The sequence below is a fragment of the Astyanax mexicanus genome, chromosome 20 (genome assembly GCF_023375975.1).
Source record: "Astyanax mexicanus isolate ESR-SI-001 chromosome 20, AstMex3_surface, whole genome shotgun sequence".
NCBI lineage: Eukaryota > Metazoa > Chordata > Actinopteri > Characiformes > Acestrorhamphidae > Astyanax > Astyanax mexicanus.
In genome coordinates, this window is record NC_064427.1 from 22261035 (window position 1) to 22370557 (window position 109523).

The window sequence follows — 109523 nt, forward strand, 5'->3', positions numbered from 1 at the left end:
GCTGCTGAGCTGCAGGCTCTCTGCTGTTTGAAGAGCTGGAGATTGTGATGGAGATCTGAGGATTGTGCGGAACCTGAAGAATATAAGCTCAGCTGATCAGGTAAATATAATGCTTTTATCTGCAGCTCATTATATCCCATAATTACTCAATAGTGTAATTGGGGCAAAACAGGTCAGATTATATTGATCAATAATTTGATGTAAATAATGATGGCAGTAAATAATTAAAAGAGTGAATAGAGTAATCAATAAATCAGTATCAGGAGGTGAAGAAGATGATGTAAGATTAAATCAGTGTTAACTGTGTTTATATATAGATTTATTGATTTTTACAAAATTTAAACACAGCTGTTTCATATATGTATAAACATGTTAAGATAAATGGAGCAATAGGAACAGTAATGCAGAGTAACGCTGTGTGATTCTGTAGGAAGGTTCTGGTTCTGATGTGTAGTGGGTCCGGTAAGTACAGGTCAGTACAGCATTACAGAACTGTTCTCCAGCTCATTCAGTGATGGTTCCGTTTCTAATCATTAATCAAACCTGTAGTAATAACAAAAAGAAAAACATACATATATATTTAAATATAAATTATTACTAAAACACGGTTCCAAAAAAGGTTTTACATACAAAAGTACTGAAAAAGTTTAATATAGACCTGAAAAAAATGTCTACATTCACATATACTGAAACACGGTTCAGAAAAAGATTTTACATACAGAAGTACTGAAAATGTTTTTATATCATATAAAACTGTATTGTACTGGATTCTGAATGGGAGGGGTTATAGGGTGGGCTTAGGAAAGGGGGCGTTATTCAAGGGGAGGAATCGTGGATGAGGTTTTATAGAAATGGAGGGGCCATGGGTGGAATTTATTGTAAGGGGAGGAGTCTTGATATATGGGGTTTTGGAGAAGGGGAGGGGTAATGGTTGAGGTTAAGGGAAGGTGAGGAGTGATAGAGGGGGTTTATGGAATTGGAGGGGTCGTTGGTGGGGTTTTATGGAAGGAGAGGAGTAGTGGGTGGGATTTGATGTAAGGGGAGGGGTCATAGGTGGGGTTTTGAAGAAGGGGCGGGGTAATGGTTGGGGTTAAGGGAAGGTGAGAGTGATAGATTTTTGGAATTAGATTATTGGAAATAGATTTTTGGGTTTTATGGAAGGGGAAGAGTTGTGGATATGGTTTCATGGAAAGGGAGGGGTCATAGGTGGAGTTTTATTGAAAGGGAAAAGTCGTAGGTGGGGTTAAGGAAAGAGGATGAGTGAAGGGAGGAGTGGAGGAGTGATGGTTTAAGTTAAGAGAGGGGGTTTAATGGAAGGGGAGGAGTAGTGGGTGAAATTTGATGTAAGGGGAGGGGTCGTAGGTGGTGTTAAGGGAAGAGGAGAAGCCATGTGTGGAGTTTTATGAAAGTGGAGGAGTCGTGGGTGGAGTTAAGTAAAGGGAATGAGTGATAGATGGGGTTTTATGGAAGTGGAGGGGTTGTGGGTGGAGTTTAGGAAAAGGTGAGGAGTGATGGAAGGGAGGGGCTATATTTGAAGTTTTGAGAAAGGAGATGGGTGATAGGTGGAGTTTGGAAGAAGGGGCGGGGTAATGGTTGGGGTTAAGGGAAGGTGAGAAGTAATAGATGGGTTTTATGGAAGGGGAGGGAGATTTGGAAAGGGGTGGGGCTGTAGGTGGGGTTTTGGAGAAGGGGCGGGGTTATGGTTGGAGTTAAGGGAAGGTGAGAAGTGATAGATGGGTTTTATGGAAGGGTAGGGGTTATGGGTGGAGTTTAGGACAAGGGGAGGAGTGATGGAAGGGAGGGGCTATATGTGGAGTTCTGGGGAGGGAGATGAGTGATAGGTGGGGTTTTGGTGAAGGGGAGGGGTAATGGTTGGAGTTGAGGGAAGGTGAGAAATGATAGATGGGTTTTATGGAAGGAGAGGGGCTATATGTGGAGTTCTGGGGAAGGAGCTGGGGAATAGGTGGAGATTAGGGAAGGGGAGGGGCTATAGGTGGAGTTATAGTCCACGCTCTGCATTGGGAACAGTGTTTAATTTTGTAAATGATGTTCTGTGTTCAGTCCCACAGAGAGAGAGAAAGCGGGAGAGAGAGCAGTATGGATGCCAGAGGCAACGATGTGCCGGTCAGCGTGTCGCCCCCTAGTGATCAGGTGTATGAAGTGAAGGTGGATCAGAACGGCTCAACCAATCAGAGCTACCCGTTTGCAGACGTGGAGTTGCTGCAGGCATTTAAGCCGCTGATCGTGCCGTGTTACGTGCTGGTGGTCGTGGTGGGAGTATTTGGAAACTACCTGCTGATCTACGTGATCTGCCGCTCACGTAAAATGCACAACGTGACCAACGTGTTCATCGGTAACCTGGCGTTCTCAGACATGCTGATGTGCGTGACCTGTGTTCCCTTCACCCTCGCCTACGCCTTCAACCCGCGGGGCTGGACCTTCGGACGCTTCATGTGTTACCTGGTGTTCCTCGTCCAGCCCGTCACTGTCTACGTCTCTGTCTTTACGCTCACCGCCATCGCAGTGGACAGGTGAGGGCACTGCACCCAACCAATCAGAGTTAATTAGATTAAAGTGATTATTAAGCAATTAACTAATTAATAAAACAGTGTATCAATATTATCAGTGGTCAAAGAACCCCTCTTAGTACAATATAGAATCGTATTTGCTTATAGAGCAGCTTTTAAATAAGAGCTTCTTCGAGGACTGTTTAGTAAAAGGAATGTCTCTAAACAAAACAATTATATAGAACGAAAATTGCTATTGTCAGAATTGAATTTCATCTGCAGTCCAGAGACAAATTCTAATGAATGTAAAATTACTCAATTAAATTTCACTACAGTACCAGGTTTCATTACAAGCTTTTTAACCCTTTGAAACCTGAATCTCCAGTGATTGAAAAAAATACAAGAATGCTGTTTTCTGTCTGTAATTTATTTGCCATATAACATTTGATTCTATAGTAAAATATTATAGTCTAATATTCTACTATAAAATCTATAGGAAATAAACCCAATTTTCTAAAATATTTAAGTTATTCTTTTTTATTTTCATTGTATTGGAAGCCAGTGTATAATATTTCATATATTTCAAATTTAGCTTTTTATTTCATAAACCATCCCTAAACAGTACAAAACAGGATTTAAAGGTATTCGAAATCACATTAAATTAATACAAAAATTAACTGTTAGTTCTTGTACAACTGTTTTTCCAATGCAGTGGGCGGGGCTAAGCTACTGTTTCATTGGTTTATAAACTGTTTCATTGGCTGGTTTATGGTCTATTCTGATTAACAATAACTCAACAAAACATTTAAAAATAAACAAAATACATGATATTCGTTGTAATGGATGCAGGGTCTGAAAGTGTTAAAGACAATTTGACTTTAAAATGTGATATTTTATGATGCACTGAATTAGATTTTCTTAAAGAGTCTAAGCTGAATATAGCAGGTTTCTGAATGAGAAGGCCTCTCCAGTTGACTAGGTGAAGACCTCGGCTTTGTACTGTAGGTTCTAAAGGTTCTACAGCAGGCTGGGGTGAGGAGCTGCTCTGGGTAACGTAGGTCAGATCCTAGATATGAAAAGATCCCTTCAAATTCCTGATTCCTTTAACTGGACCTCTTTCTGTAGGGCTTTAGAAGAAGGAGGATGTGAGGCTGCAGTGCTGGGCAGCTTTTGCTTATCTGCACATATTCCACAGATCAGTTAAAAGCTGGCGGCAGCAGATGGGGTCACCATTACCATGCAGCCCTGAAGATCTGAGGTCAATGCCAATTCAGTTTTAAAGTGAGCTTTTAAAATCGTAAAACAGACCAGCCTGGAAAAATCTCACAGCTTATAGACACAGTTGGGTGTGGAGGTGTACAGGTTCCAAATAGATCCTGCAGAACATTTACCCACAGATTTTGCTACAGCTGGACCTGTAGATCCTGCTCTGCACTCGTCCCAGCTGCTTCATAAATGCTGGATTGGTGATGCATCTGGAGACCAGGCAGGAAAAGGAAAGGCTGCAATCAGGTGGAGATGTTCCTGTATTTCTAGCAAACCCTTTTTGTGTGTGGGTGAGCATTATCCTGCTGAAAGAAAATGCTATTAGTTGGAGGTTCTGCCATGAGAGAGGCAGCAACACGTGTCTGCAGGATGTTCTTCACATATCACTGAGCTGTTACTGTTCCTGATATCACTGCTAGGGGTGACAGACTGTCGTTTTTTAGATTATTAATCACACCAGCAGTGGAGCAGTTGAAGCAGTGTGTTGCTTCATAGCAAAGGAAGGATTAAAGCACTGAAACCAAGAGACTCCATATTCAAAGCTGACCATCATCAGATCCTAACCAAAACCTGGATTCATTATTAAAGAAAATAATGTTTTAATCTGTAGCAGGAGGGATGTTTTTCAGCAATATGAAGAATATTGAGGCGTTAACTCTTGGTGCCAAATACCACAGACCACCTTCAGAGGTCTAGAAAAGTCTGTACCTCAAAAGGTCAGGCCTACATATACAGGGGTTGGACAATGAAACTGAAACACCTAGTTTTAGACCACAATAATTTATTGTGCAGATGGACAGTTTTGGTGGAAACAGGAAAGTTGAGGTGCACATTGAATTCTACCATGATTTGGGCAGCCGTGGTTTTATGTTTTTTGGATACAATCCAGGGTAGCACCCGAACATCCCTTTCAGACAGTTTCCTCTTGCGTCCACAGTTAATCCTGTTGTATGTGGTTGGTCCTTCTTGGTGGTATGCTGACATTACCCTGGATACTGTGGCTCTTGATACACTTGATACACTTGCTGTCTTGGTCACAGATGCGCCAGCAAGACATGCGCCAACAATTTGTCCTCTTTTGGTATGTCACCCATAACGTTGTGTGCATTGCAATATTTTGACCAAAACTGTGCTCTTACCCTGCTAAATAAACCTTCATTGTTGCAGTGTGCAATTAATGAATATTGGCCACCAGGCTGGTCCAATTTAGCCATGAAACCTCCCACACTAAAATGACAGGTGTTTCAGTTTTACTGTCCAACTCCTGTATATAATTGGACAGATGGTTTTAAAGTTTTAATTCTGGTTTCTCCTGTTCATCTAACCACTCCTCTTGCTGCTGGTACCTCCACAGGTACTATGCCACAGTGCACCCTCTGAAGAAGCGGATCTCCATGGTGGCCTGTGTCTACATTCTCTCTGGTATCTGGCTGCTGTCCTGCACCCTTGTGGCTCCGGCCGTGGTGCACACCTACCACGTGGAGTTCGAGGGTGAAGATCTGACTATCTGCGAGGAGTTCTGGCTGGGTCAGGAAACAGAGCGGCTGGTCTATGCCTACAGCACCCTGCTGATCACCTACATCCTGCCGCTGTCGGCCGTGTGCGTGTCCTACCTCTGCATTTCCGTCAAGCTGCGGAACTGCGTGGCACCGGGGCACCGTACACGGGCGCAGGCCGAGGCCCAGCGAGCCCGGAAGAGAAAGATCTTCCGGCTGGTGTCGCTGGTGGTGGCGGCGTTCGGCGTGTGCTGGCTGCCCATCCACGTCTTCAACGTGCTGCGGGACATCGACATACGCCTCATCAACAAACGCCACTTCCTGCTGATCCAGCTGCTGTGCCACCTGTGCGCCATGAGCTCGTCCTGCTGCAACCCGTTTTTGTATGCATGGCTGCACGACCGCTTTCGCGCCGAGCTGCGCAAGATCTTTACCTGCAGACGTCGCATCGGCATCTCCACCAACCGCTGTGCTACTGCCAGCGTCGTGCTGTGACCAGAACAGTCCCGATGTCAAACTTTAGCTAAATAGTATGACTAAACTTAATCATCAGACTTAGATGGGTACCATGACTGAAGTTCAACTCCAGAAGAACTATAGCAAGGACATCTTAACAACCACATAGCAACAACTGAAACAGCAATGCAACACCATGAAAACCACCTCCAATAGTAAAACAAACACTTTGAATAAAATAGCAACCACTTATAAACACTATAGCAAGGTCCTAGCAGTTACTTGCAAGAGCATAGCAACCATTCAGCCATCAGACAAAATTGCAGCATTTCTAGATCTCTACTGATCGACTATAGCAAGGACAGCAACCACTTCAGACGCTATAGCAACACCACCAATAGCAACCAAACATGCAACCCTGTGAAAACACCTGTGATGGCTTAACAACCACTTCAAAGAGTAGAGGAAGCAACAACTAAGCAACATCCTCCCAAATACTTGGAACCCCAAAGCAACCATTTAGCAACCCCATAGCAATTTGCATATAGAAACCATAATTCTTTCATCGAGTCATATACAAAATGTATGGTGTACGTTTCTCAGCAACACCTACCAACATCTACCACAAGAAATACCACAACATTCAACTAGCAACACCACAGCAACCACCAGAAATACCACAACATTCAACTAGCAACACCCCAGCAACCACCAGAAATACCACAACATTCAACTAGCAACACCCCAGCAACCGCCAGAAATACCACAACATTCAACTAGCAACACCCAAGCAACCGCCAGAAATATCACAACATTCATCTAGCAACACCCCAGCAACCACCAGAAATACCACAACATTCAACTAGCAACACCCCAGGAACCACCAGAAATACCACAACATTCAACTAGCAACACCCCAGCAACCACCAGAAATACCACAACATTCAACTAGCAACACCCCAGCAACCACCAGAAATACCACAACATTCAACTAGCAACACCCCAGCAACCATCAGAGATACCATGACATTCAGAAAGCAACACCCTAGCAACCACCTAACCACCCTGACTATGATTGAAACCAACTAGCAACTGCCAAACTCTAGCTTTCACTCTTCAGCTACACTCCAATCGGGTGTCCCTCTACAGATTCCTTAACCAATCAGAAAGCAGCCAAATCCTGCCAGGCCACAGAAGAAAATGGAAATAAATAATTAAAAATAGAACTTTAATAGCACCAATAATACAAGCATTCATAAAATGAGGTTGGACGTGGTTGCCATAGAAACAGGCACGTTTGTGTAAAGTTTGCACAGCTTATGTTTTATATAAAGGAAAAGAATAAATGAAGCATAATGAAAAGCTGAGCTTCACTTAACCTTTCCAACTAATTAAACCATTAACTCAGATTAATCACTCAGACGAGGAAGAACAGGACGTTTATTATTACTGAGTCAGACAAATAATAAAAATCTGATCCCAGTAAAACCAGAGCAGCAAAAAACAGGAAAGGACATCAACGAGACGACACTAACCAGGCTGCGAACAGAGAGCATGACTTTATAAACTTTATAGACTTTTCAATTTAGAAAATAAATGTACATAATGGAATTGAAATACAAATATTCTAAAAATTGAGTTAGTGTTTCAGTCACATCACAGTCTATTTTTGGAATGAAGGATTGAAAAAAAATTGAGGGCATGTTGAGAAGTTGTTTAACAGAAATATTGTGACAGGCCTAGACCAGCCTCACTCACAAGATAGCAACTCACAACTTACACACCAGACAGGTGTAAGCCATACAGTTGTGGGCGTTCCAGTTCTTTCTTCTTCTATTGTTTAACAAGTAATGATAGCCTGTATAAACTCCCTGTATTTGGTCCGAAATTTGTAGGAATTGTCCAAAAACAAAGCGTCCATCCCTGTTCTGACCCTCGCTGGTTATTTTATAAAGTGCTGAGTGCCTGAGCTTCAAATAATCAGTAATAATAATCAATAAAAGTACAAACTTTTATCATTAGTCTCAGTGCAACTTATTAAAACAACAAGTAACAGCAAAAAAAAAAACAACAACAATAACAAACTTTACAACTGAATAAATAACCTGAAATGAACTGCTGGAGCACTTCACACTGATCAATAACCAATAATCAGAACAGATAATCAGTCCCCGTCCTCCTTCAGCTTCTGCTGCACGGTCAGGTATTTCCGGATCTCCTCCGGCGAGCGGATGTAGGTCTCGATTTCACTGTCAGAGATCTCCTCATCACCCGTCACCGCCGGCACTGGGGGGTCGACTCGCCTCTGCTTGTCGGGACGGACAGACGGGGGCAGAAACAGGTGTCTCTTCCCCCAGTGCAGCTCACCAGCAGGGGGCTCACCGCCCACTTCTGTTGTATTTACAGTGCTGAGGTTCTGGCTCCGCCCCTTCAGCTTGGATTCTGATGGACTTAGCTCAGACTGAGGGGAGGGGTCCGGTTCTGATTTGTCACCTGCTTTAGATGTGGCCGGAGCTGACGAGTCGGAGCTGGCCAGCTGATCGCCAAACTGCAGCTGAAGTTCCTCCTCATAATGCCTCATAGCCTTCAGATGCAGGGCCTGCAGATAGGGGGCGCAATAGAGCAACAATATAACATCTCTGTTAGAGCTGTAAATAATCACTTAAAAGAATGTAATGATTTCTTGAGTACTGACTAGTTGAAAAAAAATACACAGAAGTAACTAAACATTACAATATTATAAATATTATTATGAAAGGATTATGTCAGTCATAAAAATATAAATAATAAGAACAACAACAAAAACACTAATACTATTACTATTACTACTACCAACTAATATCTTTAAAAACGTTTCACAAATCGTTTTACAGAATGAAACTAAATGCTAATATTATGCAATACATTACAGGCCAAAAGTTTGGACACACCTTCTCATTCAATGCGTTTAAGAGAATGCCAAGAGTGTGCAAAGCAGGAATCAGAGCAAAGGGTGGCTATTTTGAAGAAACTAGAATATAAAACATGTTTTCAGTTATTTCACCTTTTTGTTAGGTACATAAAACTCCACATGTGTTCATTCATAGTTTTGATGCCTTCAGTGAAAATCTATAATGTAAATAGTCATGAAAATAAAGAAAACTAATTGAATGAGAAGGTGTGTCCAAACTTTTTGCCTGTACTGTATATACACAGTCCTCTGGCAACAGGACTCTGCCCACAGGACACAGTCAGCACAACACACCTAACACCTCATACACCACCACCAAGCTAATCAGTGCTAATCACTGCAGTGCTGAGAATAACAACCCACCACCCAAATAATAATAATAATAATAATAATAATAATAATAGCTGTTCTATGGTGGTTTTATATCCTGTGTGTGCTGAGTATTAAAGAATTATAATTATAATAATAATATATAATTATAAAGTATACAAAGAAACAGATACAGATCTGCTGTCTGTAATTAAAGAACTACAGAGTGAAATATATGATCCGTGGTGCTACTGTATTAACCCCCAGGTTATGTGACCCGTCATAAAGTTTGAAGATCTAGGAAAAATAAGTAAAAGTATTTTTTCAGTATGAACCTTCTTCTGCTTGCCTTACTGTAATCAACATATAATATGAAAATGGTTAATCTCACATATTTGCAACCACCGCCTGAAAAAACAAAATCTAAAACTAAATTTCAATGTTATGTTTCAATGTTGTGTAAAACTATTGTTTTATATGTTGGTCTTTCAAAAGTAATAAAGTAGTGAAATATTAAAAAAGGTCTGAACATGACTTTTTCATGAAAAAAGAGTGAATTATTCTAATTAAACTATTACCTGTTATAGAAGAGGAACACCACTGCACTTAATATTGACTATATTCATAACAACTAGAAATGGATCTAGTAATAAAATATTTGCACAGCTTTTGGATAATTAAACATGCAACAGGTCAAATTGACCCAGGAACACTATTTCTGTTCCTGACAAATAAACATAATAGGAGGGTATCATCATCATCATCATCATCATCATCACACTGTCTGTGTCGTACCTGCCGGTGCTTTAGGATGTCATCCACCAGTTTGGCCACAGTGCCAGGCTCCACAGTGTCCCCTCTCAGCCACGGCAGCTCCTTACCCAGTTTACACAGGACGTCCCGCAGCTCAACCACACGCTTATGGGCCGTGTCCTTCCTCGCCCCACACACCTCCTTCCCCAGCCCACCGATCACACAGAATTTATTCAGACTCACCTTCATTCGCCCCTGCGCACGCACACACACACACACACACACACACACACACACAGTGGGTATATATATATATATATATATATATATATATATATATATATATATATATATATATATATATATATTGGTATATAATGATATACATTGATTTATATTGGTATATATGTGATCTATTGTTTTGGGTTTTGTTCACTGAAATATCTATGCAACACATTTGCTGCCAGTCCTATAAAATCTCACCATTGGTTTTAAAGACTGCCAGGCCACGTAAACACACGCCATGAGGAGTGGCAGAGGCTGCCGGCCCGTCACCAGCCACGTATCAGCTGCCAGCTCCGCCAGCGCAGTGCTGCGCTCCACCAGCCGCCGAGGCGTCTCTGCAAACACCTCCGCCACCTCCCCAGGAGAGAGTTTATACCTAAGACACACACACAAATATTATATGCACACACATTCTATACACACACATGCTGTAAAGGTGCTCCAGCAGCTAATTTACAGAAACAGCAATGTTCGTTTATTTATTATTCTGCTTATTGTTGATGTAATAGTTGGGTTTGAGCTCCTGTGTTCATGTGTGTGTAATAAGCAGGGGTGTATGCATGGCGCACCTGTGTTACCAAGATAGCAATGGACGTTTTACTGTTGACATTTGTCTAGATTGTATTCAGTAAGTGGAGCACCTGTGTTTTCTGCTGCCAAGATAGCAATACACCAGAAATTTACCTGAACTCATCTCATTTCCAAACCACTATGCCCATCACGTTTTGTCTGATTGACTATGTTTAGGTAAATATGTAACTAATTTAAATATGTACCCGTAGCAGTAGCTCTCCAGCATGTTGATGAGGCTGGTGGCGGTTGAGGGTTCGATGTTCAGAGCTTTGATCAGGTCCTGATAAACCACACCAACAAAAGCTAGCTCCACCTCCAGCAAGTTGCTGATGGTGCCCATGGTGACGGGCCGGTTGTTCTGCCTGCATATGAGAAGAATACAAGCCCCGCCCAGCACCTCCTTCTTCTGCAGACGCACCTGGAGGAAGGCTGGGTTACCGTAAGCTCGCTCAAACAGACTGACAGCCCCCGACTCCATATCACCCGGCACTCGCAGGATCCGGCACAGAGCCCGCACCCGGCTCAGACCTGCACACACACACACACACACACTTAAACTTATTACCTACATAATGTAAATAAATTCTGAAGTTATTCAGACTATGAAGGAACACATAAGGAATCATGTAGTAACTTAAAAGTGTTAAACAAACCAAAATACTCATAACAAGCATTTAGGTGCTCTTATCTGGGGAGCTGTTAACTTGAGGTTTCTGAGACTATTAACTCTGATTAACTTTCCTGGGGCTGTCCTAATCAGTGCCAGTTTCATCATCAGAATGTTCAGGAACATTAAGAGGCAAGAAATTTAAGTAATTAACTCATAAAACGTAAAACATATTCTGGCATGTTTAACACTTTTTTTGTTCACTTAATAATTCCATAGGTTTTAATAATAGCGTGGACGAGTTTAGTAACACTTTAAAATAATTAATAAACAAAAGTTTTAAAGCTAAGTTGAGTTATAGAGTTAAATGAAGTGAATCAGATGAGATTTACCTTTAATAAGATTGGGACAGGGTTTCTTGCTGGTCTCAGTGCTCTCGTAATATGGCACAGCTGCACACAAAAAGAAAACAGATGGTTATTAATAACCGGAAGATTATTCATTACAGATTTTATTATTGATTTATTCAATTTTAATTGTATATTAGTTTTATTAGTGATTACTGCGGCTGTGTTGCTCGTCACTGAGGGTGGTGGTGAAGACTCCCTCTGATACCAGTGAGCCGCAGTCCTCACACACCCACTGCTTCTGAGAGTACAGATCATCCTCCACCACGTTACTTGACCCGCACTCAGGACAGGGGCCCACCATAGCTCACCTGCAGCAGCACATGGACTCTTATTATAGAAATCAGACTCTTATTATATAAAACATTTATAGTATATATCACTCTTATTATATAAAGCAGAAGACTCTTTACTGATTCAGTAGTCCTACACGTTAGAGATAGGGGTGAAAACCGGCCCTAAAATATCATCACGCTACTTTCTGCAAAAACAAAATCATAGACCTTTAATAAGCCGCATTTATACAATACCAGTCAAAAGTTTGGACACACCTTCTCATTCAGTGTTTTTCTTTACTTATTTAATTTATTTCTTTATTGTTATTTAATCTTAATTCTTCTACATTGTAGATTAATATTAAAGACATGAAAATTGAAAACAGTTAAGGGACACATATGGAACTACATAGTAAACAGTAAAACCTGATGAACTAAGATGATGATTTGAGGTGATTTGGGATAAGCTGCAGCGTGAAGGGAAAGCAGCAACTATTGTTCAGCACCTCCAGGAACTCCTTCAAAACGCTGAGAAAACTATTCCAGGTGACTCTCCCTCAAGAAGACACTGAGAGGCCAAGAGTGTGTAGATCTGTCCTCAAAGATAAATGTGCTACGTATTTAGAAGAATCTAAAGTATAAAACATATTCTAGTTAGTTTAATACATTTTGTTTACTAAATAATTCAGCATGTGTTCCTGCATAGCTTTAATATAGTCTTCCATATCAAGTTTATAATGTAAAAAATCTTAAACAGATGTTATTCTCATTATTTTGTGCGGCATTAAAACGCCTACAATTTGCAGATGTACATTTTGGTCTGTGAATCGTGTTAAATTGGTATTAAAGCTGCTGTTTATTTTTCATAAACTCGTTTTGATTCTGACTTTTATTATGCCTCGTGTTTATATGTTTCACATTCTGTAATTTAAAATAAGGCAAAGTTTTCCCATTAATAGAGATTGGGTGTTAGTAATGAGTTATACACATTAAGCTCATTTTTATGGTTAGTATTGTTATTTAATTAACTAATTCACATAAATATAAATAAGGACTTTTAATTTATCTGCAGACGGACATCTTTAGCATTAGCATTAGCATTAGCCCGGGATCTACAGGGATTAAAAATGCAATAAACACAAATTTCCTACACATTATCCAGCGGTATGTGTGAGAGTAGAGCTGTGAGACTCACCGCGGAGCTTCAGTACAGAATAGTAAATCCAGAAACCCCAAAAATATTAAATTAATAATAAACAGCGGAAAATGTTTACGCTCGCCCTGCGTACTGTCCACATACCGGCCGCTCCGGGCGGAAACCACATACTACAGATAATTAGTTCCGCCCTAACGCTCAGATTTATATACACAGCAAATAAATGAAACTAAAGATTAATAAGAATTATATCATTTCACCCACTTATTAATTGCAATTTTTATTTTTATAAGTGGGTTTCACTTGCACTAGGTAGTATGTAGGTGTTTCTAACAAACGAAGTATTATTGTTATCGTTAATAATAAAAATAATAATAATAATGTTGGTATTATTACTATTATTATTATTATTATTATGTAAAGGCACTGAAAGTAGATTCAGAGACCCATTTAAACGTTTATTCGATTTTCTTTGATATCAGGGTCAGACTGTGAGTGCGGCTGCGTTAAGAATGGTTTACTCATTCATTATGAAATGTTTACTACCTAGTGAACTGATTAGGAAACAAACAACAAACCCTCTCTTCACTGCACTGCATCATGGGTATACAATGGAAATTCTAATGTACATTAGTGTCTGTACACTGCATGTGATGCATTATGGGTCTTTATAGTGAACGTTTTACGGAATTAAATGTACAGTTGAGATTTAAAACAGCACTACAGATTATCTGATCGCTATATAGTGCACTACTACTTTAATAGGGACTCCCAATACATTTTAGCGCAGGTGTTTCCAATAAAGTGGCAGGTAAGTGGATGTACTAGGTGTTGTAAACTGTATTAATTAAATTAGTGATTTATTTTAAAAAAGCAAACAGTGGTACAATAAACTTTATTATTTAATCTGACAAATCAACAAACAGTGCAGATGAAAAAAGGCACAGAGTAGAAATAATAATCAAAATTCGATATTTACAGAAAATCAGAGATCGAACAGGAAGGCAGAGGAAGTGTCTGACTGATTAAAGTGCATACAGTATAATCTCATACAGTTCTGTAACACCAGCATACACAGTATTGCACTTAGCAAAAACACAAAATAATACATCACAATAGATTAGAACATTCTGTATGATTTTTTTAAACATGGCATTTTCCTCTTTTGATAAATTGAGGAACTGCTGAACAGACAGGTGAAAAAAATGAGTATAACGGAAGTGTGCTGCAGGGAAGTGTAGAGATATTTTGGAACATTCATTTAACAGGTTTATGCTTTGGAAAGTGGCAAAGCGTACAGAGAGAAACGAGTGTGTTAGTTTTTGATCAGCTGAAGTTCAGAAAGAATAGATTAATTATAAACAGGTTTTAGAGTTTTATTCTGTAGTGCAACTGAAGCGGAAATGTTCTGAATGACATTTAGTGAACACTAGCTCGAGGCTGGATTTTGAAAATAAAGAGCATTATCACACCCTGACCTCTTACACAACAGCGCTTTAATAATTCAGTTATCTCCAGACTCAGAGACTCTGAGTGACAATAGGCCTCTATTATTTTTTTTTTGCCAAACTGCTTATTAAAAGAGGTGAAATATGACTAGTGCTACATGCTAAGCTAACACTCCTTTTGCATTTATGGATGACTTTTTTTTAAAATACCAAAAAATACCCTCTGTGAGCTAAGTGTCTTAAGCACAATTTACAAAAAACGAATGTATAGTATTTTACAAGTAGCTGGTGTTTATTCTCAATAATAGTGTAGGCTTAGCATGTAGCATGGGTGTATTCATTATTCATCTATTGGTAAACTAATTTGGTCAAGCTCAAAAAATGCGCTTTTTTTCGGAATGTTCAATTCCACCTTAAATAGCACAGCAATTACATTGTAGTGCTGAAGGCTAATGTAGCTAACAATAGAAATGGGTGCATCTTAACCCACCAATTAGCCTCAGGTGACTGCCACATATCAAGGTGGCAAAGGAAATTTTAACTTTGACATTAGCATTGTGCCAACCACAAGCCTGAATAGTTACATTGTGTAATAAAAAAAAAAAGCATGTCTTCTTGCTCAAAATTTTGCATGCCACTTTAAATAGTTCAGCAATAATTTCCGAAGTAGCCCCCTTTTTTAGCTTATACATCTAAAAATTAATGGGAGCTTTGCATTATTTAAGGTTGTATAAGAAAAAAAAAAATAAGTACCTGGCCCCAGGAGTCAGAACTTAAGGTGAACAAAGCTTAAAGCTGGCTTCTAATTCAAATTTTGCATTCTACCTTAAATATTGCAGTACTTTAGTATTTTCAGAAATAGTCTTTTTTTAGGTCATGTGTCTTAACAAGTAATAGACGCTTTTCAAGATAAGAACAAAAACTTGACCTCTGGGAAAAACGTAACTGTTACTCTTTTTAAGGTGGCACATAAATTTTAAATACTGTTGCAGTCAGCATGGTGCTAAATCATTATAAAAATGCTATAACAAAGCTGGAAGCTGGCTTTGGTCTTACTTTTTACTTTACCATAAACAGTGCAGCACAATAGCCCCTTTTAGACTATGTTTTTGTGCATCAGTAATGATGTATATTTGTGCATAGTTTAGATTTTAAATTATTTTGAAGAGTGCAGGCCGGGTCAGTGCAGGCTGGGTCAGGAGTCACACGGTCTTCTTCTGGGAGCTGAGGGACATCAGGATGCTGGGCTGCTCCTCCATCACCCGGACCAGAAGTGAATCGATGTACAGTTCCAGTTCCCCGATCCGCCGGTCCCGCTGGCTCAGCTGGTCCTGCTGCCGGACTACCAGCGACACCAGCTCGGCCCGGGTCAGCTGGGAATATGGGCCTTTACCCCCAGTCTCTGCAGCCTGGCACACAGATTACATATCATTATCAATACATCATCAGAGTTATCTAATATTTTGTAATCTTTCAGACCCGATCTAATCTCGTTTCTTGAAAACCCACAGTACAGGTTTGATTTTCTTGCAACTGTAAGATTGCTAATCCGGAGCTGGTCCTGAGATGTTAATTGCTTCTTGCTACCCCATATATACACTACACCATGCACTACACGCTTAAGCGATTAAACCTGGTCCAATCCCAAAAACGAATTGCAGAAAGAAATAAGGTATTACTGCTTAAACAACACTGCACTGGTTTACATTTCTGAACTGTTAATTACACATCGCAAATATAGCAGTTTTAAATACAGCGACAGGCAAACGCGACAGTCAGCAAAAAGTAATTGCATTAGCATTTTAGCATTACTGAGACGCAAGACAATTCCGATACCTCTGGCTTGGGCTGCGTGTTGTCCGTGCCTCCAGCAGCTTTACTGGTACTGGTTTCTCTGAGGTCTGGTTGTTTATCTGCTATAGCACTCAGGGGTTTGACTGCATGTGGCCTGCAAGGGAACAAAATATAGTGTTAGCCTAGCGCACAGGAAACAGCACAATACTGCAGGAGGAGTCCAAACACTCAGTGCTCAGTGTGTCGTTTCCCCAGGTGAGGTGGCAAAAAAGGACAAAGCTAAAAGGGCAAAGTCGTGTTTGACATTCAGCACAGATTTCCCCTGGTGTGTCACCCTGGTTACTGGGCACCGGATCAGGAACATTGGTAATCTGGTGTTTCTGAGTTCCTTCAGTACTTAAGACTGTCTATTATACTTTATTAGACTATTAGACTTTTGACTGTGAACCCCTGCATTTGCCCCTTTGAGCAAGAAGGTGCAAAACCTTGCTGTTAAACCAAGGTCATCTACGTATCTACATCCAGGCACCCGAGTAGAACTAATGCCAGAGTTCAGGTCCAGAAAGTAAAAAGAAAAAAAAACTCTCCCCAGGACTTTGCTACCACTTTGCTGCCTGTTACTTCACTTAGCTGCCTAGAACCATCCACACAAATGGAATTCAGTCCTGGGTGCATTTTTACCTGCTGGATTTTTACCTTCGCCAAATTACAAAAACGACACAAGCCTACAGCGTCCACAGCATTGCCAATAGAAATAGACTCTTTGGAAACGACTGACTTACAATGTGCAATGCAAAGAGTAAAGAGTCCAGGCATTGGGCTGTGGAGAAGTACAATTGGCTGAAGGTCTCCTGAAAAATCTCTGGCATGAGCTGAAGTGCCACTTGTGAAGAAACTTTAACAGTTCAACATCCAGTGAAAATCAATGTGACTGACAGTAGTGTTGAGTGCATAGGTGCCTAAACCCCAGACTACATAGCATTTTGAATGGAGATTTTTCTATTGAAAGGACAACATAGTCAATGATTAGGCTTAATCCCTGTAGGAAAATTAGTCTCTACAAATGTGGCACTAACTCTACAGCTCGAGGTAATCAAATTTGGACCTCACATCCAGTTTCCAGTCCTGGAATTGGTCATCTTTGGAAATGATGATGTAATTGAATGTGGTTCTTGATAGGTGTCACTATATGGGCAAAGTTCAGGAATTGAAACTGATTTAAAATCCAGATTTGAAAACCTCAAGTAGACTTACTAGTTGGATTGCTAACCTGATCTATTGCAAGATCTCACCTGATTACTGAGGCAGAAGCTCCCCCTGCCCCCTTCAAGTCACCTGCACTGCTTTGAACATCGGTGGGTACCACTCTGGCCAATGGCAGAGACTTTGACCCAGAGCCAGGACCTGAATCTGCCGGCATGGAAACACCCACTTTCTTCATCTCGGACTTTGCAGCAAGTGGAGTGGAAGATGAGGTTGTGGTAGGTGTAGTGTCCTTTGGCTGATCTTGGAAATTCTTATTTCTTTGGCTTTGTGGAAGGAATTCAAGGTCAACCTTGCTTTTAGATGCCGAAACAGATGGCAGTTGGTTGCCTGGATCTCCAATTCTTTTTGGTTTAGCGGGAGGTAGCGGTGCCTGAGACTTCTTTTTGGCAACTTCTGTCCTTGCCAGTGCTTCTCGGGATAAACTGTCGAGATTTGGAAGTCCATCTGATTTAGAGACAAATAATTCTTGGCTCAGAACATCTTGAGATACACTTGAAGGGGAACTCCATTGCAGACATTCTGGTTCATCTATCTTGTTCAGATGCTCTTCAACCTTTTCTTGTCTGGGAAGATTATCTAAATTAATGGTTTTCAAAGGTTCTGCAGTGGTATCTTTACTGGACAACTCATTCTCAAGTGGTGCAAGTTCTACTGAAGGACTTTTTGGACTTGAGCAAATGTTTGAGGATTCATCTTCAGACAGAGTTTTCTGACTAGAAGGTTTTGCAGGTGCTGGTCCCTTGTTGTGCCTGGCTGGTACTGGTACTGGCCCATCACCTGTGAAAGGATTGGCATCAGCTGGTTTCTTACTGGATTGATTCTGGCTAGTAGAAAAGTCCCTGTGTCCACTGTATGTAGCTAATTGATGTGTGGGAGCTTGATTATGGATGGGATCAGCTTTTTGAGGACTAGAGTTTTGTCCTTTTCCCAGCTTCATGCTTTGAATGCACCAAGCCTTTAGTTCATCTTTGGAGATCACTTTGCTTAATTGAGGGTTTTCTGGACCAACAAGAGGTTTCCTCTCTTGACCATGAGATTGAGGTCTTTCTGGGCCTTCAAGAGGATCCCACTCTTGACCTAAAGTTGTTGGACATTGGTGGTGTCTGTCTGGATCTTCTGTAGTTTTCTTCAGACCGCCAGGCGGCTGAGGTGCCGGGCGCCTTGACACTTCTTTTAAAGGTGAACACGGTTTGGTCTCTTCCAGAAGGATGTCTCCGGAATTAGCAATTGATTTTGGCATCTCTAACTTGTTCTGTGGAGGTAACGGGGCATGTCCTTTCTTACCGCTTCTCTCTGTGCTCCTTTCAATACTGTCAAAGTTCTCTAAGCTGCCATCAAACGAATCATCACAATTATCAAAAAATGGGTTGGTGTTCACCACAGGCGGCTGGGAAATGGTCCTAGAGAGGGACGTACTGAAGAAAGAAGGCGAGGAAAAAGACAAGAAGCAGGAACTTTAGCTAAAAACACTCATCTTCACTTTCATGAAAATCTGAGTGAGTAAAGGAAATCAGTGTGTAAAGGGTAGTTTCCCCAGACAGGGATTTATCCTAAAAAGACGGTGTAGTCTAAGACTAGGCTTAATCTCAGTCTGGAAAACTGCCACTAAGTCTGACTAATAGGTGTTTAATAAGTGTTTGGCATGGTACACTACAACTATGAGGATGTGTCCCAGACAATGGTTATAAGAAACTTTGTTAGTAAATTAAATGTTTTAAAGATATTATTGCATATTATGGCACTTTGATTATTTTGTTTATGCTAGATAGGATCTGTGTCACCAGAAGTATGTATAAACAGTTGGAGGACATTTAAGTGTTAAGACTAACTAAGGATGCAAATAAAGCCAGTGGTGTTAAATATATTAAATACATGTGATTAAAGGTGTGTCAGCTTTAGCAAGCAGTGAAACCCTTACATGTGTTTGATGGAAACAAGCTGCTGAGAAATGTTGCTAGTGTCCTGTAATCTATTCAGTCATCACTGTTAAATGTATCTGTCCTTATGGGACTTTTAGAGTTTATATTTAGTTTGGAGGAACTGTGGAACACTTAAGGTGCTTTAAAGATTCTTCAATAAAAGTTTTTTAGAAGAAAAATATTTTATGAAGCTTCCTCTATGCAGTTTCTCTAGCTTCAAATTAAAGAACTCCACTAAGACAGTTGCAGACAAAGTAATCTACAGTTTCCCAGGCAAATCCCTGTTGAACCTCAAATAGTTTACATTCAGGGCCGCCGCTCTGCATACGCAGACAACGCAGCCAGCGTTAGGCCTCAACCATTTTGCAGTTGCAGGGAGCCAAATTGACTGAGAATGAAATGTGTTGAAATTATGACATTATTAAATTTAAAACCCAATGTGAATTATTTATGATACGATCATCTTTTTTGTCTTTAAACATTGCATGGGGCACCTACTCTACTACTTAAAAGCGGCACGTTATTATTTGTGTGCATAATATAATGCCCCCACCCCTATTGCCTGAAATGGCACGGCTCGGTTTGCTCTGTTGGTTGTTGCCAGATGTGACATTTTCCAGTCAAATAAATAATCAAAAAATGCATGGAGGCGCTAAATCTTGCGCATGTTTAACCATTTTTAAAGTGTATGTGGCCATTCTATACAAAAACTTGTCCAGTGCAATATTTGTGTAAGTTAAAAACTTAAAATAAAATAAACAAATAGGATGAAAAATCGTAACTTATCTGGCAACCTTAGTCCTAACTAAAGTAGCAACGCTACTTGAGTTTGGCAGGAGACAAGTTCACCGCGCGAAGTTGCTACTAAATGGTAATTCAACTATGAAGCGACGGTTTGAGTCTGGAGCTGAGAAGAAGAAAAAGAAGCAGAAAGATGAGGCCCATGCATCCCTTTCTGGTGAGTAACTTCGATGATAAAGGTTTAAATAGTTTTGATTACTTCATGTTCATGGCTTTGCTGATTTGGTAGCTTTAAACGCTTAACTAGAAACTAATCTGGGTATTGCAAGGCACGTGGCACGTTTGCAAATAGTAGTAGTGTAGTTTGAAGATTTTTAGTGACTTTAATAAAAAATTAATAAACAGAGTAGCCTACCTATTGACTAATGCCGTCAGTGCACTATCCAAATGGTCTGTATGACAGCAGGATCAGACAGCTCTATAGATTTTGACAGGCTGATATAAATACACCACGAATATAAACGATAATTTCATAACCTTTAAGGCTGGCTTGTGTAAATGACGTGTCCACTGCTTAAAATAGACATGCATCGTTTCATTTATTATTTATACATTATAAATAGTACTCTTGTGCTGTTCTTCACTGTTATTGGCCTTACTTATAACGTTGTAAATATTCACAGTTACATGTGTAATTTTAATAAATAGTAAAATTTTGCGTAAACCTTTTGTGTTTGTGTGTGTGTGTGTGTTTTTTTTTGTTTGTTTGTTTTTTTTTGGGGGGGGGGGGCTCCCTGACCAGTTATGCTTAGGGCCTCCAAAACCTTAGCAGCGGCCCTGTTTACATTTTGCTCATTTTGTGTAAAGAAAATGATTTTTTTAAAATGCTGGATTAAGTGCATCTAAAACAATTAAAACCCAAGCAGTAACCGTCTTGCCCTCCTGCCAACCACATCCCGGCTGTTCCCCGGAGTCAGTATCTGTTTTTAGGAGATATCAGAGAATTAGAACTGCAAGATCAGCTTTTCTAGACAGGCAGAGATTTCCTAAGCTTCCTGTGGGCAGAGCTCAGCCGTAGATCATTGGGTAAGTGGGAGGTGAAGGGCAGCAGCTGAAGTGCTGCAGGGTTAATGACCAGAGTTTGCAAGAATTCCAGAAACAACAGTCAGCATTAAAACACAACAGGAGAAAGAACACCAGAGAGACGGGAGTTGGAGCGTTTTTATTGTGGTCTGATGTTTGATTTGGTTAGTTAACAGACATGAGGATCAGGTATTTTGATTTCATTGGTTACAGTTAGAGTTAGAATCATGGAACAACAAAAAAATTAAAGTTTAGAATTAAGAAGTCAAACACTTAAACCCAAATATAAACACAAATGTTTGATACAGAAATATTCTATCAAATAAGCTAAGGGCGCTTTTACGCCTGAAAGTCCAGACCAGAATCTGAATCAGGGTTCATCTGTGTTACGTTGTATTATGTTCTGTACTTATTATGGTACTTCTTGTCCACTGCATTTTCCCCACTGCAGTTTAGTAACTGAGCAACTAAACTAATTTACTACATCCTGTCATCATCACCTATGTGGGCGGAGTCTCACTATACTTCACAATGATTGCCTTCTAAGACACCAGTGATACCCTTCATTTGTGTTTATGAATAAGGGTTAATCTACAGTTACAGTAGATACAAAATCAGCAGCACCGGAATCTGTTGCACCCATACTGCTGCATGACGCTCCTGCACATCACCAAGGCGAGATGGATTTCAGCACAACACCTCCCCTTTTTCTTCTTCTATTGTTCAATAGGTGATGATAGCCTGACTTTATAAACTGCCTGTAATTTATCTAAATAAGGTCAGAACCATCCATTGTTTCACAATGTAAACTCCAAATTTTGGTTCTTTGCTCCGGACTGTGGTTCACGGTACCTTTTACACCTGCTTTTTTTGGTTCAGACCCAAAATTCCAATGCTTTATCATGCATGGATCCACTCACAGAGACCTTCTGAATATTTCAAGAAGGTGCCACATATCTTCACAGGGTACTTCAAATGAAGTGGACATGGTAGACTGGTGTTGAGTAACTCAGTGTAACGGATTCTATGACGCGGTGTCTCTGGTATTAAGTTTACTCAAGCAACTTGGCCACAGAGCCTCCAACGCCACAAGCCCTGATCAGAGACTGTCCAGAAGAACATACAGAGACTTTACTCAGGGTATTGAATAGTTTCACAAAGAAGGAAAACCAAGAGTCATAGAAAGCTGAGGAAGAGTCTGAGTGGTTAGTAGAGGAGAGTACAGGAGAACCCTCAGTAAGGAAAGGTCTGGGGAACCGTCCAAGTCACAAACAACCAGTACAGGACATTTTCCCCAGAGCTGTTAGACACCAGACAAGAGGTGGACTCATGTCTTAAATAAAGAGGTGGAAAATCCAGGCTCAGAAAGGGAAAGCACTGCCTAGGATTTTGTTCCATTGGTCTGGGAGAACTCCTGAAGAACATTCTGGACAGGAACCTTCCACCTCTACTTAAGCAAGAGTTTATATAGGATCAAGTGATCTGGACTGAAATAAACAGCCAGTATTATTGATCATTCCCAATCCGTGTATCATTCGTTCATTTGATATTCAATTGAGAATCAAAATCAGAAAATAAAAAAACAATACATTTTTTTTTTTTAATATATTGCCAAAAACAAATAACGGCTTGTATTTTTTGTTTTTTATTTGATGATCCAAACAAAAAGGGAAATTAAAAATGCATCAGAAGCCGAACTTGATTTAGATTTTTCACCAGCATCTTATTCGGATTACCAATCCACCTTAAATGCTTACTGCAGTTACAAACAGACAGTCATCCTTCATCAGTAAAAAGTGTGTGTGAACCCCAGAGCTGCATGATTATAACATTCTAACTTGTGAGACCTAAATAAAAAACAGTTTAATTTGTTTATTTGCTATGTTGTGATTCTATATATAAATTATATAATAAAACAATAGAAAACATTTTAGTTTGGGTTTTGCGACCAAGGATTGTACAGTAAATTTGGTCATGAATAAAGGGAACAAATTTAAACTGATGAAGGATGACTGTCTTTGTGTTACTGCAGTAAGCATTTAAGGGGGAACGGTAATTTGAGTAAGATGCTGGTAAAAAATTGCAATCAAGTTCAGCTTCTGATATGTTTTTTAATTTCCCATTTTTGTTTGGATCAAAAAACAGAAAATACAAGCGGTTGGTTATTTAAAAAAAAAGAAATATTAAAGAACGAAATATTTTTTTTATTATTATTATTATTATTCGTAAATTAAGTTTCAAATGAACAAACAAAACACTGATTCTTTCCCCACACAGACAATGCTTAGCTAAAATAGGTACCTTAATTTGAAATATCAGATCAGAACATTGTTTAAACATATTCTGCTTTGATGTTGTTTACTCAGTTGTGATGTTGTTTACTCAGTAAATTATGCTATGTTGACCAATCAAAAACTGTTGCTACAGATAAAGTTGTGTTGTTGCTAAAATGCAAGAGCACTGACTGTGATTGGCTCAAATATTTTAAAGAGCTATGATGCTACAATCTTACCTCCACATTACACTATATGTTTAAATGTATTGGGATATCTGCTTATTCAATGTTTCTACTGAAATCAAGTGTATAAAAAAAAGAGTCTCTACTGCTCAAAGAAAGCTTTCTAACTAGAGTTCTACAGAACATTGCTGTGAGGATTTGATTGATTGTATTGTGTTGTGTTGTGTTTTGGGGATTTGGTGAACTGGTACTAACCTGGGCTTCACCGCGGAGACTCGGGCCGAGCGGACAGAGGCAGGGGGCTGAGGGCTGTTCGGCTCCTCGAAGGGGTTTGAGGATGGAGGTTCCTCAGGTTCACTGGTTTCAAACGGGTTGTTGGAGGACTCTGCCTCAGATAGAGTTTCCTCCTGAGGTTTGGAGGCAGTACTCACTTTACCAGTCCGTGCTTTCGGAACCGGCCTCAGATCCTGCTCTGCCTCTTTTACCTCCCGCTCCCTCTTTTTCCTCTCCTCCATCTCCAGATTCTTTCTTTCCTCCTCCAACCTAATCCTCTCTTTCTCCTTTCTCTCCTCTTCCTCACAAATTCTCTTTTGTTTTTCTGCCTCCTCTTCCTCCGCCACCCTTTTCCTCCGTCGCTCTTCTTCCTCCCTGGCCTTCTTCTCCTCTGCCAGCCTTTCTGCCTCCTGCCTCTTTTTATTCTCCTCCTCCTTCCTATTCCTCTCTTTTTCCTCTGTTATCTGCCTCGCTTTTTCCTCCTCCTCAATCTTCCTTCTCTGCTCTTCTGCCTCTCTTTCCTTTCGCTGTTTTTCTTCCTCAAGCTTTTTCTTTTCTTCTTTCTCAAGCTCAAACCTTTTCCTCTCTTTCTCTGCCCTCTGCTCTTCTGCCTCTCTTTCCTTCCGCTTTTTCTCTTGCTCTTCTTTCTCTCTCTCCAACCTCATGATCTCTTTCTCTTCCTCAATCTTCCTCCTTTGTTCCTCTGCCTCTCTTTCCCTTTTTTGTCGTTCTTCTTCGATCTTCCTCCTTTTCTCTTCTGCCTCCCTCTCCAACCTCATCCTCTCTTTCTCTTCCTCAATTTTCTGCCTCTGCTCCACTGCCTCTTTTTCCTTCCTACTTCTGTCCTTCTCTTCCTTCTCCCTCTCCAATCTCATAATTTCTTTCTTTTTGTCAACCATCCTTTGTTCTTCTGCCTCTCTTTCTTTTCTTTGTCGTTCTTTCTCAGTTTTCCTCATCTGCTCTTCTTCTTTCACCCTCTGTAACCTAATCCTTTCTTTCTCTTCCTCAATTTTCTGCCTCTGCTCCTCTGCCTCTCTTTCCTTCCTCTTTCTTTCCTGCTCTTCTTTCTCCCTCTCTAATCTCATCCTTTCTTTCTCTTCCTCAACCTTTCTTTGCTCCTCTGCCTCTCTTTCCTTTCGTTGCCTTTCTTCCTCAATTTTTCTTTGCTGTTCTTCTGCCTCTTTCTGTTTTCTTTGGCGTTCTTCCTCAGCTTTTTTCCTCTGTTCTTCTTTCTCCCTCTCCAACCTCATCCTTTCTTTCTCTGCCTCAATTTTCTGCCTCTGTTCTGCTGCCTCTTTTTCCTTCTTCTTCCTCTCTTCCTCCTCTCTTTCCACCCTTATCCTCTCCTCCTCCATTCTCTCTCTTTCCTCCCTCTCTCGCCTTAGCTCCTCCATCGACCCGTGGCCAGAGCTGGTGAGGCTGAGGGCAGAGCCTTTATTCTCAGGCTCCTCCTCCCTGTAAACATGGCTGCCATTGATGCTGACCTGGGGTGGAGCTTCGTGTTTGAAGGCGCTCTGGGAGTTTTTGCTGTCGGAGCTGCCGGTTCGTCTGTGCGTCAGGAACTTAAACTTCTTCTTGCCTTTAAAGATAAAAAAAAATCAATAAATCAATTAATCAATCAATAAATTAATTAATCAAATTAATGATATTTACCTTATGTGTAAACAGATTATACATTCTGGTGCACCTGCAGAGCATTAATATAGAGTACACCTACAGTGGTGCTTAACCTACAGAATAGCATTATATTATAATATACTAGGAGTATAGTAGTAATTGACTCAGTTAGAGGGACCCCCAATAACTGGAAGGAGGGGAGCTGCATCTGTGGTTGAAGGAGCTAGATTTGAAGGAGAGACATTTCTCTGGATATTGATGTTCTGGTGTTGGTTTCTCTATCACAGAATGGTAAGAGCAGACAAATGGACATTTGGGTGGATGCATTAAAGGAGAACTTTGGTGTAAAATTGACTTTTGGTGTAGTAAAACATGATAAAGAGTACTAAACTTTGTTGAATAGCCTACCTTTGCTTTCCGAAATCCAGTAATGTTTTACAGTTTGTCCAAACACCATTTAAAATGGATGATATGGGGCATATTTTGCAGATAAATACCCCTGCAGATAAATTTAGCTGTGATTTATCTGCAGGAGCAAAATATGCCCCATATTATTCATTACAAAGCATGTTTGGAAAAACTGTAAAAAATAACTGGATCTTGGAAAGCTGTGGTTGGACGGAGGTGGGTTATTCAACAAAGGTTAGTAGTCTTTATCATGTTTTACTACACCAAAAGTCAATTTTACACCAGAGTTCTCCTTTAAATGTAGTTTCTTCAACCACAGACGCAGCTCCCCTTCTGTGTTGTTCAATATTTATCGACAGGGCAAATTGTGTGTTTTGCATAACAGGGTGGTGGGTGTTCTGAACCTCTAGTGGTATATGTAAATGAGGTGTGGTGTCGGTTTGATGTACTGAGGTAGATAAATACCCTCAGGAGACTCGGCGTTGAGGCCGGAGGAGGTGCTGGAGGCGATGGCCGAGTCTCTCTCGGGGAAGGAGCTTAGGGTGGACATGGACTGGGACGAGTCCCGTCGCAGACCGGACTTCGGGGCGAACAGGGACTTCAGCTTGTTCTTCTTCTTCTTCTCCGGGGAGGCCAGCTCCTCCCCCTCCTCTCCTTCGCTGTCCGTCAGAATCTGAGTGACGGACGGGACGATGGCAGAGGCGGAGTCAGACAGTCCCTCCTTCTTCTTTCCCCGGAGTTTGTCCTTCAGCTTGCCCATTTTGGATCTGGACTTGTCGGGGCCGGACAGGTCGAACATGCTGGCAGACATGCTTCCCTTCAGGAACTGGATCTCCAGCTGGATCTCGCCACGCTCCTTCTCCGGCTTCCCCGGCTTCCCCAGCAGCTTAAACCATCTGTACCAAACAATAAACAGCAGAATATGAAATTATAACAATTAGAGCTGCACAGTACACAGATCAAGCATATCATTATAACCACCTCCTAGTTTCTATGCCCAATATCAGCTCCACCTTGGATGGGTTGAGTGGATTTGATATTACAGTGTTGCTGGAGTTTGTAAACACTGTGTTCACTCACTGTCCTCTACTCTATTACACACTCCTACCTACAGCAGCCCACAGGACACCACCTACAGGATCTCACCCACAGTTCACTATGGATTATAGTAGCAGTGATAAGGTGTTTGAATCAGATGCAGCAGTGCTGCTGGAGTTTCTGAGTACTGAAGAACAGGGTGAAAGGAGGTGAATAATAACGTATACATAGAAACAGGTACAGAACTACAGTCTGTAAGAATCCAAAAGCACAACCTGCAGGAACTATTCAGAGTCCAGAAAACACTTTTATACCACTGTTAACATTCCTGAGAGGTGACTACACACACACACACACACACACACACACACACACACACAGTCTCTCTAAGATAAGACTGGGCGTGATGCTGAGGGAATGTGTGAGCTGTCTCTGTACTCTGTAAATTCCATTATAGTGATGGGCACGGTCGGCACCAACACAAAACATACGACTCATTAAGGATACACCGATGGAGTTCTGGGCATATGCTGATATCCGATATTACGCATTTATTAGGGGTGTAACAGTACTGAAAATTCACCTCGGTATAAACCCCACGGTTTGGTACCTTTTTTGTTAAAGTTGGTGAAAAAAATTAAGAGCTGAAAGAGATGAAATGTTCGAACTGGGCTCGAGGACTTTTATTTAATGCTTAAAACCAGGGTTCTCTTCCATCATGAGAGGCTCCATCTTTTGGATCTTGTTGGAACAAACAAACAATGAGCCTGATTGTGGCACAAACACAACAGCATTAGTTTAACTGCTTAAACTACAAATATTTGTTCCTAATAGTACTAGAGAGAAAGAGAGAGTGAAAGAGAGAGAGACAGAGCAAGCGCCTGACCCTGCATTCACACTGGAAAGCGACAGGCGGCCATTCTTTTTCTATGGCAGGGCGTGGTTTCATCGCAGAGATGGGTGTAGCACTTCTGTGAACATTAGTTCCGCATTACATTCATTGGTTCCACAGGTCTCCTATAGACCGTACCGTGTATTCTGCGTGGATTTGCGCGAACCAAACCGTGACCCCCCATAGTACCATGATGGTTTGTAAACAATACACGTACTGTTACATCCATAGTATGTATGTATGTATGTATGTATCTTTGCATTTCTAAATTAACCAGTTAAATGAACAATATATCTTTTGAAACTAATCAGGCCAGTGTCACCTGATCCTTTTCCATAAATAAATACATCAGCAAGAATCGTTTTTAAACATCTAGGACATAACGCAATCAAATCTTGAAGCTTCTTTAAATTCAGGTGATTCTTAGTTTTTAGTCTGCTAAACACGGCTTTGATGTTTTAAGCAACATATTTAGAAGCTCTAAAGCTGAGGATTGGGTCTGTAATATATCAGCTCTGGTCTGCTGGTGCATCAGTGCTGAAATCAGCAAACTTCTAAAGAATCTGAACAACAATAAACCCGACCTAACTCTCCAGACCCACAGGAAACCAGCCTTAGTCAGCTGATCTACAGGAAACCAGCACCAGCCCAGCGGAGGGGTCAACAGGTACATAAACACACATTATACACACATTCACACTATACACAAATCTGGAGTCAGCGATTAGAGATTATTATACTTCTTGAATTCTGAGAATGTAGAAAAATTGGTGTTTTTCTTTCAAGAAGAGCCGGTCCTCTCAACTCTGGATAAAGAAAAGCTGACGTGGAGATGCAGAATGTAATTACGCAAATTATGCTAATTAAGGTGATTAAGGTAATTAGGCGTGTGTCTTTTTACAGTGAAACACTGCTACAGTATAATGTAATCCCTGATCTCTGTTCAGAGGACCAGGGTCTCAAACCCACAACCTCCTGATCCTGCAGGCGTAGTTACTGGAGACATGAGAAAGAATTCCTGAATTTCAGACACTGAGAGTACAAACTGATTTCTAATACACACCCAACACTACACACACAAATTATACACACATTATACACCCAACACACACACACACACACTATACACACCCACACTCATTATCCACAAGGTTGGGTTGTTATTTTTAGCAGTAGAGCAGACAGAGTGCGACTCAGGGACGATCTGTTCTTTTTAATGACTTAATTGTAAACAGAGAGAGAAAGAGAGAGAGAGAGAGAAAGAAAGTAAGAGAAAGAGAGAGGGAGTAAGAGAAGGAGACAGAAAGAGAGAGAGCGTACTTTTCTTTAACTCTGCATTCTATTATTGTATAGGAACTTTCCTTCATCTAAATTAATAGATGACATTACATTCACTACATTCTGTATTTAGTTCGGTTTATTTGGGTTTCACCATGCAGTTAACCAACTGAGAGACTAAACAACTTTACTACCATGAAGTCGGAGTCTACCTTTACTTCACACTGATTAGTTTGTAGAATGTTGTCAGTCTGTAAGTCGCCTTTCTTTCTAGGTGTTGTGCTGAATTCTGCCTCCCTGCCAAAATGTGTCTCTATTCTTCGAATGTGCAGGTTTGTCCCGCAGCAGAATGAGTGTAACTAGGGGTGTGACGAGATGGCATGAGATCTCGCGAGATTAAAACATGCTGATATTTCTCGTCAAGCTTAAACCTGTCTCGCGGGGAAAAAATACAGTAGGTGAGATCTGCGGTTCAGTTAAAGAGCTCCACGCGACAGTATGTGAGCTCCGCGGTACAGTTAAAAAGCTCCGCGCAACAGTAGGTGAGCTCCGCGGTACAGTTAAATAGCTCAGCGCGACAGTAGGTGAGCTCCAGGGTACAGTTAAAAAGCTCCGCATGACAGTAGGTGAGCTCCTCGGTACAGTTAAAAAGCTCCGCGCGACAGTAGGTGAGCTCCTCGGTACAGTTAAAAAGCTCCACGCGACAGTAGGTGAGCTCCTCGGTACAGTTAAAAAGCTCCACGCGACAGTAGGTGAGCTCCTCGGTACAGTTTAATAGCTCAACGCGACAGTAGGTGAGCTCCGCGGTACAGTTAAAAAGCTCCGCACGACAGTAGGTGAGCTCCTCGGTACAGTTAAAAACCTCCGCGCGACAGTAGGTGAGCTCCTCGGTACAGTTAAAAAGCTCAGCGCGACAGTAGGTGAGCTCCGCAGTACAGTTAAAAAGCTCCGCGCGACAGTGCTCTTATTGTTTCAAAGATTCACAGCCCTAGTAAATACTGTAAGTAAATCGTACATGTGACTGTTTCATAGGCAGGTGTACTAATCCCTTAGCTCTGTACTGTATTTAAAAAAAGTGTTCTGTCTTTGTTTGCACTTCAAGCATAGTCTTAATATGACTGTTTAAGGTTATGCATAGTTAAATTAAAAGAGATTTAGTAGAAAAAAAACACAAACCCTAGGCCTAATATGACTGGTTATTGTTATGAATAGTTAAATTACAAGAAATTTAGAAGAAGAAAAACACTAACCATAGGCTTAATATGACTGGTTGTGGTTTGCACTTATTGTTTGCACTATATAAGCTTTATTTATAATGCTTATAAATAAAGGTTAATCTACAGTTACAGTAGATTCAGAATCACCATCACCGTAATCTGTTGTGCCCATACTGCTCTGTAATTAATCTACAGTTACAGTAGATACAGAATCACCAACACCGTAATCTGTTGCACCCATACTCCTGCACATCACCAAGGGAAGACGGATGTCCGCAACACACCTTCTTTTTCTTCTTCTACTGTTTAATGGGCGAGGATAGTCTAACTTAACTTCCTATAATTTTAGGTCTGGACTTCTGCTATTCTGGTTCTCAGTAGGGTAGGTCTGAGTGTAGTCTGCACTCGGCTACACACTGCAGTCAGGTATAACACTCCAAACACTCCACGCTCATGTCCTAACTTGCCCTGACCTATCACAACCCGCCTCCTCACTCAGTAACACCTGATTACACAACCTGGGAGTATTCCAAAAATAAAGAACTGAGTCCACAAGGCTGCATTCATAGTTGTGTGGAGGGATCTGAGCTGCAATGTAAAGACATTTACACCTCAGGAATCATCCAGCATTAATACAGTCACTCTGAGGTCAGGCTGTGAAAGCATCAGAGCTCTGCAGTTCTGAGGGTTTATCAGCTGATTGTCAGTATGGAGTCATTCCAGTGGAAACATCAGAAACAAAACCTAGAGTCATTCTGGTGACCAGCCCAGAAGCTGAGATCATAATCTTTCCGGTGGAGGAAAAACATCAGAGCAGCATCAGAGACAGTTATTTGACCCAGGAATCCTCAAGACTGAGATTCAAACAAAGCAACTAATAAAAACAAAAAATAATACAATTAAATAAATAAATAACAAACAAAAAATATATAAAATAGAAAAAATGACAACAAAAAAGGAACAAGAACAAAAATATTAATGAAACAAGACTAATGTAAAGCACTAGTGTCTGTATAAACCGGGCCCAATTGAGGTGCAAAATTCAGATTCTATAAATATTAATAATAACTTTTCTGTATTATTCTTAGACATAATGAACCTAAACTAAACTGGATCTCAAACTGGACCTGAAGATCCAGTCACACTGTGCACAGTATTGCTCTATCTCTGTGCTTTAGGAATTAGTGATCAAGCACTAATCATTCACAGAACCCTGAGGAACCCTAAGGAACTAAGAGGAACCAGACTCCTGGTTAAGGTTCTGCTGTATGGAGGAGGAGTAGAAATAGTGGAGGAGGAGGGGAAGTGGTGGTTTGTGAAGCAGGAAGTTTCAGCATCATATCTGGGGCGTTGGCTCAGTGTTCAGATAATAAAGTTACAGTTAATGATCCGATTCAGATCACACCCTGAACAAAGCCAAGCACCAGAACCTACCACAGTACTGTATTACCACCCAGTACCACCCAGTACCAAACAGCCCCATGCTGTGCTCACTGGGTCATTCAGACTGTGGAGCTGCTCAGGCTCAGATGTTGGTTAGAAGAACCAGGGTGGTTCCTGATGTCTCAGCGCAGAACAGCGTCTTACTACAGAACTTTACGCAACTTCATGAAATCACTATTTCAAAACTCTGCAGAGGACAATACACCAGAGTGCTAATTTAGCTCAGTTACAATCCTCGTCATGTACAGCTTGTATCTTTCAGCTAGGAACCAGACAGTTACTAAAGAGATAATAAACTAAGTAATTTGCCCTCAAATGTAGGTGGACAAATATAATTTTCTCATCACATTGGCTTTAGCTGGTCAAGCCCACCAGAGTATATTATTTACAATGAAATAAAACAATATTCTGATAAAGCTCCGTCTTTGCCCAAGTTTCAAAGCACAGTTTTTCTTTCTTTTTTTTTTTAGATCATGATAAGATTATGGGTAATCAACGGCTATGAAGGGTCTTTATGTTGGAACATCCCTTTATTATGTAAAATGTTATAGAGAAATTCAGCCTGAGCTTTGGAACGTTTTAAACAGCTTCGAATAAAGTATCACTATTAGAACACTGTTTTGGGTGGAGTAGAGAGAGAAGCAGTTTCTGTGGAACTGAACTCTATCTCTCACTTTCAGCAGGTAAAGAAGGAGGAAGAAGCTGATGGAGAATAATAAACACCACAAAGTTACACCAACAGCACCAACAACACAAACACAGCCAACACAAACAACCCAAAGATACATCAAAACCAAAGCCACCACCAATCTACACCAAAACCAACACCACAACCAATCTACACCAACACCAAAACCAACACCACCCCCAATCTACACCAACACCACCACAATCTACACCAAAACCAACACCAAAACCAACGCCACCCCCAATCTACACCAACTCCACAACCAATCTACACCAAAACCAACACCACCCCCAATCTACAGCAATCCCAAAACCAACACCACAACCAATCTACACCAAAACCAACGCCACCCCAATCTACAACAACACCAAAACCAACACCACCACCAACACCACCACCAATCTACACCAACACCAAAACCAACGCCACCCCAATCTATCCCAACACCACAACCAATCTACAACGATACCCACACCAAAACCAACACCACCCCCAATCTACAGCAACACCAAAACTAACACCACAACCAATCTACAACAACACCACCAATCTGCACCAACACCAAAACCAACAACACCAACACCACAAACACGGTTACACCTTACATCTTCCTGAAAATAACATTAAGAACTGTATGTGTCTATATATTACCAGTGTAAGTGTGTAACTGACAGAAAGTCATGTACAAGACCTCATAAGACCTTCCCTTTCTTTCTACACACACACACACACACACACACACACACACACAAACACACACACAAAAGACTTTAAGCAGTGCTGCAGTAGTGAGATCAGATGTCTGCACTCGTGTGGAGGATCGGTAAGGAGAATCAGATTACTGACTGATTGAAAACTATCAGAACAAGTACTGTAAATACATACTGATTAACCAGGGGTTCACAAAAATGTATCTTTACTACAAAAAAATCCCTCTCAGCCTGAGAGCCACACAAAGTCTGAAAGTCACAATGTAGCAGGAATGCACGATGATATCGGAATTATATCAACATCGGCAGATAATGGGCTGGTATTTGGCCAATAGGCTGATAATTTAAAGCAGAATTTAGAAAAGGACCAGGTGATTCTGGACGTGCTACAGTTGGCCAACATTGACCAAACTCCTTAAAAATTAATTGATTTAAAGTTTTGAAGTTATAGCGGTATTCTCGGTATCAGAATCTCATAGATTCTCTAATCCAAACAGGCTTTAAACAAAGTTGAGCCAATCAGTGATCAAAGCAAGAAGCCAACAAGTCGTGATGTAAAGCAGCTACAGCAGTTTACTACTCCAAATTATTATGTAGAATCACTCAGTGTTAAGTCCAATAAGCCTCGAATTCATTATGTAGTCACTCAAGTGACTGTCAAAAGAATCATCAGAGCCATAATTCAGTCAATTATTGACCAAAATGGTGGAGAACTGCTTGGTGTTGGGACTCTGGACTCTTGGGGACTGGGACTCTTTAGTTTAGTGTCTGGCCAAAGGAGCATCTGAGACACAATTTAGAGTCAGTCAGTGACCAAAACAAGAGGCCTACAGAGTCACAGTGTAGAGTCGAAGTTGCAGTTTGGACAGGGATTTTCCAATCTACAGTTAATGTAGAATCTCTTAGTGGTCGGCCCAAAGCTGAGAGTCTTCAAACTGGCATTAATGATCTCCACAGCAGCTGGTCCAGACTCTTCATCCTCATCCTTGACACATAACTCAAAGAATAAAAGTAAAAGCCAGTTTACTGTCTAATATCCACTAGTATAAAGTTACAAACTAATTTGAAAAACTATTTTTGAGCCGTTTTGATGGTCTTTAATGGTTATGGGCTGAACTGAAGGCTGATCTCAGTCTGGGTTTACAGGAAAACCTCCACATAGCCTTTATTTCCCTTCCGTTAACATTCCCCAACAACAATGAGCTATTCACACCAGGCCTCTGCCATCAGCTCCAGAGTTAGGAGGAATTAGCGCAGGGTTTAAAACTTGACCTTAAAGATTATAACAGCAGCACAGCTCTAATCAGCTGTTTGCCGTGTTTACAGAGGGCAGGAACATTAACATTCTGATAAAACTCAGCAAATATAAAAATAACCACCACAACATCACCTTCACACCAGGCCAACCACTACATTAGCTTATCTGAAGCCTCAGGAGGCCTTCTGAGGAGCTACACCCACGCTAAGCTACGCTAAAGCAGGTTGCTGCAGTTCAGCAACTTCAGGATCAGTTAAGCTAATCCAGAACCTCTGAGCACGGCCAGCAGCCAATCACACGCTTCCACACTTCTTCACAATGCTGGACTAAAAAAAAGAGAGTGTACAATCTAGAGGGGGTGTGGCTAAAATTGAAAACATAAATGGATGCAAGTTTAGAATTTATGCCATTATTGACAATTTACTGTACTAGCAACTAGTTGGATAACACTGCAACTACTTAGCAACTTCATAGAAACCACCTGTATACCACTGTAACCAGCAAGCAACTTCATAGCAAGCAACTACCTGTATACCATTGTAACCACTTATCAACTGAATATTAACCACCTGGATATCACTGCAACCAAAATGCAACCACTTAACAAGTTCATGGCAACCACCTGGACACCCCTGTAACCACCAGGAAACCATTTAGCAACTCTATTGTAACCACCTGAAATGCAACTTCGTATGAACCACCTGAATACCACAAGGCAACCACTTAGCAAGTATGACAACCACCTGGATACTTTTGCAACCACAAAGCAACTTCATAGGTACCACCTGTATACCACAACAACAACTAAGCAACCACCAAGCCACTTTATAGGTACCATTTGTGTACCACTGCAACCACTTACCAAGTTCATATCAATTCCCTGGATACCAATGTAACCGCCAAGCAACCACTTAGCAACTCCATAGTAACCACCTGAATACCACTACAGCCAAAATCCAACCATTTAGCAAGTTAATGGCAACCACCTGGATACTATTGCAACCACCAAACAACTTCACAGCTACCACTTGGCTTCATAAATACCACATGGATAGCACTACACCCACTAAGCAACTACAAAGCACCCTCTTAGTTACCACCTGGATACCAGTGCAACCACTTAGCAAGTTTATATCAATGACCTTTATACTATTTTATCCTTCAAGCAACCATTTAGAAACTTTATAGTAACCATCTGGATACCTCTACAGCCAAAACGCAACCGCTTAGCAATTTCATAGATACCACCTGGATACTATTGCTACCACCTAGCAACTTCATAGGTACCACTTGTCTACCACATTATCCACCAAGCAACTTTATAAGTACCTCTTGGATACCACTGCAACCACTTGGCAAGTTTATATCAACAACCTGGATACCATTGCATCCATCAAGCAACCATTTAGCAATTCCATTGTAAACACCTGGATACCACTACAGCCAAAAACCAACCACCTGGGTACTAATTTTAAAAACACAGTTATTAGTCAGTCCAGTTTTGACCACTATAACAGCTTCAGCCCTTGTGGGAAGACTTTCCACAAGGTTTAGGAGTGTGTTTATGGTGTTAATTGGTGTTTGTGGGAGTTTATTGGAGTTTTACCTACAGTACTACAGTAGTGAGGTCAGACTGTGATGTTGAAGGAGAGGTGTATGAAGTTACTCACTGTATTTTATCGCGGGTCTTGTCGCTGTATAATTCCCCCAGGTCGATGTCCACGTGCCCCAGAACCTTGTCCGGTCCCACCAGCGCGCGCTGCAGCACCTGTACCCGCAGGTCGGCGCTGTTCTCCGGGAAGCCCGTGAGCTCGAACGCGGCCTCCTGCCCGTCCCATACCGGGTCCGCGCGCTGCTGCTGCGCCTTTACCGTGCTGAACCTCTGTGCGCCCACCTGAAGCAGCGCGTGCGCGCCCTCCTTCCCTTTGATCCTCAGGCCGCGCGCCTGCAGCACCGACACCTTAGCGCGCGCCGTCAGCCACTGTTGATCCGCTAACGACATTACCGACACCCGCGCGGGCACACTCTGTCACACTCAGTACACACACTCCACACACTAGGATCCAAACACTCAACACACTAAACTTTATCTCCCAGTCCTGTCTGAGCAACAGTCCGCTGGGCGTGGCCTCCCCTGTTACGTATGGAATCTGGTCCCAGTTCATTTGTCCACTCTCTGTTATGGTTTTGTTAGGCCCCTCCCACTGATGCAAGAAGCCCTGTGACTGAGCATGACCTAACGGTTTCACTTCACACCCCTTTCAACACAAGCCCCGCCCATTGTAAATTGGGATTGGTCAACAGTGTATCCACGCTGTTCTGGGATTGGCTGATAGTGTCCGATCAACAACTCACAACTCTGTCCAGTGCAGGAAGGAAGCTGCTTGGGTGTTATAAATACTCCCTACACCCTATTCCCTACTCCCTACATAGTGCACTACAACACAGGTCGCAAAAGCAGATATTTAAATACAGATTTATACAGAGTTATACAGCGCCGTGGGCGGAGTCTGACTGCCAAGTATTAACAATACTGTCTACAGAACATCCATACGTCCATCCATCAATAACCTAACCCAGGTGTCCATCCGTTGTCCAACCATCCATTCCTTTATATATATTCCCAATGGTCATTATTTACCAACCCAATTTATCCATCAGTCCATCAACTAGAACATCCTTTTATCCTTTCATCCAACAATCTACCCTTTCTTCCTGATATCTATCCAATCATCCATTCATTCATCTACCAACTCATCCACCCACGTTTTCTTTTATTAACTAACCAGTCCATTCATCGTTTAATCCATCCATCCATCCATCTACATTTATCCAACCAACCATCATCCCTCTATATATATTTCCATCTCACAAACCAGCCCCATTATACATTTATTCATCCCTCTTTATATTGTTTCAATAATCTTCCATTCATCCATCCAAACATCAATTTTCAACTAATCCATTGAAACAATCATCCATCCATCTTAACAGCTAACCATCCAATCAACCACCCTTCCATTCCTGTATATATCTTTTCACTAATCATCCATTCATTCATCTACCAAACCATCTCTTCATACATTCATCCATCCCTCTATGTATTTGTCCAATAATCTTTCATTCATCCATCCATACACTTATTTTCCAACTAATCCCTTCAAATGTTCATCCATCCATCCATCTGAACAACCAACCGACCGTCCATCCCTCTATGTATCTTCCCAATTATCATCCATTCGTTTATCTACCAACCCATTCCTTTATATATCCATCCATCTTATATATTTTTCCAATAATCGACCTTCCATCCATCCATCCATCCATCTACCAAACCCATCCCTTCATACATTCATCCATCCAACCAACCAACCAACCAACCCACAATCCACTCATCCCTTCATCCAGGCATCCATCTATCCAACAAGCCACTTATCCATCTACTAACTCATCCCTTTATACATTCATTCATCTTAAATAACCAACCAACTTTCCAATAATCATCCATCCATTCATCTACCAACCCATCCATCTATATATCCTTCTATTACCTATATATCTGTCCAATAAGCTGAAGCTCAAGATTATTATTTGTCAGTAAGGAAAAAGAAAGAGGAGCTGAAGTCAGGTGTGGCCCTTCAGAACGTCTCCAGCTCTTTGTTCTAATTAAAGTCAGCAGGACTAATCTTACGCTGTCCAACCTGTTCACCTCACCCAGTAACCCATCCTTCCCCTACAGCCAAGCCTTGCCCTGTACACAGCAGGAGCAAAAGTTTGGACACCCCTGCTCTACATGTCTGCTACTGTGAACAGACAGGTGTTTGATGATGTAAAATGTAACACTATTAAATAAATAAATTAATAAATAAAAACATGTATTTACTGTCTGTGGCATATGTAACACTTTTTTTTCTTTAGATAAATTAATTTATGGCTTTATAATACCCTTTTATGTTAAACCCTTTATTTGATGGAGGTACTGAAGCAGTGCTGGAGTCAGTGTCAGTATGAAGGACATGGGAAGTGATGGGATGGTGGTGTGGAGCTGTATCAGTAACTCCCACCAGCTGCAGCTACAACTAACCTTGGGCTGGTTCAGCTGCCTGCAGCCCAGAGATAAGGAGTCCTTACACACACACACACACACACACACACACACACTATGCAAACGCTACACACACACACACAGCTAATGAACAGTTGCAGCAGTGTGTGATGTTAGAGTTGGTCATCACTGTAAATAAATGAAAATAAAAGCTAATTGGTTGATTAATAATACTTCAAAAACTCTATTTATTGTTTACACTGTGTCAGAACACCATGATTAGACCAATAGAAATTCTCAAAAATTACATTTCTAAAACATCTGTTCACCCTCACTTCTATGACAAACTAGATTTCTTGTCCATAGGACAAAAAAAACTTTACTATCTCACCTTCTATTTTTGTTCCTGGGTAATTATTTTACCACTCGATGGTTTCCCATAACTACAGCGCCCTCTACTGGATACTTCAGCCTTACAAAGTGATTTTACTGATTTACTGAAACGTCAACAGCAAGAAAACAAGGAACACCACAAATTAAACAGGAAACAGTATTTTGGTAAAAAAGTGTTAGCCTAGCATAAAATCTAAAGAGGCTCAGTGATCTCTTATACCAGATTTAATCTATCAAACAAGTTAAAGCTTTTATGATGAATGTCAAAGTTTGCATAGATTTGGAGACCTCTCTGGTGAGAATGTGTAATTGCACAGAGCATGTGGAAGAGTACTTTTAAATGCCGGTTAATGTAATGTGTTTATTGAGGTTATTGTTTGGTTCACTTCTTTTATTTATGAAATTCTCTTACAATGTAGAGAAATGTTCCATCCATCAAAAATACCAGACCTGATTTTTAAAGTGAATATAGTAGATGCTGCAGGGATGGTTGTGTAAAGGTATTGATACCATTAATTACAATATTTTGTCCCTTCCACATCAGAAACCCGATTACTTGTAATTTAATACTAATAAAAATCAGAGGAACTGCTGCTTTAATCAGTCAAAGTGAAGCGAGAGAGAGACGGAGAGAGACACACTGCATGAAAAAAATTGGTGTTTTATTAAAAAAAAAAAAAAAACACTCAGCTCTCCATAGAGAAGCAGACGCATGATTCTGCGCTACAGCAGCTACATATACACTCTCACAGGGGGGGCTTTATCGATTAATGCTGTTAAAACAAGCTCCACCCCGCCTTCTGTACAACTAACTGCCCTGTTCTGCGTCGCCACCTGCAGGAAGAACATGCATTACAGCAACGGACTTGGAAAAACACAGAACTACCGTAATAGACTTTGCAAGAAAATAAATAAATGGAAAACCAAAAATGAAAAATGAATTGATCCAGTGTAACATCACTCACACGGTCCCTCACTCACAAACAAAGTCTGAAAGAATAGTTTAGAATGCCACAGTTTGTTTCACTCATTTGTTTAGTTTATATCGTGCAAAAGTGCGCAAAGAACTGTCTCCAGCAGGGGGCGTATGGAGTGGCAGGTGGAGGAACCGGACTCAGGCAGCAGTGGGTTCTCGGGTCCGGTTCTGTTCAATTTTGTTCACTTCAGTTCAGTCTGATTATGGTTCTCCTCGAGGCGTTGCTCGGGGCTCCGGTCAAGGCGCAGTTGCATTGGGCTGCAGTGCCGTTAGCTCTGCGCTCCAGGCTCGGTGCGGTGGATGCGGTCAGTTCTCCGGACCAGCAGGGGGCGCTCTCTCGGGTCCTCAGGATCGGCTCCGGTCCTCTGCACCCCCAACCAGAACCTTACTGTAGAGCTTCTGCTGCTCCTCCTTAAACACCTCTTTCACCTTGTCCCGCTTCAACCCGCCGTCCCTGCAACAAACAACACAGCAGAATTGTGAGGAACCCTTAGATATAAATGTGCTTTAAAAATACTTTTAGTGATAACATACAGCAGTACTTTTGATTAAAAAAACGTATAAGGAGAAAATTCCTTAGCAATCTTTTTTACTACAATTCAAAATATAGAATAATGACGAACAACAAGAAATACAAAATTACAAATTACTTCTTTACAAATTCTTAAGTAATCAGTAAGTATTATTGACAAGATGTAGCATAAAAGTCTAGTCCTATATGTGTACACATACCTAGATACATATACCTATACACACATACACTTGCACATACACACAAACATATATACCTATACATATACATACATGTATACGTACATACTTTCAAACACCCTCATAGCTCCTTAACATCCATTACTTACAGTTACTACAATAGGTTATGTACCTCCTAAGTGTTACACTAAGGTTTATTGTTTTCTAAGAGCAGAACTAATAACAAATCATAAAAATGGCAAAAATGATCAAATCCAGGTCTTACCATAGCAGATCAGCTAAGCCTCCTTTCCTTGCTATGGCAGCTTTCACTCTGTTAGCAAACTGAACAGCATCCTCACCCTCCTACACACACACACACACACACACACACACACACACACACACAATAAATATATATAAATAAATGATCTGAACACTCCAAGAGAATGCTTGTCCACACACTGCTGTCGTCTAAATTTTTTGCACGTGTGTGTGTGTGTGTGTGTGTGGTGGTTGTTTTCCTCACCTCTCGGCTCATGGGTGGGAGGTACCACACGCTGCAGACGATGGCCCAGCTGCTCATCATGTGGAGGAGGTAGTTCACCATGCCGAACTTACTGCTGTTCCAGAACGCATCTCCAAACCGTGGGTCATACTGAAAACACACACACACACATACATTATTTAAGCTATTTTAATGCTTACTTTAATTTTCAGTCAAAAAGAGTCTAAAAGAAACAGATATTTCATTTGATGTACTTTTTCATTTTTATTACATTTTCTAGGCAGCATCACTGAACGCTCAGAGGAAAGCACTGGATCCCCAGTTCTTATACATCAGCTAACAGACACCTGTACCGACCAGCATCACAATGGAAGTGATGAGGGGAGAGAGAGAGAGAGCCACCTACTGTGCTCACCCAGAAAGAAATAGCATGTACTCTCTCTCTCTCTTTCTCTCTTGGACTCTGGCTGCCAATGGAGAAGCAGCACGACTTACTGTGCTCTCTCTCTGACTCCGGCTGCTGATGCTGACCCTCAGATCATACTGGGAGAAATTTAGTGAGCCCAGAGCCCCTAAATTGATAATGAATCTACAGCACATCTGCAGCTACAGAGAGAAAGAGAATGATAATGAGGAGGAAGAGGCAGTTTTACCTTAATAGCGACGGGGTAAACAGTGCAGCCAATCTCGAAGCTGCCCTTCTTGAACATCATGACGGAGGTGTTGTTGATGCAGGTTCCTGTAAGAAGCACAGCGTGAGAATACTCTAGCAGCAGATCATAACTGTGTCTGACCCTGCAGACACTTACCCTCCGGGAAGATCAGGATGGGCAGCTTCGTCTTGTCTGCAACATGATCACTCAGTCTGAAACAAAACGGCAGAACAGGAGTAGAAATCAGAATCGCAATAGAAAACGCTTTAAATGTTTTAAATAAAATAATTAATGTGAACAGCAAGAAATGGGTTTGATTTAAAGTGTTTAAAGCAGCTTCATCTCTTTAATCTGCTGCAGTATCAGAGCTGGGAGCTGCAGTGTTACCGTTTGGCCACCAGGTGTCGGTCTTTGACTTCTGAACGCTCAAACCAGATGTGTGGACAGGCTTTCACCATCGCTCTCTGAATCACCCCCATCAGACCACCGTGCACCTGCCCAACCTAACACACACACAAAAGTATTCATAGTATAGACACAGAAGGATTTCAGGAGGATGCTTATGTTAATATTTACAGTAAATCCGAACTTTACATCCTCAGCACGAGTAAAGCCCCGCCCACATTAAATAATTAAAGTAAAATTGTTCACAATCCTAAAAGGTCAAAACTAAATCAAACACTAAGAAAGCTCCACTCTGTGAATCCAACTATGATCCAGAACTTCACTGCGCTCATATTTTAGCTTCTGGCTTCAGTTAACAACATTGTACAAATATTCAACATTCAACACCAGTAATAAAAGTGTAGTGTGTATTAGGTGTGGCAGACTAGAGCTTGCTTTTTTTTTTTACTGTATTAAAATTACAAATCAACTCAGGGTAAATTTGATGTTTTATACTAAATATTATACTGGGGTGAGTTACTGTGTTTAACTGAGAACTTTACTGAAGAAAAAAAACAAAAAAAACAAAACACTAGTCTAGCTCCATATTCCACACTCAAAAAGAGGAAAATTGCCATCAATTGTGAGTCTGTGTGAGTGTGTGAGAGAGAGAGTCTTCAGCAAAGTGACTGTGTCAACAGTTTGGAGGAAAACGGCAATAAAAAGAGTGAACACAGCATCATTATTAATGTCTCGAAGTTCGAAGCTAGATGAGGCAGGGAGGGCGACTGGCCCTGATTGGCTGAAAGCACACTGTTTACGTGCAGAACTTTGTGGCTCAGTGCAGAACCAACTTCAATGACCATCTGACTAAAACTGCATACTTCAGAATTTGCAAGGTCAAAAAGCTGACCCGTTTTACTCCTGTTTGTGCTCACACTAAACCTGAACTGGTTTATTCACGGCTGAACTGATCCCGTTTTCTGTTAGACGTCTGTTCTAAACTGTATGGCTCTGTGTTTAGATTGTGCCACACCTACCATTGCATAGCAGCCATCACTGGATAAGATGATGACATCAATGGGAGACGTGTGATTGGCCACACAGATTCCTCCATTCTTGGGTTTGTTTTCACTGTAATGAAAAGACGGAGAAATTAATGTTGAATGTAAGTGAGGAGAAGCTGCTCGTGTGTTCACAGCTTTGGCCAGTGTGGAAAACAGTGCTGGGGGTCCATACCTGTCGTGGTAGGTGATGATGGCGGTGAGAGCGCGAACGCAGATCCTGTAGCACATCAGATGAGCTTTCTCACTCAGAAAACTCTTCATCCTGCCAAACACATATTAAATCAGTTTATTCAACTCTTTAACACAGTGTATTACAGTCTGTCAGAAGGAGCGTGTGAATCATATTAACACTATAGAGCGGCATAGAGCGCCCCCTACACTTCCTGTAGTGTATTTCAGTCTGTCAGAACGAGCTTGTGAATCATATTAACACTATAGAGCGGCATAGAGCGCCCTCTACACTTCCTGTAGTGTATTTCAGTCTGGCGTGTGCTGAACTTACCCTCCATTTGGTAACAAGCCAATAAGAGAAGTGAGAAATACGAGCAGTCCAACGCCCGTGAATGCCAGAGTGACCCTGCAGAACACAAACCACAAATTAAATAAAAATATTAAATTTTTTTCACATTACATTATGTTTTGTGCATGCACAGTTAAGATTCAGCAATGCCAACATCCATCATTATTATTTGTACATATCTGTGTATGGTAATATACTGTATATAAATGCATTTTTCTAAAAACGCACAAGTTCTACAATGTAATTGACATCTGTCAGTCTGGAAATTTTATAGTCATTTTTAAAGCTTTGGAACTCCAGCAGACCACAGGTAGAGCTTTTAATCACAATTGGAGAAAACATGAAACACTGGTGAACCTTGCCAGGAGTGACCGGCTTTCAGAAATTATTCCAAAAGGGCATGGACAACTCATTCAGGAGGTCCCAAAAGAACCCAGAACAACATTTGAAGAACTGCATGTCTCACTTGCTTCAGTTAAAATAAAAAGCTAAACACTCAACATCACCTCACATAAACTCAATCCGACACCACTGTTCTTCAGAAGGGGCAGGGAGAGTATAGCCCCACCCACGGAAAAACTAAAGCCCACAGCAAAATCAGATAAGAGAAGCCGCAGCTGGCGTGTGTGCCAGCCTGCAGCGTGTAGTGGGGCAACAAACTCTGCCTGTGAATTATTCATAACACCCTCTTACACTTACACACACACACACACCGCTTTATTATACAGCCAGCCAATCAGAAGCATGCTTTCATAGCGTCTACCGTGCTAATTTATCTTTCCAGATATTTAAGTTTGATCACTTTCAGGTATCCTAAACAAACACCCCTCAGGGAACTTTCGCATTCAGTTCCAGTGCACCTTATCTGATCTTATCTTTGTTTTGGTAAGAAAGAACAATCGCTGCACACCTGCACAGGTAAACCACAGTTAATTACAGCCTACTCCTTTAAAAGGGGCAAGTGGAGACACAGTTCCTGTAGTATTTAAATGTCACCACACCCAAATCTGAATCTCACTGCATGTTAGTGGCAGCAAAACAGTCCCCACCCAAACCAAGCTTTCCTGGCTGAGGGATGCCCCAGCCCAGTATATTAGTGGCAGCATGATGCCTCAGGCCCACAGCTAGTGGCAGCAGGATGCCTCAGCCCCATATAGTAGTGGCAGCAGTATGCCAAGGCCCTGTACCCAAGTGGCAGCAGGATGCCTTAGCTCTATCCCTTAGTGGCAGCAGAATATCCCAGCCCTGTACCTTTGTGGCAGCAGAATATCCCAGCCCCATACCTTAGTGATAGCAGGATGCCCCAGCACTGTACCTTAATGCCAGCAGGATTCCCCAGCACTGTACCTTAGTAGCAGCAAGGATTCCCTAAGCCCAAACCTTAGTGGCAGCAGGATTCCCAAACCCCGTAGCTTAGTGAAAGCAGGATGCCCCAGCCTGAACACTAGTGGCAGCAAGGATTCCCTAAACCCGTACCTTAGTGGCAGCAAGGATGCCCCAGCCTGTACATTAGTGGCAGCAAGGATTCCCTAAGCCCGTAGCTTAGTGGCAGCAAGGGTGCCCCAGCCCTATACCTCAGATGCAAGCACGATGTCCCAGCCCTGTACCTTAGAGGCAGCAGGATGCCGTATCGGATGAGGACCCCCAGCCCCCACAGCACGGTGAGGCGGGTGCTGATGTGGTTGAAGTTGTAGTTGCTGCGGGTCAGAAGGTTCCAGGACTCCAGCTCCTCGGCGGTGAAGCGCTTGGTCACCTCGTCGTCCACGATGCTCTCCACCCCACGCCGGCAGAAGTGGAAGATATCTGACATCTCAAACTCGGCCCCGCCCAGAGCACTGCCGCTGCCACTCCGCCGCATTTCCTGCATCTCCTGTTCCAGAGATGCCAGCTCCTTCGCTATGATACCTGACGGAGAAAGGAGGACCGTGAGGAAGAGCAGACAGGTACAGATATACACTGACACTAATCAGATCAGGGGTTAACTAGTGCTGAAAATGGGAATTTTAATCACAATACAGGGTTACAATTCATTTCAGCATGATATATTGTGATACTGTACATAAGGAGATATTTTGCAATTTGTTTTAATAACTAACATTAATTTTAAAGTTATTTTCTTACACCTCTTGCTTTAACCCAGAACACTGGTTCTTGGCAGGAGTTGCTGGATGTGTTTTTAATTTTTTTGATTAAGGATTGTATTGCTGGTGTCTGTAACTGTGATTATTATGGTTTATGGCATTTCTCACCGTTGCTGTAGGGTTTATAGAGCTGCTGGTTCTTCTCTTTAGCTCCTCTCTCCATCCTCAGTGTAGCCCACTGTAAACAACAACAAATTACCATAAATAACAACAAAAAATGACTTGAAACCTTACCTGCATATTTCAGTTTTATATTTCTGAGCTGATGCTGGAGATACAGGCAGAGCACTGAGTAAAAAGATAAAAGCTTTATAACTGGAGTTTAAAAGGTTTATAAATTGTCTGTGGTGCTAAAACATATGCTACTCTTTTGTGTTAGGGAAATGAGTACTAATTTTAGTTTATAAATCAGCATGATACATATTTATTTTGGGAGTGGCAATCATTTTTGCTGGTGATTGATGGGTAGAAAGGGGTTCTACTAAAAAAAGAATAGCAGCCCAATTATTTAGGGAAAAAAAACAAAATTACCGTAATCTAGTTCATTTAAATCAGTATGAACTGATCAGTGAACTAGTTTATATTAAAATAGGAACGTCCCATGTCCAAGTCCTTTTGATTTTGACCTCACTTTGAGCATATAGATCAAATTAATTTATGATTATATACCTCGAATATCTTCAGCAGAGTGTTCATGTAGAGTCTGCGTATTCCGAACGACACTCCGAACACGGCCGGGACGATGATGAAGACCAGTAAAAGAGTGAACCACACAGTAAAGGAGATGCCCAGGAGCATGCACAGCAGGTTATCAAACAGAAACATGGTGCCGAAGAGCTCGCCCAGGAGCTCCTCACTGACAAATATCCGTCTGTCCGTCCTTCTGCTGTCAGAGCCTCAGTTTTTGAAGCCTGCGCTGAAACAAGGCCTTCATGGGCTCATCTGCTCTAACAGCTCTTTATCAGGAACTGTGGGACATAGAGAAGACCCAGGCTGCAGCTCCAGCAGACATTTACCATCACCTTCAGTGACTTTCAGTACACGGCTCTCTGTTCTGCAGCTTTTCAGGAGAAGAATCACATTTTATCTTCATCCCGCTTGAAGTACACCACGTTAACCAACCACTATGTTTCTGAGGAGAGAAAATCTGAATGAATATAAAAAAAAACAATCTGATCAACATTAGCATTAAATACACATGATAATATACTCTAATATTTTATTACTCATAGAAAAAATCCTCAAAAGAAAAGCTATGTCCAGTTTGCTGCGGTATCTCTGGTGGTTGCTTAGGAGTTACTAAGAGAGCTGCTATAGTAAAGTATAATAAAGTATTTCAGATGTTTGCTAAGATGTACTATAAAAATCCATATCCTATAGAATAAGCAGTCAGCAGTGCTCAGGCTGTTCCCAGGTGGTTTATATGGTATCTCTCATGGTTTCACATGCCTTACTACTGCTTCTGTAACTTGAGGTTTTATCCATTGCTTTGTACAATTAGAGCACTGACCTTCTCCTCCTATCATACATGTTTTGATACTTCTTTCTCTCTTTCTCTAAAACACCTGATTTAGATTATTAGATTATCATAAACAGTCAAAAACTAAATGTAAGCTTGCTATATCCACAGTGACTCCCAATCTTCCAAAAATAATGTTTTACCTCCTGAAAAATATAATCAATGCCTAGAAGAAAAATAATAATTTATGCATGATAAATTATCCCTGGAATTATTTGTCAAACAGTATTATTAAAATTGTAAGACATTTTATGCCAACTATGTTCTGCTGATAAATCAAATATTAAATATTGCAGTTATACTCCTTTAAAGGTCAGTGAACTTTGGTTAATACGAATATTATGTTGTGCTGCATATGCGCAAACTCACCTACTTAAGGTGGAACGGGAGGCTGCAATAGTGTACTTAACGCGGCTAAATTTCAGAAAACTGAAGTTTATCACAGCCTCCAGTTCCACCTTAAATAGTGCAGTATATACGTGTGCGCATGTCCAGCACAACAATACAACAGCTGCAGCTTTTAAGGTGGAACGGAAACTCCACAGGGAAAATGCTGATACAGAACAGCAATTTTCTGCCCTAAATATAGAAACATTCTAAGTGTAAGCTGAGTAATTAGAGGATATATGTTAATGCTGAAGGTGCGCAGTAGTAGTTTAGGGGTAAATGAAGGTTTTATTGTTATTAACCTGCTTTAAATCGCTGAATTTCAGATGGATGATCTGAACAGATAACGGTTCACTGATTAACACTGTTATTATGAGTAAGCTGGCACTGTTAGCACAACGGCTAACTAGAAAAACTCAGATTAAACTGAATTCACTAAACCGGATTATTATATTTAACAAACTGTAATTATGATTTTTTTTAGAAAAAAACCCAGAATTTAATAAAACCCGCAGCTGATGCGAAGCAGCTAACGGCTAAAGCTAAAGCCGCTATTCACAGCAGCATTAGCCACCATGCTAACGCGGCGAACAGCGCGGATATCCGGGTCATTTATAGAGATTTAATATCTATAAACTCACCGATAATCAACTGATCGATCTCCTAACTGATCGGCTCATCTGATCAATAATTATCTGAATAATTAATCCTCTTTCTTTTCCAGAACCGAGCCAAACATCCAGCCGCTGCGGAACCGCGCGCATCCCACCCGGTGTTCTGCCGAGATATGCTACTCGTCAATATGTGCCTCTTACTAGCACTGCGCATGCGCCGTTTATTTTAAGTATTTTCAATCCATCAACCAGCCCTTATTTTCACTCTGGAATAAACTGAGGGAAACCCTCATTAACATCTTAAAGGAACTAAAAAATTATAAAATTAAAATCAATTATTTAATCTGGATAATATTAATCTAAGATAATATAAGGAACACAATAAACAAATAATAAAACGTTAAATACAACAACGTTAGAAAAACAAATAATTTAAGATATAATTAAAAAGATAATGTTAACGGTTGCATGTGTTTTTCAGGATAATACTGTTTTATCGGTGCTTTAAACAGCCTGAGCTTACAGCACTATATCATTATCAAATAACAATAACTCATGTACATAAATTGCATTTGTTCGTAAACATTAATGAATAAACAATTTAAAAACAATTAGATTAGATTAAACTTTATTGTCATTGTGCAGAGTACAGGTACAGAATGAAATGCAGTTAGCATCCAACCAGCAGAGGAATAAACAGTATTATTTACATAGTAGGTGCTTTAGTAACCGTTACAGGTGCTAAGATGAGTAGTAGATTAAGTATAAGCATCTCTTCCTCTCTATTTCAGAAGCAGTATAAATATCAAATAATATTCCTGTGCACAGTGATAGGTTGGGTAAAGTGAGTAAAGTGTCAAGTCAAAGTCAAAGTGGTTTTTATTGTCATTTCAGCTATATACAGAGAACACAGTGAAGTACAAAAGTGCAGACAGACAAAACAACACCATACAGACAAAGAATAATAAATAACAAGACAGTGTGCAAATTTTGCAGTGTGCAAAAAGGTACCAGGTGAGGTAGTAATTACTCTATTACACAGTGTGCAATAGAGTCCAGTGAGATAGGTTTTTAGTGCTTTCCATTTTCTGGGGTAAGTGGGGTAAGAGTGTGTGTTCATGTACAGAAAATCCATCAGTTCAGTCTCTGCAGTTAAGGAGTCTGATGGCTTGGGGGTAGAAGCTGTTGCAGAATCTGGTCGTGCTGGACCGGATGCTGCGGTACCTTCTTCCCGAAGGCAGGAGGGAGAACAGTTCGTGTGAGGGATGAGTGGGGTCATTCACAATGCTGGTTGCTTTGCGGATGCTGCGAGTGGTGTAAATGTCCGTGATGGAGGGGAGAGAGACGCCGATGATCCTCTCAGCTGTCCTCACAATACGCTGGAGGGTCATGCGGTCAGAGACGGTGCAGGTCCCAAACCAGGCAGTGATGCAGCTGCTCAGGATGCTCTCATTAACTTATTAACGGTACAGAGGATGGGGCTGGCTATATTGTATCGTACACAATAAAATCACCAACATTTTTGCCACAATAAAATATTGTGATATCACGATGTCCTTGAAAGCAGTCTGTTTTGTTTAGGCATTTACTGTACTAACCAACTTTGTACGCACTAACTATGCTGCACTTTAGAAACCGTTTAATTGACACTAATCAACTCCATTTTCTTAACTTTACAGTGATTTATGCTGTTAGTCGTATCTTACCCAGACTGTCTCCTGCAGGGAGATAATGCTCTAATCTGCTTTTGTTTCTGTATTTTACATTTACACTTAAATATACAGCAGGGTAGCACGATTTGGCAGAGTAGCATAATTAGGCAGAACACCTGGTCATACACTGACCCCGCAGCTCTGACCTCAGATCAGCTTTATACCCAACTACGCTAACCGTACTGAACCGGACCAGACCCTGGACAACCGACCCGGGATCAGCGCGAGACTCATTAACTTACCGAGCTGACAAAAGTCCCATCATTCATCTACACAAAGGCCGTCAGTGTCCAACAGAGCAGCGTTAAATTAGTCAAAATACAAACCCTGATATAAGAGCAGCTTTAAATTAGGTTTCAAAATAAAAGCCCTGATATTTACAGAAAATCTCTACATATTAAATATTTGTAGAAAATGTAATTACAATCATAACATATACAATAACATTATTATTATTATTATAGTGATAATCTATTCCTCTGTTTAGGGACGCAGTCATTAATAGGGATCATACACTGAAATTAGAATTTGCCAGAATTTTGGCACCTTTTTTTGTCGCCATTGCATGAATAAAATTCTCTCTCACTCTCTTTCACTCTTTAGGTGTTTTCATCTGGGGTGCTGTTAAATTGCGGTTTCAGAGGCTGGTGAACTTGTACTACAGAGGTAACGCTTTTCTTTATTTCTGTGGTGGTCTTGATGAGTGCCAGTTTAATCATAACGTTTTTGTGTTTTTTTTTTTGTGATTGCACTCGTGAATACTTTCAAAGTTCTTGAAATGTTTCAGATTGACTGAACTTTTAATTTACTTAGTTGAGTAGTTCTTGCAATTATATGGATAAGAACATTTCTCAAATAGAGCTATTCACTGTATACCAACTCTAGCTCTTCACAATTACAACTGATGCTCTCAAACACATTAAGAGGCAAGAAATTCAAGTACCGGTAAATAACTCTTGACGAGTTCAGCACAGCTGTTAACTGAAAGCCTGAATAAAAAAAAGGCTGACTGAGAAAATCCAGTCCTAATGTTTTGCTGGGAGAGAGACTCAGAGTGAGTTTATGTTTATTCTGTTCATTTTGTTGTATAGATATACCAATAAATTAAATACTAAACATTATAAACATAATAACAAAAGTTTTGCTCAATAGTTCTACTTTAATTAATGTTAATGACTTTAAATTTTACTGACCACTTTCCACTGGCCAATAAATTGTAAACACCTGCTCACTACCTTGTGCTTCCACTCGCTGGTGGCCACTTTATTAGAAACACCTGCACCTGCTTATACTTCCCATGAGCTACAGAAGGTATTAATATTGTATTATTATTTTTTTATTATTATCGATAACTGTTATATAAATGTATATACATGTGCTGCAATACCGCGTGTGACCAGCTGCTGGCGCTTCAGTTCATATGTTTATCAGGATAAATTATTATGTTACAGCCTAATTTTTATTCAGTAATAATACTAAGAGTTTCTATATTATACCTTAGAATATCAGCTTGCTTTATTTTATATAGAACCCATCAAAGAACCTTATTATGCTTAAATAGTTATTATTTTGTATATCTAAGAACCTCTTTTTTATGATTTTAGAGGCATGAATCCCCCCTTTTTGTACTGTATCTCAAACCGGACTGGACCAAAGTCTGAACCGTGCTTCATCTGTGTGTTACATTATATTCTGTCCATTTTGATCAGTTTCACTCTGCAGTTTAGTGACTAAAAAACTTTCCTACATACTAACATCATCACATACGTGGGTGGACTCTCACTATACTTCACACTTGTTGGTTTATAGAATGCTGTCAGTCTCTAAATTGCCTTTTTTTTTTTTCAAGTGTTGTGCTGAATACTGCATCCCTGCCAGAATGCGTCTCTATTCTTCGAGTGCAGGTTTGTCCTGCAGCAGACTGGGTGTAACAGATTCCCCCGGATTCCTTTTATTTGTGTTTAGAAATAAAGGTTAATCTACAGTTACAGTAGATACAGAACCACCAGCACTATAATCTGTTGTACCCATACTGCTCTGTAATTAATCTACAGTTACAGTAGATACAGAATCACCAGCACTGTAATCTGTTGTACCCATACTGCTCTGTAATGAATCTACAGTTACAGTAGAATCACCAGCACCTCAGTCTGTTACACACATACTGCTGCGTGACGCTCCTGCACTTCACAAAGGGGACACTGCTTTCAGCACAACACCTCTTCTTTTTCTTCCTCTATTGTTTAATGAGTGGCAGTAGCTCTATAAACTTCCTGTAATTTATCTGACCTGATATTTTGATTGATGTTAGATAGGGCAGAGTTGGAATAATGAAACAGAGTCAATATGGTTAAAACTCTTTACTGAAAGTTCAATTCTGCTACAAACTGAGATTTTTGGCATGCAGAGTTACACATACACTACCTCTCTCATACACACACTCAGGAAGCAGACAGGTGTGTGTGTGTGGTTGGAGGAGCTGGTTAATGAACTACAGAACAGAACAGTGCAGAACCGGAACCGGTACTGTGAGTAGGGACTTGGGTCTCATGCAGGAGAACACACTGATCCTCATCATCATGGCAAAGTTACAGAATAAAAGTCCCAACAATACTAACAGTAATTATATAATAAGAGTCACACAGCAGCTCAAACATATTAAAGCACAGTACTGTAAACAAAATAAAAACATAAAAATTAATAAATAAAAATAACTTCTCCAGCATTTTCCAGTGCAAATAATTTACAGTATGCTAGTTATTAGGCGTTTCCTATCTGATCAGGTTTCTGTGATTTCATTTATTTACACTGCAAACCCTTTAGGATCAAATCCAATAAAAAAATCGATATTAAATAGAATTCTGTTTTTTTTAAATATATGTTTTTCTGATTTATAATTTAAAACACATTTTATATATATCATTATTATACAAAATTATTTCAATTCATCCAAATATCTGCTTATAATTACATTTTATTTTTAAAATAATTTTTTGTATGATTAGATGAACTGCTTAAAGCAGATATTTAAAAAATTTGAAAATCAATTTCAAATAAATATCTTTGAGATTATTTATTTACTAAATTAACTAAAAGAGATCAATTCATTATGTATTGATTACAAAATGAAAATAAAATAAGGCTTTAAATTCAGATAAAGAGCAATAAGAGCATGTAGTGAAAGTATTTAAATCTGATATGTTAAAAAACATAAATTACAGTTAAACAAATAAAACACAGGATTCTCTTATTAAATATTAATATAGATAAAGATATATATATATATATACACCACATGAGGCGGTTAATAGTCATTTTTTAAAGAGAGAAAAAGGCAAAGACTTTTAACGTACAGTAACGTAACAGAAAGCAGTTCTGCTACGTTGGATAATTTCTATTGGTCAGTTAGTTGTGATGGAATGGTCAGCTGGTGTCTCAGATCAACTTCTGAATTCATTTATTTATTTTGGATGGACAATATGCATATTTAAATATATAATTTATCATTTATAGAGCTTTATAGATTATAGAACATACATACACTCTCCCTGACTCTCACACAGTAATACAGTTATATCTGAAAATGAGGATAACAAACAAACAAACAGATGAATAAATGAATGAATGAACAGATAAATTAATGTTATTATTGCAGTATAGTGTGGGGTATTAATCCACATGATATGTCATTTGTAGTGCAGCGGCAGAAAGAGCCAGAGGCGCTCCGGATCTCCTGCAGAGGAAGTGGTCACAGTTTCACAGGAACAGGAAGTGGTCAGTTTCTGAGAGTCAGCTGACCTGGTCAGGCCCGCAGGCTGAGGAGGCGAGTGGTTGGGGTTTGGGGAGATGAGAGGATGGAGTTTTGGGTGTTGAAGTGGTGGGATTGGTTTGTTGAGGGGAGGAGTTTGGGGTGTTAAGGGGTGGGGTTGGGTTGTTGATGTGGGCGGAGTTTGAGGCATTGAGGTCAGAGGTTGTGCTCCAGTAGTTGGTCTGGTCAGGACAGTCCAAAATACTACACCTCCTCCCTTCAGCTGTTCCCTGAGGAACAGTCCAGTTCTGATCAGCATCACTTCATCCCAAATCAGCGTGACATCATCCTTACGAACTCTACACAACACACACACACATAAATCACACAGTGAATAGGATGCAATGTCAAATACTGTTGCAAAGTACCAAAGGCATACAAACAAGGCATAATATGTGGCAATCCAGTGCACTATATAGTAAATAAGACATAGTTTTAAACAAAGTAGTGCTCTACTTGAATACTAGTGAATAGGGTGTAGTCTTAATCAGAAATAGTGCACTACTTAGTGAATGGGGTATGGTTTTAAGCAAAACTGTGTGCTACAATAATAGACTACATAGATTTAAGCAAAAAAGTGCATTGTTTGGTAAAAGTCAGACTGAGATGATGCCTTTCGGTGTTACACTATCACACTCATTCACTTCACTTCATATGTGTGTGTGCTGGTTTATTGAGGGGTAATCTGGAAGGTGAAATAATCCTCTGTTAGAAGATAATCTGGCACAATGCCAAGCTGCTCCTCACATACACACACACACACTAAATTATCTGTCCACTTAAGGCAGGCCCTGACTGAAACGGTGGGATGTGAGGGCGAAGTGTAGATAAAGAGGGGCAGATCCAGTCTGTATAGATAAAAAAAGAGTGCGGATTATAGATAAAAAGGGGGTGAAGTATAAATAAAAGGGGGTTGGATGCAGAAAACAGACCCAATAAGTAAATGATCTGTGCAAAAAACCATAGGTGGGATAATTCATAGCAACTACCTTACCTTGCACAAACACTGAAAAATGTTTACTTTGCTGTACTTTCTGTAACTGAACTAACCATATATTAACTTTTCTCAGTTTTTAGAGCAATCCAGCTATTCAATTTATATCTAAACAGGACAGCATAGCAATCTCATAGCAACCCTCTAGTAATACCCCAGCAACCACCACAACATACTGACCACCCAGAAACTTTAATGAAACTCCCTAAAAAAATAGTATTATTTGGGTTTGTTCATATTTATAAACAGATTAAAATTCCACTGTTTAACTTTTAGGCAACACCCTTGCAACCACCCTGGAAAAAAAACAGTAACCTTAAAGTTTACTCCAACTCTTACCTTCAAAATCCACGTGTCCATCTCCATTCAGGTCAATGTCCTGCAGGATGTCCTCCAGATCTCTGTGGCCCACCTGCGCACACACACACACATACACACACACACAGTGAGAGAGGCAGAGAGAGGTAGAGAGAGAGAAAGAGAGAGAAAGTGGTAGAGAAAATGGGAGAGAGAGAATGGTGGAGAAAGAGTGTGTTAGAGATAGAGAAAGAGAGAGGTAGAGAGAGAGAGAGAGGTATAAACTGACCTGTTGTCCCAAGAGTTTCTTCATGGCTTCCCGTAGTTCAGCCGTGCTTATTTGACCGTCTCCGTTAGTGTCGAACTATGAACCAATCAGAGAACAGCTCTAGCACAGTCCCTCCCACTGAGACTTTATATTATTACTAATTATTTACTGCAAGTGTTTAAACACATTTTTATGACATTTATATATTATATAATTTCTCACTTCCACACTCATTGAAATTAATCTGATAAACCGTGTTTTTACCTCTTTAAAGGCGTCCCTCAGCTCCTTCACTCCGATCATATCCGCCGTCTCCGCTAACAGCTTGGGTCCCATCAGCTCCACGAAGTCCTCAAAGTCCACATGACCCCCCACTGCACACAGAACCAGCACACCAACCTCAAACCCAACATACAGTTTTACAGTCCACCTAAATGCTGATGCATGCCTATTTGAATTCTATTTCAACCTTAAATTAACCTTAAAAAAGCCTACTTATTTTTTTTTTTTGTGTGTATTGTTATAGTGTGTGTGTGGTACGTACAGTTCATATTGATTTGCTGACTGAGTTCGATCAGCTCCATCTCTGTGGGCATGTAGCCCATAGTCCTCATACAGTTCCCCAGATCCTTACAGCCGATAAACCCATCCTTATCCTTATCAAACTCCTTAAACGCCTCCCGCAGCTCTACACACACACACATACACACACACACATACATTAGTACACATTCATTATCACACATAGATTACGTTCACACAGCAAGTAAAAGTGTCACCAGATCTGTTCACACTATCTTTTCATTGTGATCTACTGTATATAAACTTATGATTGTGCACTAAACAATAGAGCTTCATGTGAAGATTTGGTTTCATCTTTTCCAGCATTACAGGAGCTATTAAGCAGGTCCAGTGTTCCAGTTCACTGTAAAAAAAAAGTATTTTCCTCTTGATATAAATGGATTCTGAACTGAGTGTTCAGACTTGCTATGAGTCGTATTGATGCAAATCGGATATATGTATCAGACTTTAATACAAAAAAAGCAACCCAAATCTATAATGATGGTGAGCGGCGGCATGTGGCTAGAATTGATCTTGGCATTTCCATAGACAGTACAGTACAGTGTTTATGGTGTATTAGTGTGGTAGATCTCACCATCCAGCTCCTCGGGCCTCAGCTCTCGATCCTGCAACACAAACAACACCATCAGTACAAAGCCACGCCCCCATTCAGACTGACCCGCCCCCGCCAGTCTGCCCCGCCCCCAAGTGTCAGTGAGAGCTGCAGGTGTGTTGAGGAAGTGTGTGAGCAGTTCACCTGTGCAGCAAAGCAGCTTCCTAATGTATACAGTACTGCTGTGCGCCTTTAACTCTGATCACATGACCCACGACACCCACGACCCACCCCCCATTTCTCCACCACACCCCCCATCCATCCCATAATAAAGCTGCAGATGAGAGCAGCAAGCCTGCAGCATCAGCAGCAGACTGGCATCGCACATGGCACATCACCCCCCAAGCTTACACACATACGCGCACACACACACACACACACACTCTCCTAATACACACAGAGACAATGCTGGACCCCTGGAAGGTCAAAATGTCCATCAGAGCAGAATCTCTGATAGCAAATGTCACACACACACACACACACACACACTTACACAATTATTCACCCACACTGCTTTTTTCTTAACACAGTGTTTCACACTGATCACAGTAAATATATATAAAAAATAATAATAATTTGGATCAAACAAACAAACAAATTTACATTTGAAAAATACACAAAATAAGTATAGCTTAAATTATAACTTATTATACTAATAACTTAAAATAATAACTTATTATTTTTTTAATAAAATAATCGAACAAATATTTGTTAATTTGAACTTAGTGTAGTAAAAAAAAGAACACAATGATTTAATTGTAATAAACTTTATAAGACAAAACATGACTATTCTCAGTGCAGCAGAAGCACAGAGGTGTTTAAAAACTCCAGCAGCACTGCTGTATCTGATCCACTCCAGGGATGTTTGTTTGCATGTGTGTGTACAGTGTGTGTGTGTGTCCACACTTACGTACAGCCTGCCGGCTCTCTGCGAAGCCCTTGCGGAGGAAGATGCAGGCGGGTCCCAGGACGTTGTGCATGTAGGTGGAGTTGTGTGCCAGTGCTACGAGGGCGTCGCTCGAGGGCGGGGCTTCATCACACGACTGCACCGCTTTGTAGCTCCGCTTACGGTCCTGACCGGATCAGGACGAGCCAGGGGACACAACCAGACCACCGTCAAAATACACACTTACAAATACACAGATCACACTGCACTACCACCACCACTAGTCTTCTAATCAGAAACCGTATTCAGTGCCTCACAGTCGCGGTTTGTAATTGTCGGTCCGAGTCGTGAGTCGGGTTTTAGTGTTTGTACAGTGGGGTCTGCGCAGAAGCTAAGCTAAGCTAGCTGTCTTGCTGTGTCAGCACTGAGTGTTTATTAGTAAACAGTATATTATATTCAGCCCTGAAGGTGTATCGTCATTCTGTAGCTCAGTGTCTGATATGATGTATGAAAGCGATGTGTCAGACAGACGACGGACCATGTTACAGTGTTGCTTTAAGGCTTTTCATGTTTATATATATATATACATATATATATATATATATGTATATATATATATATACAGTGCCCTCCATAATTATTGGCACCCCTGGTTAAGATGTGTTCTTTAGCTTCTCATAAATTGAGTTTTGTTCAAAATAATATAGGACCACGATGGAAAAAAAGAGTAAAATACAACCTTTAACTCAAGTGAATTTATTCAGTAGGAAAAAAATCCCACATTAAGAAATAATTATTTAACATCAAATCATGTGTGCCACAATTATTAGCACCCCTGATGTTAATACTTTGTACAACCCCCTTTTGCCAACAAAACAGCAACTAATCTTCACCTGTAATGTTTCACAAGATGGGAGAATACAGAAAGAGGGATCTTTGACCATTCCTCTTTGCACATTCTCTCTAAATCATCCAACGACCTGGGTCCTCTCCTCTGCACTCTCCTCTTCAGCTCACCCCACAGGTTTTCAATGGGGTTGAGGTCTGGGGACTGAGATGGCCATGGGAGGAGCTTGATTCTGTGTGCGGTGAACCATTTCTGTGTAGATTTGGCCACATGTTTAGGGTCATTATCTTGCTGAAAGACCCAGTGACGACCCATCTTCAGCTTTCGGGCAGAAGCCACCAGATTTTGTTTTAAAATGTCCTGGTATTTTAGAGCATTCATGATGCCATGCACCCTAACAAGGTTCCCAGGGCCTTTAGAAGAGAAACAGGCCCACAGCATCACTGATCCCCCGCCATATTTCACAGTGGGCATGAGGTGCTTTTCTGCATACTCAGCTCTTGTGTTACGCCAGACCCACTTAGAGCATTTGTTGCCAAAAAGCTCTATCTTTGTTTCATCTGACCAAAGCACACGGTCCCAGTTGAAGTCATAGTACCGCTTAGCAAACTCCAAAGGTTTGCGTTTATGATTGTGAGTGAGAAATGGTTTCTTCCGTGCATGCCTCCCAAACAGCTTGTTGGCATGTAGATAGCGCCTGATGGTTGTTTTGGAGACTTTGTGACCCCAAGAAGCTACCATTTGTTGCAATTCTGTAACAGTGAGCTTTGGAGAATTTTTTATTTCTCTTATCATCCTCCTCACTGTGCGTGGTGGCAAAATAAACTTGCGTCCTCGTCCAGGCTTGTTTACCACTGTTCCAGTTGTTTTAAACTTCTTAATAATTCCTCTGACAGTAGATATGGACAGGTGTAGGCGAGTAGCGATTTTCTTGTAGCCATTGCCTGACTTGTGAAGGTCAACACACATCTGCCTCACTTGAAAGGTATGTTCCTTTGTCTTTCCCATGTTGAAGATAAATGGCCTCTGTGTCACGTCATATTTATACCCCAGGGAAACAGGAAGTTGTGAATTACTAATTAAATGTTCCTACATACTCTGATCAACTTCGTAAACTACTGTAGAAGTGACAGAAATACTTTTATTAAATTTATTTCCTAAGAATTGTTAGGGGTGCCAATAATTGTGGAACAGGTGATTTTATGAAGAATAATTATTTCTTAGTCAGGGATTTTATTTCCCCCTTAAAATTTACTTGAGTTAAAGGTTGGACTTTACTTTTTTTCCGATCGTGGTCCTATATTATTTTGAACAAAACTCAATTTATGAGAAGCTAAAGAACACATCTTAACCAGGGGTGCCAATAATTATGGAGGGCACTGTATATATATATATATATATATATATATATATATATATATATATATATATATATATATATGATTCCTTAAAAGGTGATAATGAAAATAAAGCACTTTCTAAAACTGGTAATGTAAACCTAGTGTTCTTCTGTTGCTGATAAAGTGAATGTAAGGGTTATTTAAGGCTGATAATGTGAACAAGCTTGAAAATATATCGCTTGTAATGTAAAAATATTTTGACTGATACTGTGAACATAGGGTAAAATTGGTAGTGTTAACATACAGTACCTTTAAAGACTGGTAGTGTAAATATAGGAAGTCTTTAGGGCCGTCAATGTGAATAAACATGTATTTACATTACCAGTCCTAATGGTGCCCTTTCAGACTGGTAATGTTAACATAGGGTCCATTTAGGGCTGGTAATGTCAAGATAAGCTTCCATTAGGACTGGTATTGTAAGGTAAGGGTCCCTTAATGGCTGGTAATGTAAAACCACTGTACCTTTAGGGCTGGTATTGAAAGATATGTAAGATAAGGGTTTCTTTAAATATGATGAACCTGCATTCACTCCTGAAGGCTTACGCTACCTCCCAGCCGCTGCGCTCCTCCAATGAATGTCGCCTAGCTTTGCCAAACATTTACTCAAAGCAATCCAGACTGTTCTCATACAGAGTTCCCCAATGGTGGAACAAACTACCTTCCACTACCAGATCAGGAGAATCTCTCGCTATCTTTAAGAAACTCCTGAAGACAGAGCTCTTCAAAGAGCACTTACTCTCCTAACACCTCTAACACACTAACTACTTCTAACCTCTTTTCCTTCTTCCCCACCTCTACTCCTCTATCCAATTATTTCCCTTCGACCTCCTTTAGGCCCTATCTACAGATGTTTTTACCTTTAACTTCTATTACTTTTGTACTTCACTATTGTAAGTCGCTTTGAACAAAAGCGTCTGCCAAATGTACTGTAATGTAATGTAAAAACAGTGTTCCATTAGAACTGGTAATGTAAGCTATAAGTTCCTTTAGGGCTGGTAATGTAAACATGGTGTTCCTTTAGAGATGGTAAGGCTGGTAATGTAAACATATGGTTCCAATAATGTTGGTAATAAAGCTGATAATGTAAGAAAAGATTTCCTTTTATGTTGATAATGTGAACATAGGGTTCCTTAAGAGCTTTTAAGAAGAATAAAGTTTTTGTAAAGCTGATAATGTGAACATTAGGTGAATTAAGGCTGTTAATGTGAACATAGTTTCTCTTTAAGGCTGGTAATGTAAACATTAGGTGCATCCAAGGCTGATAATGTAAACAAGGGCTTCCTTCGTGCAGGTTTCACTCGGGTCCTGTTACTGCAGTCCGTATAGGAAGTATCACTGTATGATCTAAACCAAGTCACAGTCCGAGTCACAGTCTATACTGAACTGCTGTATACTGACCCCCATTCAACATACAAACACACACACACACACACACACACACACACACACACACACACACACACACACACACGCATAAATCAGGCTGGCAGCTGCCATTCAAACTTCACTCCAGTCTGAATTATTGATGTGAGTGTGTCAGGACAGCAGATGCTGTGTATGAAGGACCAGGGTTATAATGTTTAATGGAAACAACAGTAAAAGAGGCGGAGCTTATCTGTGTTTATCCTTTAGATCAACATGATGAGAATAAACTAGCCATGCGCAACATTATAATGACCAATTAGCCTACAGGCCCAGGGCATGGCTACTGCAATGTTCACACACACGCACACACAAAGACTATAAACGTGACAACATCTACATTTAGGCCTCATCCAGTTTTTCTTTTTTACACTACCCCTAAAAAAAAATTGGTAAACCTTTCATCCATCCAATACAGATATAGCGTTACAGCAGTGGAGCACTAAAGTTCAGCAACCTAACTGCTGCTGCTGATTAACTAGTTAACTTAAGGGTTTATTGCATGTCTTCAGAAATAGAGCAGATGATGCAACAATGAATTATTGTTATTATTATTATTATTATTATTATTATTATTGTCTATTCCTTAATTGTTCTTCAGTGGGGAGCTGAAATTTGCTTTAATTAGCATTTATTAAATTTTTCCGTTCCACCTTAAATTCTGCTGCCACTGCTGCCTGTTGCAACATTTAAACAAGCTAGCTAGCTATTGAGATGAGCTAACCCATTGGAAGCTCATGTACACTAATTAGCATGCTGCTAACCGTAGACCTAATTCGCTTTAACAGACATGTTAATAGGGTTTCTGACACTAAGGAGCTCACTATTATCTAGAACATGGACTGTAATACAGTGCGCTGTGGTTTTAGCTGTGTTAGCGCTAAACCGCTATGCTAACGCCAATCAGTATAGCAACGTAGCAGCTCCATCACAGCTGGAACGACTTCACCGGGCAAGGCAATCAGTTTCCTACTGGCGAGCAGGATTGAGGACACACACACACACACACAGTTAAGAAACTAGCATTAAAATGTGATAAGTAAGAACACATGAGGTCCAGAACCTTATACACACATCCTGATCATCAGCACAGCCTTTATCTGACTGTGTGTGTGTGTGTGTGTGTGTGTTCCAGTGCCACTCATCATTTGTTATTCATTTGTGTGTAAAAGCAGCATCTGTCCTCTACTTGAGCATGACCCGTACACACTCCATCTGTGAGAGTTTATCTACAGCTCTTTTAGCTCATTTAAACACACACACACACACACACCCACACTAGAAGAATGAAAAAATATATATTTTCTGCACCCAGATGAAGTGTTGTATTGTAATAATATTTAGAAGAAAGATAAAAGTTGTCAGGAACAAAAAAATATTATGAATTTAGACTGATATTTAGGGTAATATTTATTAATCTACACATACAGAAGTAGTGTGTAACAACTGCGTATCGTATGTGTAATGCTGCAACATGTCAGACGTCTCAGCTCAGATTGTGTGGTGGGGTATAGGAGTGTTGATAGAGCATCCAATAGAATAACTGTTGATCTTGCCACTGATCACGGTGCCTTCACACGGAGATTCATTGGTCGTCTCCAACAAAACAAAAGCTGGACTTGTCACTGAAGATGACCCACTGCCATTATGAAACACTCCATGGCAGTTTTTGGCGACGTTGTCACGGTGGTCGTTGTGCATGTAGTCCTGCATGTTGCAACCGTCTGCCAATGGTGCTGGCACTAAGAAGATGACTCATGAATGGTGTCGCTGCTCATTGAATGTTTACGATCATGGCTGTTGGGTCACTGTTGGGCACATGTTGGATCATCCTGTTTCCCTTATTGAACTCTTCCAGCTGCTGGAACTTCTTTAGAACTAATCTGTGAATCTTTATACTTCACTTGATGCTTCTTGAGTCTCCAACACAACAGCACTAATCAGAAAGAAAAGCACATGCTGTGGAACCAACCTTACAGTTAATAGTTTTTCAGGAACAGCTGTAAGCACTGCCTTGCTTACATCACATGATTGCAGACGAGCGTGAAAGTTGAATCATTTGCATTTCTCACAAAGTTGAACCCTTCCACCAAGTTTCATTCCAATGATTTGATTTCTACTGGGTGTAGCTATTGTTACGATAGTGGGTGTATTCTATATATCAGTGTATATAAACTGAATTATAGACTGTGTGAACGATTACAGATTATTTTATTTTACTTTATTTTCAGATTGCTTGTGATGGTTTTCTGGCTCTCAGACTGTTTCCTCTCTGAGAGGAGATTAGTGTCAGAGTAAGTCCAGCAGGGTAAAGCTGAGGTTCAGTCAGATATCTACAGGAGCTTTAATCCCAAACAGGAGGCGGAGCCAAACCTGCTCCAAATTTCCCACAGCACCAATCGTTTATTAAAAATCTTGTACGACCTGACAAATACATCACTTAGCCAGTCCAAGTGCTGTATATTCATATACGGTTTCGAGGGTCGGACTGATATATCAATCAGCCAATAAAATCAGTCGATATTTTCGATATTTACCCCATATTACCCCGATATTACCCAATAAAACTTTGTGATATTTTTTGTGTTGAGTGTTTCTTCTAAGGTATAACCAATACATACTTCGGTAAAATACGTACATACGTAAATAAATCAGAGTCTGAGTCTGAATGATGTATAAATTACCATTATATCATTTAGCGAATAAAATAGATTTATCATTTTGAAAAGTATCTTCAAAGGTTCTAACAATATAGTGTTTGGTCATTAAAATGAGTCAGTATTGTCAATATATAATATATCTTTTAGCAAATAAAATAAATACATTTTTATGCAGTATTATTGGTCTGACAAGTAAAATGCTTGCGTGATAAAATTAGATTGAAATTAAAACAAAGTTAAATGGCAAACAATTCAGCAATGTGATGCAACAGTAAAGATTAACAAAGCAAAAACAAATATATTCTTAAGAGTAATTCCGCCTATTTAAAAATGCACTTAAAAATGGCAAGAATGAGTATTTGGAGGCGGGGCTTAGTGAGGAGCAAGCAGGGTGCAAAGTAGCCAATCACAGTAGAAGCATTAATGTTTAGGAAGTCTCCGTCCACAAAGTACATAATAGAAAGAAAAATTTGTAGTAATTCATCATCAATCAAGGCGGAGCTACAGAATCAGTAACGCTAATTTTACAACCACTAGGGGGCCAGGTTTAGAACAGCTAACAGCTGTAAATATAAATATAAAAAGTTATACTTCTAAAAATCCTCATTTAAATTTTTTACATTAAAGTATCAGTATTGGTGATGAAGAAGCGCATTTATCGGTCGGCTCCTGTGTTAGCTGTGATGCTAACATCGCTCATATATATCAATGACACGCTGTTTATCTCGCTATTAGCGCTCCGTCTTCAGTCAGAACAGTCAGCAAGATCATCCAGTACAGTCAGGGTCAAATTTACACACTCATACCACACACACTCACACCACACACACATACCACACACACACACACACACACTGGAGAGCGTGCATGGACATACCTTCTTGGAGAAGTGGTTTAGCGGAGATTTGACACAGTTGCCCATAGTCCCCTTAGCTCATTCTGCCACTCACAGTGCAAGAGTCACAGTGTGAGTGTGTGAGTGTGTGTGTGGCGAGTGCAGTATATTTGTGGAGTGTGTGTGTGTGTAGTATGTGTGTGTGTGTGTGTGTGTGTGAGCATCTCTTCATGCCGGGATTAAAGGGTGGGTAGAGCTGGTCTTCTAGGAAGGTTTTAGGAAGTAAAAAAATAGGAGAAATGATGGAGAGAGAGAGAGAGAGAGAGAGGTAAGGAACGAGGGATGAGGTAGTGATAAGCAGGGGGAGAGAGGGAGCTGACACAGGAGGAGAGGAGAGGCACGCCGTCTTACTGGAGTGTGTAAGCTGTGTATCACACACACACACACACACACACTCGTGCACGTGTGCGAGAAAGCGCAAGATTGCCTTTCATTCGCTCTCTCTCTCTCCATCCCTCTCTCCTTTCCTCTCTCACAGTTGGAGAGGCTTGCAATGTAGGGTTCATCAATCCACACAAAAGAAAGAGAGGGAGAGAGAGTAAAATGAGAACATGAGAAAATGAACAGAGAGACAAAAGAGAGAGAATAAAAGAAGAGTAATTGAGAAAGAGAGTAAAGGAGGGACAAGCGAGGGGGAAGAGAACCAGTAAAACAGAAAGTGAGAGAGAGAGAGAGAGAGCATAACAAGATAAAAAGTATAGAGACAAAAACGAAATGAAAGCTATAACAAAGAGATGAAAAATGAGAGATAAAAGAGAGTAAAAAAACAAAGCTAGAAAAGAGAGAGAGATACATACGATGGTACAATGATAAAAAGCAGGAAAAAGAGAAAGAATAAAAGAAGAGAAAATTAGAAAGGAAGTAAGTAGCCCCAAGGAAAGAAGAGGATAAGGAGTAAAAAAGGAAGAAATCAAAGAGAGATGAGGAGTAAAGGAGAGAGAGAGAGAAAGAGAAAAAATGAAAGTTAAAAAGAAAAAAGACAAAAAAGAGGGAGGATAAAAAATTAAAGGTTGCAGAGTAAGAGACAAAAGCAAAAACAAAGAAAGAGAGCAATAGAGACAAAGAAAACATTAAAAGAAGAAAAAGTGAGAAAGAGGAGAATGAAAATGTAAAAGTGAAATAGGAAAGAAAGAAAAAAGACAAAAGATAATGAGAAAGAAAAGATGGAATAGAGAGAAAGAAGTAAAAGGGTAAAAGAGGACAAAATTAGAAGCAGAGGAAAGAAGGGAAAAACAAAGTCAACACAAGAAAAAGAAAAAACAAGAAAAAGTGAGAAAAAGACTGAAAGAAATAAATACCACACCCCAGCATTACTGACCTCTACCTCACCACTCCCAAACATTACTGACCTCTACCTCACCACACCCCAGCATTACTGACCTCTACCTCACCATACCCAGCATTACTGACCTCTACCACACCACTACCAAACATTACTGACCTCTACCTCACCACACCCCAGCATTACTGACCTCTACCTCACCACTTCCAAACATTACTGACCTCTACCTCACCACTACCAAACATTACTGACCTCTACCTCACCACACCACAACATTACTGACCCCTACCTCACCATACCCAGCATTACTGACCTCTACCACACCACTACCAAACATTACTGACCTCTACCTCACCACACCCCAGCATGACTGACCCCTACCTCACAATACCCCACCATTTCTGACCTCTACCTCACCACACCCCAGCATTACTGACCTCTACCTCACCACTACCAAACATTACTGACCCCTACCTCACCACACCCCAACATTACTGACCCCTACCACACAACAGCCCAACATTACTGACCTCTACCTCACCACAACCCAACATTACTGACCTCTACCTCACCACACCCCAACATTACTGACCCCTACCTCACCATACCCAGCATTACTGACCTCTAACACACCACTACCAAACATTACTGACCTCTACCTCACCACACCCCAGCATGACTGACCCCTACCTCACCACTACAAAACATTACTGACCTCTACCTCACCACACCCCAACATTACTGACCCCTACCTCACAATACCCCACCATTACTGACCTCTACCTCACCACACCCCAGCATTACTGACCTCTACCTCAACACTACCAACATTACTGACCTCTACCTCACCACTACCAAACATTACTGACCCCTACCTCACCACACCCCAACATTACTGACCTCTACCTCACCACAACCCAACATTACTGACCTCTACCTCACCACACCCCAACATTACTGACCCCTACCTCACCATACCCAGCATTACTGACCTCTACCACACCACTACCAAACATTACTGACCTCTACCTCACCACACCCCAGCATGACTGACCCCTACCTCACCACTACAAAACATTACTGACCTCTACCTCACCACACCCCAACATTACTGACCCCTACCTCACAATACCCCACCATTACTGACCTCTACCTCACCACACCCCAGCATTACTGACCTCTACCTCAACACTACCAACATTACTGACCTCTACCTCACCACTACCAAACATTACTGACCCCTACCTCACCACACCCCAACATTACTGACCCCTACCACACAACACCCCAACATTACTGACCTCTACCTCACCACAACCCAACATTACTGACCCATACCTCACCATACCCAGTATTACTGACCTCTACATTACTTCACTTCAACATTACTGACCTCTACCTCACCACACTTCAACATTACTGACCCCTATCTTACCACACCCCAACATTAATGATCTTTTCCTCACTTCACTCCAACATTACTGACCCCTACCTCACCATATGCCAGCATTACTGACCTCTACCTCACCATATCCCAGCATTACTGGCCTCTACCTCACCACACTTCAACATTACTGATCTATACCTCACCACACCCCAACATTACTGACCTCTACCTCACCACTACCAAACATTACTGATCTCTACCTCACTACACCTCAACAGTACTGACCCATACCTTACCATATCTCAACGTTACTGACCACAACCCCAAACATGACAGATCCCTACCTCACCTCACCCCAAAATTACTGACCACTATCTCAACACTCCCCAATATTACTGATATCTACCTCACCACACCCCAACATTACTGACCCCCCAACACTCCAGCGTTACTTACCACTACCTCAACCCAACATTTTTGATCTTGACCTCACCTCTCCCCAACCTCACTGATGCCTCACCATTCTATATCATGAATGACCTCCACCTCACCTCATCCCACTATCACTGAACTTTACCTTGCAACACATTGACATTATTGACCCCTACCTCACCACTCCCCAACATTACTGACCCCAACCTCTCCTCACCCTCAACATTACTGACTGCAACCTCACCACCCCAACATTTTACCACCCCAACACTTAATTCGCCACCCCCAACACTTCACTCCTCAACATTACTGACCTCTACCTCACCTTAACACTACTGACCCCAACCTCCCCATATCCCCAACATTACTGACCCCAACCTCACCCCAACGTTACTTACCCCTACACCACCCCAACAATACTTACTCTTCTCACCCCTACTTTACTTACCCCTACATCACCCCAACATTACTGACCCCAACCTCCCCTCATCTCCAACATTACTGATCCCTACCTTACCCCAACATTACTTACCCGTACATCACCCCAAAATTACTGACCCCTACCTCACCCCAAAGTTACTTTCCTCTACGTCACCCAACGTTACTTACCCCTTTCACCCCAACATTACTGACCCCAACCTTCCTACACCAATATATGTATATCACTGGTTCATGTTTTATTGTAATGCTTAAATCTTTCTGATTAAAATCAGGCTTAATAAAGTGTGCATGTTTGTAAACATAATTATTTTGTTTACAAAAACTGCTGTCAGTGTAGCAGCATCCTGAGAGGGAGTGAAAAACGAAATAGAAACAAAATGAAAAAAGGGGATGAATAAGAGAGATAAAGAGAGCGAGCGAGGGAGTAAAAGAGCAGAAAGAGGAGAACAACAAAAGCGAGTAAAAGAGCGGGCGAGAGAGATAGGGAACGTACAGGGAGAGAGAGAGAGGCGTGCTGGGTTGGGGTGAGCATATTACCTTCCCCGGAGCAAGACACTCTAGACACTAATCCAAACACACACTCGCGCACAGTCGATTACACACACACACACACACGCACGCAGGGCTTCAGCTAAAAATATCACACACACACATTATACACACACACATCAGACACACTCACACACACACACACTCATGGCAAAGTCATGGCAGGCTGTGAGGGACAGAGCTGAGATCAAAGTGATGAAAAAACATTGCAGAAACTCCGCCCACAACACACACACACACACACGCTTACACACACACACACACACACACACTCTGCTGGGGGTACAGGTCAGTAAAGGAATGGCATAATGTCTCACAATACACCTGCTGAGCCCATCCCTGCCCACTTCCTGCCCTCTCTCCTCTAATCCTCTCCCTCCCTCCCTCTCTCTCTCTCTCTCTCTCTCTCTCCCTCCAACCTCCTCTACCTCTACCATCTCTTTCTCCCTCACTCCTCCACTACCTTTCTCTCTGTCCATCACTCTTCCTCTACCTCTCCCTCTCCATCACTCCTCATCTCCTTCTCTCTCTCCCTCATTCTTCCTCTACCTCTCTCTCTCCTCATCTCCCTCTAAATGTCTCTTTTTCTCCATCACTCCTCCTCTCCTTTTCTCTCTCTCTCTTATTCCTCCTCTACCTCTACCTCTCTCTCTCCAAACCCCCTTCTAAATCTCTCTCTTTCTCCATCACTCCTCCTCTCCTTCTCTCTCTCCCTTTCTATCCCTCCATCCTACTCATCCTCTACCTTTTTTTCTCTCCATCACTCCTGCACCTCTACCTCTCTCTCTCCATCACTTCTCCTCTACATTTACCTCTGTCTCTTTGCTCTCCATTACTCCTCCTCTACCTCTAACCCTCTCCATCACTCCTCCTTTACCTCTCTCTCTCCATCACTCCTTCTCTACCTTTCTCTCTGTCCATCACTCCTCCTCTACCTCTCTCCCTTTGTCCTCCTCTACCTCTACCTCTCTCTGTCACTTCTCCTCTACCTTTACCTCTCTTTCTTTCTCCATTGCTATTTCTTTACCTCTACCTCTCTCTCCGTCACTCCTCCTGTCTCTCTCTTCCTCTCTCTATCATGTCTCCTGTAACTCTATCTCCCTGTTACTGCAGTTACTCTCTCTCTCTTTATTATTCTGCTCTCTTTTTTTCCTACTACCCTTCCATCTCCATCATCCACATCTCTCTATCTCTCTCCTGTATGTATCTCTCTCTTTTTCTCTCTCTCCCCTTCTCTCTCTCTCTCTCTCTCTCTCTCTCTGTGTGATTCAGGCTGATGAAGCTGTGTTCTTCACCGGAGGCTCATTGTGAACTTCAGAACGCATCAGGAATTAGAGCCAGCCTCCGTCCACTCGCATAACGTCAACTCAGCACACACACACACACACACACGCACACAGCCTGCGCCTCAGTGAACACACATGCGTGTGTATGATTGTAAGAGCGTTTTGTAGGTCAGTGTGTATGAATATGTTATAGATGTTCTTTTTAGTTTGTCTCAGATGAACACAACACAATCTACATCTCTCCATAAATATGAATACAGCCTTTATATTTATGTTTATAATAGTAATGTAGTTACAGGCATATAGTGCCTTTCTAGATGCTTAAGGTTGCTTTACAGTCTACACAATCTATCACACTCAACCAATCAGCACACACACAAGCAACAGTGGCCATTCACACACAACATACTCTCAACTGGAAAACACGTCCACCCGGAGAACTGCACTGGATTCAGGGCCAAAAAACTAAAGCTTTTAAAACAAGTCTGTATACTATACCTATCATCCACCAGACAACTATATCCACTCAGACAAGACCAGCCTCCTGTTTGAATCTGTTTAAATGTGGAAATTGTAATCACCATGTAATTACAATTTCAACATTATATTTAACACCATTTATCAAATCTGATAGACTCTCATGAACAGTTTGTAGCGGTTTGGCTCTGTAATGCATGGAAAATGTGATTTTTCGTTTCTGGCTACTGCACCTGCACAGATCTCCACATTGGAGGTAGCTTTCCCTACTATAAGTTTGTTCTTCCTCCACGCACAGAGTTAGCAGCAAGCTGATTGGCTGTTTTTGTTGACCTTTTTTTGAAAGAATGTTGGGTTATGAGAACTCACAGTCACATTTCAGCCAGTGGTGTGGCTACTCACCTTATTAATAACATCTCTGAGGAAACCCACATGGACATGTTAACTCCACCCAGATAGGGACTTGAACCCAAGACAAAAATAGACGTAAAAACTAGTCAAACAAACTAAAGATTTGGAGGACATTTTTGATTTGTATTCAGGAAAATATTGATTTTAAAATGCAGTTTAGGAAAGAGATTACAATTAAAATTATGCTTTTCAGTAATGTTCCTTATCAAACTTCAAAAGCTTTTTTGTAATGCTTAAATAGAAATCCTCAAGATTTAGTGGTGTGATGTCAGGCAGACAATTGACAAAAATCCCGGCCTGTTAAATATGGTGACCAGCTCTGCTCTGATTGGCTGATCTGTATTTTTCCCAACTTTTAAAATTTGGCCAAAATAAAGATAAGCCAATCAGATCTAAACTGCTATAGACTAAATGGATAGGTTTGAACGTAATGTGTGTATGATAAATTCCTATAGGTTGTCCATAAGTTGCAATGGGAGGAGCTAAACTGCTGTAGGCTGAATGGGTGGACCTACTGTAACTTTTTTCTGTTTCTAACAACTAAATAAACACTGCACTGCCCTGTGGGAAATGTGGGAGGGGTCTCTTGCATTGAATGTGGGTGTGTCTTTTAGTCTGTCAGTGCACTGGTAAACGAGAGAACAGAAGGTACAGGACAGATGTTTGACCTTTCTAATGACTCATTTAATCTGATGCAGAGCGTCTGAATAACTCTGACAGTGCTGCAGCGCCCCCTACTGTCAGATTTCTAATTCTGATCTGATGTGAATCTGATTTAAATAATCTCTTAGTTTCTTTTTCCTGTACTGAGCGTTACATGGTGGCAGCAATGGGCCGGTTCTGGAGAGGTCCGGTCCTGAGGACAGTGCTTCCGGACGGATTCCTGCACACTGAGGCAGGCTTACACATCTCCATGACGATCCTATAAAAACACAAAGCACTTCCTGTCTATTAATAGCGCCACAGCCGGAGATGCGCTGAAGTGGGCATGACGCAGTGAGGACGCCAGCACATCCCAGCATAACACTTCCGCACCCCCATCCCTCTACCCAAACTCTCTCTCTCGCTACCTAACCTCTCTCTCTATTTCTCTCTCTCTACCCAACCTCTCTCTCTCTCTCTCTACCCAATCTCTCTCTCTCTCTCTCTCTCTCTCTCTCTACCTAACCTCTCTCTCTCTACCCAACTTTCTCTCTCTCTACCCAACTTCTCTCTCTAACTAACCTCTCTCTCTCTACCTAACCTCTCTCTCTCTACCTAACCTTTCCCTTCTCTCGCTCTACCCATTCCCTCTCTCTACCTAACCTCTCTCTTTCTCTTCTCTCTCTTTCTCTCTCTCTCTCTCTCTCTCTGTGATAAGATCAGGCTGATTAAGGTTAGAGTGGGGGGAGCAGGATGAAGAAGAACTGAGGGATAATGGAAGGATGGAAGGTGTGGTGGAGAATCAGGGCTGGATTAGTTATATATGGGTAGGTGATGTTAGGATGATAGTCCTGTGTTAATGCTCCTTGTCAGTTATTTTTACAGACTGTGCGCTCCAGTAAAGATTAGTGCTGTACTCAATATATCCAATATATTATATACTCACCTGTATAAAGTTGAGCTGTGCTGAAATTCCTACAGCCAGTCAGTGCTGTGGGTAGTGTTTGGGTCATTAATTGTTGTAGGTAGTGTTGTGGTCAGTGCTGTGGGTAGTGTTGGGGTCAGTGGTTGTTGTGGTCAGTGCTGTGGGTAGTATTAGGGTCAGTAATTGTTGTGGTCAGTGTTGTGATTACTGTTGGGCTTAGTAATTGTGGTCAGTGTTGTGATTACAGTTGGGGTCAGTGATTGTTAGGGTCAGTTTTGTGGTCAGTGATGTGGGTAGTGTTGGGGTCAGTAATTGTTGTGGTCAGTGCTGTGGTCAGTGTTGTGATTACTGTTGGGGTCAGTGATTGTTGGGGTCAGTGATGTGGGTAGTTTTGGGGTCAGTAATTGTTGTGGTCAGTGCGGTGGGTAATGTTGGGGTCAGTGCTGTGGTCAGTGATCGCTGAGGTCAGTGCTGTGGTCAGTGATCGCTGAGGTCAGTGCTGTGGTCAGTGATTGTTGTGGTCAGTGATTGTTGAGGTGTCAGTGATTATTGTGGTCAGTGATTGTTGTGGAGAGCACTGTGATCAGAGTTGGAGCCAGTGTTGGGGTCAGTGATTGTTGTGATTAGTGCTGTGGCCAGTGTACTGGTCATTGTTGGAGTCAGTGTTGTGGTCAGTGATTGTTGTACTCAGTGCTGTGGTCAGAGTTGGAGTCAGTGTTGGGGTCAGTGATTGTTGTGATTAGTGCTGTGGCCAGTGTACTGGTCAGTGATTGTTGGGGTCAGTGCTGTGGTCCGGGTAGTTTCAGACATTATGATTATAATGAGTGTATCACAGCACAGGGTTGGGCTAGGGTCAGTGATTAGCTCAATATCACTTTGAACTGACCACTCACACACATACTGACCTTCCTCCAGCTCAGTGACTGCTGCCGCTCCTGGCACTAAACTGGGTTACTAGCATGACGTGTTGTTGAGGCTAATGCTGTCAGAGCTCTGAGCAGTGTGTGTAATCTCCTGGCTCTGGAGACTGTGTGTGTGTGTGTGTGTGTGTGTGTGTGTGTGTGTGTGTGTGTGTGTGTTTGAGAGGAAGGCTTTGAGAAGTCTTGTACGACACACAGTGGCCAAACGTGAGCAACACTGAAAAATACACTGACTCTATTAAACTATTACTATTAATTACACTATTTATATAAATATTAAATATTACATTTATTACATTAATCTACAACACATGCTTTAAAGCAAATTATTCAGAGATGTGGCTATGTGTTATTACAGTGAAATTAATGTCAGAATATGTCCAATACACACAGTAATAAAAACACTGTTAATTAAAGCACTGTTTAGTATAGGTATAATAGTATACTTGCAGATAATAGTAGATAATAGACCAGTACTGTAGTATAGTGTAATGTAATGTAAACATAGTATTTTATACTGTTTATAAAGCATGATGTAGTTTAAAATAGATTGGTGTGAGAAATATAGGTATAGACAACATGGTGCAAATTACAAAAATCTAAACAAATAGATATTTTGCAATTGTACTATTAAAATAAATTAAACATTAAACATATGAATGTACATATTCTGTGTTTGTATATTGTGTATATTGTGTTTTGTATTAATTGTGTGTGTACCTTGTCCTCATGTCAGTCCCCCCTGTGTATAACCCAGTATCAGCTTAATGACAATAAATCTTAAATGAATTTGATTTAACTTAATTCCTAGTTAACTCTTGATCTTTTATAAAAAAAATGGAAGCTGATTTTTTGCATTATACATTTTTGATAAGTGCTAAATATTCATTTTGATTCATTTTTTCTGTGGTTAATTAATTAATTGAGGAACTGTAAGAGTATGACTGCAGAATATCATATTCATATTTAAGGATTAACACTCCTGCTCTGATTACACACCGTCCTCTAGCAAAGTGTGTGTGTGTGTGAGAGAGAGTGTATGTGTGTGTGTGTGTGTAATCTGTGAGCTGATTGGACGTTTTCTGGGGGAGATTTGAATATTTTTGTGAAGTATAAAAGGCGTCTCTGTGCTGTCTGAGCTAATCAGAGCCGAGCAGCTAAATTTAGCGGCGCCGCTGAGCGCGAGCGGGAGACAGATCGGAGCAGGTCTTACATTACGTAAGAAAATCCCAGCGAAAAACAGCAGGAAAACCCAGATTCCCTCACCGAGACGTTCTGATGGAGCTATAAATAATATACATTTTCCTCATGAGTAACCATGAGGCCACAGGCTACAGCCTATATACACACACATTACACACGTTATACATACAGACACACACATGTACATATACATATACATGCTTCTACAGCAGAATTCATTATTATTGCTTCATTCATAATGAAATACAGAGTTTATAAGGCCAAAATTCTTTCCTCAAACTAAACTGCTTTCGACTGAATGGGTGGAGCTATAAACTGCTGTAGGCTGAATGGGTAGAGCTATAAACTGCTGTAGGATGAATGGGTGGAGCTACAAACTGCTGTAGACAGAATGGATGGAGCTACAAATAGCTGTAGGCTGAATGAGTGGAGCTATAAACTGCTGTAGACTAAATGGGTGGAGCTATAACCTGCTGTAGGCTGCATGGGTGAAGCTATAAACTGCTGTAGGTTAAATGGGTGGAGCTATAAACTGCTGAATGGGTGTGGCTATAAAATGCTGTAGCATGAATGGGTGGAGCTACAAACTGCTAAAGGCTAAGTATTTAATAGTTTTCTAGTTCTGTCTAATTGAGCAATTGTGGCTTGACTTGGGATGCCATAGAAACCACTGAACAACACCATAGCAACCAGGTAGCGACCACCAATAATTAAAACCAAAGCAGCTACCAACCAAATCCATAACAGCCACTTAGCAACTTGATAGCAATAACATAAAAAAAACTTTTTGTATCCATCTAGAGACCACTTGGCAACACCATAACAACCACCTAGTAACAGCTTAAGGCCATTTTATTCTTTTGGGTTGAATCTGTTTGTACCCTACGCCATAGCCTGAAATGCACCACAATGCCAACCATCTGGGATGCCATCACAGCCATTTTGCAACCACTTAGCAACACCACAGCAACAACTTTTTAGCAACTTTGCCTACGTTTTGCCTTTACTTTATAAAGTTCACTTTCTGTTTAAACTGACTTTAACATCAAAGCTGATCTCTAAAAAAAAAATCCATCAGCCTCAGCTTATCACTCCTTCTCACACTCTGCACTCTCTATTCACTCCCCCAGTGTGTGTGTGAGAGTGTGTGTGTATAAGCAGTATGTGTGTGTATAAATCAGGTATTTACTTTGATCCATAAACACACAGATTCATCACTAGAAGTACAACAATAGAGTTCTGAGTTTCTGCTGTATCCTTAACACACAAACACTGCTTACACACACACACACACACACCTGATTGTCTGGGTTGTGCTGAGGGGTTTTAAATCGCTCTGCTGAGTACACTCCTCCACACAACAGCTCTCTCTGATCTAGTGTAAATAAACAGTTCAGTAATAATCAGATCATCAGTTTAAGGATTAAATTCAGTCATTTAAAAACGTGTTGTGAGTTACTAGTTGCTGTTTACATGGGCAATTTTAGCAAGACGCCGCTGGTCACCATTATTATACCCACTGCCCTGTCCACTGTGGGTGGTAATATTATGATGGTTATCCAGAATGTATTTCCGGTACACAGGTTTACACACCCTGGATGGAGGAATATTAAATGCCCAAAACACAACTTCAGAAATGGGCTCCTGTAGGCGTTTCACACGCTTTTATTATTATTATTATTATTTATTACTGACTGCTCCTTTAATTCGCAAGTCATCAAATTTGTGGCTCGAGTCGAACTCGACTCTAAGTCATGTGACTCCATTCGTGCACAAATCAGGGTATTAATAAACGCACAGTGCTAAATATAAAATTCACCATCAGATATTCTCATTAAACTCTGCCTGCAATCAGCTCAGCATTTAACCTCCACACACCGCGACCGAGGGATGAGCAGCAGTGCTGTGAATGAGTGTGTGTGTGTGTGTGTGTGTGTGTGTGTGTGTGTGTGTGTGTGTGTGTGTGTGTGATTGAAGCCATGGCCTGGATTTGCAGCAGTTATTTCAGGGCTACATTAACAGAAGAACAATTATTGTCTCTTAGAGGATCTCCCTCAGGGACAGACAGCAAGACAGAGAACAGATCTGATACAGAGAGGAACTGTTATGATAGTCCAGTGGTTCTCAATCCTGGAGTTATTACCCCCTGTTCTGTGTATTTTAGTGTTTTCCCTGCTTTAACACCCCTTTAACACTCTGAAAAGGGCCGGGTAATGATCTGAATAGTTAGATCAAGTGTGTTTTTGGAGAAGGTAAATCTAGAAATATACTTGTGTTTGAATGTAACGGCTGACATGCTTGTCTCAATGCTACATATGCTACTGGAGGCTTCCACTAGAGGGCTCCACTCACTACAGTGACAACAACACAACATACAGGTGTGAGTATTCCCGGCTTCGCAGTTTAAACAGAGCAATGCATTTACTCAACGCAGAAGTATAAACTGGCCTTTAGGCCCCATTATAGCACTGAGACAGCTCTAGTTAAGATAACAAATGATCTGCTTCTGTTACCAACCACGGCCCTATATCCTCCTGGTTTTTTCGACTTGGGTGCAGTGGGTAGTGCAATAGATCATACTATTCTCCTAGAACATTATTGTACAAATTATACAAAGGTAAGATATGGAATTCCAGAAGGCTCTATCTTAGGGCCGTTATTATTTACACTATACATGCTCCCACTGGGTGAGGTTATTTAAAAAAAAAAACATGACGTTAATTTTTATTGTTTTCTTGCGTAAGTCATCCAGCTTTTCATAATCAGCCAAACCTGATGACAAGGATTGTGTACAAGATGTAAAATCATGGATGTTACAACTTTCTCCTATTAAATAGTGATAAAACAGAAGTTCTCCTATTTTATTGATGTGATGATGCATGATATACTTAAACATCTGATGCCAATCATCATCCATAAAAATAACCTCTCCTTCCTAAAGCCCAAACCCAAACCTGTTCAGTCAGAACCTAATCAACATTTTGACAGAAAAAATAATGTTAGAATATTATTAATCTGCTACTTATATACATTAATACAAAACATATAAACACATCCAGTCAAAAAAACAAGTAAAAAGTGTAAAAATAAAATAAAAAAATCTCAGAGTATGAGATATACGATATTTAGCGTGGATTGAAGCTCATGTCCCTTAGTGGAGGAGTGAAGTCGTTTGAGCTGAGTTGAGGAGAACGTTATGTGATTTTGGGATCATTAAGAACTTTTCTGAACCTGAAGCTGCTGTCACTCCTCACTAGTGCTCCCCTGATACTGAGATATGAGTCACTCCTGCTCACTTCTGCTCCAGACGGGAAGCGCCTCACCCCCTGCTCTTCATCACTCCACTGACTCACCCCATCACCGGACCTGCAGACGTTCAGCGTCCAGCAAACTCTCATCATGCCAGTCTGAGAGTTGTTTCAGCACTCAGTACCCTACCATCATCTTCATCATCATCATCACCACCTTTACCTTTATCACCAACCCTGTTATCATCCCATTTTCATCTTCACAACCATTTTCAACTTTGCTATCATCACTATCACAGCATCACTTTTACTACTACATCACTGCATTACATTTATTATTATCAGTCACCTTCACTATTGCATCACAGCATCACATTCACTATCATCAATCACCTTTACTATCACATTACAGTATCACAGCATGACTTTTACTACTGCATTACAGCAAGACAAGTACTATCATCAATCACCTTCACTATTGCATCACAGCCTCACATTCACTATCATCAATCACCTTTACTATCACACTACAGCCTCACTTTTACTATCATCAATCACCTTTATTATTACATAACAGCATCACATTCACTATCGTCAGTCACTTACATCACAGCTTTATATTCTCTATAAATCAATCATTTTCACTATTACATCACAGCATCGCATTCACTATCATCAATCACCTTTACTATTACATCACATTACTTTCATTATGATCAATCAACTTCACTATTGCATCACTTTCACTATTATCAATCATCTTTACTATTGCATCACAGAATCACATTCACTTTCATCAATCACCTTTACTATTATACTACAGCATGACTTTTACCATCATCAGTCACCTTCGCTATTACATCACAGCATCACTTTCACTATGATTAATAACATTCCCTATTACATCACAGCATCACTTTCACTGTGACCAATAACATTCCCTATTACATCACAGCATCACTTTCACTGTGACCAATAACATTCCCTATTACATCACAGCATCACTTTCACTATGATCAATAACATTCCCTACTACATCACATCACATTCACTACTATTATCAATCATTTTCACTATTACATCACAGCATCACATTTACTGTCATCAATCACTTTCACTATTACATCACAGCATCACATTCACTATAATCAATCACCTTTACTATAACATCACAGCATGACTTCACTAGCTACAACCACACCAGCTACACCTTCACCAGCCACACCCTCTGCAGCTACACCCACAATAGGTTCACACGTACCAGCTACACCCCACCAGCTACACAGCAGGTTCACACACCAGCTACACCCACACCAGCTATACACACAACAGGTTCACTCACACCAGCTACACCCACACCAGCTACACCCACAATAGCTACACCTGCACCTGCTGCACCTGCACAACTACACCCATACCAGCTACACAGACACAGTTACACTCACACATTCTACACCCTTCCCAGCTACACCCACACACCTGCTACACCCTCACCAGCTACACCCACAACAGGTTTACACACACCAGCTACACCCACACCAGTTATACACACAACAGGTTCACTCACACCAGCTACACCCACACTAGCTACACCTGCACCTGCACAACTACATCCATACCAGCTACACAGACACAGTTACACTCACACATTCTACACCCTTCCCAGCTACACACACACACCTGCTACACCCTCACCAGCTACACCCACAACAGGTTTACACACACCAGCTACACCCACACCAGCTACACACACAACAGGTTCACTCACACCAGCTACACCCACACCAGCTACACCCACACTAGCTACACCCGCACCAGCTGCACCTGCACAACTATACCCATACCAGCTACACAGACACAGTTACACTCATGCTACACCCTTACCAGCTACCCTCACATCAGCTACAGTCACACAAGCTACACCCTCACCAGATATACCCACACCAGATATACCTGCATCCATCACAGCCACACCAGCTACACCCTCACCAGCTACACCCACAACAGGTTCACACACACCAGCTACACCCACAGCTATGCTCACAACAGGTTCACCCACACCAGCTACACCCACAACAACTACAAACACACCAGGTTCACCCTTACCAGCAACACTTACACACCAGCTACATGCAAATCAGCTACATCCTCACCAGCTACACCCATACTAGCTACACCCACAACAGGTTTACACACACCAGCTACACCCACACTAGCAACACCCATATCAGCTACGCCCACACCAGCTACACCCTCACAAGCTACACCCCCACCAGCTACACCCTTACCAGCAACACTCACACATGCTACACCTTCACTAGCCAACCCACACCAGCTACTCCCTAACCAGCAACACTCACAACAGGTTCACACACACTAGCTAAACCCACACCAGCTACGCCCACAACAGGTTCACCCGCACCAGCTACATCCTCACCTGCTACACCCACAGCAGCTACACCCACAGCAGCTACACCCACAGCAGCTATGCCCACAACAGGTTATCCCACACCAGCCACACCCTTACCTGCTACACTCACACATGCTATAACTTCACCAGCTACACCCACACCAGCTACAATCACACATCACTACACCCACACCAACTATACCTACACCAGATATACCTGCATCAGTTGCAGCCACATCAGCTACACCATCTACACCCGCACCAGCTACACCAGCTACACCAGACAAATGCACACCTGCTATCCCCAAACCTACTACACCCACTACAGTTTTACTGAGCTTCAGTTGTTTGTAAGTTGTTTATCGGTTGTTTATCAGCTGTTTGTATTTATTGGTTCCAGTTCTGCTGCTTGTCCGGCACAGGTGATTCTGCTCACCTGCCCACGTGCACTGCACTAAACCTCACACACCAGCAGCCGCTCCGCCAGAGTGTGTACAGTGTGTTTGTTACTGTAAGCGTGTATAGTATGTTTGTGTGTGTGTGTTACCTGTCCGAAAACGGACTGCACTATGGGGTGCAGGTGTGTGTCCAGCTCCCTTTGGCGCGCGCCGCTGGTGCCTGGCTGCTCCTCGTGTCCTTTGCGCGCGCGGCGTTGCCCATCTCCGGGGTTCCGCGCGCGCCTGGCGGAGTCCCCGCGCTCCGTGTCCGCGCGCTGCTGCTGCTTCTGCGCGCTCATGCTCTATCACACTGTCACACCTACAGGCGCGCGCCTCTTATACACACAGCGCACGAGCCGAGCGAGCACGGAGAGAGAGGGAGAGAGGGGGGGGGGGGGCACTTTTACGCAAAGAGAATAAGTCAAATTTGTTTCATTCTTCTCTCTGTCTCTCTCTCTCTCTCAATGACTTTATGGTTTCTGTTATTTCTCTCTCAGTCTCTTTGATATCTCTTTTTATTAATCTTTCTCATTTATGTCAACTTTCTCTTTTATTTCTCACTCTCTTATCATCTCTATTTTAGAATTATTTTGCTCATCTCCTCGTTTCTCTTTCATTGCTCACTTGATCCATATCTTTTATTTCTCAATTTTTCTTAGTTTCTTCCTTTTCTCTTTTTTCGTGTTTTATCTCTTTTCCATTAATCTTTTCACTTTCATCTCTCACTCTCTAATTTTCTTTCTTTCATCTCTCTATACACTTTAGTTTTTCTTATGTTTATGTTTCTTGTTTTCGCTTTCATTTCTCCCTCGCTGTCAATTTTTTTCTTTCTTCTTTCTCTTAATTCTCTGTACATTTCACTCTTTTTCTCTCAACCTCTCTCTCTCTTATCACTTTATTTATCTTATATTCTCATTCATTTCTCTCTCTGAATTCCCCTTTTCCATTTTTTATTTTATTTCTTATTTATTTCTTTCCCTTTCTGCCACAGGTACAGACGCCTCTTTTTCTCAACCTCTCTCTTTTATCTCTTAATTTATCTTATATTCTCATTTATTTCTTTATCTTTGAATTATTGTATTTTATTTTTTATTTTATTTCTCATTTATTACTCTCCCTTTCTCCCACAGGTACAGAATGCTTATTGTCACTCTTTTTCTCAACCTCTCTCTTTTATCTCTTTATATATCTTATATTCTCATTTATTTCTCTTTCCCTGAATTCTTTTTTCATTCTTTGTTTTATTTCTCATTTATTTATCTCCCTTTCTGCCACAGGTACAGAAGCCTCGATCTTATTGTTACTCTTTTTCTTAACCTCTCTCTTTTATCACTATATTTATCTTATATTCTCATTCATTTTTCTTTCTGAATTCTCTTTTTTCATTCCTTGTTTTATTTCTCATTTATTTCTCTCCCTCTCACAGGTACAGAAGCCTCGTTCTTATTTTCACTCTTTTTCTTAACCTCTCTCTTTTATCACTATATTTATCTTATATTCTCATTCATTTTTCTTTCTGAATTCTCTTTTTTCATTCCTTGTTTTATTTCTCATTTATTTCTCCCCCTCTCACAGGTACAGAAGCCTCGTTCTTATTTTCACTCTTTTTCCTCAGCCTCTCTGTTTTATCTCTTTATTTATCTCATAGTCTCATTTATTTCTCTCACTCTGAATTCTCTTTTTTACATTCTGTGTTTTGTTTCTCATTTATTTCTCTTCCTTTCTCCCAGAGGTACAGAAGCCTCGATCTTATTGTTAGAGGAGTGTCCAGTTTGACCCTCTGAATGGACAGCACACTGCAGCACTGCTGGGCTGTACTGGTTCCCTGTACTGGATCTGCTGATCAGTACAGTACTGAGATCCAGACTCTCTGTCCCGCATCAGAACACACAGTACTTTACCTTCCTCCTTTAGTACTGGGAGAAAAACTGTCACACACACACACACACACACACACACACACTCACACACTAATGCAGTGTGATTATGTAACTACACACAGGAGGAAGTGAAGCATTCCTTCTGAAACGTGATGGTGCTGCGGTCCCATCTGCACATCACCCCCCCGTATACACCTGACTACAGTGTGTTTGTGTGTGTAAATGTGTGTATGTATGTGTGTAAATGTTTGTTTTCTCTTTTATCGCAGAAATACCACAAACCCCAGCATGACAGACCCTGTGCCAAACGTTTAGGCAATACCCAAACTTTTGCACAGGTGGTAATGCATTGTTTATGTGGATTATATAGTTTTATATAGACATGTCCAAAAGCGTATAAGCGGGTTTGACATTGGGAGGGGACACATTTGCTCACACTACAGTGATTTAAAACAATATTTGTGGAATATATATATATATAATTTTTTTTTATTACTTTATTATTATTTATTATTTTTATTTTTTCGATTCTTCCACAATTATTATTATTATTATTATTATTATTATTATTATTATTATTATTATTATTATTATTATTATGTATTGGCATGTCAATTATGTTGTATACCTACATTTCCTCCACTCTTTAAAAAAAAAATCAGTAGCATTGGGTCCTGTGTTTTTATTTTTTTCTACTGAGAGCACTTCCTACATGGTGTCCTTTTATAAAAAAAAAGGAATGGAACTTTATGTTTCATAGAGATTTTTGGCAGCAGTTAATGTAAATGTTAGATAACCCAAACCCTCCCAGTCTGTAAGCAGAACAAGACATTACTTAAAAGTCATTTTCCCATTTAAAGCCTGTGTTGTACCTAAATCAGCACCCCTGCCAGGAAAAGCACCACCTCTCGGGAGCGCACACCCACGTCTCTTGATAAAAGCTTAAGCTAACTTTAACTAGAAACGCATTCCCCAGAGGGGGTGCTTTCCATTACGGGGGGTGCAGATTTCTCTGTGCTTTCAAAATAAAAGTTCATTTATTTCCTGCTTTATTTGCAGTATCATTTTGGAGGAGGACAAATCCACCTATTTCTGATAATGCGAGCTGCATGATATGGATTATGACAGAAGGAACATTAGGAACCTCTACATCTCCATGCTGGAGATGTCTGGCATGTTGCAGCATTACACATGCATTACACACTACTGTATGTGTAGATCAATACATATAACCCTATATATATATATATATATATATATATATATATATATATATATATATATATATATATATATATATATATTTATATATATATATATATATATATAAAAGGCACATTATGAAGAGGGAGAAAAGGAGAGATGTAGTGGTGGATGGATGAAGGGATGGGGTGATGTATTCTCTCTCTCTCCCCAGAGCAGAGACAGACGCAGATGTCAGAGAGCACAAACTCCCAAGAGATACAAACACACGCACACACACACACACACACGCACACGCACACACACACAAAATAATGCCTACAAACATTTGTTTTAACTTTGTCTGGATGTCCTACACACACCCCATCACTCCTCCCTCTATCACTTCATTCATCACACATCACTCTAAATCACTCTGATCCTCTATCATTCTATCCATCACACAAACCTTTATAGCACTCTGATCCTCTATCACTCCATTCATCACACATCACTCTAAATCACTCTGATTCTCCATCACCCCATTCATCACACATCAGGCTGTATCACTCTGATCCTCTATCACTCCATTCATCACACATAACAAATCTTTGTGTAGGTGTTTCTAGTAGTGTCAATGTTTGTATAGATGCTTGTGGTCTAACAGATGTTTATGTTGAAGTTGTGTAGATATTTTTAGATATTTTTTAGATGTTTGTTTAGATGATTATATAGAAACATCTACACAACCATATGTTATAAATATATAATTTATAACATTTGGTTGTGTAGATGTTTCTGGCGTTTATGATTGTGTAGATGTTTGTGGGTCTAATAAATAGATAAAGTGAAGGTTTATAATTCCAGCTCAGAGTTTTTACCTTTTCTGTCTTAAATTCATTAAGACAAGTTTTACGCACGACTGGATCTGCAGAGTAAAACGGGGGAAATGTGGTCATGCTTCAAGAACACACACACACACACGCATACACACACACATACATACACACACACATACAGAGACGCACACAGACACACAGACACACACACGCCCGCTCTGTGGGCTGCAGCAGGGGACACTGAGGCCTCCGGGTTCAATCTGGCCCATTTGCATTTGGGGCTGAAAAACAACAAGCAGAAACACTCTGCCTCTCAGTGCAGTAAACACGCCCCCACCTTTAGCCACACCCTCTCCATCATTAGCTCCACCCCCTACTCTATCAGCTCCTTCCTCTCCACTATCAGCTTCACCTTCTCTATTATGAGCCTCACCATCTCTATTATTAGCTTCAATTTATCCACTATCAGCTCCACCCTCTCCACTATCAGCTTCACCTTCTTCATTATCAGCTCCACCCTCTCCACTATCAGCTTCGTCTTCTTTATTATCAGCGTCAATTTCTCCACCATCAGTCCCACCCTCTCCACTATTAGCTTCGCCTTCTTCATTATCAGCTCCACCCTCTCCACTATCAGCTTTGCCTTCTTTATTATCAGCTCCACCCTCTCCACTATCAGCTTCGCCTTCTTCATTATCAGCTCCACCCTCTCCACTATCAGCTTCGCCTTCTTCATTATCAGCTCCACCCTCTCCACTATCAGCTTCGCCTTCTTCATTATCAGCTCCACCCTCTCCACTATCAGCTTCGCCTTCTTCATTATCAGCTCCACCCTCTCCACTATCAGCTTCGTCTTCTTCATTATCAGCTCCACCCTCTCCACTATCAGCTTCGCCTTCTTCATTATCAGCTCCACCCTCTCCACTATCAGCTTCGTCTTCTTCATTATCAGCTCCACCCTCTCCACTATCAGCTTTGCCTTCTTCATTATCAGCTCCACCCTCTCCACTATCAGCTTCGCCTTCTTCATTATCAGCTCCACCCTCTCCACTATCAGCTTCGCCTTCTTCATTATCAGCTCCACCCTCTCCACTATCAGCTTCGTCTTCTTCATTATCAGCTCCACCCTCTCCACTATCAGCTTCATCTTCTTCATTATCAGCTCCACCCTCTCCACTATCAGCTTTGCCTTCTTTATTATCAGCTCCACCCTCTCCACTATCAGCTTTGCCTTCTTCATTATCAGCTCCACCCTCTCCACTATCAGCTTCGTCTTCTTCATTATCAGCTCCACCCTCTCCACTATCAGCTCCACCCTCTCCACTATCAGCTTCGCCTTCTTCATTATCAGCTCCACCCTCTCCACTATCAGCTTCGTCTTCTTCATTATCAGCTCCACCCTCTCCACTATCAGCTTCATCTTCTTCATTATCAGCTCCACCCTCTCCACTATCAGCTTCGCCTTCTTCATTATCAGCTCCACCCTCTCCACTATCAGCTTCGTCTTCTTCATTATCAGCTCCACCCTCTCCACTATCAGCTTCGTCTTCTTCATTATCAGCTCCACCCTCTCCACTATCAGCTCCACCCTCTCCACTATCAGCTTCGCCTTCTTCATTATCAGCTTCGTCTTCTTCATTATCAGCTCCACCCTCTCCACTATCAGCTTCATCTTCTTCATTATCAGCTCCACCCTCTCCACTATCAGCTTTGCCTTCTTTATTATCAGCTCCACCCTCTCCACTATCAGCTTTGTCTTCTTCATTATCAGCTTCAATCTCTCCACCATCAGCTCCACCTTCTCCACTATCAGCTTCAACTTCTTCATTATCAGCTTCAATTGCCCCACCATCAGCTCCATCCTCTCCACAATCAGCTCTGCCCTCTCAACCATCAGCCCCACCCTCTTCCCTATTGGCTCCACCCTTTCCACCATCAGCTCCACCCTCTCCACTTTCTGTGACACTTTCTCCACTTTCACCTGACTACATATATTTTATTCAACAGAAATATTTTAATATGTTATTTTTTTACAGTCTGATAAAGTCAGCAAATAAACAGTAACTGTGTTAAAACATTCCTTTGAGATGAGTTTGGGAGATGGAACTGCATTGATCTCCTGTGGAAGTGCTAAAGTTGATTTGTGGTGTGTGTGTGTGTGTGTGTGTGTGTATGTGTGTGTGTTGTGGTCATGGCTGCATGAAGAGCAGCATTTATTGTAGCGTGTAGCAGTAAGTGTAACATATCCCTGATCAGTTTACTCAGCTGGACGGATCCAGGCCTGTTCTATCCTCTCAACTTACAGAGTCTTTAGATAAACCTGTCACACTCATACACACACACACAAATTATACACACACACACCTGTGAAACAATTTCCATCACTAAGCAGTCTCAGAGCCAGTCAGTTCGGTTCAGGTCAGTTCAGCAGTTTATGGTTTTAGAACTGTTGATGTTCTCTTTTGGTGATGAGTAGAAGTGATGGAATTATAAATAACTTCTTTGAAATTAGCTGTTTGAGTCATGAAGCTTCAATAAACATTTTTAGAATCAATTGAAGCTTAACTAAACTTTTTAGAATGAGTTTAAAATGATCATGTATAAACCTATGTGGAATGAGTTAGAGTCACAGGAGTCTAATGAACATCTTTTGGGGCGAGTTGCAATAATGAAGTCCCTGTTAGCATCTCTAGGATGGGTGGGATCAGTAAAGGACCATTGCCCTCTTTTAGGGATTAGTAGGAGTAATGGAAAAACTCCATTGTGTTTATTTTTGATGGGTTGGAGTGATAAGGCTTCATTGAACTCTGTTGGGATGAATTTGAGTGATGGAGCTCCACTGAATGCCTATTGGATGAGTTGGAATGACGAAGCTCAAATAAACACACAGGGAATGAGTTAGAGCTTAATTAAATCAGGAAGTGATGAGGTTTTATTTAACTCATTTGGGATTAGTTAAAGTCATGGAGCTCCATTTAACAACTTTTGTGGTTGGTTGCAATGACAAAGGCACTGTGTGAGTGTCATGTGTGATGAGTTACCACTTAATTGAACTCTGTGAGATGAGTTAAACTAATGGAGCTCCAATTAATTCCTTTTGGGATGAGCAGGATTGACAGACCCATTGAACATGTTTGGGAAGATAGACTCATGAATTCCTTTGGAACACACTGAACAACTTTTGAGATTATCTTTTTTGTATGATGTAGTGTGATGGAGCCTTTGATGTCCTTTAATGTGAGTTGCAATGATAAACCACTTTGAAGTTTGAGCTGGAGCAATTGAGCTCAACTCATTATCTTTAGGTTGAGCAAAGGTTCATTAAACTCTGTTTGAGAAAAATTAGAGAAATTATGACATTGATTTTTTTCAGGATGATTCTGGATGATAAATATACTAAACTCCTTTGAGATGAAGGTGAAGAAAGGTCAGTGAAACTCCTCTGAACTCCTTTAGGATGAGCTGAAGTGTTGTTTGTAATACAGGTCAAATCGTCTATCCTCAGTGTTGACCTTATTAGTGCTCTTGTAAGAGAATGCAATCAAATCCGTACAGCATTGTTGTTAGAAGAGCGCGGGCTGTCACTGCAGTGAAGAGGATTAGATTACAATTGTTGAGGAAACAGTTCAATACATTCTGAATAATTAATACATTATGAATCACTGATGCACTGGACTGGGGTCTGGGAGGGAGCTGTTGGTGTAACAGACCCGTGGTGCTTCACGGGTGAAGTGGGCAGGTAAGGTTTTGGGTCTGACCTGCCTGTTGGGCATGTGTTTTAGTCAGGTGTGTGTGTGTGAGTCAGGTGTGTGTGTGTGAGTCAGGTGAGTGTGTGTGTGACAGGTGTGTGTTCTTGCTGTCTGGCCACAGATGACCGCTCTGTTAACCAGCGCCTCTGTTTGGAGGAGCTGAAACATTGATGAGCAGGTGAATAATTCAGCAGGCAGCTGGGGGGAGGACAGGTGGGCAGTGTGTGTTATGGGGGTGGACAGGTGGGCAGGTGGGTGTGTGTTACCTGCGGCCCGTCCTTGCTCTCAAAAACCTCATGCCCACCTGTCTTCAGGTCACTCGAGCCAAATCGCAGCACAGGCCTGAGAATGAAGTGATGAAATGAAGAAGTAATGAAGTGGTGAAGTGATGAGTTACAGAGGGAAAACGAGGCCGTAACCATGAGGCATTTATTTTTATACATACAGAATAGCACTGCTCTTTTTATTTATCTTTTTATTTAAACAGCAGCTCCATAGTAATAGTAATTAGTACTGCATTAGCATCATTTAGCTTCTGTTGCACCCCACATCATTTTATGTAGCTTCTTAAGTACGGTGTACTTTGTGTATTGTGTACTAATAGCATATTTATCACCACAATAGCACCTCAATAGATTTTGTAGCACCCCATTAGCTTATGTATCACCCTAATACCACCCTAATATCTTCTTCATCACCCCAAAAGCACTCTATTAACTTTTTTAGCACCCTTATAGCACATTAATAGCTTCTTTATCACCCTAATAGCACTGTGTTACCTTCTTTAGCTCCACACTATCTTATGTATCACCCCAATAGCACCCAAATAGCTTCCTTCACAAGCAAATAGCCCAATTAGCTAATAATGCTACCTGTAAAAACATGGGGCGTTGTTCAAATCATCTTAAAATACTATTAAAACAATTCTCAAACTAGTGTTCTGAAATGTTTTGAAATATTGTAGAGATATTGAAATGTCTAACTGAAACTCCAGCATCTTTCTAAGCTCCAACATCTAATTTATGTGGTAAATGGACATTAGTATGGCCATAGCACCTCTAGTATTATTTGAAGCACTGTGTTAGCATTTTTAGCACCCTAATAGTGTAATATTGGCATCCTAGCAACACATAATTAGCCTAATTAGCACAGCATTTGCTTCCAATTAGCATCATTGACACCCTATTAGCAGTTTATTAGTTTTTTTAGCACTTAGTAGTGATTCCCAACAAAGCAAAATACAGGAAAAAAGAAAAATAAGCAGATCAGAGCAGCAAGACGCAAAAGTGGGGAGAGTTTTGGATTGTCTGAGGTGATGAATCTCCAGTATGAATTCTTAACGAGTTCTAGCAAAGATTATATAAATGTACCGACTCAGAGCTGAGCTGACTCATTTACATACTGGCTCTGGATTATTCTAACAGTGATAGTTTAATTCCCCCAGTTCCCCCACTTCCCCAAATGTAGTCCATCAAACGCGTGATTGGCCTTTTCGGAGCTTTTCTAGTTTTACACTGGAGCAACATTTCTAACTTACACTATGTTTCAATATGTGTGTGGACACAACTTTAAATGAATGCTGCATTCAGTTAAATAGAATGTATAAAATAGAGCTTTACGGAACTTTCCATAGTGTGCTTTTATTTATACTGTATATTCTACTGAGACCTAACAATGTAGTAGATATACAGTTCTGGGATCTATAAATCAATCAGAATGTATGCATTTTTTCGGATCCCACAGTTGTGGAACAGGGTTTTGGAAATATTTTAGAGCAAACCAGCGAGGAGCACTTATTTCTTGAAGTCTTTAAGTGTTCATTGTTTTTTTCCTCTTAATATAAGGCATTTTATAATTTCCTTTTGTTGAGATTTCTTTTCAGGGGTTGTGCTGAATTCTGCCTTCCTGCCAAAATGCATCTCTGTTCTTCTATGGGTTTGTTCTGCAGCAGAATGAGTGTGACAGATTCTTCTAGGATTCTTTTTTATTAGTATTTATAAAAAAGGTTTAATCTACAGTTACAGTAGATACAGAATCACCAGCACTGTAATCTGTTGTACCCATACTGCGGTGTGATGTTCCTACACACCACCAAGGGGAGACGGATTTGTGTTTTTATATTATATTATAATGTTTTTTATGTTATTTGTTGACGGGTGTGTTTTGGGGTGAGTGTGTGTCAGGGCAAGTGTGTGCAGTGTGTTCAGCTATTCCCGCTCCGTATGGCGAGTGTGTATGGAGTGTGTTTATGTTATTTGGCAGTGACTGTGCGCTTGTCTCGCTGGGATTTAGATCCCTTTTGGAAATGCTTCACGCTTCGCTGGATCTGAGTGTGTGTGTGTGCGTGTGTGTGTGAGCACTTGGCTTTATTGTGCCTTTTGATTTCTGCCCCCGGTGCATTTCCTGCCACGTAATACCAAATGAAAAAGCAGCATTTTAATTTTAATAGCATGAGTGCAGCTGGGTCAGGGGGAGGAGCCTGTACATCCTTGTCCCCGCCTCTTTGGGAACCAATAAGGGTGCTGGTGCATAGAGAGGGGTGGAGCTTGTGGGTGACAGAAGATGAGAATAATGAATACTTGTAGTTATTTATAGCTTCGAGGGCCTTTATCATTTCGGCCAATCAAACTGCATTTCCCAGACTCCCCTTGGGTTTCACTTTCAATTAATCAATTATAGGTTCATTGCATAACGACTCTTTAATAATTCAATGACCATGAGTACCAGTTCCTGCTGCTTAGTTCAATAAACAAATCTTTTCCCTCATGCTTAGAGCCACTCAGCTCGCAGTCTGTCCTCCAAGTATATGCCCCCACCCCCCAGCATGCACTGGGGCCAGGCAGGTTCCAGTGAGTCACTGCAGCTATTTTATAGTAACAGTATAGAATTATAAATACATACATTGCACAATATTACAGCAGATTAACCTTAACATTCTTTCTGTATATATATGTGTGTGTGTGTGTGTGTGTGTGTGTGTGTGTGTGTAAGGCTGAAGGCTGCAGGTGTGTCAGTAATGTAAACAGTATAAATCAGGCCATACTGTTCCTGTAGGCCAAACTGTAAACAGGTCTAACTCTACAGGACAGACCAGCAGCTCCTCACCTGTACACTGTTTATAAATTATACAATACCAGTCAAAAGTTTGGACACACCTTCTCAATGTTTTTCTTTATATCATTTTTTTCTATATTGTAGATTAATTAAAGACATGAAAACTATTGAGAGACACATATGGAATTACGTAGTAAACCGTAAAACAGTGTTTGTCCTCCACATTAATCTCCTGATCTAACCCTGATAACCTGAGATGGTGATTTGAGGTGATTAGTGATGAGCTGGAGCTTCACAGCGTGAAGAAAAAACTGCAGCTATTGTTCAGCACCTCCAGGAACTCCTTCCTTCAAGACGCTGAGAAAACTTTTCCATGTGACTCTCCCTCATGAAGACACTGAGATTATGTGATACTTAGAAAAATCTAACAACATATGCTGGTTAGTTTAACACTAAATAATTCTGCATGTGGTCCTGTATAGTTTTAATATAGTCTTAAATATAATCATAAAAAAAAAACACACTAAATGAAAAAAGGGTTCAGATTGATACTGTATATCAAAATAATGTTATTATTTTATATAATGTTATTAATAATGTTAATATGCCTAAAGGCTTATTTATTATGTAAATTATTAAAAATAATAATTATTGTTTATTCATGATGGTGGATAGAAGAGTGGACAGAGAAATATTAAATACCTGAAACACAACTTCAGAAGTGGAATATCCCATTATTCTGCCTTAACATGAGGACAGGTGTGGGGTTACTTTTTATGATGTGTGATATATAAAGTAATTTGTGTGTATAGTGTGTGTGTATAGTTTGTGTGTAAAAGTGTGTGTGTGTGTGTGTGTGTGTGTGTGTGTGTGTGTGTGTGTGTGTGGTGTTGTGTTACGGTGTGATGGATGGGGGTTGTTTTAAACACCCTCATAATTAATTAATCAGAGCAAACGACAACAACCTGATACTCAACATCACCGCTGACCTCCTGACCCCAGCAATATACTGTATGGACAAAAGTATTTGGACAGCTGCTATATACACTGTTTCTTCTAAAATTAAGGATTTTAAAGAGTTTTAAAAAAGTAGTTAGCAAGCTAACTTGAGATGAACTACTAGAGTTTTTTTTGCTTGTTATTAATAAAAATGCCATGGAATTTTTTTTCTGGGTTGTTCTTTTAACATAAAATATCAACAGGACATTCATAATAATCGTCACATAATTAATAATATAGATGACATATTCTCTTTTACTGATTTATCAAATGCTTTTATTACTGAATAAAATATCATACTGTAGATTTTACTGTGGGTCTCATACAGTTTATTACTTTATGAGACACATTTAACAGTTATATTCATTTCTACATATACATATGTTGTCAGGAAGGGAGCGGGAAAGAATATAATTTACATATATTGACTTGTCTTTTTCTCTATCCTTTTTAGTGTTATCTTTTTTGCTATTATTCATTAGTGCTATATTCTATATTGTCTTATTTATTTTTACCGATACTGTTTATCCTTTTTTATTGTACTCACTGTGCTCTGTTTTATCATTCTATATTAATATATTTTATATAATAAAATTCCTGTTTGCTCTGTATTCTGCTACATTTTAAAGATCAGCTCTAAAATCAGCACTACAGCGATTATAAGGACTGTTTTTGAGCCAGCTTTAAAATTAAAAGTAGCCAATCAGCGCCCTCTGTTGGAAAACTCCTGCAAACTGCACCCAGTGGGACAGTCTAATAATAATAAAAATAATAATAATAATAATAATAATAATAATAATAATAATAATAATAATAATAATAATAATAATAATAAAAATAATAAAGTTTAATTCATTTCACAAGTAAAAAGGCGGTTTATTTCAAAGAAGTTAATTACTGTAATTAGGCACAAACCGAGGTTTCTGTGTTCCACATTGATCGTTGTGTAAACAGTGATTGGTCATTGTGTAAAGGGTGATTGGTCATTGTGTAAAGGGTGATTGCTGCTCATTCTGAGCTCCAGAAATAAAATATGATGTTTTTTCAAAGCTGGTCTTGTTTAATGACAGCTTTTAATCCTCTCCTCTGTAAAACTCTTCACTTCACTGATTTAGAACTTATTACTGATGAGGAGCTGCTCTCTGATCCTCTGGTCCTTCTGATGTTTTACCAGGTGAATGTTTAAACAGGTCCAGATCTTTTACTCCTCGTCTCCTGGTTCCACTTCTGTTGAGTCTTTTCTGCAAAAAGAAAATCTGGACTTTGAACTTTCTCTTATTTCACAGATCTTACAGACAACTGGGCTGAAGGGAGGCACTATTAGAAATCTGGGTGTGATTTTCTGCCTTCTGCTCAGAAACATTAGTAAGATTAGAAACTTCCCTGTTTATTTATTCCTCCTGGACACTGATAAACTCATTAATGCCATATCTTCTCCTGCCTCCTGACTACTGTCTAAACGCAGCTGCTTGTATTTTAGCCAGTGATGACTCTCCGCTCTGGCTGCGGGTCAGACACACTATAGAACTGATTAAATGACATAATGAGATTCCAGTTCAAAATACTGAGCTTTTCTGTCAATTAATAACATAACATCTCTAAGGTGCTCCAATGTAGAGTTACTGATTTGTCCACAAACTGATCTAAAGTTAAAGTGTGACCAGGCTTTTGCAGCTTTCAGACTGTGGAATAATCTCCCTGCAGATATCAGCAGACTCTCAACATCTGTTCATGTTTTAAAGAAACGTTTAAAGATTATTTTTTATTTTCTTTCTTTTAGTACAGGAGTGTCTGAACCGGATGATTATGTTGACATATGTTGCCGACAGGAGGCAGGTGTTAAACGGTGGGGAGCTACTCTGAGATAGGTGGCAGAAGCTGAACAGTAGCTTGAGAGTAGGCAGGTAGTCTGAGAACATTGTAAGAACACTGTGAGAACACTCTAAGAACACTGTAAATACACTGTGTGAACACTCTAAGAACACTGTGAGAACACTCTAGGAACACTGTAAGAACACTGTGTGTGAACATTTTAAAAACATTTTGAGAACACTGGGAGAACACTCTGAGAACACTGTGAGAACACCCTGAAAACATTTTGAGAACACTGGGAGAACACTGTATGGACAATGTGAAAACACTGTGAGAATGCTCTGAGAACACTGTGAGAATGCTGTGAGAACATTCTGAGAACACTGTGAGAACACTGCGAGAACATTCTGAGAACACTGGGAGAACACTCTGAGAACACTGTGAGAATGCTGTGAGAACATTCTGAGAACACTGTGAGAACACTGTGAGAACATTCTGAGAACACTGTGAGAACATTCTGAGAATACTGTGAGAATACTGTGAGAACATTCTGAGAACACTGTGAGAACACTGCGAGAACATTCTGAGAACACTGGGAGAACACTCTGAGAACACTGTATGAACATTCTAAAAACATTTTGAGAACACTGGGAGAACACTATGAGAACACTGTGAGAACATTTTGAGACCACTGTGAGAACACCCTGAAAACATTTTGAGAACACCCTGAAAACATTTTGAGAACACTGGGAGAACACTGTATGAACAATGTGAAAACACTCAGAGAATGCTCTGAGAACACTGGGAGAATGCTGTGAGAACATTCTGAGAACACTGGGAGAACATTCTAAAAACATTTTGAGAACACTGGGAGAACACTCTAAAAACACTGTGAGAACATTCTAAAAACATTTTGAGAACACTGGGAGAACACCCTGAGAACACTGGGAGAACACTGCGAGAACATTCTGAGAACACTGGTAGAACACTCTGAGAACACTGTGTGAACATTCTAAAAATATTTTGAGAACACTGGGAGAAAACTCTGAGAACACTGTGAGAATGCTGTGAGAACATTTTGAGAACACTGGGAGAACACTCTGAGAACACTGTGAGAACACAGTAAGAACACTGTGAGAACATTTTGAGAACACTGTGAGAACACTGTGAGAACACAGTAAGAACACTGGAAGAACATTTTGAGAACACTCTGAGAACACTGTGAGAACACTGCGAGAAGAATCAGCTGCTGAAGTGAAAGTGAAACTGCACAGAGCTTCAGATCTTCATCTGGATACAGTTCAGTGTTCTCGGATTTAGATTTCTCAGTTCTGGAATAACTCCACACTGATTCATCTCACCAGCTCATTATCCCAGCTCCACTAATGCAGAGAAATCCCCCCAAAGTTCCTCATCCAGAACGTCCTCAGACAGCCCGTATCCCACATCATACCCATACTCCACACTGTACTCAAGTCTTATATAAACACACTGAAAAAAGTGTAACAACCATGTCATTGATTTGAAGTATATTTTTATGTTGGTCTAATGAAAAATTATAATTTCTATTTCAAACCTATTTTCTCAGTTTGCCTGAAAGCAAATCTATTACCTATTAAAACAACTTAAAATAAATAATTTAACTCAAATTATATTTTTTACTTCATTTCAGAGGTTATGACATCATCACATCGGATCACTCCTCGTTAAGATTTTCTAACAATCAGTCTCACACTCTTCCCATTGGTTCCTGTCACCACTATTACGCTTAAAGAGCGTGGCCTCCCTCCCCATCATTGTGAAGTTGTTGCCCTCAGGGTATCTTCTTTTAGCAACTGAGAAAAGTTTTATATAATGTTTAAATGCTTGTTTGAAGTGTTGTAGGCTGTAAGAGCAAGTTGCTGCTTTCTGTATTGTTGAGAGTTGCAGTGCACAGGTGTGTTACTGTACAGTTATACTGCTTTTCTGTGGCCAATTAAGCAATCAAAGACTGATTAGAATCTTTGAAAGTTTTTACAGCTTTGATTGTTACTTAGTCTTAAAATATTAACTCATTTTGAGTTATTCTAACATTATTTAATAGGTTTTATACTAGTGACTGTAGAAAATATATAAATAAATAATGCATTTTGGCTGAAAAGGAAATTACAGAAAGTTTATAAAATGAACTAACAGAGTTAGTTTAACTAACAAAATTATTTAATTTGTTTATTCAAAGGTAAAACTTTACATGGCTGTAATAGAAAATAACAGTTTTTTCCATATTAAAAAAATAGTGTAAAAAAGGGTATTTATTATAAATATAGTTTTTCTTTGTTTTAAAGAACTTTTTTGTACTTGGGTTAAATAATATATTGATTGATTGTAAATCAAAATGTTAGATTCTAATTAATTCATACATATAAATGGAAAATGTATTTAAGTGTAACAAATAACAGTATTTTTTTAAGTTCTTCTAACTCAGGTGGTGTTTAAATTAGGTGTAGGTGAGGTTCATGTGAGGTTTAGGTGAGGTGATGTTCAGATGAGGCTTAAGAGAGGTTCAGATGAGGTTCAGGTAGGGAACAGGTGAGTTTCAGGTGAGGTTTACATTCTGGGATGTTAAGCAGCTCAGTGGGGGAATTCCACAGCCTCCATATCTCACTTTCACTCCCACTGATTATACACACTTCAGAGAAGTGCTGTAAAACACCTGCTCACTTCTCAGAAAAGGTGACCAGAGTGAAGGTCACTCACCTCACCACACTGCAATCTCACACCTGAAGGTTCTACTCTTTTTGAGTTCTTTGACCAAAGCCAAAGAGTAGCTGTTCTTCATCCCATAAAGAAGCATTATAATAAAATAGATTCTTTCAAAGCACTTAAAGGAGAACTCCAGTGTAAAATTGAGTTTGGGTGTAGTAAAATATGTTGAATAAACCACCTCCACTCTTCCGCATTTTTCCGAGATCCAGTCATTTTTGCATTGTGTCCAAACATGCTTTAGAATGGATGATATGGTGCATATTTCACCCCTGCAGATAAATCACTTATTACACCATTATCCAGGCTCACAGTAGCTCCACACCTCATTGGTAAAATCCAGGAGCCCTCCATCTCAAGGTAAAGGTAAAGATGGCGACACCCAGAGAGTAGGTTACACTATGGGATGTAAAACAGTGTTTTTTATATTTATCTTCTTGTGCACTTTTAATGTTTTAATGCCTTGTTTAATATGTCAGGGCTCTCCAGATTCTACCAATGAGGTGTGGAGCTACTTTGAGCCTGGATAATGGTATAAAAAGCGACTTATCTGCAGGGGAAAATATGCCCCATATCTTCCATTCTAAAGCATGTTTGGAGAAACTGCAAAAAATGGCTGGATCTCGGAAAGCTGCAGGAGAGTGGTGGTGGGCTGTTTAACAAAAGGTTAGTACTCTTTATCATGTTTTACTACACTAAAAGTCAATTTTCTCCTCTGAACTAAGTTCTACATGAATTCTTCCTTCTTTAACATTAATATGCTGTAAATATATAGTTTTTTATGCAGCCCTGAGCTGAATATGAAGCCACGCATTTTTACACTTGGACGAACACCTGGATAAAAGTTTGAACCATGGTTAATGTGCGTGTTCTGTGTATTTGGTCCAGTTAGTTTTGATTTTACACTACGTCACATACTGTATGAAGTCTCCTTATACTTTACACCATAGACTGTGTATAGCTGGACAGAGCATCATCTCCTAAAAGTGAAGCCACCACAGGTCGGGCCCCCCCTGCTGTTCGGTTTCAGAAAGCTGTGTAACCCCACCCATCTCCATAGGTTTCAATGGCAAAACAGACAACTTTCAATCACGTTTTTTTCCCAATATACTGTAATTCTACCTCCTTTATTTAAATGCAGCAGCTAATGTAACCTGTGCTTATATTGTTAAATTTGTATATCCCCACAGAATTCGTTTTTTAAAATGTTATTCAGCTCTATTCAAAAAGGTGTGGTTATTGTAAAATGACTGTATGGGTGGGACCATAGACTGTGTGAGCTCTGTGGAGGCAGCCCTCAGGGGCGGGTTTATTTAAATGAGTAGGCTGTCTCTCCACAGTCTTTCTCCCTCCTCTGGTTTTTACTGCGCAGACTCGAGTATCAGGATCGCCAAACGTGGCATCCATCTTTTTTACAGTCTCTGCTTTACACTGATTGGTTTGTAGGATGGCTGTAAATTTCCAGGTGTTGTGCTGAATCCTGCCTCCCTGCCAGAATGAGTGTAACAGATTCTCCCCAAATTCCTTTTATTAGTGTTTATAAATAAGAGTTAATCTACAGTTACAGTAGATACAGAATCACCAGCACTGTAATCTGTTGTACCCATACTGTTGATGCATGATGCTGCTGCACATCACCAAGGTTGGATGGATTTTAGCACCAGATAAGACCTCTTCTTTTTCTTCTTCTACTGTTTATTGGGTGATGATAGCCTGACTCAACTTCCTGTAATTGATCAGAATAAAGTCAGAACCTTACGATAAAGAGTTTCGCACTGTGAACAGACTAAGAACGCCTTTAAAGGTCTGCCATGAGACATGGCAGTGCTTGTATAGTCATGAAACTTTAAACATTACGAAACTCTTCTTTTATTGGAACTCTGGATGAGGTCCTGCTCCCCCTGCGGACATTTGATGTTAATGAGACTCAGATTTCAACACTGAAGAAAATTTCACAGAACTCAAATACATACTAAATCTGGATCTCCTCACCTCAGTTTTCGATTTGTTTAATGTATTTGTTTTATTTCACCTAATTTCCCATAATAGCAAAGCTTTTTGTGTTAAATGTTTTAAGTGATCTGATTAAGAGTTTCTGTTCTATCTACATTTTTTCATTCTACCCATAGGAATAGGTCAATCTCATAGATGTAGATCAAACTGTCCATATGTAATCTACAACAGCAGGTTTCTTATCCAAATAAAGTCATAGTGTCATTAGTATGATATCGAGAATTAGAATAAATAAACATGTACATTTCACAGCATCTCTAATTACAGCACATTTCTGGGAAATTCTGCTGTTCTGTTCTTTTTCCAGTTTAATGGATATTTAAGCAGCTGAACAGAGGTCAGCATTAAACTGTCAGAGGATTTCATAACTGAACAAACTGAAACAGTGTAAATATCAGAGTTATAGGGGGGGGTCTTATCAGGGGGGTTAACGGTTTACAGCTGTTCTACAGAAAACAAAATAAATTACACTTTAAACAGTTCAGACGTCCAGACCTCTACTGATCCCTCTAAACTCCTGGTGTGAATAAACGCTGGTACCCCGGTGTTCCTCCTCAGGGTTTGGACACTTCTGCATGTCGGGACGAAGCTAAGCTTTTATTAAAGCTATAAAAAGGCCTTCAACAAAAGCGAGCAAACACAGAATCCTGTCTAATCTCAGTTCAGCTCAAACAAGGCGTGCCCTAAACACTGTTTCCCAACCCTAAACCACAACACTAAATACTAGCTGAACTACCGATGAACTCAAGATTAGCTGTAAACATTAGAAAAAAAAAACTGTAAAAAAATTGTCAGAACAATTAGATGCAGTTAACACTATCTGTTAAACACGGTGGAGTCAGAGTTAAGCCCTATTCGGACGGAATTACTGTCTCAGGGGGACGTCTGTGAAAAATATTTCACACTTCTACTCAGTGATAAAACTCTTCAATCTCGACTGCAATTGGAACAGGAGGAACAATTAGTTTTTTTAAGCTTTCTCGGTCACATGATACTGTTGTGTTTACGTGGATGTCCATGGAAACGTGCGCCCAAAGTGTAATTACGGTGGCAGTGAACAAACAAATATTTTATTAAATGCGAGGTGGCGAAACGCAGAGATGTGAGTCTTGACAGGACTAAAATGACCGGAGGAACACTGAAGTCAGCAAAAAACATTAGGTACAGTATTTCAGCCTATAATTTTCTCAGAGGACTTCTGAAAAAAAAAACATACATGGTCGCTCAGGACGGGAATAAAATCACAGTGGACCCCCTGAAAAAGAGAAAATTACCCCAGAACCCCCTAAGAAACGAATTCCACCCGAATAGGGCTTTAGTCTAACGTTATATTACAGGTAGAATCTCACTGACCACTGACTTTTCATTTGGTCTTTATTTGGGTTTATTTTAATGTTTTATAGTATAATTACAGGTAGAGACTCTAATTATATTTTCTTCTACAGAGTTTATTACAGTTGATTGCAGTTAAGTACATATGAGTGCAGAAGGAATAGAATTATACAGCTGGGATTAAATTTATCGTTATTGTGACACAGTTCTAATTTACGTCATACTTCACTAAAAGAATTTAACAATTTAACACAGTTAAGTCTTTTTTCTGCTTTGACTGCTTTGACTCAGTTTAGTTGTAGTTGTAGTTTATTCGTTGTTTTTCGTTTACACAATCTTTAAATTTACATACCTTTTCGATTTTAAGCTAAACCACAGAAACAGTTTAAAGTGTATTTTTCTTTTTTTTTTATCTGAAAGTATAATTCTGTGGTATTAATACTGTAGCATCAGCGCAACACACAGCAACACCTCAGCAACATAATAACATGGAACTTGCTCTTGTAGCCTACAACACTGAGGTCTGGCAAATAACCAATATATAATAAGAAAGGTACACACAGGAGGAGGGAGCTTTTTGGGAAATGACTACACATTGATGGCAAGTGTGGGATGAGCACACTTCCAGTTTATATCAAATATAAAATATATGATGCCAGGAGCAAATGATAAATATGTCTTGTGTGTATATAAAACAGCACTGATGTCAAAGGTGGCGTATGTGTAGTAAACCAAGTTTTCTCGTTGGCTCAACAAACATTTTTAGGTTTTCAGGTTGAAGTTTTTTGAAGTAATTATATTGAGTTGTATTGTCCGGTAAGTTCAGTGAGAATATTGATCATTTTATTTGATCAGGTTTTAAAGTGCCGACATCTGCAGTTCCCATGCAGATCTAATAGAGCACTGTGGGAAATCAGAGCCCAGCTCATGCGTAAACCACCATAACAATAAACAGGTGGACGAGTTTAGAACTTCATATTTTTTCTGTTTGGTTCTGGACCTGATCCATTGCTGATGTTTTTCTGGAGGATTGTTAATAGTTGCTTGTCAGATTCCCGTAAACACAAAAAACTTGTAAACGACTGAGCAGCTAAACACTCTGGATCAAAAAAAACTCAGTCGATCCTCAGAGTCCTGATTTATCAGCACCAGAGCGCCGTCCAAGAATTTCAACACCAGAACCAGAACCTGAAACAGACCAGAGTAAATTGATGGTGGGTAATCAGTTTCCACATGCGGTTTTATGCATATAGAGACAGATCCCATTGCAGTAGAGAAGGAGAAGTGTTTAAAAATGTAGAAATAATGAATGAAGATGAACGAGGAGTAAAGAAAGATTAATTGAAGAATAATGGAGGAGTAAAGAAAAAACAAAAATAGGCTGGAGTAAAGAATAAAGGTGGAGATAAGGAGTAAAGGAGAAGTGGTGCAAGAATAAATAAGGAGTGAGGAATGAGTATGGGGCTGCCAATGAGGATTAAAACAGAGAGGCAAGAGTGAATGAGAGTTGAAGAAGATGTGAGGCAGGAGTGAAGGAGTAATAAAGAAGAAGTGAGGCAGGAGTGAAGAAGGATGGAAGAAGTGATGCAGGAGAAAAGGAGGAGTGAAGCAGCTGCAGTAGGAGTAAAGGATTAGTGAAGTAGCTTTGAAGAAGGTGTGAGGCAGGAGAAAAGAAAGAATTAAAAAATTGCAGTAGGAGTGAAGGAGGATTGAAGAAGGAGTGAGGCAGAAGAAAAGGAAGAATGAAGAGGTTGCAGTAGAATGGAAGGAGGATTGAAGAAGGAGTGAGGCAGGAGACAATGAGGAGTGGAGCAGTTGCAATAGGAGTAAAGGAGTAGTGGAGGAGAATTGAAGAAAGAGTGAAGCAGGAGTGAATGACGAGTGAAGTAGCATTGAAGGAGTGAGGCAGGAAAAAAGGAGAAGTGGAGCAGTTGCAGTAGGAGTAAAGGATAAGTGTAGGAAGATTGAAAAAGAAGTGAGGCAGGAGAAAACGAGAAGTGAAGCATTAAGGTGAGGTGGGAGAAAAGGAGGAGTGAAGAAGTTGCAGTTGGAGTGAAGGACGATTAAAGAAAGAATGAGGCAAGACAAAAGGAGTGTGGTAAGTAAAAGATAAGTGAAGAAGGATGGAAGAGGGAGTGAGGCAGGAGAAAAGGACAAGTGAAGAAGTTGCAGTAGGAGTAAAGGATAAGTAAAGGAGGATTGAAGAAGAAGTGAGGCAGGAGGGAAACAATTGCAATAGGAATAAAGGAGGGTTGAAAAAAAAGTGAAGAAGAAGAAAAGGTAAAGTTGAGCAGATGAGAGTTGAAAAAGAAGTGAGGCAGGAGTGAAGAAGGATGGAAGAAGTGAGGCAGGAGAAAAGGAGGAGTGAAGCAGCTGCAGTAGGAGTAAAGGATTAGTGAAGTAGCATTGAAGAAGGTGTGAGGCAGGAGAAAAGAAAGAATGAAAAAATTGCAGTAGAAGTGAATGAGGATTGAAGAAGGAGTGAGGCAGAGAAAAAAGAAGGAGGGCAGCAGATGCAGTAGGATTAAAGGATAAGTGAAGGAGGATTGAAGAAGGTGTGAGGCAGGAGTGAAGAAGGAGTAAACGAGGAGTGGAGAAAATTTAAAGAAGGATTTAAAGAGGACTAAATGAGGAGTGAGACAGGAGTGAATGAATAGTGACGGATGGGGGAGGGGTCAGAGAGTCTTTGGAAGGAGTGAATGACAAGAGGAGGAGTGAAAAAACAGGGTAGGGAGTGAGGGACAGGGGGAGGAGCTAGGGGATGGACTTGTCCCCCGGTGTGTGTGTGTGTGAGGCTGATGGTGTGCAGTGTGTGTGAGAGTGTGCAGTGTGTGTGAGATGGGGAAGGAGAGGCGCAGGCTGGTGTGTGTGTGCGGTGGGGTGTGTGTGGTGGTGCTGGTGTGTGTGTGTGTGGTGCTGCTGACCTGCTGGAAATGTTCCGACCGGTTTACCCACGCCGCCGTCTCCGCCGACTCAGACAGGTGCTCCAACATTGGCAGGTAAATGCACACACACACACACACACACACACACACACTATATACACACACTCAACATACACTTTATACACAAACACTCTATATACACACACTATTGTCTGCTGTATCCTCAGGGCTATATTATTCAACCAGTTCTGTAATTACGTACTGTTTAATTAATTGTAGATACTGAATAATTCACACTCAGTACTAAATAGTTTCTGGTTTCTATTGAATAACTAATAGTGGTGATACTGATTAGTTTATAGTGATAATGAATATGTTACAACTACTTAATAATTCATAGTGGGTACTAAATATTTTATAACGACACTAAATAATTAATAAGAGATACTGAATAATTCCTAACAGATACTGAATAATGCATAAGAGATATTAAATCATTTATAATAGATACTGAATCATTTATAACAGATACTGAAAAATTCATAAAAGATACTGAATAATTTATAACATACTGAATAATTTAAAAAAGATACTGATTAATTCATGAGAGATAATGAATAAGTCATAACAGATACTGAATAATTTATAACAGATACTGAATAATTAATAAAATATACTGAATATTTTATAAGAGATACTGAATAATTCATAAGAGATACTGAATAATTTATAACAGATACTGAATAATTAATAAAATATACTGAATATTTTATAAGAGATACTGAATAATTCATAAGAGATACTGAATAATTTATAACAGATACTGAATAATTCATAACAGATACTGAATAATTTATGACAGATACTGAATAATTTATAACAGATACTGAATAATTTATAACAGATACTGAATAATTAAAAAAATATACTGAAAATTGAATAAGATATACTGAATAATTCATAAGAGATACTGAATAATTTATAACATATGCTGATTAATTTATAAGAGATACTGATTAATTTATAACAGATACTGAATAATTCATAACAGATACTGAATAATTCATAACTGATACTGAATAATTTATAACATATGCTGATTAATTTATAAGCGATACTAATTAATTTATAAGAGATACTGATCAATTTATAACAGATACTGAATAATTCATAACAGATTCTGAATAATTTAAAACAGATACTAAATAATTTATTAAAGATACTGAATAATACATAATGGGCATAATTCATTCAGATGTGAAAAAAATATACTTACATATGGGAGAGTGTGTGTGTGTGTGATGAAACAGACTGGTTTAATCTGCTGTATAATCTGTGGGGATTATGGGAGGTGTTTAAGCAGTGAGCATACAGACTCTAAACACATAAAGACTCTATACTCGCTGACTCTAAACACAACTCACACACTGCCTCGACTCAGCACTGCTGACTCCAAACACATCTCACACACTGCCTCACTGCCTCGACTCAGCACTGCTGACTCTATACACACCTCACACACTGCCTCGACTCTGCACTGCTGACTCTATACACACCTCACACACTGCCTCGACTGTGCACCGCTGACTCTATACACACCTCACACACTGCCTCGACTTCTGAATGAAGTAGTGAATGAAGTTCTGAGTGAAGTTCTAAATGAAGTAGTGAGTTAAATCCTGAGTGAAGTTCTGAGTTAAGTAGTGAGTGAAGTTCTGAATTAAGTAATGAGTGAAATTCTGAATTAAGTAGTGAGTGAAGTTCTGAATTAAGTAGTGAGTGAAGTTCTGAGTGAAGTAGTAAGTGAAGTTCTAAGTGAAGTAGTGAGTGAAGTTCTGAATTAAGTAGTGAGTGAAGTTCTGAATTAAGTAGTGAGTGAAGTTCTGAATTAAGTAGTGAGTGAAGTTCTGAATTAAGTAGTGAGTGAAGTTCTGAGTGAAGTAGTAAGTGAAGTTCTAAGTGAAGTAGTGAGTGAAGTTCTGAATTAAGTAGTGAGTGAAGTTCTGAGTGAAGTAGTAAGTGAAGTTCTAAGCGAAGTAGTGAGTGAAGTTCTGAATTAAGTAGCGAGTGAAGTTCTGAATAAAGTAGTGAATGAAGTTCTGATTGAAGTTCTGAGGAAAGTGCTGAGTCAAGTGGTGCTCACTATAGGAGTGCAGTCATGTGTCTGGAGTAATATGCTGAGCTGTGCTGACGGGTGCAAGAGCGTGAATGTACTGCAGCTCCAGAGTCCGGGTCAGAACTGAGCCCACGGGTCAGTTGGAACAAAGACCCGACCTGAGATCAGAGACAGACAGGAAACCCCTGCGCCCACCTGCCGTCTCACCTCCCGGTGTGGCCATTGTTCTGCTCTCGCACCAGCGGTTTCCTGGACATGGTTCTGAAGGTTTGAAGCAGTGTTTCCTGGTTCTGACGGGTCTCTGTCTCTTGCCCCTGGTCCGGTCCGGTCCCTTCAGAACTTTGCTGAATAACAGGAGGAGAACGGGAGGACGCTGAGCTCTGACCCACCTGGACCCCCCCATCCTCCTCTCAGAGACTCAGCGGCCCACAAGACCTGATAAATTAGAACCGCAAACACAGCTGCACACAGCTGGACCTCCTGATCTACAGTGTTTTCAAGACTGAGATTCATCTGTGTGTTAAATTTTATTCTGTTCTGTATTTAATCAGGTTTCTTTGGGTTTCACGCTGCAGTTTAGTGACTGAGCAACAAATAAACATCTTTTCTACATCCTGTCATCATCACCTATGTGGGCAGGGTCTCCCTATACTTTACACTGATTGGTTTGCAGAATGTTGTCAGGAGTTGTGCTGAATTTTGCCTCCCTGCTAGAATGCATCGAGTACAAATCTATACTTCGAATGCAGGTTTGTTCTGCAGCAGAATGAGTGCAACAGATTTCCCTCAGATTCCTTTTATTAGTGTTTATAAATAAGGGTTAATCTACAGTTACAGTAGATACAGAATCACTAGCACTGTAATCTGTTGTACCCATACTGCTCTGTAATTAATCTACAGTTACAGTAGATACAGAATCACCAGCACTGTAATCTGTTGTACCCATACTGCTCTGTAATTAATCTACAGTTACAGTAGATACAGAATCACCAGCACTGTAATCTGTTGTACCCATACTGCTCTGTAATTAATCTACAGTTAGATAGATAGAAGATAGAATTGCCTTTATTGTCACATGGTCAACCAGCGAAATTAGCCGTCAACCCATCCATACAATAACATACAAGGGGGAAACAGGACAGGATAGGAAGACAGGGTAAGCTGCAGCGTGTGCACGCGCCGCCAATTATTTCTTCAGTTAGAGGGATACAAGGGGGAAGAAGAGGGTAAAAAAAACATACCCCTAGACTGTGCCCTGAAGAGCACAGTTTAGGAACATCAAAAAAACCTCAGCACATAGGCACATACAATATACACAAGAGACCAAGCAATGAAGGCGTGGGAAAGGGTACGGGAGGTGGGGGGGTCGTTAGGTAAACAGGGAGAGATTCAAAGTCACAGTGTTCTTTGGAGGAATGCTCCCTATCATCCACAAGGCCGAGTGCTGATAGGGCGGGAGCCGAAAGCAGATTAGACTTCAGTTGTTTAGGCGAGTGACCGCTCTCCAGTTTAGCATGGTCACTCTCTATTGTCCATCATGGTCTCAATTTTCTCCACCTTCCTTTGCAAAGCCGTTTGCTTCTCCGAGATGTTTTCCATGTTGCGGTTAAAAGTCACAGTCTGAGTGCCGACAGCTCTGCCCACCGCATCAATCAGGTCGGGCAGCTTTTGGGGGCCCTTGACAGCTGTCCCCACACTTTTAATTTCACGATACACCAGGGCAATGCCTAATCCAATCAGCAAGAACCCTGTGATCATTGTGCCGAAAAGGTAGACGTCTTCGATGTCCTCCACAGAAAGAGTCGCCAGGCACACGGTCCGCCACGTCTCCCACGCGTCCCTCGTGTAGCCAGCTGCAAACGTTCCATCAGGACAAGCAGGTTCCCCCGAACCCAGGCTTCTCGTCGAGAAGATGGTGTCAATTGCATTGAGAGACCATTTGATCAAATCCATTTCTTTTAGTTTGAAGAGCAGTGTGAAGAGAGTCTCTTAAGGAATAGCAGTGCCAGACGAGACAGGAGAAGCCAAGCAGGAGAGATAAGGGGAGGAGAGGGAGAGAAAGAAAATGCGACCGCCTTCAACGAGAGCAGAAAGAGAAAGTTACAGTAGTTACAGTTACAGTAGATACAGAATCACCAGCACTGTAATCTGTTGTACCCATACTGCTCTGTAATTAATCTACAGTTACAGTAGATACAGAATCACCAGCACTGTAATCTGTTGTACCCATACTGCTGAGCAAGATTTTAGCACAACACTCCTTTTTCTTCTTCTATTGTTTAATGGGTGACAATAGTCTGATTCAACGTCTTGTAATTGGTCTGAATAAAGTCAGAACCATCCAGTAAAGTGTTTCACACTGCAAACCAACCGGCTCATGAATCAGCTGACCTGTGGTTTGTGGCACCTTTCACCTGCTATTGCTAAATACGTCGGACAAACTGAAAAAAGTTCTAGACTAAACCAGGCAGGAGTGAAAGCAGCCCTAATCTAGAAACCTAGTTCACACATAAAAGAGCCTGTAGATGTAAAGTAGAGGTGTTCTAATACTTTTATTCATAATTTAAATATTCAGACTAGATTTAATATGACTTCACTAACAGATAAATTCCAGCATGTGTGAATATTAATAAGGGGTTCTGTAGTTGGTACTGCTCTAGTAACAAAGAACCAATTCTACACGAGTCAGTGGAAGTACTGGTTTCACTCTGAGTAAAGTCTGGAGTCTAAAACCTCAAAGACAGACAGTCTACAGTGGACGTGCCAATAGGCAGCAGTGTGACACAGTGAGCTGGCATATTTACCCACCAACACTGTGATCACCCACATCACCATGATTACACTCTGAAGTTCTATAATTCCAGACTGTAGTGCTGTATCTGCTTCTCTACGTTCCTCCATTCACCCTGTTCTTTAATACTCAGGACCTCACAGGATAGAACCACCACTGAGCAGCTATTATTTTTATTATTAATATTATTATTATTTAGTCGGTGGGTCATTATTCTCAGCACTGCAGTGATTAGCAATGATTAGCATGGGGGTGACGTATGAGGTGTAGTTATTATTATACAACTACAAACTGAAAATAATAATGGAATAATGGAAAGAGAAGAACAGAAATAGAAAGAAGGCAGTAGTCATAATGTTATGTTTAATTGGTGTATTTGTATAGTGTATTATTTAAAAAAAAAGTTCTGTTTTGGGTTCAATAGATGGAGTTATGTAATGGTGTATGGGGGTGTTGAGTACGGGCATGTCTGGGTCTGCAGTTTCACGCTGTTCCTCTTTCTTTAATAAAGTAAAAAATCCTGAATCTGTCAGAGATCTGTGATCAGGCTCTTCCTCCTGAAACTGGCAGACGTTTTAGGCTGAGATACGGAGGATGTGTTCCTGCATGCGCTCTCTCGTTTCTTTGGAGCTGACGGTCTCCGTGTTCTTCAGCTCTGCAGCTGTGGGTGAGGAGTTCGGATGAAGGCCATGCCTTCATCGGAAACAAACTCACTAACTAAAAAAAAATAAGCCATCGGGTCACTGCAGAACCTCAGGTACAGTATTGTGCAAATGTTTTAGGCACCCATGGGAAATGCCCCGTGCAATGCTCACGAAATTGTTTCGCTGGAAGTATGCCGAGGCCTTAACACTAACAGCTCAGTGATATGTGCAGAACATCCTGCAGACACATGTGTTGCTGCCTCTGATGGCAGAACTTACAACTGATAGCTTTTTTAGCAAGATAATGCAAGGGTTTCCCAGGAACGTCTCCACCAGATTGCAGCACTTCCTTGTCCTTACCAGTCTCCAAATTTTTCACGAATCCACCATTTATGGAGCAACTGGTTCACAGTTTCAGCTTCAACCTTCCAGTGTATAGCAGGATCTGCAGGTCCAGGAGCATTACAGTCGGTCAGTGTCTAACCTTAAACAAGTACGATAGTCATTACTGCTGGTCAGACTGCATGGAGTAAGAGCAGATGGTTGAGTTGGTGAAGCTCCAGCGATGTTTTCCTGTGTCTGTAGGTCAGGGTGAGGGAGGCAG

The 109523-nt window shown here is 40.5% G+C and overlaps 6 protein-coding genes across 11 annotated transcripts in view; 2 read left to right on the forward strand and 4 right to left on the reverse strand.

The window, feature by feature from the left end:
* Positions 1-2055: 2055 nt before the first annotated feature.
* On the forward strand, positions 2056-5764 carry prlhr2b (prolactin releasing hormone receptor 2b). The gene is made up of 2 exons (XM_007255030.3): positions 2056-2531; positions 5128-5764. Exons 1-2 carry the CDS (start codon positions 2098-2100, stop codon positions 5762-5764), a joined length of 1071 nt encoding a protein of 356 aa, XP_007255092.3. The 5' UTR covers positions 2056-2097.
* A 1387-nt stretch (positions 5765-7151) lies between these two features.
* brf2 (BRF2 RNA polymerase III transcription initiation factor subunit) lies at positions 7152-13287 on the reverse strand. 2 transcript variants are annotated; one of them, XM_049468375.1, is made up of 8 exons: positions 13080-13287; positions 12311-12515; positions 11766-11920; positions 11595-11654; positions 10799-11123; positions 10221-10398; positions 9780-9992; positions 7152-8324 (listed from the first exon to the last, which is right to left on the reverse strand). In XM_049468375.1, exons 3-8 carry the CDS (start codon positions 11911-11913, stop codon positions 7890-7892), a joined length of 1359 nt encoding a protein of 452 aa, XP_049324332.1. In that variant the 5' UTR covers positions 11914-11920; positions 12311-12515; positions 13080-13287; the 3' UTR covers positions 7152-7889. The 2 variants fall into 2 exon arrangements, with proteins under 2 accessions (XP_049324332.1, XP_007255031.3); XM_007254969.4 differs by lacking the exon at positions 12311-12515 and having other exon boundaries at positions 13080-13285.
* Positions 13288-13919: 632 nt separating this feature from the next.
* Positions 13920-36721, reverse strand: rab11fip1b (RAB11 family interacting protein 1 (class I) b). 2 transcript variants are annotated; one of them, XM_022681183.2, is made up of 6 exons: positions 36242-36721; positions 26513-26943; positions 24005-25601; positions 17575-18963; positions 16325-16436; positions 13920-15897 (listed from the first exon to the last, which is right to left on the reverse strand). In XM_022681183.2, the coding sequence occupies exons 1-6, from the start codon at positions 36571-36573 to the stop codon at positions 15691-15693; spliced, it is 4068 nt and encodes a 1355-aa protein (XP_022536904.2). In that variant the 5' UTR covers positions 36574-36721; the 3' UTR covers positions 13920-15690. The 2 variants fall into 2 exon arrangements, with proteins under 2 accessions (XP_022536904.2, XP_022536905.2); XM_022681184.2 differs by lacking the exon at positions 17575-18963 and having other exon boundaries at positions 36242-36716.
* A 2929-nt stretch (positions 36722-39650) lies between these two features.
* Positions 39651-48650, reverse strand: gpat4 (glycerol-3-phosphate acyltransferase 4). Of its 2 annotated transcripts, none has more exons than XM_007254972.4 (13): positions 48496-48650; positions 46618-47080; positions 46057-46126; positions 45415-45712; positions 43790-43864; positions 43460-43549; positions 43261-43354; positions 42224-42339; positions 41993-42048; positions 41837-41922; positions 41205-41333; positions 40962-41041; positions 39651-40439 (listed from the first exon to the last, which is right to left on the reverse strand). In XM_007254972.4, the coding sequence occupies exons 2-13, from the start codon at positions 46771-46773 to the stop codon at positions 40331-40333; spliced, it is 1359 nt and encodes a 452-aa protein (XP_007255034.3). In that variant the 5' UTR covers positions 46774-47080; positions 48496-48650; the 3' UTR covers positions 39651-40330. The 2 variants fall into 2 exon arrangements, with proteins under 2 accessions (XP_007255034.3, XP_015462779.3); XM_015607293.3 differs by having other exon boundaries at positions 46618-47095.
* Positions 48651-52527: 3877 nt separating this feature from the next.
* On the reverse strand, positions 52528-81188 carry cabp1b (calcium binding protein 1b). Of its 3 annotated transcripts, none has more exons than XM_049468379.1 (8): positions 80992-81188; positions 57636-57794; positions 56704-56734; positions 56092-56235; positions 55812-55921; positions 55569-55643; positions 55322-55394; positions 52528-54287 (listed from the first exon to the last, which is right to left on the reverse strand). In XM_049468379.1, the coding sequence occupies exons 1-8, from the start codon at positions 81178-81180 to the stop codon at positions 54262-54264; spliced, it is 807 nt and encodes a 268-aa protein (XP_049324336.1). In that variant the 5' UTR covers positions 81181-81188; the 3' UTR covers positions 52528-54261. The 3 variants fall into 3 exon arrangements, with proteins under 3 accessions (XP_049324336.1, XP_007255035.1, XP_049324337.1); XM_007254973.4 differs by lacking the exon at positions 80992-81188 and adding an exon at positions 64814-65172; XM_049468380.1 differs by lacking the exon at positions 57636-57794.
* Positions 81189-103281: 22093 nt separating this feature from the next.
* ggt5b (gamma-glutamyltransferase 5b) overlaps positions 103282-109523 on the forward strand; it is a 33787-nt gene continuing 27545 nt past the window's right edge. The window contains exon 1 of the mRNA XM_049468383.1: positions 103282-103482. Coding sequence (XP_049324340.1) covers positions 103322-103482 — 161 coding nt within the window. The 5' untranslated portion in view covers positions 103282-103321. The remainder of the gene's footprint in view (positions 103483-109523) is intronic.

Coding starts and splice junctions, on each gene's coding strand:
- prlhr2b (XM_007255030.3), top strand. CDS start 2,098: ATGGATGCCAGAGGCAACGATGTGCCGGTCAGCGTGTCGCCCCCTAGT. Junction 2,532..5,127: donor ACCGCCATCGCAGTGGACAG/GTGAGGGCACTG, acceptor GTACCTCCACAG/GTACTATGCCACAGTGCACC.
- brf2 (XM_049468375.1), bottom strand. CDS start 11,913: ATGGTGGGCCCCTGTCCTGAGTGCGGGTCAAGTAACGTGGTGGAGGAT. Junction 11,655..11,765: donor TGACGAGCAACACAGCCGCA/GTAATCACTAAT, acceptor TTTTGTGTGCAG/CTGTGCCATATTACGAGAGC. Junction 9,993..10,220: donor GGCAGTCTTTAAAACCAATG/GTGAGATTTTAT, acceptor GTGCGTGCGCAG/GGGCGAATGAAGGTGAGTCT.
- rab11fip1b (XM_022681183.2), bottom strand. CDS start 36,573: ATGTCGTTAGCGGATCAACAGTGGCTGACGGCGCGCGCTAAGGTGTCG. Junction 16,437..17,574: donor GCTTCTGCCTCAGTAATCAG/GTGAGATCTTGC, acceptor GTTCCCTTGCAG/GCCACATGCAGTCAAACCCC. Junction 15,898..16,324: donor ACACGCAGCCCAAGCCAGAG/GTATCGGAATTG, acceptor TCTGTGTGCCAG/GCTGCAGAGACTGGGGGTAA.
- gpat4 (XM_007254972.4), bottom strand. CDS start 46,773: ATGTTTCTGTTTGATAACCTGCTGTGCATGCTCCTGGGCATCTCCTTT. Junction 46,127..46,617: donor CTCTGCTGAAGATATTCGAG/GTATATAATCAT, acceptor TGTTGTTTACAG/TGGGCTACACTGAGGATGGA. Junction 41,334..41,836: donor TTTACCCCGTCGCTATTAAG/GTAAAACTGCCT, acceptor GTGTGTTTTCAG/TATGACCCACGGTTTGGAGA.
- cabp1b (XM_049468379.1), bottom strand. CDS start 81,180: ATGAGCGCGCAGAAGCAGCAGCAGCGCGCGGACACGGAGCGCGGGGAC. Junction 56,236..56,703: donor GAGGCCCGAGGAGCTGGATG/GTGAGATCTACC, acceptor GTGTGTGTGTAG/AGCTGCGGGAGGCGTTTAAG. Junction 55,922..56,091: donor TCAGCAAATCAATATGAACT/GTACGTACCACA, acceptor TTCTGTGTGCAG/TGGGGGGTCATGTGGACTTT.